The following is a 114,539-nucleotide window of genomic DNA, read 5'->3' as shown; positions in this document are numbered from 1 at the left end:
AATATACTCAGTTTGTCCTTTCTCCTGTCTTTGAGGGAAGAGAGAGAGAGAGAGAGAGAGAGAGAGAGAGAGAGAGAGATGTTCTTTTTTCTTATTGGGATGCACCTTTTCTATCCTTTTCTCCCACTTTACCAAAAAGAGCATTTACACACACAAGAAAGAACATATTAAGAATATGAGAAATGCTTTGGCTCTTCTGTAGGGATCTCGTAAATAGTACTGATGATGCGTAAAATATCCTGTGGTAGATTTCTAATAGATTTTTTGGTTTTTTTTTAAATATACTATTACCTACCATATTCTTATGTATTATACTTTTACTCACTAATACCTACCACATTCTTATGTATTATACTTTTACCACATAGAACATCCTATGCACATCCTTATAGGTTAAAAGAAGGTTTCTTTACTTGAAAATGAAAGAGCTAAAAGAAAACCATCCTTTTCATTTTTTTTATTATTTTAAAACGGTTAAATTTGCAACGAACAGATAGTAAAGTTGCCGTGGTAAAAAGAAGACCCCTTTTCTCTAAAGAAAATTTGTATATAACATCTTGTTTTTTAACAAAATTTTAGTTGACATCCTATATTTTCACTATTTGTAAGTTGAATCCTATAATTTAACGAATAATACTCTATTATTAGATCTGTTAGTTAAATTTAACTAAACCTCTGAATTAAGTTAACTATATTAAAAAAATTATAAAAATATCTTCAATCAAGTCATACGAAGGGTATTTTAGTCACTTTAAAAATAAGGATATTTTTACGGTGTTAATTCAAATCTAACATTCGGCATTTTTTATATTATAAGACTCGATTTATAAATAGTAAAAATATAAATTATAATTTTGTTAAATGGTAAATATGACTTTTTTCGAATCTCGCGAAGGAAAGTGAAGCGGATAAGAATATCAAATATCTTGCACATATTTTGAGGAAAGTGACCTCCAAAGACCTAGCTATGACAATGATTTGAGACTCCAAGGCAATAATAGAGAGGATGTTACTATCAACGTAAATGAGCTTCATGAAACAGGTAAGGTAAGGTTGAATTATTTGAATCATATAACAGCTTAGAGGATAAGGTTTTATTGACCCCACATGACATGATTACTACAGCCACTATCTGATGGGATCCACTGATAGCAGATCATCCACTCTAGTGTCTTAGTGTTGTTTGTTTCTGGATCCCTCCCCCACCCACTTGTGCAAGATTTTGTCTTTATCTTGAAAATGGATGATTCAATGTGCAATCAATTACGTTACATCAAAGTTGTCCTACAAGTAAAAGCTTTGTGTTATGTCCCCTCATTTTTTTTTTTTACAATTCATTTTAAAAACTTATATATTAAATTAGATTTTTTAAATGCTGACTGAGTTAGCGATTTATATGAAAATTTTAATACCATTCAAAAAATTGCCAAAGTCTAGTAAAAAATTTTTCCATATAAAATCACTATTTGATTTGGTAATTTTCATATAAATATAAGCAATAATTTAGTCAGCTACTTATATTTGAAAATCACTCAACTAATTAGCAATTTAAAAACATAGTTAATCTTGTAAATAAGTTTTAAAGTGTGCTAGACCAGTAATATATATTTTGAGAGAGATTAGTTTGGTCAAAAACTCAACATTTTATAGCTCTACAATCTTATAGACATCTTAGACTTGCACCTACCATTTTGAGGTGATGATAATAGTGAGTGCAATAAGTTGACACCTGCTTGCTAGAATCTTAGCTAGTGTTACAGATCCAATGGCCATCCAATCCCAATTGGGCCTTCCTCGAAACTTTTATTGGTCCAAGCTTTTAAGACGGTTCATGTTAGATTATTAGCCATAGAGATAGACTTATTATTCTACAATAAATCTCTTTATTTTGATGTAGTAACTAAATAATAACTTACCTTATTCTAATATGCTAATTTAATATTCTCTCATTTTATTATGTACAACTGTTAGAAATCAATTTTATTTAATAACCTACGATTACCATCAGAAAATCGAAAACATACATTTGCTTAGTGAATTAAGTCGAATCGCAGATTTCATCCCATCAGTGGTAGGAAAGCCAATAGATCACCTATTTGTTCGTTGACCGGTTTATTTCCAAGCCAGGTTCCTTAGATCCATTCTGACCTAAATGGATGAATGAAGAAGCTAGCCTGGGTATATTGATAGAGCTCAAAGGTGTCTTTACTGTTGCCATGCTTAAAAGGCAAATAAAATAAATCTTTTTATTTTTTCCGTTGGTGGGCTGTGCAAAGAATCTAGTCGCCTGAAAGAAGAGAGTTTTGTATTTTGGTTCTCATGAAGTCTGTTTCCTTGCTACAGCTAATAAAATTATGTTTTATTCATATTGAAATACTTATATTATCAATAAAACGCATCAGATAACAAAGATTTTGGATCTTATGAACCTTTAGTCGACTGAATAATGGATTTAATCCAGAAACTTTCCAGGATATTTCAAAAACAAAAGTTCCTACGTTGACCCTTTGCTGCTACTCCTGTACACATAGTACAACTCTACATCACTGAATACTTCAGGACTACTCACGCCTGTATCTAAGTATATATGATTAACAATAATTTTTCTCAAAAAAATTTCAATGTCAATACCCGTAAATGTTAACAGATTTAGTAAAATTGAATCATATATTGAATGGCAACCTTCGTTGAGATAAGAGATGTATAGATGTGCACATACAGTATACTTCAGTAATATGATTTGGAAACTAGAGGTTTCCGTTAATCATCTTCTCCTATTGTCCCTGTAAGGCCCCTCACTCTCTTGATCCTTTAGGAAGCCTAGAAATGCGAGCAGACCAAAGAAGAAGAAACCACCCGACCAGTGATGGCCTCCACCCCCACCACCTCCTCCACCATCACCATCATCACGAGGGGGAAAACCACTACCACCATCATCGAGCTCTGGTGACTTCTCCTTTCCTGTATCGAATTTATTATTTTTCACTGGCATCTAAATTATTGAGAAATCAAGTTAAACGACAGAACTTCAGGTAGACAAAAGAAAAGATATTAGTCTATCTTCTATTTTTGACATCATAAGTTCTATGAATTAGTACAAATGTAACCTTCGACCGGAGCGATTGTTATTGTTGATGATTGGCGTGTAACGGTCTGCGTCTGCTCAGCAGCACATCTCGCACTCTGAGGAAAAGAAAGTTAAAAAAGAATTACTACCAGTCAACTCAATTAAAAGAGAAAAGAGTGGCATATTAATAATTGAGATTTATAACTTGACTTGAAATCTTTTACCACTATTATGGAACTTCCCAAATATCCAAGAATCAAGTGCAAGGAAGGACCAAGACGAATAATCCAAGATGTCAGACTCAGCCAAGTCACAACAGCCAGAATAGTAACTATCAAAACTCAAAAGCAAAAGAAATACTGAACGAAGGACACAAACTTGGCAGGAAGTCACATAATCTTCAAATTCTGGGCAAAATGTTAGTAAAATCCAGAAATATGAGTGCTCTAAGTAGATAACAGGAAGTGGTAGACAACAACATTAATAACAGGACGAGCACCAGCAAAAAAACAATAATACAAACCACCAATGGCGCATGCCACATGCGGTGCCACCATCGGTGTGGCATGTGCCATCTAACACACTCTCGGCACTCCTTTAATATTTTTTTTTAATAAAAAATTTAGGTTATTTAGATATGTTTTTGGATATTTGGCATGTCAATTTTTGGTTTTAGTTTAAATATATGTATTAAAACCTATATTACTATTTTATCTTTAGATTAATTTTATAAATGGCCTATTTTATTTTATGAAGATATAACAATAATCAAATAAAAATATTATTCAAGAAAGATAATATTAACGATAGAACTCTCTTAATATGACTGAATACAAAAATACGATTCAACACATAATATTAATTGAGAATAATTTAATAAATTAATACTAATATCTAGTTGAATGTAGAATGATAAGGAGGATTAAAAACTTCATTTGTAACACAAAAATAATACAAGAATGTTGTGTTAAATACTGTCAATAATTTTTAAAACTCATTCACTGATAGTATTACTTATTGTAAAGTCTCACATAGTTTTCATATAAATATGAATTTAATAATTCTCCTATAATATGATATGGATATTGAACATAAATAAAAATGATAAACATTGGCATAAATATGTCATAATTATATGCAAATTGTAGATATAAAGTATAATAAAAATGTTGTGACTTCGGTGGATATAAATGATACAATGGTAATGATGATAATGAACTCAAATTATCATATGAGTGCACCTCATGACATCTAAAATGGATTGATGAAAATAGGAAAAAGTTAAGAAGTTAGGCTCACGTGACATATCATGCTTGTCACATTGCACAGCTTGGCACAGGGGTGTGCCATTGGCAGCATACCTCTATGTCAAGTGTCGTGCCACCATCGGTACGACAAGTGTTGGTTAGTACAATCATCGTTGGTACAAATAAAATCAAATAATTTTGTTAGCAAAACCAAATTAATCATATATTATTGCACAATTTCTAACAGAAAAGGAACACCATCTACTAGCATTTAAAAGCCTAACACTACAGGATCTATCAACATGATAATCCATTTATTGATTTTAAAGTGAATTTTGGCCTTTAAGTTATGGTAGACAACTATTCATTTCTTTTGAAATAGTTCACACAATTGAAAGAGGACATCATTCACAACGAAACTTGTGAAAGGCAAAATAAATGATTGGACGAACCATTTAATTTTAGTGCCATGAAGTGTGAGGTCAACCAGGTTATCTCTATAATCCCAAAGAGATCCATACATGACAGAAGTAATTAAAGAGTATAAAAAAATCAACAAGAGATTTTCTTTTAAGTAAATAGTATAGTGTTCAAACTGGTACAACACCTATGAATGGATTTAATGATTAAGGATAAATTTTCTCCTGAAGTATAAGACAAATCAAAAAAATATTGTACAAGTCTATGAGAAAGGGAAAAAAAAACAGGCTGAATATTGTACACCAATGTTAAACTGAAGTAGCACTTACAAATAAAGGGCCTAGACTAGACACACCCGATCCTGTTAAAAACCAAGGCCATATTTGTATATAAATAACAAAGACAACCTTGTTATTTGAAGTAAGGTTATGAAAGATAATGTATTAAAGTTAGAACTTGCAACTATGGAACTACAAACTATATAGTTTATGTGTAGTTCATATGAAATTTATAGCTAAGATTAATAGCAAGAATCCGACATTTTTCTGAATTCCTATACACTATTTGTAAAACAATTTACTTCTTAACCTTGATAAGAAGATGGCTTATTCCTATATTTGAGCATAAGGATAAGGATCTAAAATAATTCAAATGGGTTAAACCTCGCATCTTGGAAACATTCAATGCTGGCCACACAAAAAGACACAAAACTAGAGTGTAAATGAGCTGAGCTGGGCTCGACTCGAGAGGTGGAAAAACTGAGCTCGACTCGAGCTTGAGCTCGATTCGAGTTGGAAAAGTTGAGCTCGGCTCGGCTCATCTCAAGCTCAATAAGGCTTGGCAAGATGGCTCATGGGTTGGCCTATAGCTTGATCCAAAATCATAGTGTTATATGAAAAAAAATATAGCAAATAAATGGTGAAGGATAGAATTCGAACCCAGGTTGGCTGGTAATAAAAGTTGTTTTAACCAACTATGCTATATGACATCTATATATTTATTTTGTATGTCTATGTATATATAATATTATCTCACATATTATATATCGAGCCTATTTGAGCCGGGCTCGAGCAAGCTGACACTAGCTCGGCTTGGCTCGATTAATATTTCGAGCTCAAAATTCTAGTTTGGCTCATTTCGAGCTTGGGCCAAGCTTGAGTCGAGCTCACAAGCCTCGCGAACCAGCGAGCTTTTTTGACAGCCCTACACAAAACCACATCTAAAATGTTCCTTTTCTTTGTGCTCTTCTTTCTCAAACTGTTCCGCATGTGATAGAAATGAAATCCTAGTTATTTAATTTTGTTCATTGGAAAAATCAATTTTTTTTCATGTTGAATCCATGGAATCCAGATAAATGAAAAAAAAATACTCAAAAACAAGAAAAAAAGAATTAGAAAAAGTACAATTCTGAGTTTTATAATAATTGTTGGATGATAGAAAACCAAAATAAAGGCCACAATGAGGCAATTTAGTATTGAATGATTCAAACTCATAAAGATAGCTCCAATCTACTCTTCCACGCCTAATCAGCATATATCTACATATACAAGTGCTCTTAGATAGCTGGTTACTTATGCACTAGCTAATTCCCCTAACTGCATACTTGATGCTAAGGTTCCAAGTATCGGAATCGAGATTGGGATCGGCCGTCTGAAAAAACGATACGTATCAGCCATATCGGCGGTATCGGTAGTATCAACCATCTGTATCGGCTTGTATTTAAAATAATTTTTAAAATACAGAAAAATTCTTAATTTTTTAGAAAATAATAATAAGATATAAATATAAATTATTCATATATAAAGCCTAAAAATTAAAAAATAAATACTATTTTCTCAATTTCTATTTCACCCCCTTTCTACCACTCACACTCTCTCTCCCACACAAATTAAAAAGAATTCTTACCTTCTCTACACTAATTCTCTTTTTTATCAAACTCTCTCTCTCACTAACTCTCTCTTATCAAACTCTCTCCCTTAAAAACTCTCCCTCTCCCTCACTGACTACCACCTCTTTCCCTCTTTAACATAGTTTTTTTATTTTTGTTTTCTCTCCATGTCTCTCTCTATCTCTCTCTCTCCCCTCTTCCCCTCTCTCTCTTTTTCCCTCTCTCTTGCTTCATCTCTCTCTTTCTCTCTCTTTCCCTCTCTTGCTCCCTCTCTTTCTCTCTCTCTTTCCCCTTTCTTTCTCTCTTACCCATGCTCATCTCGGGCGGGATTGGCCGATATAGCCGATACCCGACCGAGTTTCGGCCAGGGATGGCCAATCCCGATCTGTTTTGGCTGATCCCACTCGGGATCGGCCGAAACGAGGAACCATGCTTGATGCAACTAGGTGTGCAACAGGATGATTAAGGACCAGCATATGCTCATTTACCAAGATGACCACATGTTTTTGCATACCATTACCCCTTTGTCTTATCCTTGTTTTGCTACAAACGAACACAAATCCAATTCTTTTGATTTCCAATTGTTTATAGATAGCAAAATCTTCCAAATGAATTTATCCTATGGTTCCTACATTGCTTAACCAGCATATGAAGAAAAAAATCATCCTCATAATACAAAAGCACTATATATAAAAACAATTAGGCCTTGTTCACATTGGGAATAGAGTGGTATAGGAATAACAAAGTATAATAACATTATTACTAAAATAAGAAATTTATTCTAAAAATAGCTATTTCTATGTTTACTTGTATTCTAGAATGAGGGTATAACGATTATGTTTAAAGTGATATAAAGTGAAGGTAAGAAAAAGAAAATTACTAAAATACTCCTCGATTTGATTTAAAGCAGACTGATGGAATAGATAGTAAATAAATTAATATATTTTATGTATGTAATGGTTAGAGTTATGTATGCAGTGCTAGGCTAGGGTATTACATATGCAATTTAGGAATATAGATATGCAATGTTAGAAAGATAGATATGCAATATAATGCGATACAGTGTTAGAGAGATAAATATGCAATGCTTGAATCCAATGCTAATGAGATGAATATGCAATGAAATGCAATTTGAATATACTTTACATTAGTTTATTAATATTTATCCTTCTTATCTTTAATCCTACATATTTTATACTTTAAAAAATAATTATTATTTTAAATATTTTAATATTATAATATGTTAAATATTATTATATTTTAAAATATTCTAAATATATTTTATAGTCAAAAATAATAAAATTTTATTTTACATGGAACATATATTTTTTAATAATCTTGGCAAAATAAGATTATTAATAATATTAAAATATTTACATTTTCATATGTTTTATTTTAGTTAAAACATGATATTATTAATAATAATATATTAATTTTTCCCATATTTCTTATTTTATTATTTTTAAAGAAAGATTTAATTAGGTTAATGCATAGTTTAAATAGTAAATATATCATTTCATCTATGAGTGAATATTTAATTTCTTCGCCGCTTGCCATCGACCTCGTCGTCGAGCTACCCGTCGTCGATCACCGATCGCCGCTTGTTGTTGCGAACAGTGATGGCGACTGCAAAGGCAAATTATGAGTATCCCTTACATTTTTCTCTACTCTTACGGCACAACTGGCAAGTGCTGCAACATGTGCGTGCCGGCCAGTGGTCGGCACGATCTGTGCTTGTGGCACGACGATTATTGCGTAACACAACGCAATGCTTGGAAGATAGATATGCAATGGAATGTTAGAAAGATATATATACAAAAGAATGCTACGGAGATATATATGCAATAGAATGCTAGGGAGATATATATGCAATAAAATGCTAGGAAAATATATATATACAATGAAATGTTAGAGGGATAGAAATACAATGCTTGAATGCAATACTAGAAAGATAAATATGCATTGCAATGCTAAGGAGATAGATATGTAATGCAGAAAATAAAGGTATGAAATGCTTATATAAATTTATTATTATAATATAAATAGTAATTTTATAAAAAATTAGTTATTAATATTTATCTTTTCCTACATTTAATCGTGTATAGTTATAGTCAGAAAGAATATTTTCCTTGACATGGAACATATATTTTTTAATAGACTTTACAAAATGAGATTATTAATAATATTAAAATATTTACGTTCATATATTTTATTTTAACTTAACACATTAGATTATTAATAATATTATATTATTTTTCCCAAATTTATTATTTTAAAGAAAGAGAATTTTAATTAGGTCAACATATAGTTTAAATAGTAAATTATTATTTTATCTATGAGTTAATATTTAATTAGATAAAATATTAGTTTATTAATATTATATCTTTTATGATATTAGTACATATAAAAATTTATTCCAATAATAAGATAATTTTAAAAAAATTATAATATCAATTAAATACTATATTATTAAAATTTTAGAATATTTTATTTAAGTATATAAATTAAAATAATATTTAATAATAATACCTTTTAAAATGTGCTTACTTTTTTGAAATGTTAAATTATTGACATTTATACTTTTAAATTAATTTTACTTATTTAATATAAAATAAAAAAGTATGATAAGAGAGAAAAGAGAGTAGAGATGAGTGATCAATTGTGATTAGATGTTTAAAAGAAATACGAGATAAGTAATAAATGATAATAAGATATTTAAGAGAGATTGTAGTCAAATCAAGGATAAATTGGTAATTGAGTTAGTGTGTGGTATAAGATATAATTTTGATATATAGTATCTATGTTGTAGAATATAGCTATTATGATGCTTAGCTATTTTTCTAGAATAAAGATTTCAGTTATTCCCGAAGCAAACGGAGGCTTAATGTAAATGGTACCTTGTAAGAAATTAAAATTTTAAAACCAAACCAAGTGGTACTTAAAAAGTTCACTTGCAAAGAAACTAGTACAAAGTTAATGGTGGCAATTATCTCGTTTCTCAGTAAACCCACAAATCCAGCTCCCCATTATTTATTTATTTACTATTTATTTTTGGCTCATGGCTAGTGAAAGAGATAAAAACTACATACCGAGGCAGCAGCACATATCACTGCATTCCTACACAGCTGCCTAGCTTGTAAAGTAACTTCAATCTTCTGAAATGGTTGACATTTTGTGATGGGCACTGCCAGACTAGACTTGGTATGGATCTTCTGGGTCTGCTGAATCACTTTTTTCCCTGAACAATGTCAACAATATAATATGTTATGAGGATAGCTAAATAGGGAAGGAAAAAAGAGAGTCCAAATATCGAACAAGAAATCCATATGCAAATGCAGATCATCAATTATTGGATGGGTTTTAAGTCCAAATATTGAACAAGAAATCCATATGCAAATGCAGATCATCAATTATTGGATGACTTAAAACCACGACATTAAATGGTCAGCATTACAACAATTTTTTCAACACATCAAGGACTGTACTTTTATTGACAATGCTAAGAAACTATAAGGGGTATGATCAAGCAGATTAGGACCTTTTGTTCAACTATGAGTGTCAACTGAATTGGGTAAGTTACAAAAATGATGACAAAATACTATCAAAAGAAATTAAAGTTACTTGTTGAACTGCTGGATTTCAGAAGCACTAGAAATCGATGGACTGCAAGAATTAGTTGTCCACACTACAAGTTATCATTTTAATTTGTCTTCCCATTCAATAAATAGCTTCAATTCTCTCCTATTTTCAAAAGCTCCACCAAAACCCAAGTGTGCTTGCAAGTAGCTCACAAGCAACCTTGTAATTTGTATATTAAATCTTTCTCTGATAGGCATGCATGACCTAACCCAGGACTGTACCTGTGTTGACAGGACGAGAAATTGGCACATAGTTTTATCCAATTAATTAACTTTAAATAACTAAAATAAAATTCTCAATAATTTCAAATGGGAATGGGATGTGGCTTCCTAATAAATGGTAGAGGAGAAGAGAGGGGTGAGAACCCTCAATTTCTTTCCTTTTCCAGCTTTGAGATTTTGGCCAAAGGAGGAAAACTATCATGCCATCATGTCCTAGAAGAAGAAGCATAAGATAAGCATTTTACTATTTTAGCCATTTTAGCCATTTAGATGAAATATTATCTTTTTATGCCAACTGCCTAAATAGTGTTAATCTTAACCTAACCCAATGTGTGTCCTACAAATATTTCATAAAACATAGGGTGTGATTTGCAAATACTGAAATTGCAGGGTATAAACCATAAATACATGAAAAAGTAGTGTTAAATGCACATTTCCCAAGAAAAAGAAGTCCACAATTGACTCCTATAGGTGGGGCAATTACTTTAATCAATAGAACATACAAAAATTTGAGAACACATACTCAAAATCAGGAAAACAAATTATATCCACACTATATTATACCATACAATCTAAATTAATTTGTAAAAGAGAACTAGCTCCCGTGGTGACTCAACCACTTCAAGAACATAATACATTATTAATTATGCAAAGTCGATGTTCATCTATTGTGAAGGCTGTTAAACTGCTCTTAAGCATGGTGTATTTGTACTTGCAATTTTTAAATTGAGGGATTATATATTATTGTCACTGTATCATAGTTTATATACTGAGATTTCCAATTTATCCACTAAAAAGAACTACCACTCATAACAAAAGGTCTTGTAGATTACACAACATATTACTAACTAAGATGTAAAATAAATAAATAAGCAATATCAATTTATAGACAAGAAATTGACACTGTAGCATGTTTTCCAATTAGGCCACCTAGAGATGCAAAAGCATGCCGCTATTCACAAAAAAAAATTTCTAGATATGGTAGTGAATGAAAGGTAATAATTTCCTTCACTTGGACTCATATTGTAACACCCGTAAACTTTAAAATAAATATAAAAAAACCTGACGCGAGCGCGTGCGTCACAAATGCCTGCCCGCATTTGCCCCCCCCGTCCTCTCTTCTCTTTTCCGCTAATTCCTTTTCCCTTGCCATGCACGCCACCTTCCCCATCTCCATTAATCCCCCTTCCCCTCACCGCCCATTTCCTTTCCACCTCGCTACCTCTCTCCCTCTCCTTTCTCACGGGTTGCTGACGCCGGAGCCGACGAAGCCCCGAGCCGAGCGCAGATCGCGGTAAGCCTCAACCTCATCGTTTAGTTTCGGTAGCTAGTTCCCCTCTCTCTCATGATCATCCTCGGCAGCCGACGACCCCACGTCCTACCACCGGTCCGAGGGCTCCGGTGAAAGGAGAGAAACCCTCCCTAGTCGGGCTTCGGGCCCTTGATAAAGGGAGGAAGGACCCCCCATGGCCACCGACTATGGAGCGCAGCCCGCCGCCGTCGAGCTCTTCTCCCCTCCTTCTTTTCTTCCCCTTTACTTACCCTCCTCGGCCTCGTGCTGCGCCGCCGCCGGCCTTGTGCTGTGCCGCCGGCACCGTCGGCCTCGTGCCGCACCGCCAGCGCCGCAGCCCCAGGGGCTTTCCCACTCCCCCTCCGTCTCCTCCCTCAGAGGGGAAATAATAAGGGAGGGTGGGGGGTTGTTTAACCCCCTACACCCCCCTTAGTGTGCTACGGTCAGATCGCAACCCACGGGCCCTCCCTGGGTGGGCTGCGGTCTAGACCGCAGCCTACTAGGCTTGAGTTAGGTGGGCTGCAGACCGCAGCCCACCAACCAAGCCTTTGGTGGGCTGTGGTTGGACCCCAGCCCACTGCAGCCAACCTTGTGGGCTACAGTCCAACTACAGCCAACCTTGTGGGCTGCAGTCCAACTACAGCTCACCAAGGCCCTCTTGCCTATTGGGTTAGCCCATTTGGGGCCATTTGGACCCTATAACTCCGTTTATCTATTTTCACTTGATTAATTAGCCTAACTCCCCATAATGACAATTTATTATCATGTAAATTTTCGGATAGCATAGGACTCACCCTAGGAGACCCTTGACTCATGTATATGCATAAACATAAATTCTCTAATAAGATAATAATTCTATTAGTTCGCTAATCTTACGTATAGCTTTACTTGCGTGAATTAATAGGATTGACACCGCGTGATGAGAATTTTGAGATTCCGGAGGAGCCAGCTAACTAACGAGATTTAGTGTACTGTGGAGACCCCCAGGCGTATAGAGTTTATACAAATCTAGAATAATGTAGTTACAGTATTATACTTGTCATGACACTGTAGGAAATGTTGATATTAATACATGCATTTAGTGTACCATGATATATCTTTACTTATGCAAATCTAGTATGAATGTAATGTTTTGGAGAACAATCGGCCCAACAAGTAACTAAAGTAAAATATAGTAAGCAATAACTGATAATAAGTTAATTGATTAAAAGGATCACTACTAGATGGAAGGAGAGAAAACCACTCAGATAAGGCAGTAGCTACCTCAACTCTCAAATAGGTATATTGATTGTAGAAAGGCCTAAAATATGGTGTAAGAAAAGACTTTAGAGTTTAGGTTTACCAATAAATGAAATAGTAGTGCTTTACTTTGAAACCAAGTCCTCCTCTTCACGTTTGGGCACCCAAAGATTCTCTTTCACTACTAGAATCTTTTGGACAGCAGCAATAACCAACGAAAAAGTAGAGGTTGAAGAAGAAGAGAGGTTTAGAGAGAAAGTGGAAGAGATTAGAGAAAAATCTTAAGACAGAGTAGGAGAAAGAGAGAGAAAGAAAGAGAGAGAGAAGAAGAAGACCATAGGAGAGAAAAGTGAGAGATCTCAAATAAATCTTATTCCAACTTGTCCTTGTTTCTCATGCAATAACCCTTAAATAGGTTAACAACCTTAATTCTAGCTGATTCTCATAGAAACTTATTTCCTAATAGGACTCTAATTGATCTTCTTACCTAAATTGATTGATCCAATTTAGGTAATAAATCAATGTGGACATCCCCCACATATAAGCTTACCATAACTATCAATTGAGATTCTAATAGGAATTCATTTCCTAATAGGATCCTAATTGATTAAATCTTACCTAAATTGACTAACCCAATTTAGGTAATAACTTAATACGAACATCCCTGCATATAGACTACCATATTTGTCAATTGACTAACTCAATTGATTATTTGAATTAAAAATCAACAATTAGACCAAAATTGGACTCGAGTAATTCTATTTTGGTCAAATTGAAAATGATGCCCACATCATTTACATATGCAGTTATTGATAATTTGCTCATCATGATATTATGAGAATGATAATGTAGCATAAGTATTAGTGTAACGATGCTCTACATGTATCCTGTATAATATACCCTTGCATAAATATCTGTGTGAATATAGAATGTAACGATCATGGTGACTATGACATGCTTTATACACTCATAGACACTACACCACTTCCACCTATCATTAGTAGTCGGGTTCTAACTAGGCAGTGCCATTACTCACTCAGCCCAGAGTTAAGGGTAGAGTGTATCTTATATGACTATACTATTAGCGGCCTACACCTGAGGTCGGGAGCCTGTGTAGCATTCATGTAATTATACGGCATAGTCAGGACTAGATTATGATGATAGAAGAACATGATTGTGAGGTGGAGATATATCTCTAGCGGTACCTTACGACGCAGGGATAGGGCATCTGTTGATGAGCCGAGGGTTCCTAATTCTCCTGTTGGTGGCGGTGATGATTTAGAGAGAGTGAGATATAAGCTTATGACCGGGGTCCTTAGTCTGATAGCCACAGACTACCGGTCACATGTAGTGTCACCATATATGTGTAGGTGGCATTACTGCTACGTGTGTATATATCCCCTCGATGTATAAAATCCATATATATCCCCCTCGATGTATAAAATGATGGATGGTTATGTGATGGATGATTGTTTCTTAAGAGTATTTACCCTGTGTGGTGAATAACTCGGTGAGCTATGGTAAGTATGATTAACGCCTTGGTAGGCATGAGATGACTAAACTACTCTTTTATTGCTATACATAACATGTAAACACTATAATTGAGATTTGTATGAATAAGAGATTGTATCAAGCTTTATATCTGTGTGGACTTATCTTGATACGTTTAGAAACTAGCATGTTTCAGGATAGTGACCGATAATTTTTATCGATTGCATTGATTTAGTAACTCATGGTAAGTCATTTCAACAAGCATATTGTTATTACTAGTAATTATAGACATACATTGGATATACACATGTGATTTCATTATTTAGATTGTATGGATCCTACTCGCTGGGTTGTAAGCTCACCACCTCTTGGTGGCATTATTTCAAAGCTAGGGGATGCAGGTCCGGGTAGCGAGAAGTAGCTACCTTTCTTTTCAGTATGTCTATTAGTTGTATTAAGCCCCTGCGAGGACGTTATGATTAATGATGTATTTTGGACTTTAGTATTGTATTTTGCATGTGTATCTAAAAGGCTTGTTGTGGCCTGTGGAATTTGTATTCGGACTCTTATGGCTGAGCTTATTTATGGTATGAACTTGTGCTGTTGTGTGCCTTGTGAAATCCTATTACTGACAGGTCATGTGATACACCGCGTGGGGAGATTTACCCACGCAGTTTACACGTGTATTTGGAGGTTTAGGTGTTTCATATATTGGTTGGAAGCATGGGAGTCTCAAGAAAAAATCTAAGAAGAATTTGCAACACTAATTTTATTTTTTTTAAAATTGGATATTTTACGGAAGCATCTAACGAATATTGTATCTAATGAGTATCGTATCCGATACGAACACATCGAGAGAAGTATCTATACTTCCTAGTTGAACAATTATTGTTGTGTAAAATTTCCCATTTTTTATAATATATCCTTGTCATCACCTCATTGCTCTTAACTTCAAAAGACATTAGTAGAATATTCGGGAACTTGAAAGATAGATTTCTTCTAGTTATCTCTTTGCTCTTTGTTCTCTCTATCTCTTATCTATGATACACTAGTTAATTGTTTTGTTAAACTTATTCACCAAAGTGAAATTCTTCTTGCTTGTTTGCATCAAAGTTTCCAACTTAAGCATCGACTTCAAAGTTGTGAACTTTTTAACTTTAACCAACGACAAGGGACAATCAAATAATCAGAGAATGAGCAACAATTAGTTAATCACTTAATTTTCTCACTCACAACCAGATAGAGTAGATTCCAAAAAAGACCGCTTTAAGTTTAAACAAGAGAACTAGCACACGAGAAGAACCCACTGCACCACTATCGAGGAAAGAAATAATACATGGAGACAATAATAGTTCTAATGTGGGCATCATCTTTAATTTGACCAAAATACAGTTGCTTGAGTCCAATTTTGGTCTAATTGATCTAATTAGGCTCAACTTATTTTCACATTTAATTTATTAAATTAATTTTTAATTCAAATAATCAATTGAATTAGTCAATTGATAGGTACGGTAAGCCTATATGCGGAGGATGTCCGCATTGAGTTATTATCTAAATTGGGTTAGTCAATTTAGGTAAGACTTAATCAATTAGGATCCTATTAGAAAATGAATTCTTATTAGAATCTCAACTAATAGTTATTGTAAGCTTATATATGGGGGATATCCACATTGATTTATTACCTTAATTGGGTTAGTCAATTTAGGTAAGATGATCAATTAGATGCCTATTAGGAAATAAGTTCCTATTAGAATCAACTAGAATCAAAGTTGTTAATCTATTTAAGGGCTATTATATGAGAAACAAGAAACGATAGGAATAAAATTTATTTGAGATCTCTCATTTTCTCCCCTGCATTCTTTTTCTTCTCTTTCCCTTTCTCTCTTTCTCCTACTCCATCTTAAGATTCTTCTCTAATCTCTTCTACTTCCTCTCTAAACCTCTCTCTTTCTTCAATCTCTACTTTTCATTGGTTACTGCTGCTGTCCAGAAAATTGCAGTAGTGAAAGAGAATCTTTGGGTGCCCAGATATGAAGAGGAGGACTTGGTTTCAAAGTAAAAGCACTACTATTCTATTTATTGGTAAACCTAAACTTTAAAGTCTTTCTTTACACTATATTTTAGGCCTTTCTTCTATCGACATACCTATTTGAGATTTGAGGAAGCTACTGTCTTATCTGAGTGATTTTCTCTTCTTCCATCTAGTAGTGATCCTTTTAATCAATTAACTTATTATCAGTTATTACTTACTATATTTTATTTTAGTTACTTATTTGGATCGATTGTTCACCAAAACATTGCATTCATACTAGATTTGCATCAAGTTTCTCATGATTTCCTCCATCTTGATTCAATATAGGCCTGAAAAAATATATATTTTTCTCCACATTATTTACCTTATCTTTGTGAATCTTCTCATGGAGGTACTACTTACGTAGCCTAGCCCATTTTTGAGATAACCATCACCAATCGCACAAGAATTGTTTTCTGAAGTACCTCTCGCATTTTCCATCTTCAGTTGTTATTATATGTTAGGGGCTACACAATTCATCTACTACAGTTTCTTCCCACCTATCCATTCTTTTCAGGTCAAAGACGATCTCAAAGAGATGATCCTGACCAGGATGATGATATACAGGATAACAGAAAGGAACTTCTAGCAGAAAATGTACTTCTAGGACTCAAGGTGGAAAAAAAAAGTCTCTATTTTGACAATCCATGGATTGGACTTTGATTTCAAACTATCAAACTATTACTGAGATCATTTAAGTGTATTGTTATAATTTAATATGTTTTCTGATAACAAAGACAACCATTGATAGTTATAAGTTAGTCCCTCACAATATTTCACCAATGAACTACATCTGATACTTTATAGTTCTCATCTCCCATTCCTGAACTTTTCAGACAATCCAACCTTCACAACATAATCACACTTATTGAAAAGTTCATAATTTATTTTATCCTTCACTGGCATGACTAGCAAGTTTTTTCTGTTTCACTGTGTCTTGACTAAACCAATCTCTTTTGAACCAACAGTTGACTAGCATTTTAGTGCAATTAAACTATAATGAAGCTGGCTAAAACATCCGCCATCAAGTTGTAATGGTTCTCCACCCTAAGCTTCCATTTAGCATAAACAATTCAAAATTCTCTGTTTTACCAGTATCCACATAAAAATTATTACTATGTTACATGATCATAAATCTCCACATTTTCTTGTCCAAGAACCAGGTTTCCTAGAATAGTATTGGCATTTTACATAATTCTCCCAAAAATCAAATATGCACTTGTAGGAAATGGATGCCTAGATAAGAATCGCACCATCATACACATCCTTTAGACAAACTAATATAACTAGCATAATTAACATAAACATGACCCTGATATACAACTCCGGAGGCCCTTAATGAGCATATAACATTCAAGCATATGGCTACAAAATTATCTTACACTAGCCTAAGTATATTGTGTAACATATTAAGGTAACATAGTAGGGTATCAGGAATACTGAAACCTCAACATAGTGAGGAATGTTAGCAAGAGAAACGTCACACCAATGGTAAAATACATAATCCAACAGATATTGTTTTTAATACATAAGCAAACAAGCTCTTACAATTATCCAAGATAATAATAATTAATTAATTAATTAAAAACTGGAACATTTAGAAAATATAAACATTTTCGTAGGGATACCAGACCAGATAAATCATAGAAAAATACAAAAGAAATGGAAAAGAATTTATTTCCTTAGTTGATGGAATTCACCAGCTTAATGATTATATTGAACAATGATGTACCTGGAGAGCTCCCAGATGGAATTGTAAATGTAGGCACAGTTGTAGATGATAGAGCCATTGCACAAAGATTGAGCTAGAATTGCAAACAAACCAAGCATTTTTGTTAGAAGATGGCAAAAAAACACTTTCTAAGAGAATAAGTGCAAACATAAAGTACAGAAACAAACATATGATTAAGGAAAAAGAGAAACAACTTCTTAATACATTTTCACTTTGCTTCAAATTATTGGACCTATCCTTCCCTCTTCAAAATACCAGTGCAAAGCAAAGAAGGAAAAAGTCATCACACCATTGGTATGCCTAAAATTTTGAACATGTTTATATACAGAGTATAGCATTTTACCCAAAAAAAAATCATTGCAAATAAGGTGCAAATTTGTCAAAAAACGTGAGTTGCAGAAACTTTTGACTGTATCTTTATGTAGCATGAAAGAGGACATCAATAATATCCAACATCTCTACATCCATCTTAAAGAATATAATATTCCGCAACCAACATTCCACATAACCGGTATAAATTCTCAGTTTGGCCCTACCTAAATTCCCAATGTTCAAGAAGATTTAAAACTTAAAATGTTCTCAACAAAATTTCATCTAATTGTAATATCCAGATCCATAAATTATCAAGAACATATAGATGAATTATGAAAAAAAAATTAGAATAAAGATAGTCTTTTCACCTAAATGCCTGGAAAAAAGGAAAAAAAAAAAAAAACACACACACACACACACACACCTAAGGAGTAAACTGCAAAGAATCTAAAACTAGATTAAACGATTAGAGTACAGAATCACCTATTAAATAACCAAATTCAAGCAACTATGTATTCCTCAAACTCCATCAGTATGTTCAAAAAAACATAAATTTGACAAAGAACATAACCACAAAAGATTCGATCCTTCCCATTTCGAAGCAAGAAAAGAATCAACCGAACAACCCAAATTGGAATTCGAAGCAGCAGAGGGAGGAAGGCGGATTAAATTCGCATACCTTTCTTGTGGCGAAGAAATCTTGCAAGCAAACGCGAGGGGAAGGAAGAGAACCAACTTAAGATTAGAAATGGATTATATACTTATACCAACTGCGAACCGACTTTGATGTTGGGCCGGAGAGCGGAAGGTCAAGAAATGGCCTGGTTCAATTAGCCGACCCAGTTTGACGGATTAAAAAAAAAAAGGAAATTGTTCTTAGGTTAAAATCAAAAATTATATATAAATTACCTTTACTTTGGGTATTTTGCGGGAAAACTCTAAGTTAAGTTTAACTTTGCAATTCTCTTCCTCATATTTCTATTATGAATCATTCAATTTCAATATTTTCTTTACAAAGTGTTATTGCTTTTATTTTTGGGTGTAAGAGAGAAAGTTATGATTTTCATTTAATATTATGTTGTTCTTTTCCAAAACATAATATTACTATTTTTTAAATAATAAACTCCTTTTTAAACCTAATTTAATAAATTAAATATTTTTCTTCATCTTTCTCTTATTAATATTCTATCTAAACAAACTTATCATTTGTATTCACAAACTATATTCGCGCTCATATGCCTACTAATTTATTTATTTTTAATTGATGTCATTTAGTACTCAAATATTTATCTAAATACATGACCAAAATACTAAACAAATATACTTTTTTCTTTTCTAACACAAATTATGATATTTAAAAACATATATCTTATCATGTTAACGGTATCTAATCGTCTTCAATTTTATCTCTTATGGATCTTCAAATTCAACGTAATTTATTAATAAATGATGTAACCCGTTGATGAATGACATTTTTCTCTTCTGAGTAATATAAACCAATGTTATTTAGTATTTTATTTATATATTTGTCATCTAAACTCTGATCGATATTAATTGAAATGTATTGAAAATCTTATATGATCCTCTCTAAATTTTATGTCATATGATCTTCAAATCCAAAGTTTGCGATGGATAAAAATTTATTAGAAATTGGTAACTCAAAAGGAAGAAAAGGGAAAAAAACCGTAATTATGAAGGAAAAGATTGTTTAGTTTCATGGTATATGAATACAAATCAAAAACACCAGTTGTGTTAAAATATAATATCACAATAAATAACTACACAAGTGAGCAACAATAATATAATTAAAATTCAAGATCAATCTTGCTAATAGAGCTACAGCTCACTAATTGTCCAAGCAACTTTGGCACCACCATCGTGGGCAACATAGGTATCCCAAAGCTGAATAAGTGTATGGCCGCTCGATGAGCACTCCTGCTCTCATGAGTCATGCCTAATATGATAGCCACTCACTCTAACTCTCCATGTAGACCGGCACACTCTCAAATTTGTCCACCAGCAAGCCCTGCCACAAATATCTTCGCTAAGTAAGCAAAATTATACCCTCTACTGAACATGACCCGATGCAAGTCCAAGTCATTGCAAACTTGCCCGAACCAAAACAACAACTCGACGAAGTCACGAGAATTGATGCCATAAGATTGGAGTGTCTCAAAGTCAAAACCTTATGATTCTAGGAGATCAAGGGAATCAAGTGTTTATCCATCCTTGATGTCATCTTACAAATTCTCCATTTCATGTTTTCAATCGCAGAATGATCCAATTTTACTATGTTTTGAACAAAGTGTCATTGCTTTTATTTTTGGGTGGGGAGAGAAAGTTATGATTTCCATTTAACGTTAGAAAATTATATAATACATTTTCTAACGGCTATTCAGTATTTTGGTTATATATTTTTTATATAGACTCTTATTAGTATTATTTGAAATACACTGAAAAACTTATATGATCCTCTCCAATTTTATTTCTTATAATGATTTTCAAATTTGAATTTTTGGGGGCTAAAATTTCATTAGAAAATGACAACTCAAAAAAAAAAGAATATGAAAAAAAAGTAATTTGTTGCTAAATAATAGAATATTTTTTATGTCAAAATGCTGCATGTTAAAAGTAGGATCAACAAAGTTCTTGGAAACTTAAATCCACCGTGAGAAGTTATCAGTAACGAAATAAAAAATTGTGTAATTTCACAGTATATAAATACAAATCAATAATATCAGCTGTGTTAAAATTAAAATTATTTTATTTCATAGTACTAGACAATTGAATAATAGCAACATAACTCAGCGTAACTCACTAATTGTTCTAGTAAGTCTGGCATCACTGTTCTAAGTGAGGTAGGTATCACAAAATTAAATAAGTGCATGACATGTTACAAGTAGGGGTGGCAATCGGGTCAGGTTAGTCGGGTTCGGGTCGAGTCAATAGTATAAACACGAACACGACCTGTTTATTCAACGGGTCAAATTTTCTAAACACTAACACAACTCATTTATTAAACAGATAACACAACACAACCAGTTTAACTCATTTAATAAATAATTATATTTTTTATATAACACAGTTAACCTATTTACATGATACATACGATCGATTAACTCGTTTACACTTTACACATGACAAGATTAACCACTTTACACACAAGATTAATCACTCATTAACACAACACAAATCACCAATTAACACCTCACCAGTTTGCAAGAGTACAAACCAAACTAACAAAAAAATTACACAATTAACACAAATCCAAATCCTCGGCAGTCGGCATCTAGCGGTGGAGGCATCACCGAAATTGGCGAAGCGGTGGCGGAGATTGAGGTATCAGCGACGTCTCGTCCTGCAGATGGGTTACTTAAAAAAGAAGACATAACTTCCTTGTCTCGTCCTGCAGATGGATTACTTAAAAAAGAAGAAATAACTCCCTTGTCTCGTCCTGCTCTTCCTTCCCTTCCTCTTGGTGGGATCGGCGAGGAGATTGGTCCAGTCGATCCATCACTCATCGAGATCTTCTAGGCTTTTTGAGACAACCATTGGATACAACGACGACGATTGATCCTAACCTGGAGAAGTAGCCGTTGGATACAACGACGGCAACCGCGTCGATGCATACGTCCGCGAGGAGTGGGATTGGAGAGATAGTAAGGCATCTCGACTGGAGATTGTTGAATTGAGCTCAAAGTCGGCGCCACTTGGACTGCGGAGTCGGGCTGGCACCATCCTCTAATCAGTCGAGGGACGAGCTCGGTGATGGAACGGCTTCGGAGTGGGCGTTGCTGCTCATCGAGTGCCTTCTAACCGAGGGAGGAGGGAAAGCGGCCTGCTCGATGTCGCCGAAGAAGAGAGTGAGAGGGGAGTGAGAGGTAGCCGAGGGAGGGGCTTGCCGATTATGGGGAGTGAGAGGTAGTGGTGGACCAGTGGAGGTGGCTAGGAGAGAATGAAGTGGTGAGAGTGTGAGATCTGAGATGGGGTAGGGTAAGAAATTTTGTTTATATATATTAACAGGTTGCGGGTTGGCGGGTTGACCCGACCTAATTTGACTTGTTACTTAAACGGGTCAAACAGGTTAAAACGGGTCACTGGTATAAACCCGAACACAACCCGATTATTAATCGAGTTAGGTGGGGTGACCTGTTTACGACCCGAACCCAATTAAACTAAACCCAAACCCGATTAAGAGATAGGTATCGTGTCGGATTATCGGGTCGGGTCAATATTTGTCACCCCTAGTTACAAGGCTATCAGAGCCTATCTAGTGAGCAATGCTGGTCTCATGAGTCATACCTAGCGTATTCTCTCGTTATCTCATACACATCAAATACACGTTTATGTTTTTGCTAAGCAACACCTAAATAAAGCTCTAACAAGTTCTCCAATTTGTTTGTCAGTGGCCGCACCTTACCATGAGTATCTTTAAGTAAAATCATATCCCTCCCTCAACCCACCCTTACCCTACCCCTACCCTATTTAGATTAGCGTACTCATGAGTAGCCAACCGCTCTAGTTCTTCATATAAATCGGCGTACTCTCTCATTATCTATTTCACATCAAACACACTTTGTTGAACAACACCTGAATAAGTTCTTGACAAGTTCTTTAATTGTTTGGCAACAGTTGCTCCCCACCCCACTCAACCCCCACCCCACCATGAGAAGCTAGTAGTAACAAAATAAAAGTTTGTGTAATTTCATAGTATATAAATACAAATCAACAATATAAGCTATGTTAAAATTCAAGATTGTTTTATTTCATAGTAGATGATTAGACTTGAATAACAACAACATAATTAAAACTCATGATCAATCTAGCTAAAAGAGTGGTAACCCACTAATTGTCTTAGTAAGTATGGCATCACCGTCCTAGGTGAGATAAGTATCTCAAAACTGAATAAGCAAATACATATTACAAAGCTATCGGAGCCCACCTATTGAGTAGTGCTAGTCTCATGAGTCACACTTAAAGTGGTAGTTGGTCGCTTTAGTCCTCCATCTAGATTAGCATAATCTCTTATTATCTCCTTCATATTGAACACACTTTTACACTTTTATTAAACAATATCTAAAAAAGCTATAACAAGTCTTCCAATATTGATCTCATGTAGATTGGTGTACTAGCCTGCCAATATTGATCTCATGAGTCATGCCTAAGGTGGTAACCAGTCGCTCTAGTCCTCCATATAGGTTGACGTATTCTCTCGTTAACTCCCTCGCATTGAACACACTTATATATTTTTACTGAATAACACATGAATAATCTCTAACAAGTCCTCCAATTTATTTGGCAATAGTTGCGCCCTACCATGAGTATCTCTACCAAGTAAACAAAATCATCCCCTCCCCTCACCTCACCCCCACACTCACCCTCCAACCTCATATAGATTGGCATACTTACGAGCCCACCAATTGAGCAGTGTTGGTTTGTCACACCTAAGGTGGTAGCTAGTGGCTCTAGTCTTTCATATAAATTGGCATACTCTCCCATTATCTCTTTCATATTAAACACTCTTTTGTTGAATAACACTAGAACAAGCTCTAATAAGTCTTCCAATTGTTTGGCAGCGGTTGCGCCCTATCATGAGTATTTTCACGAATAAAATCACTCCCCCAACCCCCTCAAATCAATCCATATAATAGAGAGGTAACCTACAAATTGTAATTGTTTTAGTAAGTTTGGCATAACTGTACTGGGTGAGGTAGGTATCCTAAAACTAAAAAAACATATAACATGTTATAAGGCTATTGGAGCCTGCCTACTGAGTAGTACTAGTTTCATGAGTCACACTTAAGGTGGTAGCTAGTCACTCCGGTCCTTCAAATAGATTAGCATACTCCTTTGTTATATCATTCACATCGAACACACTTTTACACTTTTATTGAAAAGCATCTAAAAAAGCTCTAACAAATCCTCCAATTTGTACTCCCACATAGATTGGTGTACTCACAAGCTCGCCAATTAAGTAGTGCCGATTTCATGAGTTATGCCTAAGGTGGTAGCTAGTCACTCTAGTCCTCCATGTAGATTAGCGTACTCTTCCATTATCTCTCCATTATCTCCTTCATATCAAGTACACTTTTACACTTTTGATGAACAAGAATAATCTCTAACAAGTCCTCCAATGAGTTTCCTACTGGTAGCTAGTGGCTCTAGTCCTCCATGTAGATTGGTGTAATCTCCTGTTATCTTTTTCACATCGAACACAATTTTATATTTTTGTTGAATAAGTTCTAACAAGTCCTCCAATTTGCAATAAGTATCTTCACAAAATTGTTCCCCTCCCTCACCACACCTAGTGCTAGTCTCATGAGTCATGCCTCGTAATCTCCTTCACATCGAACACACTTTTATATTTTTGCTTAACAACACCTGAATAAGCTCTAACAAATCCTCCAATTTGTTTAGCTGCACCTACTATGAGTATCATCCCCCTCCCCTGGTAGCCAGTCTTTTCAGCCCTCTACGTAGATTAATGTACTCTCTTGTTGTCTTATTCATATCGAACACACTTTTATATTTTTGCTGACAACACTTGAATAAGCTTTAATAAATTTTTTAATTTATTTGGCAACAACTGTGCCCTATCATAAGTATCTTTACCATGTAAGCTAAATCATCCACCCTCACACCACCCCTACCTCCATGTAGATTGGCGTACTCATGAGTCCGTCAATTGAACAGTGCCGGTCTAATGAGTCATGCTAAAGGTGATAGCTAGTCGTTCTAGTCCTCCATATAGATTGACATACTCTCTCATTATCTCCTACACATCAAACACACTTTTGCTGAACAATACTTGAATAAGCTCTAACAAGTCCTTTAATTTGTTTGGCAGCAGCTGCACCCTACTATGAGTATCTTCACTAAGTGAGCAAAATTATTTCACCCACCCCTCACCCCACCCTGCGTGATCTATTTGAAGTCCATGTCTTTATAGACTAGCTTGACTTGAAATAGCAATTCAGTGAATAAAAAAATCAATGCCATGAGCTCAAAGTGCCTCGAAGTTGAAACCTTGTAATTCCAGGAGTTCGATGGAATCAGGCGTGTATCCATCCCAATGGATGTCACTTTACAAATTCTCTCCATTGCCTCAAAGTTGAAACCTTGTAATTCCAGGAGATCGATGTGTTAGAAGTTTGTTAATTAAGTTTGTATTGTTGTAACAATTTTTAGTTAGACAAAACTAATTGTGGTTTAGTCTACCTACATTTAGGAGTTTATTTAGGAGTGGTTTACTCTACCTAGGTTGTTTAGGAGTGGTTTAGTCTACCTACATCTTAGGAGGTTGTTTAGGAAATTGTTGAACATTGTTGAGATAATTATCCTAAGATTGTTTAGGAAATTGTTGAAGGTTGTTGAGATAATTATCCTATATGTATATGGTAATGTATCAATAATATTTTTGCTTTTCTACTTTTACACGATGGAATTAGGCGTGTATCCATCCCAATGGATGTCGCCTTACAAATTCTCTCTATGTTTCCATCGTAAAATTATTTAATTAGCCTATTTTCTAACCAAAGTGAACTTGCTTTTATTTTTGGATAAGAAGAGAACGTTATGTTTTTCATGTAAATATTATTTTTTAAAATAGTATTACTATTATTTTAGAGAATGCGGTATTTTTTGAAACCAATGAAGTAAATAGTTTTTTTTCCATTACCAGCATAATCTATCTAGAAAAATTTGTCAGTATTGTCTTTATAGACCATATACAAGCTTATATGCCTACTAATTTAATGTTTTAATTGATGTTACTAGATGTTATTTGATACTCAAATATTTATCTAAGAACATGGCCAAAAAACTGAATAGATGTACGTTGGTTTTATAATAGCAAATTATGATATTTAAAAATGTACACATCTTTCGTGTTTTAGTCATATCTTTATCATATTAACATATGACCAATATACTGATAAATGATATTTTTCACAATCCACTACTATTCAGTATTTTGGTCATATGTTTCTTATACGAATTATGTTCGCTATTATTTTAGATGTGTTAAAAATTTATTCATCTCTTTAGCTTTATATTTCATAAGGATTTTATATCTAATCCTCTACAACTTTATATATCATAAATCTTCAAGGCTAGCAATTCATTAAAATATAATAGCTTAAAAAAATATATATACATATTTTCAATATTTTGGTTATATTTTTTATCATATGAACTCCTATTTATATTATTTTAGATATGTTAAAAGTTTTATATAATCCTCTCAAATTTTATCCATGAGAATCTTCAATTTGTCAATTTGAAATAATCATGTTGCTATATAATGTAATATGTTGATGAATGACATTTTTCTCTACTAAATAATGTAATTCGCTGATGTTTAATATTTTAGTTATATTCAGTTAGATGTATTGAAGACTTATCTAATTCTCTCCAATTTTATCTCTCATAAAAAACTTCAATAGATAAAAGTAAGAGGATTATATAAACTTTTCAACATATCTCGAATAATTTTGATCAGAGTTCATTAGAAAAGAATATAACCAAAACATTAAACAATAGAGAATTATGTTATTTAGTAGAGAAAAAAAATCATCATCAATGGATTACGTTATTTATCAACAAATTATATCGAATTTGAAAAACCTCATGAGAGATAAAGTTTAATATGAATGGATAAACTTTATAATACATCTAAAAATAATATCGATGGTAGTTAAATGATAACGATATGACTAAAAGACTAAATAATAGTTGATTGTATTATTTAATAGCAGAAATCATCATTCCACAAGGGATTATATAATTTACTGAGAGATAAAGTTAGAGAGAATTTAATAAGATTTCTAACGTATCTAAAGTAATATTGATCGAAGTTAATACGGTAAAGATATAACTAAAATACCGAACAAATATACATTTTAAAATGCCATATTTGTTGCTATTAAATAAAATACATCTATTTAATGTTTTGGTCATATATTTTGGTAAACATTTGAGTACTAAATCACATCAAATGAAAAAAAAATCAAATTATTAGGTATATGAGCACGTATATGGTTTGTGAATACTATAATGACAAATTTATTTAAATAGAATTCTTGTAAGAAGAAGGTAAAGAAGAAAAAAATGATGAAGATGAAGAAAATTATTTAATTCATTTGGTTTAAAAATGTACTGTCTTATCTAAAACAAGTATTATTTCCTTTTATAAAAATGTAATCTGAAAAATATAATTTTCTCTTCTCATCCAAAAACAAAGCAATGACACTTTGATCATAAAATAATAAAATTAGGCGAATCTACAACAGAAAGTCGGGTGGACCAGGCTCACGAGCCCGGTCCACTACTTGCAAAGGGTGTGGGCTGCAGCCCATCCCATAGCCAACACAAATGGTGGGGGTTTGATCAACCCCCACATAGTTCACTCATCAGAGGAGGCTGCTGCCAGTGATCCCCGTCACCAGCAGCCCCCAACTCCAGTAACTCCTCCCTAAGTTGATGGGGTCGACTTGGGTGCATGAGTGATTTGAACCATCGGCCAGTGCGACCGGTGGGTGAGAATTGAGGAACTCCATGGCCAGCGGCCATGGAGCTTCCTAATTCATGTGAAGATGTGGGTCAGTCGAGGTTGACGAGTGAGGCCACCACCGTTGGTGGTGGCCGCTTGTGCGTAAGAAACCCGGCGGTGGGAGGCAATATGGCATCGCCTCCCTCGTGCTTCATGGGCACCCAATTTGGGTACCCATAGCAACGGGCTAAAGCGGGGAAACTTCTTGGACCGGTGGGTAGTCGACCCGAGGTCACCGGCCAGTGAATTTCTCTGGTGAAGGCAGAAACAAATAACTCCTAATTAATCATGATTAACTAGGATATTTTCAAATTAAACTAAAGAAGGGATAGAGGCTAACCTGAGGATCAAGGTAAGGGGGTTTGATTGGCTGCCGACGCTCCGGTGACTCGCTGCCCGCGACGAAAGCTTTGGCGGCTCGGGAGAGAAAAGAGAAGAAGGAAAAACGAGAAGAGAGAGAGAGAGAGAGAGAGAGAGAGAGAGAGAGAGAGAGAGAGAGAGAGAGAGAGAAATTTTGAAGAGTAAAAACAAAACATTGAAGGTGAAGCTTTTATCCCGCCAAGCACGTGCGCTGCTGTTAGAGTGCACGCATATGGCGCGTGCGCTGATTTTTTTTTTTTTTATACACGGGTGTTACACATGCATACCCCTACTAGCCTATCACATGCATACTCATGCTAGAGTTCATCTCGACATAAAGTTCCAACAGTATACTCATATCTAATCATATCTATAAATCATCAATATACTCATATCTCAGATCAGTCTAATCAAATACATGATAAAATATGCTCAATTGAAATCATCTCTAGATAAAGTCATCTAATCATACTGGAGGCTAAAGCATGCATATACATAATTAGATAATAAATCTTAATTTGAGAAAGACGTCTAAGGGATAAGATTACTCATATCTGATCAGAAGACAGAACTACATATTCCTCACATCTGTCAACCGAGCGTCAATTTATCGCTAATAGGGTCCACGGGGTCTCAAATAAAGTGTTCGGGGTCTCAAAATATTTAAGTAATATTAAGTTAGTCGTTTATCTAATTAGAATTAGTTCAAATAGAATATAAATGTTTATTAGGTTTAGAATCACTTTTTTTTATTTTGTACATAACTAGATCCACATTGTAGGTACAATTCAAATACTATAACTATATTATTATTATTATAAAATGCTAGTTATAATATACGGGGGAGATGTATGTTTCTTTTTATATAAAATATTCTAAATATATAATTATAAAATAAAAGCTAAATAATTATAAATAAGATATAAGAATAAACAAGAGAGAGGCTCACCTTGGTGGCGGCAGGCCGGCGGCGACACGATGGAAGAGAGAGAAAGAGAGTTTGAGAGAGAGGAGAGTGAGAGAGACTAAAAGAGAGAGAAGGAAGAAGAAAAATAGAGAGATAAGTGGTGGGGTGGGGGCTATTGGCAGCGACTATGGGCCCCGCAGCAAGCAGCTGGCCTAGCCCAGCAGTTGGGTGCACGTGGCGCGCCCAAAATCAACCATGGCAGGTGAGAAAACTTCTCACCTGCTGGGCTTAGCTTGGGCACGAGGCTGGTCGCATCGTGCCCAAATAGATTTCATATAAAAGGAGATTCATACTTTATGTTGAAGCAAGAGGTTCAAAGGCAAATCAAAGAATACAAAAGATATCAATCTAGTTTAGCCCATATTAGAGAAAAGAAAAAGTTCTCACTTGATAAGTTTTTTTTTCTTCTTTATTTTTTTAGTGAGATTTATTTTTAAATTAAACTCCTTTGGAGTAATTACACACATAGCATGTGTTTATGGTTTTAATTTTAATAGGTAAGCTAGTGATGTATATTTTTATTGCATAGTAAATTCTTAAGGAATGAATCTTGAAGAGTGGACGTAGGTATTGGCCGAACCACTTTAAATCTTAATATTATATTTCCTTTCTCTTTTATTTGTTTATCTTATTTAATTTTTCATAGCATAATAACATACATAAGCTTTGAAAAAAATTTTATCATTGTAATTTGTGCATATAGTTGCATACTTAATTTTTATCTTCATATTATTTTGTAAACTCAATTTACCCACTTTTTTGGGTTGCCTAGTTGAACCAACAAAAATTGTAAAAATGCAGAGGTGGGTAGATCAAAACAAGAGGGGATGTGCATTGGAATACAAATGACCGAGGACGGTGATGATTGAGAAGGCCAACAAGAGGCGAGGCTAGCGCTAGTCCGCAACACCCGCATAGCCTAAATTGTAGGTTGATGCATGGTGGTAGAGTTGAGGCTCTACTTACGATGCTGCCACCCAACGCAGGTTTGACCACAAACGACATGGGATAGTGGAGTAGGAGAGAGAGGGATATATTGAGAGCAGCGAATCTAGCAGTGATAGGAAAGGAGCGAGTGAGCAACATTGATAATGAGAGGAGGGAGAAGAATAAGGAAGGAAAAAACCGTAAACAAAAGAAATAGGGAGATGAAAGGTTCTTAATTGCTCTAATGGTCGACTGATCGATCGTGAGACCACACAAGGTAATAGTTGAAGGGTCATGATTTTTTCTAAAAATTAAAGTTGAAATGTTTAATAAAGTGATTGACTTTAGTGAAGTGACTCTTTTTTTTTTAAATGACAGTCAAAAGAGGAAGTGAAACAACATTCGGTAGGTAAGAAAGTCACTTTAAGAATAAAAAAATTACTAAAAATAATTTTTCTTAATCTCCACTTTCTAATAAATGTTCACAAGCGTAGGAAGTCGAATAGTTTGCGTTAATTAAGTTTCGCCGGTGGTTGATTTTGCTTCCAATAACATTCAATAGGAGGACTGTGCTTGCCATCCTTGGCATTTTCGAATTAACCTTTTATTTAAGGTTACAATGAAATATATCACTTTTTTAGTATTAAATTTGTAAAATTAAAAAGAGTTCTTGTTTGGTCAAAAATACTCTTTTATCTCCTCCTCATCTCCTGCTCTTTTGCGTTAATAGGTCCGCCGCATGAGCTCGTAAATCCCTACTAAAACCCTAACCTTAACTCTCTCCCACCTCTCCCGAAACCCTAACCTTAACTCTCTCCCACCTCTCCCGAAACCCTAGACCTAGGCCTAGATCAGATCCTCTCCCGGACAATGAGGAACGCATGGAAGTCTTTGATCCTTCGAAATCTCTCTCAAATCTCTTCGCACTGCCCTCGAACCCGACCCCCGGATTTCCAGGTGAAGTCCTTAGCATCCCAAAACCTTAGCTCTTCTCTCCGTTGGTTCTCTTCGATCCCTGCTGTCGATCGCAAGGAGCAGAATCCCGCCATAGTTGCCGAGATATTCTCGAAGCCTATCGGTTCTGACGAGATCAGGGCTCAAGTGGAGTCGCTTGACCTCGCCTTGGACCTCGAAAAGACGAACTCGCTGCTCCGTGATCTCGAAGGGAGCCCCGAGGTCGCTCACAAGTTCTTCGATTGGGTCTCGAGTGATGGAAAACTCAGATTGAATTCGAAATCTTATAACTTGATGCTGGAGATTCTTGGGAAGAAGGGCATGACAGAAGAATTCTGGGGTTTGGTTGAGGTCATGAAGAAAAAAGGGTTCGGGATCGCGAAAGATACCTACTTGAATGTGTCGGAGAGTTTTGAGAAGCTAGGTATAGTGAAAGATTTGAATCTGTTGAAGGAAATGTACTTTCTTAATTCTCACGAGAATGTCGCTGGCAGGATGTGCCCTATAATTTGTCGGATTCTGAGATCAGTGGAAGAATCTGATTCAGGTTATGAATCTATCGAAAAGAAGTTAGATGAATTGGGTGCTAGTTTGTCTTCGGATTTGGTTTGTGCAGTCTTGGAGAGGATTGCTCAATACCCTAAGAAGGCTTTGATGTTCTTCCGATGGGTTGAGGGGAATTCATCTTTTAAAGTTGACGGTAAGGTTTATAATGCCATGGCTAGGGTATTGGGCCGAGAAGATTGCATTGAGGAATTCTGGGATGTTCTTGGTAAGATTAGAGATGGGGGTTATAATTTGGAGAAGGAGACATATGTTAAGGTATCAGAGAGATTTCACAAGCGGAAGATGCTTGCAGCTGCTGTGGATATGTATCAGTTTGCAATGAGGGGTTCGGAGAAGCTTACAGATCAGGATTTCTTGTTCCTCCTGAAGAAAATTGTTGTGGGTAAAGACCTTGATCTGAATTTGGTTACAAAAGTTGTTAGTACTTTCAGAAGTGCTGGGGATTCTATCAAAGGGTCAGTTTTTGATGGAGTTCTGAAATCCTTGAGGAGTGTTAACAAACTGGCTGAGTGTGACAAGGTCTTAAGGGCCATGGAGGAAGGGGGTTTCGCACCAGATAGCTCGGTACATGTTAAAGCTGTTGTTGGACTCTGTAATGCTGGGGTTTTGGATGAAGCCCTCCAGTATTTAGTTGATGTTGAAGAAGCAGGATATAATTTGGATTTAACAGCATGGGCTACTTTAGTTGAAAAACACGCTTTGGCAGGTAATCTGGATAAATCATTGTCATGTTTTCGCAATATGGTAGAAAGAAAAGGTGGAGAAGATGTTGGTTGTGCAATTGAGGTGTTGGTAAATGGGTGTTGCCAGAAGAAAGAAGCAAAGGAAGCACATAAAATTCTAAAGGAGGTAGTTACAAAGTATAATGTGAAACCATGGCATAGCACATATAAGTTCTTAGTTGAAAGGTTGATCAGTCAAGGAAGTACTAAAGAAGCTTGCAGTCTTCTTGTTTTGATGAAAAGTCATGGTTTTCCCCCTTACATTGACCCATTTATTGACTATATTTCCAAGTCTGGCACAGTAGAAGATGCTACAGACTTATTGAAGTCAATGTCTCTGAAGGAATTTCCATCAAGAATGGTGTTTTTGCGTTTGTTTGAAGGGTTGTTCAAAGAAGGGAGGCATGAAGTTGCACATGGGTTACTTTCTAAATCTCCTGGAAGTGTTCGTAACCATGCTGATGTCTTGGATCTGTTCTATGCAATGAAACCTGAAGAGGGTACAGCACCAGCTCTGTAGACCACCATAATATGGTTGTCTTGTTGTCTCACTAGAGAAACTATCTACCTTTGAAGGAAACTGAATGTTCAATTGATTAAGGACATCCATTTTGCCAAGCAATTCCATTCAAAACTTTGTGAGTTTTTTATCCTCTTAATCGTGAAGAGCAATTGGCTAGAATTTGAGTTGAGTCTGTTGAACAAGTTTTAATACAACTTTGAGTTTCTTCTGAACTTTTCTCCTTGCAAACAAATGATGCAGAGTATCCCTATTCCTCAATGTTGGTTATTTAGGTAATTCAAAGTCTTCTTTTGGCTGGATTCTCTTTCATATTTGCAGTATATGACTTAGGTTGTTGGTCATAGTCCTGGTAGGGTTACTGTGGTATACCGGTATGTGCATACAGCCTCATGATTTTTCAGCAATTCTTAGTTAAATCTATAGTTCATAATGATGTCACTAAATACATGAGAAAGATTTGGGAAGTTGATATCCTTGCCTGTAAAGGTCTTTTGCATGAGACTGAGTGAATAAATATTCTTGCAATATAAGTTTGCTGCAGAGTACAGAGTAATTAAGATGAAAAAAGTTGTGTGCTATATATTCCAGTCAACAGATTAGAGAGATTCTTTCTCCAGAAACACATCACAAGTGCATAGATTGCAAATCATTTGGCAGATTTCCAAATAATAATTGGTTTATCTAATAACATCTCTCTAACATGGAATAATCTTGCCATCTATGTTAGTATTCTTCATTTTTGGTAAATTTCACGATTATCATTTTAGAGCAATTGAGTTTAAAGTAGGAAAATAGTAGTAGAAAATACAAGTTCTGTCTACGCTGTTATAAATTGTAAGCATGGATCTTAGTTTCGGTCGATCCCAAGTGGGATTAGCCGAAACCGATTTGAATTGGTCGTAGCCAATCCCGGGTTGAAACAAGTCTATTGATTGGTTTTGGTCCTGTATTGGTCAGATCGGCCGATACTTAATCCGTTTTGGGTCAGGGTCGGTCGATCTCACTAGAGATAGGTACGGTAAGAGAGAAAGAGAGCGGGCAAGAGAGGGAAAATGAAAAAAAAGGAGAAAGAAAGGGAGCAAGAGAATGAGGAAGAGAGAGTTTGTGGGTTGTGATAGTAAGAGGGAGAGGGAAGAAGAGAGAGGGGAAGAGAAGGGAAGGAGAGAGATGTGGAGAAAAAAAATAAAAAACTATGTTGGAGAGAGAGAGATGTGATAGTCGGTGAGGGTGAGGGAGAGTTTTTTTTTAAGGAAGAGAGTTAATAAAAGAAAATTAGTGGAAGAGAGAGAAAAGTAGTGGGAGAGAGAGTTTGATAGGAAAGAATTAATGGTAGAGATAAGATTTTCTTTTTATTTGTGTGAAAGAGGGAGAGAGTGTGAGTAGTAGAAAGGGAGAGAGATAGAGATTGAAAAAAATTGTATGTATTATCTAGTTTTTAGACTTTATATATGAATAATTTATATTTATATATTATTATTATTTCTAAAAAATTATAATTTTTTTGTAATTTAAAAATTATTTTAAAATATAGGCCGATACGAAGTGCCAATACTAATGATATTGTTGATACATATTGTTTTTTCAGATTGCTGATTTTGATTCCGATACTTGAAACCTTGCTTGTAACTATTTAAAAATATAGAGTATAAATTTTAGTGAAGTAGATTAGACAATCTAGAAAGTGACAATGTGTTTAATGGAGTAAAATACCTATGTAGTAATCTTCTCAAGCATAATTTTCCCAGCTGTGAATTAACATCAATGACTAACATAAGAAACTTGATATTGTTCATGTGACTTAAGGAAATCTCTTTTACAGTCACTACTACATGTGTGCTTTTTTTTTCATATTTCCTGTTTTCTCTAGTGATCGATTTCCTTTTAGATCTTTTCATAACTACTGGCTCTTCTGGAGGAACTCTATGAGTAAGCAGCTATGATAACTTTATCTCATATTTATAGGGAATTCCTAGCTTGTATGATCTATCATCCATCAAATAGACCAAGTAATTACAGAATGTTTCTCCCAGACAAGCTATTCATAATTCAAATTTCTAACCAACAATTGAAAAGGAAAGAAAAATCAAGAGAGCTATTCAATTATCAATTAAATGAGAATCTGGTGGAGAAATATATGGGATATGGGTTCTTCTTTCCTGTCCAGCTCCACCTTGTCACTTAGTTTGTAACTTGCTCACCATACCTGCACCTTTCTCCTCTAAGATCTCCTTCTTCTTTGCTACCTTTGATCCTGAAGAAGATCTAGTGATCACAGTGTTATCAGTTCTTTCACGCTGTGTTAACTCTCGTCTCAATTGTTGTCCTCCTCCATGGCCTTGTTCTGACCATCTTTCCTCTTCCATTGCCATCCTAGCATTCAGAATATCCACCGATTGATCGAGAGGGATGCCTCGGCTTCCACTTGCACCACCAGCTTTCTCCTGCTCTATGAACAGAAGCTGCACTATCGTGCGGAGAGGCATCTGGTCATTTGCTATAGCCTGTGCACGCATCTGAGGTGACAGTTTCCGACAATCTATCATCCTACAGAGTTGCTTCCTTTCTTCCTTGCTTAGCTCTCTGTGTTCCTAAAGAGATCAATGCAATAAACAAATATTGTTATCACAAAGTATGAATCTGGATGCAGAAGCTAGCCATGTTATATAAGCAGGTTTTCTTACATGCTTATACCTTTGTGCACTTGGTATTTAATTTCACTTTTTATCTTTGGTTTGCATAGTAACCATGACTATGGAAAATTTATTGATTGTTGCCACTTTGTAGCTAGAAGTTGAATGGATCACCTTGAGGTAAGTATCAATAGCCTGATACAGCCCGTCATGCTCTTGCCTTGCCAACTCTGGCAATGACTCGGCAAGATCGATGAATTTTGACACCAGGAGATCAGCATCATGTGCGATGACCTGCAGGTATGAGTCAAAGATCTTCACCACCTTTGACATCGACCTAATCATCTTCTCACTGTTTTCAGGAGCCACTGATCGGCGGAACTGTGCCAAGAAGGTATCCATCACTGCCTCCACTGCACTGACATCGTATGACTTAGGATTTGAAGGTAGAGGGACAAGTAGATCAGTCACATTAGCTTCATCCAATTGCCGACCCGCGCGCCTAATGAGCTCAGCTCTAGTGGATGGTGAAGCATCTATAATGTTAGCCACCTTTAACAATCTTAACAAGAACCTGCAGGAGACTGAGCTAGGTTCAGAAGGAATCATGCTAACAATGGACTCGAGCACACGCCGGTGCTTGGCTAGGGTCTCTTCAGCACGTGCCATAGAGCTCTGGGCTGGCCATTTGGAATTCGGTGGGTCAGGTAGGTGCTTGCAGGCATAAACATGGATCGCCTCCCCAATGAGCTGTGGAGGGAGTGCCTTTGTTGCTCGTATGGTGGAAATGATCGACCTAAAGATGTCGAGATCAAGCTCTGAGATGTCCTCTGTCCACCAGTCCTTAGGTACAGATTGATGCTGCTTCTTGTTGTAGCCAGGCCTTGTGTATGTGTAGGACCATGTCACCTGGACAACAATCCATGGCCAGGGAAAGCTCAGTGTTCTTTTACTCAAGATTGTCAAGCTGCTCGTTACAAGCTTTAGCACAATGTTTGCTTCAAATTATTGGTTGAATCGCTTGTGAAGGAGCCCAGCTCGATTTTATTTCAATGCTGACTCAGCTTGATGAGATTTAGGCTTGATGAAGATTGTAATGAAAAGTTTACATGATCATGGATGAGAGACTGACCTTTGAGGGATGAATAAGGATTTTTTCAACTATCGAATCCAGGCAGGGCTGCACAATGCGGTTTTCTGACCACCCAGATAACTTCCAAGCAGACTGCAATGCTGCAATCGAGTCCTTCCAGCCTTGAAGGATGCATGAGTCAAAGAATGATTCGAGCTTCATGACTAAATTGCCCTTGGCTGCCGACTCAGTCATTCGTAGGAACCTGGCTGCCAGGATTGCTGGCATGAAGTTGTGCGCGCTGAGACTGATGGTGATACCATAGCAGAACTTGGTGCAGAGCTCGAAGGCTTCTTCACCACCTGGGATGTCATGTAGAGCAACTGGGATTGGCTGGCCTGCTTCGTCGTCGGTATCAGAGCATAGGCGTTGGAGGAGCCCGCACTTCAGAAGAAGTGGAAACTACAGTTGAAGAGCTCAAATCAAAAGCTTTGGACTACTAGAAGGTAAACAAAACATTGTTAATTTAGTTAGTGTATGATGAGATGTTGTCATGTAGGCATTTAGCGCGATCGTAAAACTTGCAACTGCGCATCATTTATGGATAACTCTATGCATCTTTAACTTCTCTAGAAATGAAACAAAGAGGAATTATTTTTCCAGCACCGTCCTTGGAAAAGATCTAGTTTGAGATATTTGTGTTCTTGAAAAGGTTTATTGCATAATATAAATATAACTTGGTATTGGATCTCAAAGTGGCAGGCACAAGGAAACCGTGCAACCCAAGACAAATTACACAAGAATGAGCTCATATTTCTCATGGAACTAACTCTTTCTTATCAGCTCTAGAAGTAGTAGAAGAATAAAAGGCTTCATGTTCTTCCTGTTTAGTTTTCAATTACAATCTTTCATCAGGCAGTGAACTGTAGCATCCGCCACTGAGAACTATACATAACTGTAATGATAGAAATAACATGCATGAAGTATTTATTTGTAGCTATGCTGATAATTTACTTCGCTAACGACCTAACAATAAAATCATTGAACAGTGAAGTAGAACTATTCTTTTATCACCAAATGATCTACAAATACTATTTCTTAAGCAGTTCGAAAGATGCCAATTATTTGAGTGAAGTCACGGCCTTAACTTTCCTGAGCTAGTGCAAGTCCCTTAGGCCTGAGGTGTAAAAGTTCATCTAAGATTAGAAGGACAATATTCTAAGTCAAAAGACCCAAGTAAATCTATATTTGATTCAGTGTCATCACTAGGCATGTAGTTTAAATAAAATAGCAAAATCCTAAAGGATGATATTTACTATGAAAAAGGCTGGGATTGGGCCTCGTTAATGATGCCCTTGAATAAGGAGTTGATGCCTATTAAGATCTTGTGATCAATTTACTTTTAGGTGTGGTGACCAATCTTCTGAAGTCATTCATTCTCATGTCTCATTTCCCATTTCTCATCATTGGATTAGTGTTGTGGGAGTTTGAACTAATCAACAGATAATTGGAAAATAACAGCAAAGTGCCAAATTTGTTTTTGAATTCATGATTTAACCTCCTACAATTGCTTTGGATCTAAGTATACTCAGAAATAATCAAACAGACAAATATAGGGAGAAAGTGATAAGTGTACCTTATGCAGTAAGTACTTAGTGTTATTAACATGTACAATTAGATCTGTTGGCACGTCCGACAGCACTGATCTGCGATATAATTTATAGCTATTGATCAGTTAATATAAATTGAATCTCTATTTAACAATCATGTTTGCAGTCCAAATTTTATAGTATCTTCTTTGTTTTCACAACCAGTAGCTTCCTTTTCGATAATATAACATGTTCACAACTCTACCTTTCCTTTTAGTTCAAGGCATTGCTGCATATATACAGCAAACAAATTCATCTGAACCAGAAAAAGAAAGAATGATTTACCTCACAGCCTCTTCTGTGTAGAATGTGTCTGGCTTTGTTCCAAGTTTCATATACTTCATCTTTATCAATGTTTTCCTCCAATTAATGACATGAGATCTCTTACTATCGATTGCCAACTTTGCCTTCCTTGAGTGTCCTAGAACCTTGAAACGAAAAGAAAGTTAGATGCCATTAACTTGATAATGTGAATAGTACATATTTTCTACTTTTATTTTCATGAAAACCATATACGATAAGATGAAGGCGTTTGAAAAGTTTAGCTCTACAAAACATTTTAATTCTAGAAGTTCTCATGGCTGAATCTGGTAAATAAATTTTTTTTTCTTCGATTCTCTAAACTAAAACTTCAGTAGGTAGTAGTCTCAAATGGAATTGAGTCACTTGAAGAATGTGTAAATTAAGAAGAGAAACTGCACTTTGTAGACAAACTAATGAGAATATTGGATCAGATGCTCTCTAAAGTTTAGAAAAGAAGAAAAGATAAAGAGACCTTTCACTGATGAAATTGAGGGATGCACTTTTAGGACCACACCACCCCTTTCTGCATTTGATTCTTTCAGGTTTTGTGGTTACCCTGAGCTCTATTTCATCTGGTTGCATCTGTAGCAGTTCAAGAACTTTATGGCATCTCAGTGAAATGACTAGATTTTATCCATTAATCTACCAAATCTTTGATGGACAAGACCTATATGTTTCTCAAATGAAAGCTACAATTCTTCTTCTTTCTTTTCTATTCTATTCTTCTCTTTTGATTTGACCCTCATCTCACCTAAACTTTGGTTGAGGGTGATCTGGACCTGTGGCCAACCAAGTAAAAGTCTCATCCTTTTACTCCACACCTTTGTTGGCTTGATCAGTGACACAGGCTGCTTAGATCAAACGCATTACAGTTTGCAACTTTCTAAGGAGACAAGAATCCAACCACCAGGATTGCATAGATCTGGTGTTGTTAGTGCTCTACATATCACCTCTGAATGATTAAAAAAAACAAACATATGGGACCATCAAGCAACTGTGTCTTGAGAAAGCTCATCATTTACCAAAATCCAACTATGGAGATTAGGGGGGGGAGGGAAGATTGCAAGAAAAGTAACCAACCTATCATCATTTGAGCTCATGCTAAAGGACGCGGGAAAGAAGGTTTCCTCCATGAAAGCTATGATCTCAGTGAAAACGATGGGGACCTTAAAGCCCACAATGCCTATTATGCCACTCACTCACTCATTCACTCCTCTGTGCAAGCTTCTAATGGAATAGTACTCACCTCTACCTCTTATCCAACAAGGATGCCATCATCATTATCATCACCACCTCCTCCTCTATAGTCCCTTGCATTCGTCCTGCACAATGGGGACACCATGTGTAAAATTATTTAGTGCCCATTTGAGAATGATGGGGAGATATTAAAACGCGTAGAGGCGCGCTTGATTCATTGAACGAATAACTTTATGCCACATTCATTTGCGATCCACTTTTCAATTCAAAAGATTTGGATGGACGATGAACTTCAATGCATCAAGTTCATCTTTTGTTAGCACTTGGATAACAAATTTTGTAAAAGGAGAAGTTGGTGATCCTGAGCAGGAATATAGCACCAAATATTGTTTAAAAAAAAATTGATCCTATTGGAGATCACATATTTTTGTAAGTAGGTTGTTCATTCATGATCAGTAGCAACACCATGACCTCTTGATCAAATGGTCCCTAAAGGCAGAGAAGGTTAGCTGTAGCTGGAATGCCTAGAAAAGTTCATGGTTTGGTAGATGCCCTTGTGGCCATGGCAAACTCATCTAAAAGCATGACACTAAAACAAAGCCCAGAAAGAACAAAATAACAACAACAAAAGAAATATAATGTAACTTCCAACACTAATCTGCCAATTTGATGGTGCTACCTCTTGATCAATCAAAAATGACTTTGTGGGTTATATATATATATAAAAGATATCTAATGTATATAAAGAGAGTGCTCACCAAGAAAGAAAAATGGGGGATTCCCTTCAATCCTGAACTGTCTTGAGATTCAATTGTGAGATGTCATATAAACATACTAACAGAGAGAGAGAGAGAGAGAGAGAGAGAGAGAGAGAGAGAGAGAGAGAGAGAGAGAGAGAGAGGGAGAGACAAGGTTGAGATTAATAAATAATTTGTACAAACAAAAGCCCACCTTAAATACAGGAAGCAGTTGGGTTGCCGACAAATAAGAGATCTCCCTCAATCCCAATATATGCTCCCAGAGATTCAACTTATTTGAGATGAAACCATAACCTGCCAAAAAGAATCTCCCCCTAGAGAGAGAGAGAGAGAGAGAGAGTGCTCTACTTGTGAAATGGTAGGACAATGATCAAGTTGCCATAGTCAACATGGCAAGATATCATCATCATCTCTTACATAGAAAGCATCTCAATGTCCCTTGACATGAGGAATGAAAAAATAAAATAAAAGACGTGTTTTTTTTAATATCTTTAGCATTCTTTTATTTTTTTTTCCTCCTTTTTGACATATTCCAGTTTTTCTTTTTTAAGCCGAAGCTATTTTTCACCATGTACCTAAAAAAACAGGAGGAGCTAATTAATTGGAAAATATGCGAAAAGAAGAAGTGTTCACAATAGGTTTTCTTTCATTCAAAGAACAAAAACAAAATGTTTAAGGTTGATTAGCCTAAAGTATTAGAACTACTACACCTTTAAGTCCAAGTGGTTTTTTTATTTTTTTATTTTTTTCTCTCTCTCTCTTGTGTTCATAAAAGACATATAACAATATTCCACCACCTTAAACATCATCATCATAAGCTCATTGAAAGGCCAAAAGGCATCTCCTACTCCATTTGGGTGCTCTATGATTGAATCCAATAAAGTGAGAGCTACTCCATGGAGGTAAAGAAGAAGGGGGAGAAGAAGCGAGAATGAGAGGAAAGATCCAAGTATGGAGGCCCCCATTACTCCACTAGCTATAGGTATATTCCATGACCCATATCCCCTCCCCTCCCTCATATCTAATCTGCTGTCTGGCATGTGTGTTCTAATCAAGGCAGTGGTGGCAGGCCGAGTGGATCAACTGACCACCCCTCGAATGCCCGTCGACAGTGACGTTACAGTCGATTCCTCCGGTCGAGGTTGTTCTTCGGATTCTAGGGGGCTACTTATTGGCCATGTCTCCATTAGACATTGTCTCCCTTCTTACTCCCTGGCTGATCTGGGATGCTTGCTCTCTCTCTCTCTCTCTGCATGCATGCAATTGAGTTCTACCTTGACTTCATTTTTTTTCTTTTGTTTGTGTGCATATAATATAGTTATATATATTTATATATTTATATTTAACCCTCGAACTATAATTACGTATCAATTTGCAATTTGTCTCCTACCTTTATGAAAGGGTGCAGAGTGTTTCATAGTATATTATTGGTGTAAAATTTTACACTTTTATTTGTCATAGGTGTAATGTGATATTAGAGAATGAGAAATTGAAATTTTAGTGATATCTTGTTGTATTTGAACTCAGAAACTCTTATACAATACGAATCCTATTAGCTAACTAAGCACTATCACATTGTCATATTTACATGGACAAGTTGACCTCTTGATTTATATCTCGAGTTGTTTGATTATATATATATATATTTTAGTTTAAATTTTTTGGAACGGTGAAGACAACATTGGTCCATAAGAATGGCTACCTCTTTAGATCTTCGGAGTTAGTTTGGATTGGTGTATGTTTCCTATTAGAACAAGTTTCTCCTTGCTCCTCCTAAAAGTTTAAAGATAACTTAATTATGTCTCTGAAGAAGATTCCCAACTTCTACAAGCAGATAAGTCTAAAGACTAAAGGCGACTATTTTCTCTCTTTGAATTCATGGCGAACAAGAAAGTAGGTAAGTGGGGGGAAAAAAACTAGAAAATCTAGTTGAAATGAAGTTTGATTGGAAATTTTTCTATGATAGAAATTTGCCTCAATTTTGTGATTTATATAGAAAGGAAGTAATTGAGGTTCTTTTTTATTATTGATACAACCAATGGGTTCATAGGCTACATATACAAGCTAGCGCTTTTCGATATATAAGATAGATATATGGGTTAATCCTCATACGAAACGGGTCAAGACATGCACACACCATAATAGGTCAAAACAAATGCATACAGACACAATTCATTTTAATTTATTTTTAAAAAAAATTTATGCTCATATACGCTCAAATCTATAATCCTCCTGTTATAAGTGGGTACATTCTATCGCTGCGTTACAATGGTGGTGGTAGCAACTACGCTTTAATAATCATGTTAAAAAGGCAGCTTTCTAAATATATAATGTCTACTTTCATTTTTAATTTCAGTACAACATCTCCATCGTGGTTGGTAAGAAAGGAAAGATGTTGAGAGGCAGCATAAAGAATCAAACAGATGATACAGGAGCAGCCACCACCTTTAGTTTCTTTAATTTTCTCTCCATTTTACTCAAGAAAATTAAACACTACCATCACATATCAGCATCATCAATTCACCTTTGAACTTTGACAAGATCAATAAGTTCCTCTCTTGTCTTCCGCTAGAATATTATCCTAACAATTTAAGGATAAGAAAAATATCTCCTCCTTCCTAGAAATCATGATATTTAAAAAATAATGATAATAACCCAGCTGTGTTCAAGTGACGTGCATAAATGATAGTAAGATTGCTTATTTCAGACAGTATTATATGTTGTACATGCCACATACTATCTACTTAATTACATTTCCCGCCTGACAAGCATTTGGAATTTAGATCGATCATCTGATACGTACCTTCTTTTAACCACATGAGATCGATGGACTTGCGAAGATATATAGTAACAAGGAATTCATCCCATTTTTGCCCTCCACATACACACACACACACACACACATATATATATATATATATATATGTATGCATTAGAGCTTCCGTCACTTGTCGGCGAGGTCGGCGAGGCCGGAGCCGACCGAGCCACCGGCGCCATGGTTGAAAGAAGATCTATGGAGCCTGCATCTGAAAGAGCCTGCATGAGTTGTGGGTGAGCACAAGCAGCTACTCTTTTGGCTCCTTTGCTTGGAAAGAAGACCTCTGGAAGGTGAGCTTGTTGGCATTGCTGTGTTCTTGTCATCCTCCAGGGGATTTTCCGGCACGGCGATCTTCGCCGGCTCGAGTTCTTCTTTTGTCATTTTTTTATATGCGTCTGCGATAAGAAGATACATATATATATATATATATTTATTTATATGTATATATGTATGTGATTGTTATCTCACCCAATGCATGCATCTACAGGATCTCTCATTTGGTTTTCTTAAGAAAACAAGAATTTTGGATGGAATTTTGAGGTTGGGGGTGAGCAAACTTCATTTCTAAATTTGAAAGGTAACGGTTATTTGGTTACACAATGAATCTTTTTTTAAACCCGCACAGTTAGGTTTAAATTTATTTCATCCTCCTATAATTTTATTTGTGTCACTTTACTCTTACGTTTATATTCAAATTAAAATTGTTATTTTTTTTTCATTATATTTAACTAGGTCGAATTGAAAAATAATTATTATAAATAAAATTGTAGATAACTGGATAAGCTTTTAAACGTATTAAAAATAATACTAATTGGAATATATATATTGAATATATGTATATTTTTATTATATCTTTATTATATGAAATTCAATCAGTATTATTTTAGATGTATTAGGAAGCTTAACCAATTATTTTTATCTTTATTTCCAACGAGCATCTTCAAATTCGTATAAGCGCGAAGTGAATTTAGGCCTAACGACTAGAGATAAAATATAATTTCTCCTTTTTTTTAATATGAACTCTATTTTAGTTCAATTATCTTTCAAATAGTATAATGAGAATATGCACACACAAAAAAATGATAAATTAAATGGATTTTATTCAATTCCATTATTTTTGAAACAGCAAATAAGAAGAATGCAACATGACATCATTAATTCCTACTCCCTTCAAATTAACAATAAGATTATATTGACTTTATTTCAACTATTTTCCAAATTCATTTTCCAAATGCAATCATCTGAAATCAATTCAAATAAAATCCACCCAGAACTGATTCAGCTATGGTGTAAATAAAACAAGATACTATGAACAAAATGGCTATATAAGTTCAAATTTTCAAACCATATATGAACAAATTGATGAAAGGAACAAGAAATCTGATGCAAAAGAAAACTATATTACCGGAATTCTTCGCGAGGAACAAATTTAGATCCTTTTTTTGACCAAAAACTTAAATATGCAACCCAAATTAAAGAACAGAAGGTTGAATGAATTTGATGGCCTAATAATATAAGTCCTAATCTGCATAGCATATTCCTCCGAAGCAATTTTACTTAACATGCCTCTTTAACAAGGACAAAGGCTTGAAATATACATGCCTTCCATGTGATGTTGGCCACATTTTAGCTTAAAACGCTCCTGGGGGTTTCATGAAACGAGTGGTGAAGCCGGTGCCGAGTTTAACTCACCTCCACAGAAGAACCAACTGTCCTTCCTTATTAAGTATGGTGGAGTTTGAACTTGGAAGAGAGATATACTTGATGGGAATTATCTGAGCCGTCCAAGTGTCGTTTGAGAACCGGGTTGTTATCGGGTCGGTTAAGAGATGAGATGATCCACTAAAATATTACCAGCCCGGTTACCCGTTATCTTTTGTTTGTAAAATAATCGGATATATTATTTTAGCCTTGCTATAATCTCAGTGTATATATATATATATATATATATATATATATATCCTCTTTTTCCCTACAATTTCTTCTTTTTTTATTTTTATTTTGAAAAGAGCTATGTTTTAGTAAAAATAAATATGGGCATAATCGAAGTAATCTTTACTTTGTAAGTATCACTCCCTTTTTAGCACCAGGTTATAAGGTAGACTGGACTCATTTTTGCAAGAAATGAGAATTTATCTATCTCTCAGTAAAACTAAGTGTCACTAGGATTCAAATCTAGGAATACTTATATAGTATGAGTCATTTCGGACTACGATCTCGTTGCCCTATAATGTAGATTAAGTTATACGAAAGTTACCTTCTTTTTTTTAATTGTATGTTAATATCATGTGATAAACTCTAATACCTTAGACCACAAGTGTTTCAAATTATGGTCTTATTTGCTAACTTAAATAAATTACCAAGATCTCAAACAGAGAAACGAAAAGAAAATTTTAGTCAAGAAACAAATAAATTAAGATTTAATTATAGTAACACTCCCTGTACTATAGAAAAATATCTTAGTGGCCTCATAATATTTAAAACGCTACAACCAAACCCATAAACTACTAGGGAGTGTAGCAGAGCAGACGGTGGTAATGGAAAATGGTTTATTACTCTTTTATTTTTTGTTCACGTGGCATTAATCTCTATTTTTATTGATTGTTATTAGAAGAAATGTGAATTACCTATTTACCCATCGATGGGATATAATTTGACTAGGGAAGAAATGATGGCAATTTTACTTTTCTCTTCTTTATTTCAAAATCTAATTTCCTCTTTCATTTTCATGGAAGCATTCATTCACATCTAAGCATTCAACCTCGCCTCTATGCCCTAATTTTCCATCGTCGCCTCTGTGTCGTCATCGTCTAATTTTCATCTAAGCAGTTTTACTTTAAAGACGACAAGTCTGTTTTTATACATTAAATGTGTACTTTGACAACCCTAATATTTGATTTTTTTTAGTACCCTAATGTTTGAATATTTTTTTAGTACAAATATCTTGGAGGTAGTGTAACGTCTGTTGGATTAAGATAAAAAAAATATGATTTTTAATACGAATATATAATTTTTGTCTCCGTTTTGGAAAACTGTTTGATTCCTTCTTGTAAAAATATATTTATTTTTCTCTCTGTGGTCCTTGATATCTGGATTTAGTTTAAAAAGTCAAATTTTTTTAGTGTGACAGTGAGCTAGAAAAATGTTTCTTCTTCTATAGTGGTTGTAAAAAAATGCATTTGTGGTCCTTATTTTGTTTGACCTGATATCTGGATTTCACTTTTATAGTAGTTTTGTCTCCTAGATTAGTAGCAAAATATCTTACATGTAATATTTATACTAACTATTTTCACCTTAATATATATTTTTTGCCCATCACAAATTGGTCATTTATCATGGGGAAAGATAGTTCGTGGCCCTAAGGTTTGGAAGGTTGGGAGTTTCTTCGGCTATGATATATTCCTAGAAAGATAAAGCGATCTAACGGCTAGATAAAAAGTAAGGACAAAAATAATAATTGACTAAATTCCAATTTCTTTCAATGATAATTATCAACACATGCCCACCCCTATTTATAGGAGTAAAATTCTTAGCGGATCGGATCCACATGCGGATTATCTGATTTATTTTAAAAATTAAAATAATAAGATAAAACTAAGTAACTAACTTGACTTGACTCGACTTAACCCATGTGGTCGGATCGTAACACTAAATCCTAAAATCCTAACCCACCCTCTCAATCTCTCCACCCGTGGTGCCTTCGTCCCCGTCTCTGCCTGCCATCACCTCCGCTACCTCTCACTCTCCTCTCCAGCAGTTTATCAAGAGCAACCTCCTCTTCAACAACATTTCAGACCTCCCCACCTCCCTTAGCTACCTTTCACTCTTCTCTAACCGCCTCTCTGACTGCACCGAATGGGTCCTTCCTTACCTCTCCCATCTCGACTTCCTCAGCATATTTGGAGATCTCGGGGACGCTAGAGGAATAGCCTCCTCTTCGGCGTCATCCCTGCCTTCCCTCCTCTCTCTGCTACATTTACTCTCCTCCAACCGCCTATCTCGCCTGGTCTTCCTTGGCAAATTTGGAGCTCGTCGCCATGGGAGCCAACTCTTGGAGCTCTGCCTCCACCAATACCTCAATCTCTGCTGTTGCTTCACCAACTCCGATGATACCTCTCTTGCCGGAGGCTTAGCCAATTGAGTTTATTTTTACTAAATATTCCAGTAATATTGTAAATCTGCTAGTGTGTAATTGTGTGATTTTTTTTGTCTTTGTAAATGGGTGTAAACGAGTTAAATATGTTATATAGACTGGTTAAACATGTTGTGTCAAATTAAATTGGTTGAATAAAAAATATAACCCCTTTATTAAACGAGTTGTGTCGAGTTAAATTGGTTGTATAAAAAATATAACCCGTTTATTAAATGGATCTTGTTCGTGTTTAAAAAAATTGACCCGTTTAATAAATGGGTCGTGTTCGTGTTAGTATTATCTTGATCCGATCCGAACTCCATCCTAACTTAGCTAATCTGAACCGATTGACACCTCTAGCCCCATGCGGTCCTAGCCATACAGGCTATTTGGGCATGAGACCACCCCTAGCCCCGATGTTGTCCTAGCCATACAGGCTATTTGGGCATGAGACCACCCCTAGCCCCCCATATTGTTTACTATCAACTTTCTATAAGTGACCCTCAATGCTTAGATCCCAACCCCACTAAGAGTCGCTTAGATTGCATGATCCAACTCTTGGAAACTTTATAAGCTGGTTTGACGTGGGAGAAGTCCTTTCCTTCAGCGGCTCCCAGCTCATCGTCAAGGAAATTAATGGAGCAAGTACCAAATAGAGTTAGCTTTGTAACTTTTATCTATAATAAGAATTTTTAAATTCTACGCCTAATATAATCAAATATGATAAAAAATATAATAAAAAAGAATTGGTTGCATTCAAGTCAAAGACCACGTAGAGTTAAAAGTCTTTTATTGAACATCTTTAAATTATCAATAGTCAAGAACATATAAAGTTTAAGTACGGAGTTAAAAATATAGGAAGGATTTGTAAAATTAAGCTAAACAATGTTGGGGGATAGAATGTAATTTCCTCAAGTTTAATTTAGTGGAACTTTTAAGTAATACAAGTCAAAGGTCAGACTTTTGAAGGTCAAAGGAAGGGTTGTGAATGATAATATGCTCACATGCAAGGGTTTTTCTATAATTTTCGTTTAATTAACATGATAAGTCTAACGAGCGCTACGTGACAACGTTCTTCTGGTCGGATCTCGCAGTGAGGTATTTAAATAATATGTCCCAATACTTTATCTTCCCGGCTGTCGCCGGTTAGGAGATCACAGTCTCTCCGATCATGCTTTATGATTCACTAAACTAAGAATGTTAAAAGTAATGCCACCGACTACTCCCGGTAAACTCGCAGATTAGGGCCTTCATTGGAGATACTATAAAAAAAACCCTTAGATCACTTCGCTGCATATCGGCGACACAGGGATCGTCTCCCTACTGAAATTCCTGGCGTTGCCACTCGAAATCACCTCTATTACTTTCATCCAGGGTTGCTTTTATCAATTAGAGGGCATAATTCGCAGCATAGCGAGCTCACGATCGAGGTATTTGGCCCCCGAAACACGCTCAGATCGGTTCGTTCTCCGATCTGAGCTCAGATTTGGAACTGGGTGATGGGGGGATTCAGATCGAAGTGTAGGATTGGAGCTGTTGTGTTCCTTACGCTTTGGATCGCGCTCGAGGCGCTCTACGGGTTACTCAAGCCGGTCCCGAATGGGTGCGTGATGACGTACATGTATCCGACCTATATCCCGATCCCCGCGCCGGCGAATGTGTCTTCAGGGAAGTATGGATTGTTCTTGTACCACGAAGGGTGGAAGCAGATCGACTTTGCAGAGCATCTCAAGAAGCTTAGAGGAGTTCCTGTTCTCTTCATTCCTGGCAATGGCGGCAGCTATAAGCAGGCAAGTGTCTTTGGATCTTCGAGAATATTAATGTAGAGAAAATTCGCAGAATCCGTAGATCAGATGGAGTTTCCCTAGTTCATGATAATGTTGGCTTATTTTATATTTCTTTATTTGATGGAAATTTGCAGAATCCCTAGTTTACAAATAAGTTGTTGTTTGGTTACTATAATAAGCTTATGCTTATTCCACCAGTGAAGGAGGATTTAGTTATTCTTAAATCAGACACTTAACCTAGCTGATGCAACATTAGTGATATACAGGTGGTAATAGAGGTACCATAGAGCGAAAATGGATCTGCGATGATAATAACAAGGATACAGTAGGCTATACTATATCAAATATGATTTCAACTCTATAAACTTGTCAGCATAATCATCCATGCTCTTGTTTCTTTTCTGTAAAAGGTTGTACATCGTAAAATGGGTTACAATATTATCTGGCTGGCCAGAGTCCCACCTTGAAGTCTTGAGCTTGATCTTTTTAAACTCTTAACTCCTAAGTAATATAAAAGTTTGCTAGCTCAGTTTAAATTACTTCTCTATTATATGGTTAGGGTGTACTCGCATACGTTTGGTTCCTGATGCTACTCTGTGGACTCTCAGAAGCAATTTAGAAGGTTATAAATTGAGATTTCCATGGATACTACATCTTTAAAACTAAAAATTCATCAAGATGTTGCGAGAATCCAAGAAAATTTCAAACAGAATATATAGAACTTTTTTGTAATAAAGGAGTTACCTTTGGACAATTTTTAATTCTTAGAACTTTTATTCATTTTAATAAAAAGTAAAAAAAACTTTCTTAGAATCAGGTCAATGAGTACCTCATCTTCTGCCTTGTTTAGAATTCTTAACTTATCTTGCTCTTTCATTGTTCTTTACTGGATTAAAGATCCTTGTATTGGTTTCAAGGTGTAGTTTAATTTCTCTGAATAAGATTTAAGAGTTATAAGGTTGCTCAAAAACTTCCAATTTGAAGGATCTAAATAATCCAAATACTTAGTACTTCCACCTAGAAATTGAGGTTTGACAGATTTTATTAAATTAAGTTATATTTGAATCCTTCCTACAAGAACAAGAAGGCAAAGAGCTTGTGTTGGTTTTGAGAGAGTTCTAGGTTCTTGCATGACACAAGAAAAATTTCATTTCTAAGGCATCAAGGACTTTTGGAAAGAGAAATGCTTCTCTTTATTCACAATGCTAACTATTACAATCTAATATTAAGTAGCAAATTCTCTTTGAATGAATAGAGAATTCTAAGATCAGCTTTTGAGTTTTGAGATCAAAACATGACTCTACTTGAGTTTGGACCTAGGATGGTGATAACAACATACATGTCATGAAAAGATAATGTGAATAAAAGGAGCCCACCAAGCTAGTAACGAGAAAAAAAAAAAAAACTAATCTGCTTGTGTGCTAGGAAACATGGATTAATGTTGTGAAAAATATCCGTGGTATGTAGGCAGTTATGTGACTGCATTGTGCCTATGCAGTATGCGGGGAGCATATGGGGGCACATATGTGGGCTAGTAATAAAAACATTAAAAATAACTTGTATGTAGTTTAAGTATCTTATTTTAATATTTTAAAATAATAAGCTAATAAATAGGTAAAAGTTGCAAAATAATATACAAAGAATCATCTTCATAATATTCTATCAACTAAGGATGCTACTTTTTAATCATATAATTACTCAATAAATATTTTCAAGTATGATAAGTTACACCTATGAAGCATGGATACTGATATGGGATATGGGGATATGGATACGGGGATACGATAAATTTTAAAAACTAAGATATGGATACGCCATGAATACAACAATAAAAATAACAAAATATATTTTAATGTATTGAAAACCAATATAACATATAGTTTAATGCATATCGTTCTAACTTATCTTGTGAATATTTTGTATGTAACTTTCTAACAAGAGTTGAAAAGTGGCGAACTTATGAACTTATGAACAAAAGAAGAGGCAATATAGTTTGTCCCACATTTAACTAGCACAATAGATATTTGTAATTTGTGAAACATGACAGTAAGGCGTAGTGAGGTAGTGAGGCAGTGAACACAAATACTCAAATAACATTCTAAATTAGTTCATTCAGCATCAATTAGGATCATAGGGAGCTAAAGTGATATCCTAAATTCTTTCAGAACAATATAAAAAAACTCCCAAATTTTCATATCAAAAAGAGAGAAAAATCCAAAATTCTAAAAGATAGAGAAACCCTCAAATTAGTCATTTAGCACTTAACAACAATTATGATCAACTCACTGTGATAAAAACCCCAAATGATAATATTATGGACAGAGAGTGTGAGGGAGGAAGGTGCATGAGGGAGGGAGATGCCATCACGAGAGGGAGTCGCTGTCGCGGGAGTCACCGTCGCATGAAGGAGTTGTCGTCTAGTGAGGAAATCATTGTGTACAAGGGAGGGAGGGGGGTGGGGATTTCATTGTTGGTGCGTGAGGGAGGGAGGAAGGCCTTTTTCGCTGGCGCATGAGGGAGGCAGGAAGGTTTTTCGTCACCGGCGCGTGAGGGGGAGAAGGCTTTTCGATGTTTTCGTTGTTGGCTAGGACATAAGAGGGAGAGGAACAATAGGGAATGCAACGAACACGGGTTAGGTTTCGGTGTTATTAGTTAAATGTTAACGGGTCGGTTAGTATGTTAAACGGGTTTTCAACGAGTTTTATTTGTAAACCCTGTCCGTTTAACTAAAATAATTCGAAAACCTATCCCTGCAGTATCCCGCCATATCCCCGTCGTAACTTGCCATATCTCCACTTTATCCCCATCGTATCGGATAATTAAAATTAATTATTTTAAATTAGATACTTTTTCAGTCGTATCAGATATGTATTGGGGTCGTATCGGGCATATATGTATCTGATACTAATATGGAGACCTAAATAAAGTATCTGTGCTTCATAGATTCAAATCAATTAGAAGTCACAGAGATGACGCTCGAGTCTTTTTTTCATAACTAATTCGATTAGGGTCATCAACAGATGTCACATATAACAAACACACCTTTCTTTTCTATTCTCTCTTGAGAGAGAGATTAGGGTCATTTTAGGAAGAGAAGATTTTTAATTTAACTTGAGGCTGTTCCTTAACTCCGTCAGAGCCACTGATTAGGAATAGATATGTTCTTTGGACTATAAGGTAGACCTAAGTTACCATAGGAAGACACATGGAGAATATCTAGTCTGTGACTATTCTCAAAGTCCTACCTACTTATAATTAATGTTCCGCTAGCTACTCATCATCAAAATTTTTGCCACTTGTATAAAAAATGAGAATGTATAAGGAATAACATATCATACACTTTAATATGCTTGAAGTAGTGTATGGCATGAAGTATAACACAATGGCATACTAACATAAAATACGTGAGAAAATATGGGACTATTTGAGTGAATCTTCTCACCTGAGATCCAAATGGAATAACTCAAAGAAATAATTCAAGGACAAATTTTTAACTTTTTTCATAAATTTATATTTCAATTTAACAATATAAAATTTTTTACACTTAGAAGTTAGAACTAATTAATTTTGGACTAAACTCCAATCCTAAGGCCTATAACCCTTCAACTGATAGAGCTGAGCCAAGGCCCAAGCCGAACAAGTTGGGTTGGATTATTAGCCTCAAATCTCCCCCAATCTTAGGTTGGGCCCTCCCTTAGCCCAACCACTAAGCTCACCTAACCCAAGTGGGTTTGGGTAGGGCCAAACACACTACACGACTAGAATAGGACCAAAAGGTCCCAATCTCCCAACCACCACCGCTTCTCCTTCAACATAAGGTAGCAAAGAAGAGGAGCATCGGTGCTCCTAACCTGCAACACCAACACACTCCTCATGGACAAAGCAACTCACATGAGGTGGAAGGAGGCTGATTGAGGCGGGCGATGGGGATTAGACCATCTCCTGATGGCTGATAGCCATGGTGAAGTCCAAAAGCTTGAACTGAACCATGAAAGTTCAATCGGAAGGCACCTTTCCCTTCCTCTCATGAAGGGTAAAGAGTCCAACAGTGGATGTCGGTAGAAGCTGTTGCGGCAATCACGATCGTGATTGAAAAAACTTGATAGGAGGCCACATGGTATAGCCTCCTCTTGGGACCTTTAGAACATATGAAGGGCATCTATGGCACAAGGCCTCTCATGCGAAGCTTCAGGCTTTACTGGCAGTGACTTGAAGTCACTAGACGACAGAATTTCGTCGACGAAGTTGAAGGTGTAAAAGAGAGGCAATACAAAAGAATACCCAATTAAACTGAAATTTAAATAAAGGAGGTTAAAGAGGACTCACAGGCAATTCATTTGGTGGTGTTGGTTTGCTCAGACAGTGTTCTAGTGACCCAACTTCGATGATGGCTACTTCGGTGAGAGAAGAAGAGAAAAGAGAAGGGGAAGAAGGAAGAGAAAGAGAGGAAGATCCAAATGCCCCCGAAGGAGATGATTTGCTAGATTTATATAGGTAGGGTTCACCACCAAATTGTGGAATTCCCGCGATCTCCTATCTTGAATATGTGAAAGAAAAAAGAGAAGGGAGGAAGAAGAACTGTTGGGTATAATCTAGTCTATCCACCAAAAGATTGCTGGAATTTAGAACTGCAATTGAACCCTTTTATAATTGCATCGCTTCCTTGAGAAGGAGCCTCCAAGTAAAACTATGAAAAAACAATTCATGGTGAAATACAGAAGTTCCTGAAAAGATAATCATAGAACATCACTTCTTGTTGTTCAGGAGCCCATTTTGGTGGCTCTCTTAGGACCTCTTCTGTTGACGCTTTTGCTAGAGCACATTCTTTATTTTTCATTTAATCAAATTGAGTCTCATAGATGTTGATGCCAAGCCTGTTAATCACTTTATCTTTTACTTTAAATTGTTGCCAGAAAAACGGTCACTGTGCTACTAACCTGTCATATTTTCCATAGTTGAGTGCCTTTAGGTTAGTAGTGCAGGAGTGTTGTACTAGGAAAGCAACTCCTTTTTCATGAGGAAGCTTTTATATGGAACTATTTATAATTCCCCTCATTCTTTTTGAAATAATTAACATTCTTATAACTGCATCTTCTTTTAACTCCTATGGTGTTTCTTCAGGTCTTTGGTGAATGTTCTTTGCCTTGACTGCACTTTTTTGGAATGCCTATCTGTGCTTGCTAGATTCTGGACCTTACAGCATTCTCTTTATGGCTTATATTAACAAAAGAGTACACTATCTCCTTAATTTCCCTTCTATTTTGTTCATCTAGGTTCGATCATTGGCTGCTGAATCTTTTCGGGCATACCAAGGTGGACCACTTGAGCCAACATTTTATCATGAAACAACAATTCTGCCTGGTAATCCAGGTAGCTTGTCGATGAAGGAATTGGAAAGTTTCATGATTCCTACTCAGTATAGCCGAATGTTGGATTGGTTTGCTGTGGATCTTGAAGGGGAACATTCTGCAATGGATGGTCGAATACTTGAAGAGCATAGTGAATATGTTGTATATGCAATTCACAGGGTATGACTTTTATTTTTCTGAATTGTCCAGTTTTCTTGGAAATCTAGGAATTTAATCTTGGTGGTGCGTTTTGCTTTAATATTAAGAGATCATTAAGTGGTGATCAACTTGGCTTTAAGCAGTCAAAGATATTTTCTTTCTAGGAATCATATTGGTCATGCCCTGAAAGAAATCTATTATCCTTGTCAGGAATTTTCTCTCTGCTAGAAGCCCCATTCAAAGTATTAAACTAACAATAATTCCAATGAAAATTTATTGGAACTTGTTGCAAGTTTTCAATCCAGTGCTTCTACTTAAATGTATTTGTCAATTCATTTGTTTGTGCTAATACTGATTTTGGATACTTGGAATTTGCCAACCCCAAACTTATAGTTTTTTGTATGTTGTTTTTGTAGATCTTGGATCAGTATCGAGAATCACGTGAAGTACGCTTAAAGGAAGGTGATGAAGTCTCTGGAAACTTGCCAAATAGTGTAATATTAGTCGGCCATTCTATGGGTGGATTTGTGGCCAGAGCTGCTATTGTCCATCCACTCTTGCGGAAGTCGGCTGTTGAAACTATACTAACACTCTCAAGCCCACACCAGTATGTTCTTTTCTGCTTTCAACATTCTTTCCCTTTTTTTTTTTGCCTTATCTTGATAATATTTGATGACATATCTAGGTCCCCTCCAGTGGCGTTGCAACCATCACTGGGTCATTTTTATTCCCAGGTGAATGGAGAATGGAGAAAGGGCTACATGACACAGACCTTACATTCAGGAAACCTTGGATCTAGTCCTAAGCTCTCTCATGTTGTTGTTGTCTCTGTGTCAGGCGGCATCCATGATTATCAGGTTTCCTTTTACTTACTTTTAGTCCTTTTTGTAATATGATTTTTTTAAAACAGTGATTTTCTCTTATACAATTAGACCTTTCTGCACTATAATTATCTACTGTCTACACAGATATATACATACGTATCATGAACTATTATCAATTAATATTTTATGTTGAATATTATCATGTGTTTATTTACATATTATGAAGTGTTCAGTCATTAATATTAGTTTTAATGAATATATTCAAGCATGTTATGTGTTGAGTAATATTTATATTTAACTATTGCTATATCTTTGATAAATAGATTATTTACAAAAGTAATCTAAAGATAAAAGACTGTAATGTAAATTTTAATACATATAATGAAATGAAAAACTAAAAATTGATGTGTCGAAGACCCAAAAATATTTTTAAATATTTTAAATTTTTATTTAAAACTATATTAAAGGCGTGCCAGTGACGCATAGGGTGTTCCACTAGCACGCAAGGGCGTGTTGAGGGCGTGCCGTGCCGATGGTGGCACGGCATGTGCCTCGGCATGGCCATCTTTACTTGATAGATCGCTATTTGTTTGAACCTATTTTTTTAAATTGATATTACGATCCTAGTTATCACCATTTAATTGTCTTAATTTTTACTGTTCACACTATCCCATTTAGTGCAGATGTTAGGCTCCCTTTTCAGAGGTTTATTGATCATTATGCTTACTAAGTTGGCAATATTGAATTGCTAAAAAAAAATGCAACTGGTTCCTTGGTACCTAACAATTTCTGGAAAAGTACTTCTATATAGCCCTGACATGCTTCTTATCACAGAAAATCACCTTTTAAAGTCTAAAATCCAAAGAAACTGCTCTCCAGGTCCGGGTGTGAACTGTGAAGTATTTGTTGCCTAGTCTCTTCATGCTTGGCTTTCCAATAATTGATATTGTATGGAGAGCCTTCCAGCCATATACTGTTAGATGAGTCATATTCTCTGAATTATTCCAAAAGGCTGGACCTTAAATCCATCAATACCACAACAACAACATGAGTATTTACTGCATTATCCCTTTAAAAGCTATGTTGCTGTGTCTTTTTGTTTGCCCCAAATTAACTATAACAACATGATATGACACTTTATGGTGTAATACTTGGGTATGGAGTTTCTAGTAGAAAACTTCTAGTGATACAAACGATCTGACAACTAGATAACCATATATGGACCTGAATCCATGCAACTTACTCGGCTGTCTGCTTTACAATGCCACAGTTTGATTTCATGTGATATATGATTTTTTTCATTTGTCATGGGAAAAGTGTTCATTTCCAATTTCAGTTGATTGTTTAGGAAGAATTGATAGTATGGAACAACTATAGCATTCTTCTTGGGATGAGCTATATTGCATTTATTTATCTATATATGCTTTGTGAATGCATATGGTATTATAAATTTTATGTGAAATGGTGTAAGTAAGTTGTTTTAGGTTCAAAAAGAAACAAAGAAAAAGTTAAATAACTTGTCGCTTGCGTAAGATTTATTTAAAAAATTTGAATACTTTACATAGATTGTGATATTTACATAAACACAAAAAAAATCATTTTAGCTGTTATACAACAATTTTTCAAAGTTGGAGATGTTTGGAATATATATTTGTCTATTGTTGTTGCCATGTTAATAGTTTCTTTTTATTTTGTAAAAGTTTAATAATCAGTTAGTTGACTTAAAAGGTTAAGGCATTAGGTAACATGCCAATAATGTGTATCACTATATCATACCCTTTAATATGCCCTCTCACATGCGGCTTTATACTATATGTGGATAGATATTAGATAACAAGACGTGCAATGCACCACACTGCAATACAAGAAAATAGGGAACAAAGGCGGGTTGGCGATGTTTGAATTCATGACCTCTAGAAAAATAGGCTCAGATACCAACTTAGATAACTAGTTGACTCAAAAATTAAACTATTAGGTAATAAATTTGCAATGTATATCATGCCCCTTTAGCAATAAATATCATTCTTGTTTCCATATTATTTCCCCAAGGCTTGAAATCATGGTTTGAACTTTTGTTTTTGAACCCCAACAAAAATGAATATTTTAAGTCGAAATAGAATGATTTTAATCTATTGTGCTTCAAAATAAATGCCAAAACAAGAAATCTTGATAGTTTCAGCTTTAACCAATGAGATTCGGCTTTACTTTTTATTTTCAGTTGTTACAGTTCCTTCTTGGGCCTCCAAACCATGTTCTAAATATTGATATCGATATCAATCATAAAAAAATGATACATATTGGCTTTGCTAGTTCAATTTCTGACTATTTTTTTAAAATATTTTAAATTCTAAATTATGATATAAAATGTAGAAAAATCCTGAAAGTCTAGAAGAAAATAACAAAGATACGAAGATTTATATAATTAACTGAGATAAAAGCAACATAACACAAAGAATGAAAATACTAAAAACAATATTGAATTCCGAATGGATTTAGTACATAGCTTATCACCATCTTCAGCTCTACAATAGAGGTGGCAAGAATCCCCCTGCCAATGAGGCAAATAACCATCTTTGCAACAGGGGTGAGTGTAGTGGAGTGTTAAAAAGAAAAGGTAAAGCGGAGTAAAATAAACAAAGAAAATAATTAGCAACAAAAAGGAAAGTGTGAGAGAAAGGAAAAGGGAAGGAAACATAAAGCATAGCGCATGAGACATTAAGACATCAATAGTTGATGCCGTGAATTTATATCAGATCCAACTTATGCAATCCACATCTAGTTTGCATAAAAGAGAAATATTTTTTTTATGGCTTTTATGACCGATACATCATACATATTAGCTGATGCAGCCAATGTTGGGTGGTATAATCGATATTGAACAAATATGGTTGACATTGGGCCGAAAGCCTGAAACCAAGGGAAACTTGGTTTTGCCCTCAGTTTTGGATTGGTAATGGCTGATACCAATGTGTATCGGTATTGTACAATACTTAGGGTCATGAATTTTTGCCAATATGGTGATTCTGTTGTATCTTCGTTTGAGCTACTCCAAAGATGGTGATAATAATGAATTAGTCCTTGCATTTTTGTAGCCATAGAGGAATATTGAAAATCTAAATCAATAACTCCCTCTATGAAAGCAATACTCTAACCACTGAGTTAAGTAGGTAACTTACACATTCATCTTCAATTTTTGAAATCTGAAATCAATAACATCTGAAACATGGTTGAGCAATGACCACATCCTGCCCTAATTTCTTTTCACATTTACTCTGTTATGATATGGGTAATTTTCATTAAAAATGATCTTTTCATTAATGGCCATTTAGCTTTCTTTATCTTATTAAGATCAATAGGAACGATGTACTACAAAAAACACTTGAATCATTCAAGTATATAAATGGGACTAGATGACTTAAAGAATGCTGCATGATGCGAAAGCATGGCCTTAAATTGTTCTTGTTTCCAGGTCCGATCCAAGTTGGCTTCTTTAGATGGAATTGTTCCCTCTACTCATGGTTTTATGGTAGGCAGTTCAGGCATGAAGAATGTTTGGCTATCAATGGAACACCAATCTATTCTTTGGTGTAATCAACTAGTTGTACAGGTAAGCAATACTAGATGTTGCTGTGAAGATTTCTTTTATGCCATTTTTGCTATGATTTTGTTCATTTTAGTTTGACTTGATTTCTTTTCTTAGATCTCGCACACTCTCTTAAGCATAATAGATCCCGAAACTGGGAAACCATTTTCAAACACAGAGAATAGGCTTTTTGTGTTTTCAAAAATGCTTCGAAGTGGAATACCTCAGGCCCTAAATTGGATGAGAGATGTGCAACCATCTCAGGACTCAACAAAGTTTAATACAAAGGATGGAAGGGATGCCATTGGTACAGTTCACATTATCTATTTAAGACCTTTATTTTAATGTTGCATATGCAAAATGGTTTGTTCTAAAATATCCTACTTAACCAATCCCATACTGTTTCAAACTTGAGCTTTCAATATTTCTAGATCTATATTACAATTTTACAGGCAATTTGCAATGCTAATCAGGTCATTCATGTACTTATATTATGTCAGTATAGATGGGTAAAACAAAAGCACGATATCTGCTTTGTCATGCAGACAAACATATGCTATGTGTTGGAAGATCAACCTGCAAGAGGAGTGTAGAGAAATTATCAAAAGAAATGCAACAATTATGAATATCAGAGAGTACCATTGGTTTACCTTGACAAAGTGTCACAGCCTCCTTTCCTCTGTAAATTTTCATTGTTTCTTTTAATTGAAAATTTTCCACATCACAGCTAGGTCCCTAGTCAAGTATGCTGTACTTTGTGTAATCTCACTGTGCCTTTCTTAGTGATCTGGATTTGAGATCAAATTATATGCTTGATGGTGAAGATAGAAGATTATAAATCTGTAGAGAAGACCCGTTTTTAGAGATGGTCTCCTTCTGAATTAGCATTCCATTGAATGGCTGATCATGGCCTATGAGTACTTCCAAAGGTTACAATATTTTGAACAAGGTGACTGCTAATATTTGGAAGCATGTAGCTTTGGAGTCATTAAATGGATTAGAGGTGATGCTGTACCCTTCCAGTTTGGCTTTGGAGTTATTTTTCTGACTCTGAGTAGGATTTAGTTTTCAAGTCTGAATTGGATTTGTATTTTTAGAGTTTTCTTTCTTAAAATAGGATTTTTATTTTTTCAAAGTTTGTTTTGGATTGATAACATGACGGAAAGAGCTTATAAATATATACTAAAGTCTTGTGTTATGAGCAGTGCTATCCTTATTCGATAAAGTTCTTCCTTTCCCAAATCGTTAGGGATTTTAGGTGAGATGCCTTGACTTAGAGCGATTCTAAGTGTTGGGTTTTGGTGAGATACCAAATCCTTATATTGGGCAAGACCATCCATCTATCTTATCTTGTTCTAGAAAAGAATCATGCGGCGATCCCCTACAATTTTCGACAAGGGGGAGATATCTTTTATATTTTGTTAGTAATTACCTTTCTTGACATGTTAACACTAATATATATTCCTCATCAACCCTTGTATGTTCTTTCTGGCTGTCCATTGTTTTTCAAAGATTTCAGTAATATTTATTTCTGGGTCAGCTCTTTCCTGCACAATCCCTGATGCCTTAATTCCTGTAACCATGCAAAATATACAATTTATATAGAAGGATGTTGTGAAGGGCTTTGGAAGGAAGCTTTTATGCTGACAAAAGTTTGGGTGATGAAAATGCATCTCCTTCTTTCTTAATGAAGTATTTTTCTCATAACTCTTTGGAAAATTTCATCCTAATTCCAAATTCAAACCATTGACTGCCGGTAGATGTTGCAAAAACTCGAATCTTGTTCTGAAGTTGCCAAGTAGTCAAACACTAATTCACAATAATTTTAACGTAAAGCTGTGTTATTCATGTTCTAAATTTCAAAAGTTTAGCCAAGAATTCCTTGACCCTTATTATGTCAGATAAGGTTAATCCAGGTCCGTTACTTAAATACTGCCTGATAACGAACAACCAATTTTGGAAGTTGGAATTGTATGACTGCTGATAGTAGTCATGTGCTTCTGTTCATGTTCACTCTTTAGTTGGCGAGAGACAATTGTGTCTAAACTTTTATCTTAATGTCTTACTATGTACTTGTGAATTCTTTTGGGGACTTTGGACTTCGCTATGAAAAGTGATAAACTTAAACCTTTCTTGCAGAATCCCCCCAAAAGAGTTCTTTTTCTTGTCCAACATCTATTCACTGGAATGATGATGGCCTTGAGAGAGATCTCTATATTCAATCAAGTAGCGTTACTGTTCTAGCGATGGATGGCAGAAGGCGGTGGTTGGATATAAAAAAGCTGGTAAGCTCATGTGAAGTACTTGTTGAAGGAGTGGTTGATATTTGGAACCCTTTGCTTACTGATTTTTCCCTCTCTATCTGTCCTTTTATCATCTCACTGCTCTCTGTATGTGTTCATGATATTAATCACCGGTCTTTTTTTGGTTATTGTGTCTGGTGGGCATGTAAATTTCTTAGGCTTGAATATCATTAATAGATTTAGGCATTTAGCTGGTACAATTTTGCTACTTAGAACGTTACTCGTTTATTTTTGAAACCAGGGTTCCAATGGCAGAGGACACTTTGTCTTTGTCACAAATCTTTCTCCATGTTCTGGGGTTAGAATTCATCTGTGGCCTGACAGGCTTAATTCATCATTAAATGGAGCACCCACCAGCAAAAGAATTGTTGAGGTAACATCAAAAATGGTTCAGATTCCAGCAAGACCTGCACCAAGGCAGGTATATTTCTGTTTCCATGTCCCTTTTCTTATACTACATTTGCTGAATCTCTCATTTACACATGCATGTACACACACTAATCTAAAGCTCAGGGTGTTGACTAAGCCTATCTACTGCAAGTTAATTGCCAGTTTATAATTCAGAGGTTGGATCAATACCTAGCATCTGTTCTCTACAGGGTGAACCAGGAAGCCAAACAGAACAAGCACCCCCATCAGCATTTCTTCAATTGAGTCCAAAGGAAATGAATGGTTTTCGCTTCTTGACTATATCAGTTGCACCTCGCCAGGTACTGACTTTTTTTATGCTCATTTTGGTTTGTCATGTTGTCCTATTCCAGGATAGCTGTAGTGTGCCTAGTGTTGGCATGCATAGCTCAGCTAATGACACTGTCTACTTCTCTTTGTTTACACTATAACATTTTACAGTAGGATATTATGTAACATTATACTATTTCATGTATTTTATTTCTTATATGAGTTACCAAAGTAAATTGTTTTTGCAAACTTGCAATTTTTTTTTTCTCTCCCAAATCCACTTTTTTGAAATTTAAGCAAACTAGGAACAAAATTTGAACTCATAGTTGGGGAAGTTTGTTGAAATGAACCATTGATGGTAGATTGATACTGTCTTCTCTTCAGGTGGCCACAAGATACTATCTTTACAATTTTTTTTCCTAATTTTCTCATTTTATCCTTTCAAGTTTAACATATTTTGGGTATCAAAATTTCCACAAGTTTATGAAAGTGGATCTAGAGCTAGAAAATTTCATTGGAGATGAACCCATAAAGTGTAGGTCTAATGATCTCTTCTTTCGTTGGTCACCAGTTTCTATGAATTCTTGCTAAACTTGTTGACCTTTTCAATTTTGGGCTGATTGGCGTCACTTTTCCCTATTTTGACCATAGATTTAGCAAATTGTCGCACCTAAGTAACCAATCTACAAGTTATAAAATTTTCTCACTGGAAACCATCAAAAGTTGTAATCCTACTCTTAAGTATATATTCCTCTGCGGAATGAGGATATCTTAGGTATATGTCAACATGACAATCCCACTCTTAAGTATATATTTCTCTACTATGTATTCACTGCAATAATTTTGAGTCACAGTTCTGTATATATAGAGTTATTTGTAATTTTCCTTCTTTGTTTTTTCTAACAAAATATTTTTTAGCCACTATGACATCACTGCTGGACTGACATCTTTGAGATGTTTGGTTGCTTTTCCTTATATAGTTATATCCCATTTGCAATTTCGTAATTTCAAAATTTCCTTTTTAAAGATGTTATAGTGTCTGTCTTTGCAGAATGGGTACCTAGCATGTGACTCGTACAATGTATAATCATACTGTCAGAATTGTTTTTGCACATGTTTGAAATAGTTTTTTATGACAATTTTCATCAGTATGCAACTCTAATTCTGTACCGGATTTAATTTGTGTTATTGAAGTTGATGCATGTCCTGAACTACTAGTCTCCAGACTGTTTCAGGTAGGCCTCCCCCAACGGCTTCTATGGCAGTTGGACAATTCTTCAATCCACAGGAAGGGGAGAAAGAATTTTCTCCTGGGATGCTTCTCCGTTCTAGCTATGTTGGAGAGGTTAGAAGTTAGCTCATACATTACATGATTTTCCTCACATTAATGGTACATAGTTAAGAACCATTTATTCATTTCTCACAGGAAATGTTTCTGAAGGAGGATCACCCAATTGCTTTGAGCCTATCATTCTCTATAAGCCTGGGTCTCTTGCCCATTAGTTTGTCACTACGAACAGCTGGTTGTGGAATTAAAAGTTCGTCGACCAAACCAGGAGAAGAAGAGCATAATAGTAAATTTTCTATCTCCTTTTCTTTTTCTTCCTAGTAGATATTCCTTTTCTTTAATTTTTTTAGTATTGTCACGACCCGAAATAGGAATCATGACCGGTAATGCATCTCATTATACTTGAGATACACGAAGCCTTATAAATATTTTCTATGTGTACGATGACAAAATAAATAAATAAATAAAATGACAATCTGCTTTATTAAATTTAAAACTAATTGCAATAAACATAAAACAATGTTACTGTTTTATTGTCTCTAAACTAAATAAATAAAACTTCTATTCTATAGCATAATATCTAACAGAGCGGAAAAGTAATAGGTGAATCTTAAGTGGTGGTGGAGTCCGGGTACATCTCGCTCAGTCGCCTCGCTGACTATTACCTGAAATAGATAAACAAATACGAAAAAATAGAATCCATGAGCCAACAACTATAGCTCAGTGAGTGGAATCCACTCGAAAATCAAATAAATTTTAATTTCATATTAATGCTGAATAAATTAAACTAAGAGCAACAATATCTATAACAGTATACAATAGGCATGCTCTTTAAATAATAACAAAGATAACAATAGAGAGAGTCACAACTTGTAACCTTGCACGTTTTCAACATATTAATATCTTTTCAATATTTATACTGTCATATGTCTCAATGGGTCTAAACCCTGTGGATCCACATCAACTAGAAGTTACCTCGAGATGATGCTCGGGACTTTTTTTCATAGCTGATCCGGTTAGGGTCATCAGATGGTATCACTCTGTGATTAACACACTCTGTCTTTTTCTCTAACCGTCGAGAGAAGTTAGAGTCACTTAGGAAATTTTCTCATTCATCCTATGACTGTTCCCTAATCTCGCCAGAGTCACCTAAGAAAGTCACCGCAGTGATCTAATTTAGGACTTTCTCCTGGGCTTCCAGATAGACTTGAGTTAGCACGGAAAATCACAAACGATTTATACCGGGACTGTTCTCTAAGTCGTACCAATACTAATCTCATTTTTCTTTTCACAAATTTCAATATTTGCACGAAATATGATGATGCATTGAATATAATAATTAAATGCACATAGAAAATATAACAATTAAATTTTCGCACATACAGATGAAAGAAATAGATTTGCACACAGAAATTACAACAATTAAATTTTTACACATAAGGGTGAAATAAATAATTTGCACACAGAAAATTTATATGGTCTGACAAAGATACGAAATATAATAAAATAAATATGTGAGTGAACCCACTCACCTGAGTCTAGGCAAAACAACCGAAATCTCAAATCTTTAGCTTACGTACTAAAATCACCACTTTTAATAATAAATAATAATCAAACTTTTAATTTGAATAATATCAATATTTTTAAAATTTAAAAACTAAAAAGAACTAAAATGGGTTTAATTATCCATTAGGTTGGGCTGGGCTAATGTTGGCCTGGCCTAAATAAAAAAAGAACTAATCGGGCTGGGCCAAGGCCCAGCCAGATAGGAAATGGATTGGGCTGCGGTTTAGCCCGCAGCTTTGGCCCAGCCAGATAGGAAATGGATTGGGCTGCGGGCTAAACCGCAGCCCATCCAATTTAATTGGTTTGGGTCGGGTTTGTGGATTCGAAATCCAAACCCGAACCCGAACCCGCATTCAAAAGAAAAAGGGGTGGCTCGGGTTAAACCCGAGCCAACCAACCCCTTTTTCTTTCTTTTTTCCCGTCTTGCGTCCGACGCGAGGGAGGGAAGGATCGAGAGAGAGAGAGTGGCCGTCGGTGACTTTGCCGGCGGCGGGTCACGACCGGCTCCCTCCCTCTTTCTGTGTTGTCCTTACGAGGTGGAGGACATACCACCGACGGCCGACGCCGAGGCCGACGTCGATTGGAGCCACGAGGGCTCTTCTAGAAGGCATCTATGGCGCAAGGCTAACGACTTGGAGCTCTCGAGCACGAGCAGTAGCAGCCCGAAGCCGCCGACCGATGAGAGTTGCCGGCGAAGCCGAAATCCCCAATTTAGGTATTTTCGATTTACCTTTTAAAATTTAAATTAAAATAGAGGGATGAGAGAGGGCTCATCGGGGAGGAGTGTGGTGGTCCCAAATTCCTCCGGCGATGCTCCGGCGATCCGATTCCATAGTGACGACTCCGAAGGTGAGAAAAGAAAGAAAACGAAGGAGGAGAAGAAGACTGGGGGGTTTTGAGGAGAGAGAGAGGATTAGAGTTTAATTTATAGATTAGAAGAGGATCAAATCTAATCCGATTCGAATTAGATGAAATCCCCCTTTTTCTATGCCTCGTCATGTGTCGGAGAGTGATAGGGGAGGGGCTGGCACGTGCGAGCACATGCACCCTCCTCTCTCAACCCCTAAATTCTTTTTCTGGTTCTTACATACTCTGTCTTAAGATTCTTCTCTAATCTCTTCTACTTTCTCTTTAAACCTCTCTCCTACTTGAAAGAGAATCTTTGGGTGCCCGGACGTGAAGAGGAAGACTTGGTTTCAAAGTAAAAAAGCACTACTATTCTATTTATTGGTAAATCTAAACTCTAAAGTCTTTCTTTACACCATGTTTTAGGCCTTTCTACTATCAACGTACCTATTTGAGAGTTGAGGAAGCTACTGTCTTATCTGAGTGGTTTTCTCTCCTTCCATCTAGTAGTGATCTTTTTAATCAATTAACTTATCAGTTATTGCTTACTATATTTTACTTTAGTTACTTGTTTGGGTCGATTGTTCTCCAAAACATTGCATTCATACTAGATTTGCATCACCTCTGCTGGCCCTATGCAAGAGGAGAGAAAAAGAGGAGACTACTTCCACCACCGATGACCTCTCCTCAAGCCATTGCTCTCTCCTCATCGCCGTGTCATTCGCTACTTTAAGTTAGTTTTTCTTTGTGGTTCCTTTTATTTTCATCCCCACTATGCCTATCGTCTTCTCCATTTTTCCATCTCTTGCTAGGGCACAACTAATGATGTGGAAAGAGCAAAGATGATGAGGAGAGAGGAGCAACGACGATGAGGAGAGAGAATGAATGGCAACATTAATTGCTCTAGGACCACTACACAGTGATGGATCGTTGCTAGGAGGGGTGTCGAGTAGCACCCCTTGTGCCATGTGTTTGGCTAAGCATCGACACGGCATGTGTCGACTCACACAATAATCCCTAGTAGATGTACTTTGGAAAGAACTAAACTGAAATAACAGAATATTCCCCTTTCAATGCCCTTGATGAATGGGCAAAATAAATCAACTAGGCATATTCTAAGATCCATTCTTAGTCTCAGTTGTTATTGGCATGCCAAAGAAATAAAGATCAGAAATCCTTCCAAGCAATTTTTTTTATTGTTAACATCCATATGCGAAAAATAAAGGATTTGGTGGAGCTGTGCTACTATCTATTCTGGTGCTTTATGCATGGGCTTAGAACTCCCATTCTCAGATGGATCAAATGGCATTACAAAGATGTCAAATTAAAGATGACATTTTTTTTATAGCTCTTGCAAATTAATGAAATGAAGTATGGAAATAATAAATATCAGAGGAGATAGAAGGGCATGCAACTTCTTTACCTTATATTGTATTGTTATTGTGACATTTAAGAATCTAAGATACTATGCCAACTGGAAGGTTATGCTGAGGTATATCTACATTGTGTTGGTTGGGGGACTAGTGCATGGGATAATATTTGGGTGTCTCACTGGAATTAATATTAAGGAATACCGATTAATGTTAAGGATAACCAATTATGTGTGATTTATAAATAATTAGAACTGTCCTTTTAATTAGAAACACCTGGGAAATATTAATCTATGGTCCAATCACTTCTATGCAATTTAATGAACTTAATAGTACTATAATTTACAATAACTTGTGGTGGCAGTTTCAAGCATGGTTACTTCTATGAGAAGGTGTGCAGTAGAATATTAGGAAAAACGAAAAATAGAAGAAATATTTAGTGATGGGAAGCCCTAGAAAACTCCACCCTGTTTAGAAAAGAGATTCCTCATAGAGAGGTAATTAGTAGAATAATGATATTAACGAGAGATTATGTTAGAAAGAGGGTAATAGAAGATATAAGAGAAGACAGGAGAAAGAAAAGTGCAGCCAAACCTGGGGTTTTAAACTTAATTTCTCAAAATTTATGTGTCTACTGATTTATATACCTGAAATAGATTAGGGAACGTGCTCCATAATTTTTTTTTTCTCTCTGGTTCTGACTACATCTATATTTTTGCTCCAAATATGGAGTCAGATATAGATATTAGATGAATAACAAAATTTAAAACGATATCCTAAGTAAATGGATATGGGTAATTTTTATATTCAGATTGAATCTTAAATAGAGATGAATATGAATCAAACCATAACCATATAGAAATACGAAAGATATTTTTTCAATAGTCTAAGGAATTAAACAAATTTGTTCATCTATGTAATGTTATCAATCAGTAAATATTGCTATGTATTAAGTAAAATATGCCAAACCAAACATCTCTTTTAGAAGCTCACAAAATATTTCACCAGAAGCCAACAAATTACTATAAAATTTAGCATTATGGATCTGGTAATGAAACATACACAAAATCACATAATCTAGCATTAAGGAACTGATAATAAAAACCCAATGCTCAAAACAAAAATATGGAGATTACTGAAAAAAATTCATTAGTAGAACAGCAACAAAGCTCAAGCAATACTTCTTCCACAAATTAAAAAAGAGCTCAATCAATACAAGTATATAATTGCCATTAATTTCAAGCTCAAGCAATCTTCTCAGCAGAACTATTGACCAATTCTAAAGATGACATGGAATTCAAATTGAATCATTGGCAAGAAAATCATCATGTTGCTTATGAGATTGAACTCAAAATTATTGACCAATTCTAAAGATAATGATTAATTAGGTTTAGTCCAGAGTATAATTAGGATTTAGGAATAATGTTCTAGATACAAGCAAGTGCCAAATTTGAAACTATGTTGTCCAGCAGAGGCACTAACTAGCGGGTGAAGAGGGAGGTTCACAGAAGAGGGTAGCTGATAGGTGAAAAGGAAGAGGTCGAAGGCGGCGTCCGGAGGGTGAACCTGAAGAGGTTGGATGATCAGAGAGAGTGCGGGAGTGGGAGAGTGAGGTCGGAGAGAATAAATGGATAGGGAGAATGAATGGATAGGGTTTCATGGCAGCGATAAGATGAAGCATCGAGACTTTCGAGAGAGATGACATAGGAGTGAGAGAGTGAGGGAGCAACTCTGAGGGTTATGTATCGGTTAACGGGTCGAGTTACTTGGGTAGGGTTTATTATTTACTATGCTAGTAAACAGATTTTTGCTATTGTATCTGAAAAAATCTACCCAACCTGGATCTATATTTGTATTTGAGGTTTATGCAAAAACTCTATCCGTATTTGTATTTGGGTCGGGTAGGGATTTTTCACCCATATTTTGTCCAGGACGGTTCAAAGTTAATCCAATCCTTTTTCACCATAGTTGTGCTATAATGAACCTCCATCACGGCATGCACTTCACTCATTGCTATTTTGCATTGTTTTAAAAGAGGAAATTTTTTACATAACACCCTACATTTTAGTGATTTGTAACTAACACCTCGTCTTTGAGTTGTTTGTAATTTGACCCGTTTTTGTGTATGATTTTTATATGATACCCAAGTGTTACTTTAATTATCTACTCTTAAACCTAGACTATGATTTATTTAAGATAAAATATATTTTTTCTCCCTATGCTTATGTCTAAAATTATTTTGTCCTTTTGTACTTTAAAAAGTCTCAAACTAGTACTTGTACTTATGATTAAAATAAGATCGTTAGTTTTTCTATCAAATTTAACTAAGCACCTCACACTAACCAAATTTATTAAAAATACCCTTACGGAAAAGGTTTTAAAGAAGTTTGGATTTTTGATGATACTTTAGAGTTTAGGCAAAGGGTTTTAGAAGTTAAGGGGAAAGAAAAGGGTAGACAAGGTATTTGGGGTATTTGTAAAGGTTAATTTAGTTTCTCTGATAAAATATTCCTATTTAGATATCATCTAGTTAGAGTTTGGTTAGTTTAAGTTAACCCAATGTGTGATTTGGAAATTTTTGGCAAAAGGGAGGAGTCAAATTACAAATATGAAATAATGCAAAGACAGGGTGTAATCACTAAAAAATAATGTGTTATTTAAAAGTTTCTTGTAATAATATGACTTTCCTATTTTTGAAAGGATAGACATGACTCATGAAAGTGAGAAAAACTCATTTGCACATCTATTTTGATGATTAGAACATCATGCAAAGTGACTTTGAAATATTTGACAACTAGAATGTGGATATGTGAAAGAGTTCCCTCCAAAATACCCTTTTGCTTTTCTTGGATGTCTTCTTTAAAAGATTCTCTTCTTTAGTATTCTCTCATGGTAATTATCCAAATTATTGCTATTGGTACTGTCATGCAAATTAGTCATAATATTTCATTGTTAGCGCTGCAGGCCTTTGCAAACTGCGATGTTTCCCACCTGTTGCCTTTGCTTGGGATTCTATATCTGGCCTACACATTATTCCTAATATCTATTCTGAGACTGTAACTGTTGATTCATCACCTGCAATGTTGGATTCGAGCCAAGCTCCTGAAACAACTTTTGTGCTGTTATTGGTAAATATCTCTTTCTATGCATATTTACTTGGTACTCATGCTTGTAGGATTTTCTTATGGTCTTTCTTCTTACATTCAAGTTTTATATTGTGTAATAAATGCTCTGGTTTTCTGTAAATCACCTTTAATACTTTCCTGCAGGTGGATCCACACTGCTCATACAAACTTGGAGTTTCTGCTTCTATTACTGCTGCAGCAGGCAGATTCCTTCTTTTGTATTCATCACAGGTGATCTTATCATAATTCCCTGCCTGCCTTCGTATTATAGTGATGCTATGTAAGCCAATTATCACTTCACTAGTTTTAGTTGTGCATAGTGAAAAATATTTTCTTCTTCAGCAGAGGTTACAAAAACACTGCTAATCCTACATCTTGATCTCCACGAAAATACTATGCCAAGCAGTTCAAAACTTCAGACAACTTATTTCAATGTCTTTCTTTCTTCTTAAAATGTTTTTCTTAGTTTCTGTGATTGCTATCTCATCATACTAGTAGTTTCTTGTTATCTAAGATTTCTTTCATTCTGATAAAATCTTCATTATTATATTTCCACCATATGGCAGCTTCGCTTTTTGATATTGATAATTATTTACTGGGTGTGCACAAACTGAATCTTGTAATTTATTGCTGGAAAGAACATCTATGTGGTATGTAATGTTGTACCTAGAAGCCTGAAAATGTATTTCTAAGTTGTTGAGCTAGTCCAAATGAGCCTTCTTGTAATAAACTTGTTTTGACTGCTCAGGAGCACAAGAATTCTAAATGATCAAGCAAGGATGCCATCCTGTAATTATAATATGTAAATATATGTTCCTAAATTCTACTAAACTCATTCTACGTTATCAGCCTAGCATGAAACTGTCTCATGAATATTCATATCTCTGTTCATGTTTCTTTACAATTCCATTCAGCTATCATTAGATAGCAGGCCAGAAGCCATATGTAGCAGTTAGCATGTAGACTTAGCATTATAGAGAACTTAAAAGAATATATTATAAAGTTGGGAAAATTTTACTTCGCTTCCTCCTTTTTGTATTATTTCCCTTTTGACCCATTTTTTCACCTGTTTTTTTACATTTACTATCTATTAAACCCACTGCCATTAATCTCTGTCAGAGAGACTTACCCGCCTTATAAGCCAAATTAACCTGGTATACTCAAATTACTAGTATACTCTTAGATATCTATGCCTGTTAGTAAAACCTAACCCATTACTAAATTAAAGAAATCCTCCCAAACCTTTTCCCCACTGTGCTCCACCTATTCACTAATGAAAATTTTCCCAAACCTTTCCTTCCCAACCTTGCTCCACACTAATCATGCTCCTCTCATTCACTAGAAAAAACACTCTCAAACCTTCCTTTAAGTTATCCATCCCAATCGTGCTATTCTTCAAAGTGAAGGTTGTGTTGGGTGCTCCCCCCATCACAATCCTCTCTAAAGTTCTTTCTCAGTGGACTTTTCTTCTTCCAGTTCTGTTGAGCTGAAGTTAACCTGAGAGTTTTTTTTTCAAAGACTTATAATGAAAAGTACGGATCAATTTGGATAGATAAAAAAAAGGAGTCCAAATGGAAATAATGCAAAAAGGGGCGAAATAAAATTTTCCCTATAAAATTCTAGCCATCATAATAAAAGTAGTTATGATACAGAGTTGCAAGAATGAGATTGTATTGTTGCAGTGAATGGAATTTTGAAGATATCTTTTTCACCTTGTGCTGTATTATGTAGTTATTACTTATTACTTTCATTGGTCAATATAATCTATTTCATTAAAGTTCACCTAGACATGTTCTTCATGAAAAACATCTACATATGTGCACACACTTTTGCATGCATAGACTGTAGATATATATTATATGTGATATATGTATGTACCTAGCTAGCTACTGTTTTTATGTGTTGGCTTTTTTTTCTCAGTGAATAGTTTTCATTTTCAAAGGTAGAGTTTGAAATGACTTTTAAGAACAGAAAACTGTTGAGATGTTAGTTGTGACATCATCCATCTAGTTAGCTCTATCTCTTGGTCATTCGAATACATTAGTATGTGTTCAGCAATACAGACAGGACGATAATTAGTTAGCAGAAAAACTATTAACAAACTTTTGTTAATAAAGTGTTTGTCCATAGCTATATCAACTTGATATTTCTTTGTTTCAGCTCCAGGATTATGAAATATAATATGGCTTCTTCTCCTTATTTCTTTTTTCTTTAGGTCTTATTCAATGTCCTTTATGGATTCACATGATATCGATCAAGCTTTCTCCAATGCTAGCTATTTTATCTAATAAGCTCATATAGTTCTTATCAGTAACAGGATATGCAATAGTTGTCTTGGGTACCACAAGATTGGTTCCATTGAATACACCTATCTTCAAAAAAAATTATGAGGGATGCGTTGTCTGAAGTGGACCTTGGTCAACAGTTATGATAGTAAGGATTCAAGAAATTTGAGATGATTTGGTATAAAGTGCTATGGTGGAAAATAAATGATTATAAGTAGTTGACACCTACAAGTCAAAGGAATACCATGTGGCCATTGGTTAGTTGATGGAGGAAATAGTAGATCCCAAAAGACAAAGACAAATTGACCAGATGAGGTGAGACCATGGTAATAAGCGTGGTCTAGCACTGTCTGCCAGGAAACACATTGTTGGCATGTGAATCACCTCTGTGCCATGAAAAGTGAAAACAATAAGAGAGCCTCAAAGGAGTGAGGGAGCAAGAGAAAGTATTAGAAATTTAGCCTCACTGCTAGAGCCCAAAAGCAGTTCTACTTCTCTCCATTCATTGCCGCCACACATCTTATTCCCTAATTTTTTGTGTTCTTACGTGTCTATTATCTACTTTCCCTTCTGGCTTTCTCTGGCAGATTCTATGAATAATGATCTTCTTTTGTCATTCTTTTAACATATATTATAGTTAGAGATTGAATACCATGATTTGTTAATTGCAGATTATTGGTTTCATGATTGCTGTCATATTCTTCGGTCTAATGCGGCAAGCTTCTGCATGGGAGCTTGATTCATCTCTTCCATCTATCTTGACAGCTATAGAATCAAATTTAAGAGTTCCACGTCCTTTACTGCTCCTTGTGGTGTTACCACTTATACTTTCGCTAGCCTTTTCCTTGCTAACAACTGAGCATTTTCCTCATTTTGCAAGCTTCCTCTCGGTTTCCATCTTGTGCTATCTAATCGCAAATGGAATTATGATTATATTGGTATTGTGCTCCCAGTTTGCTCTGTATGCAGTGGCCACTTTGCATGTCTACATCAGAAGCCGGTTAGTATTTCTGATAAAATAACTGCTCTTTGTCCATTTAATTATTAAGCTCTTGAGCTCTTTAAAGTATAATTCTTTTATTAATAATGTTGTTAGGCTTAATTATTCTTTGACTATTTTAATATTGTTTTGATCTCTCACTCCTAGTATCTAGAAATGGCTTCCACAGTATTCTTAGGATCTATTTAGTATTTACAATTTTTTTCTTGTCTATGGACAGTTAAAGTACTTGCTTAGTCATTATTCTATTTGAATTCAGTTTCATCTCTCTACTATTGTTGCAAGTAGCAGATCTAATCCTTGGTATGCAATTGTGTACATCTTTTTTGTTGGTTGTTTTGTCTTTATAGCAGTTCATTTCTTCTGATCAATTGCATAAATAATTAATTAGAGCTATGTTTCGGTTTGTCCAACTGGTATCAGGAAGCATCAGGCATATAATGAGGCCATGGTTAGACCAATGACAAAGCACTGCCTAGGTATAGGTCTGAGGATTTCTGTTCCCATGCTTATGCAATAGGAGTTTTAATCGAGTTTGAGTCAGATTAACCTCTATATATATGTGGAGAGCAGTTCGTTTTTTATCATTATTTACCATTGAAGTTTACCTCCTCCAAGCCCTAATCTCCTTTATCACTCCATTTCTATCTATCTCGGCTTCAAATCTAGCCAGTGAACCCACCATAGCTGGCCAACCTCCACCCTCCTTTCTCTACCGATCCCCCCATACCCTTAGGGCCGGACTTTTCTCCCTCTTCTTACCATCTGATCCCTTGATCTATACATTCATCACGTCTTTGCCCTCACTGCCCACGTCACAGCAATCCACACCACTCACTATCACCACCTCGGTTCCAGCCTATACTCCCTTATTAATCTCAGATTAGATCCTGATTAGGTCCCATATACAGTCCGAATCTGTATATGGTCTGAATACATGCAACTTCTAATTTGCTTACTAGTTAGCTTTTGGTGTTGGAACTTTGAGGCGGTGTGGATCCTGTTGATCTTTTGCCATCTTCTTAGATATTTTCTTCTAGGAAGTCTCTTGTGGTCTGTCGTGTAGAAGTCCTTGTAATATGTTGTATAAGTGGGTGATCATTGGATAAGAATTGATCTATCCAACTGAGTTTAAAATTTGTCTGCTCTATTTCTTGCTTAGTGGATTTCTCTGTTATCTTGTGGTTTTTTTTTCCGTTGTAAGTGTTTCAACTTAATCTTTTTCTTGTTTGTTAGTGTCATTTTATGCTCTATGGTGATTTGGCAATATTGGATCACACACGAAGTATGATCGTGCTTTCGATGTACTAGTTTTAGGCTATTCATAGTGGATAGTATGAAGATTTGTGTTGGTGAATTAGCAAATTAGCCCCTCACATGATATAAAAGAAAAATCATAATACAGTGTGGCATCATGGCTTATGATGGGAAAACTTATAAACCTGTCACTGATGATAGAGGAAGCTTCTTTTTGAGGGAGTAATAAATTGGCCCTCTCAGGCTTTCAGCATCACATGGCTCCTTATCCATATATAATTGGGAATTTGAGATGGACTATAGATTGTGATGAGTCAATGATCTCATATAAGAACACAAATCTTACATGATCTACTAGTTGATAAAAAAACATGAGGTCTACTTCAATGGACCCAACACTGGAAGTATTGTATTAAATTTTGATGGGCAAAGAATTGCCCACAACTGCAATCATGAAAAATTTCTTCTTACAAATAATTGGAGATAGTGTATGTTGACTAAATTTTAGAGCCCAAATTGTTAGATCTATTTGGCATGATCAATTTAGAATGCTATGATGAATAGTGCTCTGTGGCTCAAAATGGAAGGAATTCATGATTTTAGACACTTATCGGAGGACTTCAAATATGAATGGGCAATGGTCTAGTCTATCCTTGGTAAAAGATAAACAACTGAATTTGTGAAGTCATTACTTTATGTCCTTTATGACATAAAACATCAATTTGAGAATGATGATGTAGTAATTTCAAGGACTGAAGGGTGGGAAAACTTATATGGGAGGATTACCTGGGCAGATAGGAAAGAAACGGAATATTATTTGGTTCTTAAACAAGATTTGGTAATGTAAGAAGAATGAAAATATAGAGAAATTTTGGAATTCTGTATGATCTATGAATACCAGTACTAACATTAAAAAGAAAAGGATATGTTTCATTTTATTTATACATCTCCACTTCTCTTTGGGATATGAACATGACTGCAGAATACAATTGCAGATATGAATGATTAGTAGACTTTGAACCATATTTGTTTATTATGGATAGGGAAACAAGTCAGATATTAGATTCATATTTAATTTATAAAGGCACAACAAATGTGATGACTGATGACTCAAGTTTATAGCTTAATTGGTAAATATATAAAATATGTCGACTTACATTAAAATTCTCTTCTATCCTCGTATCTCCAAAAGATGTTGTAATGTTTTGAAAAGCACTCATGGTATGTGGGCACTCATATCATACTTAACACGAACAATGTATGTCAGTTGCATATATGGGTGCATATGCCGTCAAACGATATGTATGTATGTGTGTATATATATATATATATATTTATTTATTTGTTTATTTATTGTATTCACTTTTTCTCCTTCTGGAACTAATATTATGGTTTTGCAGCTGGCATGCGTGGGAAAATAGTTCTCGTTTTGTGTTTCTTCATCAAACACTCAGTTTTTCATCATTATTCCACTCATTGAAGGTGAGCGCTGTTTATAACTTTAGATAGGTAGAAAGTTAATTGAGAATGATGCATAGTTATATGGAGAATATGACATGTCTTTGTTATTGAATGCTGGTAGTATAATGTACCTTTTACCTTTTCTAATTTTTCTGTCTACAATTCTGCTAGATGCAAATGTTAACTAATGAACTGTTGGGGCAGATTGTTCAGATTATTATGGGAAATTCAGATATTGTCATCGCATTTGTTACAATTCTGCTGGCCTGCTTTGTTCATCCAGCACTTGGTCTGGGTGTATTGCTTCTATGTCATGCCATTCATGCTCATATGGCTCTTTGCAGGTACCATTTCAGGGCCATCGTGTGCAAAATTTATCATAGTTATTATGTGCCTGATGTCATCACCATATTTCCCAAGTTTCTGCATTTTCTTTCTCTGACTTCATCTTAAGTCATTTTGGTTTTATATATTTCAGAATGCTGCATCTATAGTGCTAAATGAGAAGTCAATATAACAAAAGAAGCTTGTTCCTTCTCATCAAAGGCTGAGAGGCTGTGTTTTGACATCCATTTAAATGAATTCGAGAGAATATGCCATTGGATTATAAACTAAACACTGATTTTCATATAGTATTGATATTTGTAGATGAGTTTCTTCAAATACACAACACTGGATGGCCCTTTAGTGTCTCTTGTATCTCATGGCCAGTTTGTATTTCTTTTCATGAACAAATGAGGTTTTGGGCCTATGGGCATTGCATACCAGTATTATTAAAATGAAATATTGAATGCAGAAAGCTTTAGTTCACAATTAGCTGAAGCATGAAATGTTTCATGTGCTTCTCAGTACTAAAGGAATTACTATTAATTTGCATATATTGGGGGCTCTTGATCAAATGTGGAGGAGGGAAAATCTAAGTTTTTCTTGTAGGTGTAGTACTCTTCTTAGCTGACCCAAAGTTGTTTCAGATTAATTTGAAATCCCAATTGTTTCTTTCGTTCCATAATAGCCACTTTTTTGTTATCTTCCTTGATGCAACTTGAGGTTCTCTGTTATGTATATTAACAAAGACACACAAAAGTGCACTGTAAAGTATGCATATATTCAGGCTTAAAGCCTGTTGATACTCAATAGGATTAGACCCTCAATGCTGTCGTAAAACTCAATATAACTTAGATTTAACATTCCAAGCTGCTGGCGTACCCAATATACTCCAAGCTGCTGGCATGTCCAATACTTCAATCTTGTCAGTGCAAGTTTAAATATTAAAGCATCCATTTAAAATCAAAGCTGTTTATCAGTTCCAGTACTTTCTGACTACGAGGAAATCAAATTTCATGTAATTTGGCAGACTCTTACCTATGCATTAATCTGATACAAAATGAATAGACAAACAGTTTTAGATATGACAACACAAATTCTTGATTAGAAGTTTAAAACCTCTGTTTTTTCTCTATAATTATCTGGGTTCTTTAAATTTAATTTTTGTATATTATTCTAATTCCATATAGGGCTTTTGTAACAGTGTTTTGGCAGCTTCCTTTCGCAGTCATGCTCAAAGAAAGGAATTTCATGGATCTAGGATGGAGAGTAATCCAACATTGTTATCCAAAACTAAAGCAAATGATGGATTTGATTCATTTATGCATGTGGAGGAGAGTTATTCTAGTAGCCCAAGCTCAGCCAAAAGTTTTAGTGACAGTCAGCTAGAACTTTTTAATTACCGGCATGGTATGTTGATCTTGCATCTTCTTGCGACACTCATGTTTGTGCCATCACTTGTCGCTTGGTTACAGGTATGTAATTTTTGTTGTCGCTTGAGGAATTCATGGTGCAGTAGCATGGTCACTTTACTAGTAGTAATAGCCTCTTAGTAACTGAAAAATCAGGGCTAGTTATTGTTTTATGCTTACCTGTCATATAAATGCTCTGAGTTTTGTGGATCAAATGCATTTTATTTCCTTTTGACCTCGAAATTCTGCTGGTGATGCCAGAGAAGAATATATGGTTGTGTAAGACATCAGAAGTAACCATTTAGCTATGCAATGTATCATATGGTAATGTATCTGTAGTTCTGCTTAAAAACTCAGATAGCTACTTAGTTTTTTCAGAAAGACCTGTAATGTAAACTTCTTGTATTTTTTTGGGTATATAAGTCAGTGCTGTAATTCTTATTTCTCACGATTCCACAATTCAATGTTTAACTTCAATGAATGCATATTCCAAAAGTTACAAGGTGATGACAATTTGGGGCCAAAGTTTCTGGAAAGTGAAATGTTATTTACTGCAACCCTGTATAAGATGGTACCAATTAATAATGAACTATGAATACATATCTGAACACCAGAAAGCTCTTTAGCTGCACCATCTATCATGAAATCTCAACTTTTATGTATCCATCTCTAACTAACTGATCTATTGCCTACTTCATTTTACAGAGAATTGGGATGGGTCAGAGCTTCCCCTGGTTCATCGATTCTGCTCTTTGTGTTGGGGTCATCCTTCATGCTCTGTGTGGATCAAGACCAAATGCCAATTATATTTCTTGTACTTTACCAGGAATTGTTAGTCATGAAGTTGGTCTGAGCCTTCTATACCTTCTTGGTGGGTATTATTCTTTCCTGGATGCTGTGGCTTTGGCACCTTATAGAGCACTCTATGCCATAGGGGGGATTGGTGTCATTTGTTTTGCTTCTAGGATTATTGACAGAAGGAATAGAGAAAGAGGTGATGTTAATTCTAGAAACAACCGGAAACATTCCCATAAACACTAATTCACATTCTCAAAGGCCTTGTTACATGTCAGAGGATCTCTTGGAAGTGATTTTCTATTGTGGAGCTGCCGACGGATAAATGCTCTACTTTTTGCTTTTTGTGTGACCCAGCAGCTTGAATGTTGTCCAAATCAGGTGAATTTGGGAGCTCAATTTTGTCGATATAGATGGAACTAGAGAGAGAGAACTTCATTAATTCTTTATCCCTTTACAGTTCACAGATTGGTAAACATTTGCAGCAAATACAGAGGCAAAGTTTGTGGATGTATCATTTGCATCCTGTTGAATTCTCTCCTGTAACTTCTTAAGAGACCGCCCCTGTACGAAGATGAGTACTGCAAAATGAAATTCCTTTTTCCTTTTGTGGATTCTTTGTTTATTCTGCCTGAAGTGCATAAATTTGGTAAGTTCGTATTTTTCTCGTCCTACATAGTATCTATATTAGGGGTGTATTTAGTAACTAATTGTCACTTAATTTCTTTCTCTCTCCTTTAAACTATGGGTCACGTTATTCTCTCCCAGAGGTGACGTGCCCACCAAAAACTTAATGTGTAGTTTTGCTTTTAACATTATACATTGGTTTTTAATTAGCTTGTATTGGAAAAGTGAAGAAAACTAATATTTTCTTCAATTCTTTTTCTCTCCGTATCCTATTAGATTAAAAAAAAGAATAAATAATTTTTGCACCAAAAGGCTATTTAGTTTTCGGTTGTGTCAAAACATGTTTTCGATTTTTATTATAGATGAGGTTTTGACTTTCTGTCATTATGTTGAATGAGATAATATAAGAGAAAAATGATACATATCATCTTCTTCTGTTGCCGGTTCTTTATTCTGTTCTCATTTTTTGTTGCTTTTTTCTTTTCTTTTTTTGCTGCTGCTATTTTTTTTTCTATTTCTTAATCTTTTCTTTTTTCTATACAAGTCATTCTAATTGTTCTTAATTAATACAGGAAGAGACTAACTAGAGATAGATTAAATGAATAAAAACTCTTTAATGAATGTTTAGAAGGGAGAATTTAATCTATATTGTAAATAAATTACAATATCTATATAACAAACTATGAATTCTTTATTTTGCTACAGATAGATTTTAATTTTGAAGAAACTTTGTACAAAAGTTTTAGATAGTTTCATAATTTTTGGATGTCAATTGACTATTTTTTGTATATTTTTTTGAAACTATGTAGAACTAAACTTTCGTAGTTGAAATATGAAATTGTAATTCTGCATAGTTTTGAAAAAAATATTCAGAAGATATTCATCAAATCTCAAAATAATATAAAAATTAATTAGATAAAATCGGTCACATCATGGTCTATAATTTTAATATTTAGAGCTTTTTCAAATTAGGAATTTATCTAAAGGGTTTTTTGCACCAAAAAGGATAAGAGAAAAAGAAGAAAAAGGTATGGGTCATATAGGTAACTTGTGTACGCTCATTATGGTCATCTTGGTCATCTTATTGCTCATTGCTATCAACTTCATTCTGAGTTTGGTCCCTATCCTAACAAAGGGGGATCAAGTAAGGACAAAAGTTATTACTTGTCTTCTTTGACTGTTGTGTCAAGCACCAGTTCATTCCACCAATCCCACCTTCAGTAGTGCGCAACTCTAATAGATTCAGTAGCTCATTCATAGTGCTATGAGCTTCACTAGCGCCTCTACGCGTTTGTGGACGCAGCTCTCGGTCTGTGTGAACGCAAGTATCCTCGTTCGAACGCGTTTGTGAACGCGATGTGAACTCAACAGCTTTTCTCCAATAATCTTGCAATTCTTCAAATCAGAGATATTCTAGACTTTTTATAAAGCTCATATACATGTAAAAATACACTTAGAATATTTTGCACACAATTGCCAACAATTAAAAACCTAACAGTAAAATTGCTTCAAATTTTTGATGGTGAAAGAAAGGCACCCATTGGATTCATATATAGTAGGTTAAAAGATATCAAGAAGGAAATAAAGAATATTTTCAATAACAATAAGACTTCTTTTAAGCCTTTTTCAGATACAATTGATCACTACACAAGTGGAAAGTTTGATACACATATGTGTGCTGCTGTATATTACTTAAATCCACACTATTTTTATAGAGATTTTGATAAAATAGAATGCGATTTAAATGTAACGGATAGTATTCTTAATTATATTGAGAACTTTTTTTTCCCAGATTATGTTATTCAAGTTCATATTTTAAATGTGAAGATGAAAGCATATAATGATGCCAGTGGAAATCTTGAAAGATCGCTAGCAAGATTAGAAAGAGAAGTTAACAATGATAAATTTAACCCATAACGTATGCAGTAAAACATGTCTTTTATTTTTTGTATGTTACTAAGACTTATAATTTTTATGAATATGTATTTTGGGCTTGTTGTGGCATTAGTGTCGTGGGTTTTCTTTGTCTGTTTTATTTGTAGAAATATAGACTTTTCACTTGTATATTATATTAAAATATTAACCACTAAGTCACGTGGTAATCACGTGAGCATAAGGGGCACTCAGGTGTTGAGTCTGGGAGATGTGAATTAGGCTGTTTGGCCTTGTCCCCTGGGCCATGCCTAGCAATAGACTTCACGTGCAAGGCTTTTCCTCAGCAATGCCAAGCCCCCTTTCCGAAATGGTGCCTTTTCAAAACCTAATACCATTCATCATTTTCTAGAGCAAAATGAGACACCACTAAGACATCTGAGGTTAGTATCCAACCGATGAAAAGAGCGTTAAGGTAGGATAGCTATTCCAATTCCTCCCAGCTCATAAGGAAATGGTGCCTCCAATTACAACACCACATTATATACCGATTGCTAGAGCACCTACTCTCTCATCCGAGTGGAGTCTTTTTTACAAGTCTAGTGCACTTTAAAATTGACATATGAAACTGTGTTTCGAAATCGCTTTCCGGATTAATGATGTCCAAATACAAATCAATGACCGCATCAATGACTTATATAAACAATTTAAAATCACTTAGAAATTGTTAGGTCTAGAATCACTTTCTAATTTTCATATAAATCGATGATTGAGAATGCTGTCTCATCAAACTCGCAAATTTTTTGAATGATTTTGAAATTTCTATACTTCACCTTAAAAACCACTGATTGAAACTGCAATTTCAAAACGCACTTAATTTTGTACATAAGTTTTGTACTGCACTATACCATTAAAAGTCTGGTATAGCATATACTTAATTACCTGACGTTTTCTAGTTTTCCAACAGACTACACATTTGGAGATAGGATGTTATGAAGGATCCTGCATAAAGTACCGCGGATTATGCCGCCTAACACCATTTAAACCCCTACTTATGAAAGATCAAAGATGGTATTTTCACCGAAACAAAAAAAAAAAAAAACAGCACCAGCACTACATAAAAACTATGAGAAAATCTGTCATGGCGAAATCTAAATAACTGAGCAAAAGTCTGATTAGAGTGAGAAGTGGAAAGAAAAATGGAAACGGAGGTTGAGATTAGGCATGCTTTCTGCTTACAAGGAGGCACCAAGGGGAAACTGTACAGCTAAATGCTAAAGCTACACCAACACATTGGCTCAGCTGCCACAACTGAAGCATATAAGGTGATTTTGTTGACCTATTCAAGAAATTTTAGAACAACATAGATCTTTCATTATAGAAAAAAGAAAAAGGAATGATGCAATACAAAATTGAGCAAAATTTTTACAACAAGGCACATCAAATATGAGCTTCTGATACTGCTAAACGCTTGGCTAGCGATCGTGCCAAGCTCACACAACCTTTTCATTTTCCTCGACTCTTCCATTTCTTAACAGGAAAAAGTGTGAGTTTAGTACTTGGAATGTAAGTTCTAGCTTCAGTAGGCCGCAACCGGGAGATAGCAAACTGCTGCTCATTGTTTTCCTTGTCATCAGCAAATGGCGTGACCTCGAATGTTCCTCGAGAAAATCCTCTGGCTACCTGAGTTCAGCGCAACCTTAACAAAGTGAGTTCATAATGAAATCATGAAGACACAGCAATGTCTAGTATACTTTGTTCTGAAATCTATACATGCTACATGCTTCATAAACTGGAAATGCAACACTCAGAGCCAAGTATGAATAATCTTCCTTTTACTTATCCAATATGATCATCAACTAGATCTGTTTTAGAAGATTTACCATGAAATAGAAATTATTAATCTACTTGAAGATGGTTATTTGTGCAAGCAGAGGTAATGGACTGTTTGACCAAACTAGCACTTCCAAACTATTTTTTACGCATCTAATACACTTCCAAATTTAAATATAAGAGTTTACTTAGCAACTTTTAAATTTTCACATAAATCACTAAACTAGAAAAGGATTTATATTTGGAAAATGTTGTCCAGTTTCGTATTTACATTACGAAGTTAATTAGACACGTAAAAAAGATTAGCAGCAAACTAAAATAGTCAAAAACTCTAGAGGTAATGCACATAGAACCAGATGTTACCTTTAATATAATCCAAACTTTAAGGGAACTACTCAAGACTGCAAGTTTCGTTCTCTTCCCTGATGTCAAGTGGTTACACATGTAACGGTCCACCCTCAACACAAAGCGTGGCCAAGATTTTGGATTCTCAGGATCTGGTTTCTGGTCTGAGGCAGCCTAATTAAGACAAAAAGAGTATGAATAAAATGAAACCTAAAGCAAAAGGAATAGTCCTATAACTAACAATATAATGAAAAGGTTGTTACTTGTCACTTGTTAGTAGCATTATGCAAAATGAAATTGGCAGACTAGTTGAAATGTTGAGGCAATAATTAAGATGCATTAACTTATCAGATTCATATCATGGGAAAGCATCACTAATAAAAAGTGAGATGTTGTAATCTAGATGACCTGGTTGTTCAGCAAGGTAGAAGTACAATATAAATCCTATAAATGTGGCATAAATATGTTTATCAAGAAATACATTAATTCCTCTGTTTTAATTATCAAATATAAAATAAAATATACATGTTATTTGTCAAAAGCTTCCTAAACTACAGCCCTCATCTGACAAAAATAACATGAGAATATGAGATAAGAAGCACCGTCATTTTGATCACAACATCTAGCAGCCTCACATCAATGTCAGATCTGGGGCAGGAAAAGTGCTTATTCCATGGTGAATAACCATCAATCCACAGAAATTGAACAAAATTTCTAAAAAAATTCTAAGGCTGTTTCTATCCGAAGTATATTTTGATTCCTGCCAACCAATAGACTATCCCATAACTGTCAACTTGGCTAGGCAGATCACATAGCACAGTTGAACAGCGAGTTAGCAGATCTTACCTTCGGAAGATCAAATAATTGGACTTTAGGTAGTAAACCAACATTGGAACCAACTTGACATTAGCAGCACTAATAAGATAGCATGTTCAGAAGATAAGGAAATAGGGCTGCAAATTAACTATTCACAAGAAAAGTTGGGCTAGGATTTATAAAATATTGGTTCATCTCATTTATAGGATGGATGCATAAAAGTAACTACAGTGGGAAACGCCAACAGTCCAGTTAATGTCAGGAAAAAATACCTCGCCAGCCTGAGCTGAACATAGCCCTCAAGTTCATAACCACTCAACCAAAATAATGCAGTATTCTCATTCTTGGCTTTTGTGAAGCCCTAGAAGATAAGATTGTTCTTCTCTACCCATAGAGAAGACCATGTGATATCTCTATATAGCCCAACCACCTACCCTACTTCATAATATTGTCCCACATGCTATTACTGGTAGATAAATAAGAGCAAAGATATTTTCTGACAGTCAATCCAGCTAAATAGAACAATACAGTTGAGCCGACTATAATGTCAGCCAAACTTTTTTTCAAGCAAGTGATAAATAGGCTGGTCATGAGCATTCATCATCCTGCAAAATTAGATATAGGCTTGGCCTTGAGTGAAGACGCAGCTAGTTATTGAAGCTCAGAAATGAATCTTAATGACGATGTCGTAAAAGGTAAGCATAGGGAAAAGCAAAAGAACACTACTCACAAGTAAGCGGCAAATTTCATGTTCAATTTTTGAAAAGGAAGTGTCTAGAGCTTCAACACGCCCAGTAGCATGGCAACAAATACATGGTTCACTGATCATAAATGAAACACTGGGACGAACCTGCAGACAACATTAAATAGAAATTATCTGTTTACTCTGAATTAATCGGTTCTATAAATTGAAACCACAGGTCATGCAATTCATTGCTGTAAGCTTCAGTTAATTGTTTGTATCCAATCATTTCAATTGCATCATATTTATTTTTTAGAAGATTAAGTGAGAAGATAAACAATAGAGTAATAAAAAAAACTAAATGACTAAAAAAAGGGTGCAGATATTCTTTTAAGTCATGAAATAGAAGTCTGCACATGAAGACATCAAGAAGTACATCTGAGGAACGAGATTGACTCTAATACGCATGCATGTAGACCTGTCACACTCAGAGGCTCACATAAGCAATGTAGTTGAATAATTGTGTTGTATGTGCAGATTCAAAAAATTAATAATTACTCAAGCAGTTCAAACTAAGGCTCCATATAAAGAATGTCAAATATTGATTTTTCGGTCAAATATATCAAGTGAAGAAAGATAAAAGTATATATCTAGCAAAAGTTCATACCCTTTTTCTGGTTATTTCCATCAATCCAAGCTTTGACAACTCAGAAACTCTAACTGTTGATCTGTCTTTCTCAACTGCCTTCTTCATTTCTTCATAGACTCGCCTTCTATTAGCTGGGAACAAGAACTAGTGAGAAGATTTTTGTGTTTACTAAGAATAAAGGTGGAGCAGAACATCAAGGTAAAAAAAATTATATGAAACCCCACATAATAACATAACATGCTAACAAATTTAGATCATAGAACCAAAGCGTCCAAACAGATTTAAACTTTAAAGTTAAACAAGAGAAGATTCTTCAAGGTAACATTCAGTTTGTAGAAGTTACTAATAAACCAAAAAACCAACCACATGCCCAAAAAATTTGGGATGTGGCCCAGCCTAGGCCCGAAGTGGGTCTGGCTCTACCTAAAACCAAATAAAGCTTGGGTGGAGTCAGGCTGGGAGGTCTAGAGCTCAGCCAAGCCTAAAGCTTGAGCCAATAGGTCTGATCAAAATGACTGAGCTTGCAGGCTCCTCATCTCCTCATTTTCCTCCCTCTTGCTCTCCCTCTCCTCTCATCATACTCCCAAATCAAATTACTACCAGAATGGCTATAGTAGTGCCTATCTATCTGAGCATCAGTAGATAAGATCGCCAGCCGCAACAAATCTCCCATGCCTTAAGCCTCTACCAATCATTCTTTGGTATGGAGATCTTTCACCATGACGGAGTCCACTTTCAATTTGACTGAAGGTTGCTTCCTCATTCTCCTAAAATTCTCATCCTTTCCTCCCTCCTCTCTCTCGCAGTCTCGACCCCACCACCATTTCCTCAAGCCCCGCTCCTCCTCCCATAACCAATCTTCCCCTCCTCTTCTTCCTGCTCCCCTCCCCCTTATAGTGTGGTGTAGATTGCACACAGGTTTGGCACTATTAGGCCAACTCAAGCCCACGGTCGGTCTGACAATGATCAGGCTTCGTCACGATCATAATTTGAAGTTTCACCTGAGCTGAAAGATTAACGACCAAAATTTATTGAAAACTAAGACCAAAACTCATTTATCGAGGACAAAACATGCAAGATCATTGATCTTAACCCTTTGTTTTGGACCATTATCACTATCAACTAAAACTAATGCATTTCAAACTTTCAGCCCACATTTTTCATTCTTTCTTGGGGTCAAATCCAAAAACCAAAACTAAAATTTTGAACCATGGTATCAAAAAGAAATGCCTTGAACCAACCTGCCCCACCCTAACCCAACGAGACCATGTACAATTGCAAGTTCGCAACCCTCCTCATCTAGAGATTGCTTTCTGTGAGGCCTTCCACCACAATGTAAGGCCTCCACAGGCAATCCTAGGCAGTAGAATGTCATGCATCAATATGGAATAGGCCATGCCACAAGCACACAATCGTTGCTCTTTCAGTGTATGTCTTCTTATTGTAAACATCTAGTTGATAACTTGATATAAGTCGTTGACACTAGATTTAAAAGCCACATGAATGGGTGGGACTTTAATTCAACAAGTGAACTGATAGATTTAAAACCATTACGAGAAGGAAGGATTTACAGGAAATGAACCTTTGAGATACATAACATTAGTAGTTTAGGTGTTATTAACTTATTATAGTAGCAGATGAATAAATTACTTAAGAGTGGTTTGGCACCCACTACAGAAAGAAGGAACCTAGTGAGCTAAAAAATATTTCAAGCGAGTACCAATAAATCTAACATAAAGTCCTTCTGACCTGACCTACATCATATGATGCTTAGTTGAAACTGGTCTCAAAATGCACACATGGAGCAATGCCAAAAAAACAATAGAAGGAACAACAGATCCTTATCATCCACTACATTTAAGGAAAACTAAAGGTGTCCGTTCCTATATTTCTAGGAAATAAAGATACTTCCATAGTCTCACCATATTCATAGCGAACATGATACTCATTGGAGACTTCCTTTAATTATCTGATTTTTTAAAAATTAAATTAATCTTGTGGGTACTTCTCGGATGATTTTAGATACTTGCTTGAACAATTTCTAATTCCTATTAATGAGTCAAATCGAAGGAGACTATTACCTTCCATTTCTTATCAGATTTAGAAGGTTTCTCTTTGTAAAAAGATTTGAGTTCACTTGCTTATTTTATGATCTATATTAGAAAATTATGTTACAATAGTCAATTTCTTTTGATTTATAGATTGAATTTGCTTGTTTGTCTTACATCTTAGTAATATACTACATAATATACAGGACCTCATGAATGGTAGTTCTTTTAATAGATAAATTGGAAATCTCTTTATATATACTATTAGATGCAATAATAATATATAACTCCTCAATTAAGAAAATGCAAGTAGCTATATTCATTAATATATGCATATATTATGACCTACGTATCCTAAGCATATTGTATCCTTAAGATTTGTCATATCAGCATAATTGTATCATATCATATTTGTATTTCATATCCATGCTTCATAAATCTATTTGAATCTATTGTATATCGTTAAAATAATAACAGACAAAAAAAATGATGCTACATCTAATTATGACAAAACATATAAAAAGTAGTCCTTCAAGGGCACCATACTTACAATCATCAGCCATATCAATAAAATCTACAACGATGATGCCACCAATGTCTCTTAGGCGCAACTCCCGTGCAATCTGAAGCAAAAGAAAGAAAAATCCATTACATTAGTTTCAGTACATTCAATGTATACAAAAATAAGGTAATTGGACTACGCAATTGACATTTGATCTATATGAAATGCAGTCAAAGGTTTTCGAGTTCTAGCCTTCCACATGGAAGCTTTTTACTGGATCATTGTTAAGAATCAAATGTTGAATAGTAACTTACTTAGAATCTAAACCCACATAACTTCATTTGTTTGTTTCTTTCTTTTTCTTTCTTTTTTTCCTCTTTTTTAAAGTTACAAGGGATGCGCGGAAGTTTTGGGTTAATCCTTTACAAAGGTCCACAGGAACAAGACCCAAAACAGTGGACAAGAGAGAACCTAATATTCTAATGTTCTAATGCAGTACAGTTAGGAAGTTCTCTGCAGATCCTGGCTTTGGAGACCAGGATATTCAATATCACAGTTATTAAATAAGCAAAAGAAATGTACAGATTACTTCCAGAAAAATAAAAATCTCATAAAAAGCAATAATTGCAAAGAAAAAGATGACATAATAAACTGACAAATACCTAATAAATAAACCAATAGATTAACTTTAAGGCCCCCTACAAGACAATATCATAATATGGGAAAAAGATTTAGTTATTTAAATTATAAATTTGATGCCAATAGGACAATGATCAAGTCAATGAGAATGGAAGGATATAATGGATTTCCAATAGAAACCACAGCCAAAAATTGTGTAGAAGTAAGCACAATGCAGGTAAAGGATAAGTAGCCAACCAAGAAAAATTTAGTGGTTGAGGATGCTCGAAGCATCTATTAGAATAAATAGAAGACAAAGAGAAGAAAAGCTAGTAATAGAAGATAATATTCCAAAGGAGAAAAAGGAAATAGAGAATGGAATAATTTGCATAATCCTACAGTAATTTCTATAGTCAATAAATCAAAAAAGCATCTTTATCTCAAAGAGGATTTTTCAGTATCCTATATCCTAGATCCTAGAGTGAGAGAGAGAGAGAGAGAGAGAGAGAGAGAGGGAGAGAAAGATAGGGAAGGAGAGGAATAAGAGGACCAGTATTTCAACTTTTTGCCCTTTTATGTGTGTAATCATTTGCTCATGCAACAAGAACATCGGAAAGTACAATTTCCTCAATCTTGACCCAACATAACTAATGTACCAAAATAACATTTATGAGGACTAAGTATTTCTAACATGGGTAAATAACTTAAGAACTATTGCCCTCCATCGTAAATTAAGTGTCATCCTGTGGCCAAACACTAACCAATTATCAGTCTATCACTATCAAAATATCAAATTATTAATCTAACTTCAAATTAACACACCATTCAAAACAATGCATACTAACATCGAGATTTTTCATCCTACATTTAACAGTCTAAATGGTGAAAAAGGGCATCAACTAATCAAAGGATGGTTGTGTTGATAGAATATCAGCAACTAATTTGGAGTTTACAAATCATAGATTTAAGTATCAGCTGATCACAATCCATATCGTCGAAATAGATTGGCCGATATGGCTGATTTAGTCGATCCCCGCTCTGAATTACCTGAAATGGAAGGCCGATATAGCAAATATGGCCAATACATATCATTTTTTCAAACACCCGATCCCGATTCTAAAACCGATACTTAAAACCTTGATATAAATGATATATCTAGCTCAGCTTTACAAGATCTATTGTTTGCATGGATCTTTCTATATAGATCTAACATTTTGGTGTTACATTGATGAAAAATACTCTTAAAAATGTAGGAATCAAAGGAAAATTTTATTTCTACAAAATTCTCCAAATAAAAAAATCAAAATTAATATGTCAATTTCATTCAAATTGGGTCAAAATTGGTATGAGAATATATTAGATTAACTCCATATGAGTTAATTTGAACCCAAATTATATAATTTTTAGCTAAAATTTCAGCATGATAAGATTTTCCACATATTTCAAAAAATCCAAAATTAATATATCAAATTCATTCAAATTGAGTTGAAATTGATATAGGAACATGTTTGATTAACTATATTCAACTAAGTATTGGTTTTCATTATTAAATTATTGTCAATTAATAAATGTATTCAATCATATTATGCAAAACTCCAAATATCGAAATCGAAATCAAGATAGGGATCGGGATTGACTGTCCAAGAAAATGATAAGTATCGGCCATAACAGCCGCCTGTATCGATTTATATTTTCAAATAATTTTTAAAATATAGAAAAAATCTAAAAATTTTAAAAACTAATAATATTAAGATATAAATATAAATTATTCATATATAAATCTAAAAATAAAAAATTAAATATTATTTTCTTAATTTTTATCTCTCTTTCAACCACTCACTCTCTCTCCCTCATACAAATAAAAAAAATCCTTACTCTCTCCCTCACTAACTCTCTCTCCCACTCTCTCACTTATTAATCTTCTCTCTCACTAACTCTCTCTCTTATTAACTCTCCCACTACCACTCCCTCTCCCTCACTGATTCCCCTCTATCTCTCATTAACTCTCTATCTCTTTCTCCCTCGCCAACTCCCTTCTCTCAATCTCTCCCTCTCGGATTCTCTTTCCTCCATGGTTCCTAGTTTTGGTACGGCCGATCCCGATCCTAGCCAAAACCAATCTATTGATTGGTCCGGATCAGCCGATACCCAATTTGTTTCGGGTCGGGATCGGCCGATCCTGCTCGAGACGAGCATGGGTAAGAGAGAAAGAAAGGGGAAAGAGAGAGAAAGAGAGGGAGGAAGAGAGAGAGGAAAAGAGAGAGATGGAGCAAGAGAGAGGGAAAGAGGGAAAAAGAGAGGGAGCAAGAGATGAGTTTGTGGGTTGCAGCAGTAAGAAGGAGAGGGAAGAAGAGAGAGAGGGGAAGAGGAGAGAGAGAGAGACATGGAGAGAAAACAAAAATTAAAAAACTATGTTAAAGAGGGAAAGAGGTGGTAGTCGGTGAGGAAGAGGGAGAGTTTTTAAGGGAGAGAGTTAGTAGGAGAGATAGTTAATTAGGGAGAGTTTGATAAGAAAGAGTTAGTGGGAGAGAGTTTAATAAGAGAGAGTTAGTGAGAGAGAGAGTTTGATAAAAAAAAGAATTAGTGGTGAGAAGGTAATAATTTTTTTAAATTTATGTAGGAGAGAAAGTGTTTGAGTGGTAGAAAAGGGAAGAAATAGAAATTGAGAAAATAGTATTTATTTTTTAATTTTTAGACTTTATATATGAATAATTTTTATTTCTATCTTATTATTATTTTTTCTAAAAAATTAAGAATTTTTCTATATTTTAAAAATTATTTTAAAATACAAGCCAATACAGACGGCCGATACTGCCGATATGGCCAATACTTATCATTTTTTTCAGACGATCGATCCCAATCTCGATTCTAATACTTGGAACCTTGCTCTCCTCTTTCTCTCCCACTAATTCTCCCTCTCCTTCACTGACTCCCTTCTCTCTCGGTCTCTCCCTCTCAAATTCTTCTCCAGCGATGCTTCTCCAATGAGCTCTCTCTCTCTCTCTCTCTCTCTCTCTCTCTCTCTCTCTCTCTTTCTTACTCTCTTCCCTCTTTTTCTCCCTTTCTCTCCCAATTTCAGTCAGTTTCGGCTGATACGGCCAATACCAGGCCGAAACCAGTCATCGGCCCTAGATTGGGATCGGCTATGGCCGATCCCAATCCATTTCAATCAATCCCACTCAGGATCAACCCAAACTTGGAACCATGATATTATGGGTTGAATAATAAATTAATATATCAAATTCATTAAAATTGGGTCGAAATTGATATAAGAACATGTTTGATTAACTATATTCAACTAGGTATTAGTTTTAATTATTAAAATATTGTCAATTAATGAATGTCTCAAACATATTATGTGATGAATAATGTTTCTACTTCACTATTGCTATATCTTTAATAAAATAGGTCATTTACAAAAATAAAATAAAAAGACTAATGTAGGCTATCATACATATATTCAAACCAAAACTGAGAATTGCCTTATCGAAAACAAAATGTCTCTAAATACCCTAAAAAATTATGAGAGGTGTGCCAAAAGCATGCTAATGCGCGCCGGTGGTATTCAGGGGCATGCCAACCACAGATCAACATAACATATGTCTTCAGCATGCCCATCCTTAAGTATTAATTAATAGTAGAGTGATCAATGGAAGCATAGAGCAAGGATTAAGTCCTACCCAAACAAACCCAACTATTTGGGTTGGATATATAAATGCTTCTCTTCCTTTCATCTCTATCCAGTTAAGAGTTAGGATGAAAAGAAGCACTTTTATATATTTTTCTTACTAATTCAACATATTCTTCTTGGAGACAAGAACGACAAGGTTGAGGATTCCCTCAAGCTTTACAAGAAAAGTTTGTGTAATGGATATTATTGAGTCAATAAGAAGAAGAAAAAAAGTTTCACTCTTCAGGAATTAAGTGTCTACGAGGACCGAGGACCACTAATTGTATGTTTATGATGCATTGTAAAGGAAGATAATGGTGCAAAAACTGTAGTCAGGACAAGAAAAAGGCAACTAATTATAGCCTAGGGCCATAGGTTATTGCAAATTTTACTTTAGGCAAGTGGACAGAAAATAGGGGAGAAATAAACCTAAATAAACAATTGGAGGGTCTCAATTATAAAGAAAAGATACTTATTACAGAGAACAGCAGGCATTCATGTCTGAAAATCAAATTTTAGCCTCTAATTAAGATTAGTATGAACTTGCTTTGGTAACACTATAATGCATTTAGTTTTAAGATATATAAGAGATTCCCATGCTGTTTAATCAGTAATTGGCAATATATGTCACTTTCAACAAAATAAACTAATAAACATCTCTTGAGCAAAGGTCAACGTGCCAACCAAATGGAAAGTAGAAGTTAGAGAAGAGAAGAGAAGAGAAATAGAGGAGATCTAGGAGGGATTTAATATTTTCTTTTCCTTCAAATCCCATCAAAAGGTAAAATTTTCTTTCGACTTCTAAGTATTTCCTCTGTTTTATGTTTTCGACACTAATTTGGGGTGTACATCTATCATTTGCAAGAGTCATTTGCTAGATCTATAAAAGTAATCTTTAAATATATAATTTTTAGGAAAACAAAATCTGATTTCCCCCAATTTTTGCCCAAAATTTCAAAAAAATGCAAAATTAATGTGTCAAAATTCATTCAAATTAGGCCAAAAATGGTCTAAGAATATATTAGTATTGAGTCGATTTGAACACAAATGTCACAATTTTTAGCTAAAATTTCAGCATAATAAGAAATTATTTGCAAAATAAGTTAATTATGCATTGAATCATATTTTTCTCCTTGACTACTGTTATATCTTCAATATAATATTTATTTACAACATTATTTACGGATAAAAGACTTTAGTGTAGGTTTTAAATATATACATGTTAGAAGCGTGTCGATGGGCATGCGTAAAGTGTATTCGGCACGGCATGTGCCACTAGCATGACAATTCTTACTTCTAAGAAGCAATATCATCAATGTTAATAAGTAAAAGAGACAAAAATAAATGTGATACTAGTTCAGTATCACATCGTAAATTATTTCAATGACCTCACCAATTGTTGAGCTGATAATGTATGTCTCTATAGAGTAGATGCTATGTAAGTATTTGTCTTTCCATTTCTATTCTCAACTTCAAATGGTTCAGAAATGGTTCTGAAATTAAGTATAAAATAGTGAAACAAATCAAACCACAAAGGTAAAGTAACAATTTGTAGTTCCCGAAAAACAAAAAAAAAATCAAGAGTAGATCGTCTTGAAAGTGAACACAATCTGAGCCCTCTCAGCCATCTAGCAATTTACTTAAGTTAAGATTAAGCTGTTGTCCACTAAGACTATCAAATTCATGTTACTTCTAACTTATGACTTACAATCACTTCAATTTATAACATTGATCGACTCAAAAATATATATTTATTTTCAAAAATAGGAACAGAAAATATGTGAATGTGCACCAACAGTTCCAATGTTTTAGTATTGAGGTGTATGGAATGTAATTTCCTCTCTTGTGTGCTTAATTGCATATAAATGGCACTAATGCTGCTATTACATCTCTCTTATTGGTCAAGCTGCAAATCAAGTAGAAGAGGAAGGCATGAAGAAATAGTACAAAAGAAGTGGTTGCCAAGACTTTGAACATACTTGTTTCACAGCTGCAAGATTAACATCCAGAACAGCATTCTCTTGGGATGTTCCTTGCCCTAGCATACTGTGGCCACCATTTACATCAATTGAAACTAATGCCTCAGTCTGTTCTATCACCAAAGAACCTCCATTTGATAGTGGAACCCTAGAATAAGCAAATATAAATTTAATGACAATTAAATGGAACTGCATCTGCAGACATTGTAAATATGAGGTGTAAGAATTAGCTAAAAGAAAGAGCATTCAAGTGCACGACAGCACAAGACTCCCGCCTCAGCAGGGTCTGGTAAGAGAAAACATATGCAGTGTTCCCCTCATTTTCTGAAGAGGTTCCATAAACCTGTGACCTGTTGGACACAAGGGGCAACCCTTAATGTCACAACAAATGACACCCTCACCAATAACTTTCGGAAAATGACTATAGGTTGGACTAGTAGAAATAAAACAATTCACAAGTAGGTAAGTGTAAATTTTATGTAGCATGTCCCTGTCTCTGTGCAGATTACCAGCAGTTATCTCAGATCTAGTCCATTTAAGTTCAGTATCTTAAGAAGTGTGCCTTTATGTAACATTCGGTGTGCAAATCTCAATTCTGTCTTTTCCTTTTCCTGTATCAATAATTTCTTCATCCCCCTCCGACCTTCACAGAAGCAACAATAACAGAAGAAAAGGATATCCAAGGGACAGAACCCCACATAGATTATGGTGACTTATTTCTTCGTTTAGCAGGTGAAAAGATGAAACTTTATCAAAGCAGGTAAACAGATTCACTATCTGCAAGTACAAGAACTCAATCATATGTGAAACTATGATAAGAGAATTCTAGCAGAACATTCTGAACAGGTTTCTTATAGCATAAGGAGTAAGTTCATAAGTTTTATATACCACTAAAGGGTGGCAAATACTATTAAAAAATTTTACTCCATAGCTGTTGAACTTCATGGAATCAGTGACTGCCATTACAAAGATATTCTCAATCTTGAGATTACAACTCGACAACTATCTAAACAGCTACTTATCTTAAAAGAATAATGCATACATCTTACCTTTTACTAAGAATACTATTTATCTCTTCCTCAATGTTGTATTCATCAAATATAGGAGTTCTTTTGTCATACAGTTCAACCCTTTGACAAAGGTCAGGCGCAATTTCTTGGAGATAGCTGGTAACCTGAAGGCACAGACACAAGAGAAATCTATTATGTAACAGTTAGAGAAAAGGTAGTGATTACAATATTTACTTTTCAATTATGTTATCTTATCATCACAAAATATGCTCTGAAGATAGCCTATGTAAGCAACATGAACAACATGATTTCATGGCTTAATTAAAATCTGATACAGTTAGTTTCCCTTGAGCTAATCCATATGTTCATGTTATATAGTTGCATCAATTATCAGAATGAGGGGAAAGAAAGAATAGCTGTTATATTCCTTACTTCATGATAAGTTCGAGGAGAATCAACAACCATACTTTTGACCTGAGGTAAAGATAACAACTCATTTAGACAGAGATTCTGCAAAAGTGTCATAACCAATTAACTGACAACGAAAGACATAGAAAATAAATGCAAATGATAGGAGATAATTAACCTTATCATTAAAATAATCTTGTGCAACAGATAGGGTCTGGCCCATAGCCCTGTGCAACATAATTGGGACAGCACCTTCTACCCCCTCTTCAGCAGCTAGCGCAGCAGATTTTGCATGTTCAATAATGCCTTTCCAGGTAGAAAGTAAGCCATCCAGGTCTTTCTGCAATTCCTCCAAAGAATGACCAGTAGCAACTGTTCGTACAGTTAAACCAAAACCTGAGGGCTGCAGTGTTTTAGCTATAACCTTCAACCGTGTGCGCTCTGCACCCGTAATCTTCTTTGAGACTCCAATTCTGTTGCACCGTGCTATCAATATCTGCAAAATTACAAAGAAGTCCTCACCACTTTCAAATTTTAAAAGCAAAGTACTTCTGACAACAAACTATTTGACATTTCAGAACATAAGAGAATGAATGAAGAGATAAGCCAGTTTATGCTAGTACAAATAGTTAGTCAATGGAGGATAAAATTAACTGAATTATGGTTCCAAAATATAAGAAATTGTGGATCATAAAAACAATAATACAATGAATACAACTTTCAATTTCTGTTCTGGTGAACTTAAAACTAATTGTTTTGTACCTGAATTTATCTCTATAAGGTTATGACTAAATTGCTGATTGTATTTTCTACAGAATATAATGACTTATCATTTGATACATAATCTGCAGGCAACATGTTATTTTAAGTGCAGCTTCCTTAAAATTTTGTTTCTTTGCGCTGCACACTTAAATTTAAGCTGCTCAAATATCACTCTTATAGATGTCAAAATAAACACATTTGACAAGGTTCCAGTTTTCTTGCTCCTGAGAGAAATTCAGGCTGGCTATATCAGGAAACAAAATTTCACCATGTTGTTTGGTACAGAATCCAGCATTGTCAAGGGAAGTTCATCATATAATGGGAATACACCAGCAAAAAGAAAGAACTCAAAGGCTTGGATATAATGTGACGTGAGAGATGCATGACAGAATATATCCAAATACTTAACCACAAGCCATAAGAGATCAAGGTACAGCAAAAACCATACATACCCAGAATCTACTTCTTAGATTTGGATAAGGACTCAGAGCTGGACCTTTTGTCCCTAACCCTTCTTTAACTACTTGAACAATTACTTTTGTGCCTTTACGAACATGAGACCACTTGCTTTCATTTGTATGTCTTGTAGAATCGGAGACTTTTTCATTTATATCTTGTGGAGTCAGCCCTTCCTTCTCAGATACATTAAAGCTTTCTTCTTCTAATGACATGATATCTTCCCCTTCTTCATCTTCCATATTATGATCATCGTTTACTTCAAAGTTCCTTTCAAAATGAGCCTCAACATCACCAAAACCAGTTGTTCCATTATTCAACTGAGCATGACCAACTTGCCCGTCTTCATCTTCAAGGTACTCAATGTCCCCATTTATGAACTCTGATGAGTCATCATGCTGATCTACTTTCAATAACTCGTCAATTGCATCATCATCATCGTATGAAGGCAGCTCATGTTGATTGACATTGAACTGCTCTTTTTGGTCACCATTTGAAGAACCATTGACAGATCCAAGTTCATCTTTGATCTCCTCATCAAATGGAAGATATACAAAGGGTTCCCTATTATGTTTTATGTCCATAAGGGAAGGCCGTGAAATCCCAATGTCTACAAATGCTCCACCCATATGAGGAACAAGTTTTGTAACTACACCCAAGTATATGCTATCACACTGCACATTATTTTTAACAGGTTCCAGAAGTAGCTCAACGAGTCTTCCATCTTCCAACACTGCAATCCTTTGCATGGTACAGACAGAGGAGTTAATTAGTATAATCGTAGAAGCAGGCTCCTCGTCATAGGCAACTTTGTCCTCATCCTTGGACGTTAATTTCTCTGTACCATCTAAATTGCCAACAAGATCCATTTTGCGCTCTTCATCTTGATTAATCGTTTCATCAAGCCCATCAGAACTCAGGATCGGAAAAAGAATAGATCGAAATAGCCAGGGTTCCTCGACTGGCTGATTTTTTTCAGCAAATCCTTCTTCTGAATTACTAGCATTTACTTCTACAGTTTCCAAATCTTCAAAATTCTCCTCAAGTTGATTGACTGGGGAATTCTTCTGCCGTAATGAAACACCATTATGACTTTTTAGTATCACATTTTCACCTGTCAATGCACTGGAAGCATTTAAGTGTTCAGCACCTTGGAAAGATCTTAAATGATGCATGATTACACCAGTATGTTATACTACCTGCATAAGAAGGTTGACGAATTCCATGCTTAAGGTAGTCCACAGAATAGCATGTGCCCATCATCCATGATTCCCAAGACGGTGTTGGAAACGTGTTTACTCTGACCTTCATCCAAGAATCTCTGACTATCACCACCTCATTTTCTCTGCTGACAAAAGGTATTGATAGGGAGTATTCAGGCCCTGGCCTCCAAGTAAGACCAGCAGAGGAATGTTTCTTATGTTTTATGAAATAATTATATTTGAAATGAATCCCATGAGGTACCTGCTAGTGCATCAAAAGCTTAAGCTAAGATAAAAGATATTCCAGAAGCATATGAAGTCCATAATTATGTGGATGACCTATGACTATCATAACTCAACCAAAAAGCAAGAAAGTCCCAACTTTGTTATCAAATATTGTTAACAATGAAAAAGAAGCTTGTGTAGCATTACAATGAAGATTCTGCAGCCACTTATTTGTAAATTACATGTGACGGTAGTGTCTATGAATAATTATCAGTTCCACATTGTGAAAGCAATTAAGCAAACAAAGCAGCTACCAGATGCATTAAGACAAAAAGATCTGAAGGTAGCTTTCAAACAGAGGAATTATGATGCATTGATGCATAACAAGGGCTTGGAAAATTACTAGGAAACAGTTATTTCACATGTTATTTAAGTGATTAACTGTGAAGTTTTAGATTAGCAATTAGTAAGTGGTAAGCATGACTTTTTTCAGGATTCTGGAAGACAGACAGAAAGATATGGGCTTGATATAGAGGAACTGAAGTTGCTTAAAAAATATCTAAACAAAGAAGTTATATACCACTATCACAAATCAAGAAAATGCTCAATCTTATAATTACGCATTCATCAGGTTCAAAATTCAAATATCAAAATTGCTAATAATATTTTGCAGTATAAAAAGACATGGAAAGACCAATTCAATTCTACAAAACAATATAGATTTCAACCTTTGACAGCTAGATTCTGTTCTGAGAATAATTATTCCATCCAAAAGAACTCCATTAATGAAGAATTACTTGCAGACTTCTTCATTGCAGAAATGACAACTCTTTAGGGCTTTTGGTGCTTTAGAAGTAAATTCCAATTTTGCAGTAAAATTGTATGATCGCCAACAATCATACAAGTTAAGATGAATATTGTTAACAAGCAATGAACCAACACAGTTATCATTCTACAGAATCACTTTTGCATGCTTATGGTTAAGTAAACCTTAAATAAGACCAAAAGACCTTGTTGCATCATATATTCATATATCAGCCAGGTAATGACTAATGACCAAGTGGCAATAGTCATTTTGTATATTGACTTGTTTTGGTAGATCTAATTGATTAGCTTAGCTAACTGTAAAACAGTTAAAACAAGGTACAGATGAGCCAATATGAATGGTACAAATTAGAAGGATCCAACAACTAGAGTAACAGTGTTTTCAGCATTACAGTGCTTAACATGATTCTCAGAAAAATAGAATATATACATACATACATACATACATACATACTAAACGGATGTTATCTATTGTTGTAAATTGTAATGAATAATCTATGATAGAAAGTTCCATTTAACAGGAAAGAATACATTCTCTCTCAAAATCTATGTTGGACTACCTTTAATTCTGCCTCCCATAAATTAGTGCTTTCACTGGATGGAGACAAGAGAACAGCCATCTCTGGTTCCCAGCAGCCTAAGGTAACTGGATCCCCTGTAATGAAGATGAGATTACCATCCAGAATATCAGCTTCTATGGTCCAAAGTACCTTACACAATCCTCTACAGGTTATAGCAGAGTCACCTGAAAGAAACGTAATGGGTGAGAATAGTTCTCAAGAATAGTAGAACCATATTAATTGCTAATATAACCGCTGAATCAAAAACAAATGACTTATAGTATGAGATTATGAGGTTGCCTTGTGGGTATTATCTACTAATCAAAGAGATTTGGTCTATGATTACCAAAATCAGAAGCAGCGAGAGGGTTGAGTGAGATAGCAGGGAAATTCTTAGGACATATAGAAGAGAAGCCCAGAAAAATCTTTTATATGTATAAGGCTTACTTACAGAAAACAAAATATAAGGATTTGAAGTTTAAAACCAATAACATATTCCTACTTGATCAAATATATGGATCATCACAACAAAAAGTGACTTAGTAAGGAAATATTATAAGTTTAGAACAAACAAAGATCATAAAGTAGAATGGCAGTATTTCTCCAGATAAAATAATATAATAAAAATTAGTTTAGCAAACTTAATCAAACAAGTTGTTGAAGGAAGAAAGCATACCATCTCTTGTCGACATCAATGGTAACATAGAAGCATGACTGTGAATTCTTAGATGAAATGTGGTCTTGGGATCATTCTGTATTTGAATTGAATGCCAGATATTTCTGCATAACAAGGTCTCAAAATTCTTAGTTATTGGCACTAACTGTTAAGGTTGAGATCTGCAATGCTATTTAGTATTTACATGCCTCATGCAAAGTCCCAAAATATAACTTAGCAACAAAGAATGTTTACATTCTTCACTATCAGGGAATATTTCATCAAACTCTCTTGTTTCAGCTACATTATAGAAGCCATAAAAGCTTGATAATAATAAATAGATATATCTTTTGCTCAACTACATTGCACAGTATACAAACATGTACTAGAATGTAAAAGCTTAAAAAACTACCATTCTCCAACAACTTAAGCTTTAAAAGTAATCAATGAGCTATCATGATATGATAGCCAATTTTCCTAGAGGTCATGAACTCAAGCCTTGTCTAGCATTATTTCAATCTCTAGCTTGTGGTGATAGGGCTGCACATCCTCGTATTCCACAGGACTACTTGTGATGCATAGCGGCTATATGTGAGAGGGCATAATAAAGGTATATGATATACATTGTTGATTCATTACCTAATAATTTAAGCATTTAGAAAATGATAAGTTAAAATGGCATCAAAGAGGAGGTCTTGAGTATGAACCCCGCCAAACTCATTTGTCATTTAAAATATAAAACCCTCACCATTTTATTCAAATCCACTTCTGCACTTATTACAATGTTTTCAAGCTCAAAAAGTGAGGGGGAGTGTTAGAATAAAAGATTCAAAAAAATCATAAGGGTTGTCATGCCAGTGAGAAGTAGGTCATGTGTAAACTGTAAAGGGTCATCATAATAGTCTGTGAGCAGTTTTATAGTTATGTCTAGTGAGAGATGTCTATAAAAAATAACAAGGAGAAATCCCATTTTCTTCAGAAAATAAAAGGCAACATTTGCTGTTACATTATCAATTCTTATATATTATCATCCCATTTGTAGATTAATTTAAGAACACCCATAAAACAATTAAATGTGAAAAATGCAGAAAAGAAAAGCTCGCTCGCAACAAAAGTTCTATATGGCAAATCTAATTCGTACATATTATCCAATGGATACATGTTATCTGACCAGACATGAATTTAACTCAAGATGACTGAACCATGTAGAAAAACACAAAGAAGAAAACTAGCAAACTACTATGCAAGTACCATGCCAGACATCATTTAGAAGAGAAGAAATCGGTCAAAACAATTAAGTTATGAAAAATGGGATCAGTCCAATTAAGAGTATTTTCGTTCCCCAACTCAACTACACACAGACTTACACTTCCCAATACGTCTAAAAGCGTAACTTTCGCAGGACATAAAAAAAATCTCAAAATTCATTTTCTCATCGACTAATTCAGATAAACCGCACAAGGAACAATTTTGGTCAGATGAAAAGTAACAAACTTGCAAAAAGATTCAAACTTGACGTTGCAAACAAACTTACGGGGATATAACCCTCCTGAAAAGATCAAATCGAGAGTTTCTGAAGACCCCTCGTGGCAACCCGAGAGGAGAAAGATGGGAGGCTTCGCATAGCTCCATGGAGCCACTTCTTCGAGCGCCAACAAGGCTAGAGAGAGAAAAATGACGAGGGGCGAGAGAAACCATGGAGAAGGGGCAGAATATGGAAGAAAGAGATGGGCATCACTGGGAAGTTTGAAAGCATTCGAGAGATAGGAAGAATGGGGAGCAGCCTACCGATCTTCTTTTGAGGAGCCGGAGGTATTGGAAGCGATGGGGATAAGGAAATAGTGGCATTTTGGTCATTTTAAGTTCGCTGAGGAGTGAGGAGGAGGGCTTTTTACGTTTCGGTTACGTTCTTTTCCCGTTCAAGCATCTAATAATGGAGATGATAGGATTTTGAGAAAGGGTTGAATAATTCAATAATTATCTATTAACAAAAGTCTATTATTATGAAGAATTAACCATAGATAGCTAATTAAGAGTACGTGCATTCAACCCCTTTCGGAATTGTATAATTGGTCTTATTCTTCTTCAATACACAATAACGTATCGATTGAATAAAATCTATGTATATTACTGGTTTATTATATATAGATTGAATAAAATCTAGCTAAATGTTAACTAGAAATGTATAAGACTTACAAACTAACATAACTCAGGATTGCAGATTATAAGTGTGAATGTATAACCCTATATTTTATAAATAAAATTTATGGTAATTCTCATATATATGAATAGATAGATAGTTTATATATATAACCCAATGGAAAGGATAAGCAAAACTAGTATAATTCCTATATTTATAGTAATACATAAACCTACTTAAATAATAGATCAAAACAAATAATAAATTGTGGTATTCCTGTGTTGACACCCCTATCTTGTGATCAGATTTAGGAGATTAGGTATTCCCAGGGGTAGATATGATTTTATTTAGAAGATGGAAGCTGAAATCAATAAAGTAAGAATGTGATGAGTAGTCTTACCCTAAACATTTTTTCTAAATTAGGATATGTTAGCTTTGGTCTCGTTCCTTTTTGGAAGGAATAGTAGATAGCAGAGGGCTGACCTATTCCAAATGTGAGTCGCATGAGAGAAGATGAGGCATATATCTCAAATTTATATAATTATTACATGTATGCATCCAGTTTTGACGTCCAGTATAATTACTGATAGTATATAGAAATAATTAAAGATAAAGTATATTATTTATCTCATTCGTGCTGAGTTGATTTCAAACATAAGTATGCTGATGATATGAAATAATTAGAGAGACCGCATAACTGTCATATTTTCGTTGACTCTTCTACCATTTTAATTCTTGAAATGCATGACTAGTTAAAGTGCTAGATAATTGCACGATGGCTTATTACAAAGAAAATTATATTGACAGGATAGTTGATAGAATGACCTATATACTATATCAATCATTATATGCCTTACATATCACTTATATGTTATATCAATAGCTATATGCAAATGGTAGCTTGAATGAATTTGAGTTTAGTCAAATTATTTTTTTTTCTTTATCTTTTATCATTTTAGATTATATTTATTTTTTTAGGAGTAGATCATAATCGTAAAAGTATTCCGATCTTTCAAACCCTAGCCACCTTCCTCCACCAACAGCCACCCTACTTTACAATCGTCCACCACCCTCTAACGACCACCACAACATCAGATAATTATCAATTTGTCCTATTCTAACATTGATCCACTATTTTAAACATAACTTTTCATCCGGATCTTTGATTGACTTCATTCCAAAGCCATTTGATCCGAGACTTTTGAGGAAACTACTCACAAAATCTTAGGATCATCCTACAAATAGATCATTCCAGGTCTGGTTCATAATATTAGTATCGGAGCTTATGTTCCTTGGACGATGGTTAACATGCGATCCAAGATGAACGAGGATGGATCAACCATGGGGGACCAAGAACTCATCTTTGTTCTTTGGGGGGTTTCTCCGGCACCATCGCCACCACTAGCAATCATCAACAATGAGCCACCCGCGTAGGCAAAGGCATTGATAGAGTCTATCAACTCATTGAAAGAATCATTGAAGAAGATCCAAACCCCATCAAAGACTCGATTCAGGCCTTGACGCCCACCATAATCGAAACACTCCCCCTGGCAAGCAAGATTTAAACCGAGAGAAGGGGAGATGCCAGCCCAAAACTATATCCTCAACCCCTCCTTCGGCCGTGGTGGAGGCCCCCTACCACCTAGATCATCTTCCACAACTGCTGCAACATTGGAGCAGCCGCTAGTAGTGGTCACGAGGTCATCTTCCCCACTTATAGTGGGAGCTAGGGCTAAAAACCATAGCTTCCCATCGTTAATGATTCGACTCTGAATTCCATGTCCAACACCTTCTTCGGACCACCCGCACTCAACACCTTCTTCGGACCACCCGCACTATTGACGCCCACCATTAAAAGACCATTAACAACAGTGATTATTGTTACAGCAAATCGGCAGCTAGTGACCACGGGTCCAGCATTTCCACGACCACCGACGGCCACGACTAGCTTCACGAGCCGACTACCAGCTAATGGTGGTCGTCGTAGCTGCCATCGACCATTGGGTGGCTGAACCCCTGCAGTGGGGCTATGTGTCCCTTCCATAGCCATAGGGGGTCGATGGACTCGCTGACAGTGCGCCATGGCCATCGCTGCACTAGCTCGAGCTCGAGCTCTAGTTTGACATTCCACTGTCGCTCGCTATCGTGTAGACCTGCCAGATGGTGACTATCACCAGCCACCTATCCTGCCTAACTGCCACCAAGTCTACAATGGCCTATGGTGGCACCCCTAGGCCAAAATCCAATTTTAGCCCTAGGCTTAGGGCTAGGGCAAAGCATGAAGGTGATGAAGTGCACAATTTTCGAGGAAAAGCTAGATTTTTATGAACTGGTTTGACCACCTCATACGAACTAGTTTGGAATCTATGAACATGACCCTAAGCATGAGTACGAACTTGAGGATGAATAGTGGAATAACCCGGTGGGATCGTGCTATCAAACTAAGCCAAACCCGCGTGTAGCCCAAGTGTGACATGAACCGAACCCATGAGCCCATGTCCCACATGGCTAGCCTCAACCTCGATGTCACTTGGCTCATGATGACGGGTCATATTTTGGGATCCAAGCTCGAACCGTCAAGCTTGATTTTCTAAAATTCTCTAGAGGAGACCCGCTAGACTAGATGTTACACCCAAACCCTAAACACGTGCATGGCACGAGCTCACACGGCACGTGCAAGGCACCTAGCAATTTGGTTAGTTACCGACAATTAAGTAAATATATATTAACACTATAATTTTGTCCACAATATCTAAATTAAGAATAACTCATGTTTGACTATCAACAACATACAGATAATCTTATGTAACAACCAAATCCCCAAAAAAAAACACTAGTTACATGGCACGACGTGGCCGGCCACAGTGTAGCCGACCTCGTGCCATGCAGTAGCAAGAGGGGAGCGTGCCACGCCCCCCTCGCGTCGTCGCAGCCAACTGACTATGACCAGTTGGCAGCGGCGGACCCCAGCGCCGCCGTAGCCACCGCCAAGACCCCCCCCCCCCACCGCCTCTCTTTCTCCTTCTACATCTCTCTTTCTCTTGCTCTCTCTCTCGGTCTCTCTCTCTCTCTCATCGAGGTCGGCCTATCGCCGCCACCTCCGCGAGCTTCAGTGAGCTCCTATCTCTCCCCCCCCTCTCTCTCTCTCTCTTTCTCTCTCGGTCTCTTTCTCTCTTCCTCTCTCTCTCTCTCTCTCTCTCTCTCTCATCGAGGTCGGCCTATCGCTGCCGCCGTCGCCGCCACCTCCGCGAGCTTCGGTGAGCTCCTATCTCTCCCCCTCTCTCTCTCTTTCTCTCTCTCGGTCTCTCTCTCTCATCGAGGTCGGCCTATCGCTGCCGCCGTCGCCGCCACCTCCGCGAGCTTCAATGAGCTCCTATCTCTTCCCCTCTCTCTCTCTTTCTCTCTCTCGGTCTCTTTCTCTCTCTCTCTCTCTCTCTCTCTCTCTTCTCTCTCTCTCTCTCTCTCTCTCTCTCTCTCTCTCTCTCTCTCTCTCGCTCACATCCGAGCTCGGGCCCATCGGAATCGAGCCGCCGGCGAGAGGCCGGCCCAGTTTCGCAGTTCCCTCCCCTCATCTCTCTCTTTTCTTCTTCTCTTCTCTTCTCTTCTTCTTCCTTCTTTCTTCTTCCTTTCTTCTTCTTCTTCCTCAGCTGCTTCTTCTCTTCTTGTCTTTCTGCAACAGTGCTGGGCCGAGCCCAGCACTAGTACAAGTAATCCTTATTTTGGTATTTTTTTTATTTGTTTAGGTATTTCTGTTTTCATTAATACAAAGAAATTGACATTATTTATTTTAATAATAATATATATTCATCAATATGATTATTGTTAATTATAATTAATTAATGATTAATTAGGTTATAAACTATTACACATAAATATAGGTAATACTTATATTTATTTATTTATTTACTTATATGTATATTAGATTAGGGGTGTAAACGAGCCGAGCCTGAGCGAGCCGGCTGCTGCTCAGGCTCGGCTCGAAATTAATTTCGAGCTTCTTTATTGGGCTCAGGCTCGGCTCACCTCAGCTCGAGCCTGAGCTGAGCCTGATCGAGCCCGAGTCTGAAACAAGCCTCATTTCGAGCCGAGCTGGCTCGAGTTGGACCGAGCCCAAGCCAAGCCACAACATATTTAAAGTGAAAAAAAGCTGAAATTGAATAACAAATTTTATTTGTAAATAAAATAAAAGTCAACAAAATTGACAATAAAATTTAAAATTAATCTCTGATTAGCAACCACACCCATTTCAAAACTTTTATAGGTAAATATAATAAAAGCCAACGAAATGAACTTAACTTAAATTATACAAAACCTTACTAAAGCCAAGCAAATTATCATACCAATTGCAAAATATTAACATAGTACCATTCATCAAAATTTGGCTCAAAATAATCACACCAATTTCAAAAAATTTACTAGTAAATATAACAAAAGCCAACCAAATGAATTTAACTTAAATTATACAAAATTTACTAAAGTCAAGCAAATTATCACACCAATTGCAAAATATTAACATATGGTAATTCATCAAATTTTGGCTCAAAACAAATCCAAATTTTGACATGACATCCAAATCATAAGTCTATCACTTGCAAAATATTACAATATAAGTACTTAACTTATATCTTGCCAAATATTACAATAAAATCTGATAACATGACAAATATTATAACTAAATTTATTTGGCACTCTCAAGTCTTAACACTAAAAAGAAGCTTCATCCTATAACTGCACAAAAAAAAAGGAAATAAGTTAATTGCAGCTTAAACATCATGCAACTAGTATAAACAAACAATGATAGGAAAATTCAGAAAATTCAGTTGTTAATTGGTATGCCATGATCACTGAATATATAAAAAGAAAATATCTTAGTTTGGCCTAATGGTTAGCACATATACTTACAATCAATATTTATGCACAAGAAACTAAGAAATATGTATAACCTAAATATTCAGTGATCATGGCATACCAATTAAGTCAAATAATACTTTTTAATATATCCTTGCCCTTTCTATCATCTATGCAAATGAAAATACTATACAAATGGAAAAGACATACAATATATGATACCTAAAGATCAAACTACATTTGGAATCCTCACAAACACATTATCCATCGTCGATACCTAAAGAAAATAAGATTATAAAAAAGAAGTCAGCAATAGTTTATAAAAGCATAAAATGAAAAAAAATTATTATGAGAAGTATAGTACACATACCCTAGAGGAGCTGATTTGTTTTTTTTAATGATTCTCTAATCCAATTTCCTCCACATATCAAAGCCTCCACTGTCTCGGAAGACAAAGAGCTTTGAAAATCATTTAGAACTCTACCACCGGCGCTAAAAGCTGATTCAGATGCAACAATGGTAATAGGAACCGAAAGGATATCTCAAGCCATTTTGGAAAGAATAGGAAATTTCAACATATTTAGTCTCCACCATTCTAGAGTATCAAACTTGTCAATCAAACTTGTAGTCTGCTCCTCTAAGTATATTTCTAATTTAGATTTCAGAGGTTCAACGGCATTTGTTGATTCCAAAAAAATTTTAAACTCTGCTTGACCTTCTGATCCTTTAGCACCAATCAAGTCATCACTCTTATCAAGTTGAGATCTATCATTCATTCTATTATTTTCACCTGATGCATTCTCAAGTTCATATGATTCAAAAATAGTATACAACACTCTGTGGACCCTTTGCATGTTTATTTGAGCTTCTGCAAAGCAATATATTTTTGGAAAACAAAAATTAATAAGCTTCATTTTGTATCGGGGATCTATCACAATTTTTTGCCAATAACATATCACATTCTTCCCAATACTTATCAAATTTCTTTCTCATTTCTATAGCCATATCCTTCAAAAAGTAGAATTCACTTTCACATCCTTTATTTAAAGCTTCTTTCACTTTCCATAAATCAATCAAAAATAGACTTGCAGTAGGATATGAACTTCCCGATATAATTTAAGTAACATCATAAATTTTTTTCAAATATTCACAGACTTTTGCAGCTTTAAACCAATCATCTTCTGAAGGTAGCCATTTGTAACTTGTATCTCTCGTTGCATATTGTTCAAAAACTTTTTGGTACACAAAAACATGCTCTAACATAACATATGTAGAATTCCAACGAGTTGCAACATCCAAAGCTAAACCCTTAGAAGTAGGAACAGAGAGTTGTCTTGCAATTTCACCAAATTTATACATACGTGAAGGACTCTTTTTTAAGTAAGTAACCCTGCATCTGATATTTTCAATGACATCTTGAATGACATGGATCCCATCTTGAACAACTAGATTTAAAATGTGAGCACAACATCTAACATGAAAAATAAGTCCCTTGAAATACAATTTATCTCTAACTTGAAAGTTATTCATAATAGTCTTAGCAGTAACATCATTGGCGGAGGCATTGTTTAAGGTAATAGTTGATACTTTATCCTCTATTCCCCAAGCAATTAAACAATTAATAATAGCATCTGAAATAACAACTCCAGTGTGTGGAGGTTCCAATTGACAAAAGTTGATAATGCGTTTTTGTAAAGTCCAAACAGAATCAACAAAATGAGCAGTCAAAGACATATACCCAATATTTTAATTTGAGGTCCACAAATCTATAGTCAAACTAATTCTATTAGTTCCTTTCAAAAGCAATTTCACTTCTTCTTTTGCAGATTCATATACTTTCATAACATCACTTCTCATTGTGTTTCTAGAAATCCGTTCATAACGTGGATTAAGAACCTTCAGAAGAATATTGAACCATGTATGCTCAACCATATTAAAAGGATACTCATGTACCATCATCATTTTTGCCATTATTTCTCTCACCACATTTTGGTTGTATCCTAATGAAATAGTTTTGAGATAATTTTCTTCTATAGTTGAAGTCCCAGTAACACTAGATGCAGAAGCAAAAGGAATTTTTTTTGTCCTTTGCCTACCAAACCAGTGCAAAATTTCACATGTCTTTTTATTTGTGAAGTTGTGCCTTGCTTAGGAACATTAAATAATGACGGGCAATTATTACATCGATACTTTTCTACCTTTTCTCCATTTTCTTTCACCTTAACCCGCTTGACATACAACCATACATCAGAAGTTCTTCTTCTCCCTTTCTTTTGACTATTACTTTCTTCTTCCTTGTTAGTTTCATTATCCTCTCACCAATATCAATTTCAATAGGTTCATTTTCACTAACAGCATCAGAAAGATTCTTAGTTACTGACTCTGACATCTACATAAAAAAACAAAAAACAAAAACAGAAATACTGCTTAAATTTTTATAATACTTAATTAGTAAAAACAAAAATAGATGTGACAGATACAGTTAATCGCCAAGGGAAACAGCATATCAAATCATCTACAAGGACATGCTCTTTGTCCAAAAGATGTCATCAAAATATTGATATTTAATTAAATTTAGTTATACTAACTTTTTATCTACTTTATCATTCTCAAATATAAACATGAAATTATTGCTAGCGGAAACAAAAGGACTATCTGAAGGGAAAGAGTCATTGAAATATATATCTGCATCTAAACATCCAAGAGGACTTGTTCCATGATAGAAGTGCCATTTCCTATTCTTTAGTACCACAAGAAAGAAAAGAAAAAGAACTCTTTTGGTACATGGTTTAATGAGGCAGTGCAAATCCCTAGAAAATTGAGATGGGCGCAATGCATTGGGCATTTACCAAATCAATTGTTCCACATGCACCTTGGTATATCACCCTTAAGGAATACTATCACCCTTAAGTCTATCTACTAGTTAATGGTTTGCTTGGTTAAAACATAGTATATGAAAGCTACTGAAAGATGTTATTTGATGTACAGAGAAGATCACTTGGAATGTGAATAGAGTGGAAAAATGTGATTAAAGATGGTATAAGGTTTTCAACCCCCCTCATAAGGAAGGAATAGTCTTTCCAAGAGCATGATAAAGAACTATATGCAAACATATATTCTGATATGCTCCAATAGAAATCAAGCACTATATGCAAACATATATGATTCGCTTAGTTGGTCTTCAACTATTGTAAAATATACCCATTTAGGTCTTTAGGAGCAGCAAAAAAGATGATCCAAATGGCAAGTAGCACTTTTGAATAACAAAATAAAACATTAAAAATTTTCACAAAGCATCTAAGATCCATCCAGCAAGAATGTATACATAACTCACATTGAATAAGCTATTTAGAGAATTTTGACATGCTTGGGTAAAGAAGCCTGCTATTTAGAGATCCTACATAGCTTCTTCCAAGCTATGACATACATAAGTTTACAGTTTTGAGGACGCCATCTTTTTTAATACTAAAATTCCCATGTATGAAGCTAGGTTGATCTTTAATTAGCTTTGAGTTCTTATTCCTCCAATAAGAACATCACAAACCTTTATTTAGGTGAATAAAGAGGAAAAATACTAAAATACCATAATATAGAAAGATTAAACTGCACTTAACATCAAAATGATATAGAAAGTATAATACTACAAACGAGTACAAGTAGAGAAATCATACCTCTTGCCGGCCGATGGAGGAGGATGACGCGGCGGCTTAGAGAAGGAATGGTGAGGCTACGACGCGGCGGCGACGACTTGGAGAAGGGAGGTGAGGCGACGATGCGACGGCGACGGCTTGGAGAAGGAAGGTGAGGCGGAGCTTCGCGGGAGGAGGATGATGCGGCAGCCGACAGGAGTTTTGGAGAAGGAAGGTGAGATTTGGGGATTAGGGTTTTATTATTTACTTTTATACCGAGCCGATCGAGCCGAGCCTAAGCGAGCCAACCTCAGCTCAGGCTCGGCTCGATAGTGATTTCGAGCCTATTTCAGCAGCTCAGGCTCGGCTTAGCTCTGACCGAGCCGAGCCGGACTCGAGCTACAGTCGAGCCGAGCCGAGCCCGAGCTGCTCGACAAGCTTGACACCCCTATATTAGATTAATAGATAGATTTGTAAATTATAATTATTAGATTTATATTCTAATATTCTTATGATATACATTTTAAGTAATTCTATTAATGTCTTATACATTATTATTTTTGTAACAAATAAAATACATAGGCTTATGTATTTATTTATTATTTTATAAAGTAATCTCTAATTAATCAAGATATAATTATAGTTAGGTTTTCATCTATATTTTTATTTTTATTTTTATCTGTAATTAAAAATCTAACTAGTTATAAAGATAAGTAAAAATTCTAAAACTTTCTAAATCATCATATATTATATGAACGGATTTTAATCAGATAAACGGCTAACATCATACTACTTAAATAATTTCATATTCCGACCCCCCCGTTTAGGATCCCGTGGACTTAGCTATCGAGGCTTGATCATTGTCGTAGCAACATGAACAAATGGTTGTTTGGTATTTGCAGTGGTGGTGAGTAGTGTTATCCCCTAGACGCCTTTCTCAAATTAGGATATATTATATCTTATATACACGCATGTTTTGGCCTCCGGCATGATTATATAATTTTATTTATAAATGATTACAGTCGAGCATATTTTATCATGCATTCGATTATGCTGATTTGGGATATGAGTACATTGGTGATATATATAGAGATGATTAGAGATGATTCTATTGTTATGATTGTTACCGAGTTGATCTGTAGCATGAGTATGCATGTAATAGATTAGCATGAGTATGCATGTGTTGACGATACAGTTGGAGACTACATTGCATCATTTTCTCTTGATTCCTATTCCACCTAAATTCCTGTTATGCATTGACTTATTATCGTACTAGATATATGCATTTGATCTGTCATTGAAAAGGAAATCATGAAATGTGATTGATAGAATAGTTGATAGAAAGCGTGAGAATAACCGAGTGGGCGCGAGGGTTAGGACGCGCTTGGTGGATGATTGATCGCTCGACATAGTCGCAATCATGTTGGCCTTACATCCGAGGTCGTTAGTTTGTGTGCACAGCAGACATTCGGACACATGCCGTTCGCTAGGGCATATGTGGCGAGTTATCCTCATGAGATTTCTATCAGCTAGAAGGGTGCCCGGTCTAGATGGATGTTGATACCCTTAGCGGATGGCAGGGTATGATTATATTTGAGATACTGCTTACGGATGACAGAGTATGCTCCAAGCCTTCGGGCATGATGTTGAGACTGAGTACGGGTGGTTGACTGTGCACAGTGGTCTAGTATGATGATATTATACCAAGATGTTGGTGATGATTGATGATTGTGATGTTGAGAAATGCATATGATTTCATTATCATTTGGTTCCATGATTATCGAGTGATCAATATGCATTATATATTGTTGCATTTGATATCATAGCATGGTTATGGTCAACATGCATCATGTGTCATATTTGAGAGAGAGTTATGATAATGGTATGACATGGAGATTTATTTATACATTGTCGAGGATTATATATTCTATCAGTTATGACATGACATGTTATCTATTTTTCATTTATGTATTATTGAGGAACATTCATATACTCATTCATAACATGATGCTCTTTCTAACTCATATTATCCGGTACATGATTTACTCTCTGTTTGACATCATTGATTCGGGATAAGGTCTATTCACTGAGACTTTTGCTCATGACTTTCTTTATTTCTTTTCTAACCCCCTCAGATACGTGGTATGTGATAGCGATTTGAGATATCTTGAGAAGATATTTTAGAGCGATGATGAGGTGAGCTATAGATGCGAGACGGTATAGATGATAATTTATATAGGAATTGAGTTGTAACAGTATTTGATATTTGTACTCTGATGTATTAGACGATGAATTGTATAATACAGGTCGAATCATAGTGTACTCTTATATTAGTCGTTTTAGTTCTATCTTGATGGTTTGTTGTGGCCTATGTGGGTCCTGCCAGATTATGTAGTGGTTTAATGTATAATATTGTGGACTGAAATATTCATATGTTAATAGGTTTATTTGGTTAATAATATGATTTAATTAGTGATAGGTTATGTGATTATGGATATGTTAGCAGGTAGTATCTGATGATGTCATGATTGTATGTGTACAGGAGAGTATTTGTGCATGATAGGTCCCGCCCGTCCTGTCGCGTGCGCCGTGCGTGCCGTGTGGGCGCGTGGGCGTGCACGTCCCCGTGCCGGGCGGGGGCGTTACACCCTAATAGAGCCCCATAGAGGCCACAACACATCATTAAAAATATATCACTAATATATATATATACAATAGTAGTATATAAATAATACAACAAATACAAAATCACATATTAATAGAAAAGACAAAGATAAAGACACATTTTGAAATGTCAACTAATACATCATATAATATAACACATCTAGCGTTTAATACTAACCACACTCTACTCTTCAATCATTGACAAGATCTCTAAGGGAGTATCCTACTCCACTTGCTCACTTGGGTTTTTAAAAAAGGAAAAACAAAATGAGTCATGAGCTAAATGCTCATTGAATAGACCTTGTTCTGAATCAGTGATGCTAAATAAAGAGTAAATCATGTACTTAATAATATGA

The 114,539-nt window shown here is 35.4% G+C and overlaps 5 protein-coding genes across 28 annotated transcripts; 2 read left to right on the top strand and 3 right to left on the bottom strand.

Moving 5' to 3' along the window:
• Positions 1 to 2,648: 2,648 nt before the first annotated feature.
• On the bottom strand, positions 2,649 to 19,421 carry LOC140794496 (uncharacterized). The gene is made up of 5 exons (XM_073146576.1): positions 19,298 to 19,421; positions 18,307 to 18,379; positions 9,712 to 9,860; positions 3,108 to 3,183; positions 2,649 to 2,961 (listed from the first exon to the last, which is right to left on the bottom strand). The coding sequence occupies exons 2-5, from the start codon at positions 18,362 to 18,364 to the stop codon at positions 2,765 to 2,767; spliced, it is 480 nt and encodes a 159-aa protein (XP_073002677.1). The 5' UTR covers positions 18,365 to 18,379; positions 19,298 to 19,421; the 3' UTR covers positions 2,649 to 2,764.
• Positions 19,422 to 31,103: 11,682 nt separating this feature from the next.
• Positions 31,104 to 37,555, top strand: LOC140793631 (small ribosomal subunit protein mS81 (rPPR8)-like). 4 transcript variants are annotated; one of them, XM_073145220.1, is made up of 3 exons: positions 31,104 to 33,460; positions 35,973 to 36,118; positions 36,181 to 37,555. In XM_073145220.1, exon 1 carries the CDS (start codon positions 31,293 to 31,295, stop codon positions 33,183 to 33,185), a length of 1,893 nt encoding a protein of 630 aa, XP_073001321.1. In that variant the 5' UTR covers positions 31,104 to 31,292; the 3' UTR covers positions 33,186 to 33,460; positions 35,973 to 36,118; positions 36,181 to 37,555. The 4 variants fall into 4 exon arrangements, with proteins under 4 accessions (XP_073001321.1, XP_073001320.1, XP_073001323.1 ...); XM_073145222.1 differs by having other exon boundaries at positions 31,134 to 33,303; positions 33,429 to 33,460; positions 35,973 to 37,555; XM_073145219.1 differs by having other exon boundaries at positions 35,973 to 37,555.
• On the bottom strand, positions 35,124 to 41,157 carry LOC140793632 (BTB/POZ domain-containing protein At5g47800-like). 14 transcript variants are annotated; one of them, XM_073145232.1, is made up of 9 exons: positions 40,991 to 41,157; positions 40,798 to 40,834; positions 40,089 to 40,164; positions 39,315 to 39,424; positions 38,825 to 38,967; positions 38,527 to 38,596; positions 36,951 to 37,352; positions 35,993 to 36,727; positions 35,124 to 35,776 (listed from the first exon to the last, which is right to left on the bottom strand). In XM_073145232.1, exons 5-9 carry the CDS (start codon positions 38,881 to 38,883, stop codon positions 35,363 to 35,365), a joined length of 1,680 nt encoding a protein of 559 aa, XP_073001333.1. In that variant the 5' UTR covers positions 38,884 to 38,967; positions 39,315 to 39,424; positions 40,089 to 40,164; positions 40,798 to 40,834; positions 40,991 to 41,157; the 3' UTR covers positions 35,124 to 35,362. The 14 variants fall into 14 exon arrangements, with proteins under 14 accessions (XP_073001333.1, XP_073001328.1, XP_073001330.1 ...); XM_073145227.1 differs by lacking the exon at positions 39,315 to 39,424; XM_073145229.1 differs by lacking the exon at positions 40,798 to 40,834.
• Positions 41,158 to 49,043: 7,886 nt separating this feature from the next.
• LOC140793804 (uncharacterized) lies at positions 49,044 to 79,783 on the top strand. Of its 4 annotated transcripts, none has more exons than XR_012110013.1 (19): positions 49,044 to 49,537; positions 54,808 to 55,062; positions 55,458 to 55,648; positions 55,727 to 55,898; positions 59,335 to 59,472; positions 59,566 to 59,755; positions 61,588 to 61,733; positions 61,993 to 62,172; positions 62,351 to 62,461; positions 63,655 to 63,774; positions 63,856 to 64,003; positions 70,464 to 70,627; positions 70,769 to 70,855; positions 73,581 to 73,909; positions 76,567 to 76,648; positions 76,832 to 76,971; positions 78,156 to 78,426; positions 79,069 to 79,539; positions 79,619 to 79,783. XR_012110013.1 is itself a non-coding variant. In XM_073145511.1 (18 exons), the coding sequence occupies exons 1-18, from the start codon at positions 49,247 to 49,249 to the stop codon at positions 79,402 to 79,404; spliced, it is 3,351 nt and encodes a 1,116-aa protein (XP_073001612.1). In that variant the 5' UTR covers positions 49,044 to 49,246; the 3' UTR covers positions 79,405 to 79,783. The 4 variants fall into 4 exon arrangements, 1 of the variants encoding a protein (XP_073001612.1); XR_012110015.1 differs by having other exon boundaries at positions 78,142 to 78,426; XR_012110014.1 differs by having other exon boundaries at positions 78,142 to 78,426; positions 79,069 to 79,783.
• A 3,062-nt stretch (positions 79,784 to 82,845) lies between these two features.
• On the bottom strand, positions 82,846 to 102,728 carry LOC140794261 (ribonuclease E/G-like protein, chloroplastic). 5 transcript variants are annotated; one of them, XM_073146212.1, is made up of 14 exons: positions 102,437 to 102,728; positions 100,924 to 101,027; positions 100,248 to 100,432; positions 98,635 to 98,902; positions 97,432 to 98,549; positions 96,396 to 96,713; positions 96,242 to 96,319; positions 95,849 to 95,973; positions 94,800 to 94,947; positions 88,581 to 88,653; positions 86,001 to 86,113; positions 85,382 to 85,501; positions 83,854 to 84,009; positions 82,846 to 83,340 (listed from the first exon to the last, which is right to left on the bottom strand). In XM_073146212.1, exons 1-14 carry the CDS (start codon positions 102,598 to 102,600, stop codon positions 83,164 to 83,166), a joined length of 3,147 nt encoding a protein of 1,048 aa, XP_073002313.1. In that variant the 5' UTR covers positions 102,601 to 102,728; the 3' UTR covers positions 82,846 to 83,163. The 5 variants fall into 5 exon arrangements, with proteins under 5 accessions (XP_073002313.1, XP_073002315.1, XP_073002314.1 ...); XM_073146214.1 differs by having other exon boundaries at positions 96,242 to 96,283; positions 102,437 to 102,727; XM_073146213.1 differs by having other exon boundaries at positions 98,635 to 98,899; positions 102,437 to 102,727.
• Between the last annotated feature and the right edge of the window lie 11,811 nt (positions 102,729 to 114,539).

The sequence above is a fragment of the Typha latifolia genome, chromosome 8, assembly GCF_019914945.1.
Source record: "Typha latifolia isolate L0001 chromosome 8, TyphaL0001v2, whole genome shotgun sequence".
Lineage (NCBI taxonomy): Eukaryota > Viridiplantae > Streptophyta > Magnoliopsida > Poales > Typhaceae > Typha > Typha latifolia.
Note: the sequence above shows the minus strand (reverse complement) of the source record. Positions and strands in the feature narration are given on the sequence as shown.

What these genes read in the sequence shown, in the direction of transcription:
- LOC140794496 (XM_073146576.1), bottom strand. Translation starts at nt 18,364, where the DNA reads ATGGCTCTATCATCTACAACTGTGCCTACATTTACAATTCCATCTGGG. An exon ending in TGATATGTGCTGCTGCCTCG is followed by an intron (nt 3,184 to 9,711) that starts GTATGTAGTTTT and finishes TCTTTTCCTCAG; the next exon opens with AGTGCGAGATGTGCTGCTGA. An exon ending in AACAATCGCTCCGGTCGAAG is followed by an intron (nt 2,962 to 3,107) that starts GTTACATTTGTA and finishes AATTCGATACAG; the next exon opens with GAAAGGAGAAGTCACCAGAG.
- LOC140793631 (XM_073145220.1), top strand. Translation starts at nt 31,293, where the DNA reads ATGAGGAACGCATGGAAGTCTTTGATCCTTCGAAATCTCTCTCAAATC.
- LOC140793632 (XM_073145232.1), bottom strand. Translation starts at nt 38,883, where the DNA reads ATGAAGTATATGAAACTTGGAACAAAGCCAGACACATTCTACACAGAA. An exon ending in CTAAGTACTTACTGCATAAG is followed by an intron (nt 37,353 to 38,526) that starts GTACACTTATCA and finishes CTTCAACTGTAG; the next exon opens with TTTCCACTTCTTCTGAAGTG. An exon ending in CTATTGATACTTACCTCAAG is followed by an intron (nt 35,777 to 35,992) that starts GTGATCCATTCA and finishes TGATCTCTTTAG; the next exon opens with GAACACAGAGAGCTAAGCAA.
- LOC140793804 (XM_073145511.1), top strand. Translation starts at nt 49,247, where the DNA reads ATGGGGGGATTCAGATCGAAGTGTAGGATTGGAGCTGTTGTGTTCCTT. An exon ending in GGATGGAAGGGATGCCATTG is followed by an intron (nt 59,756 to 61,587) that starts GTACAGTTCACA and finishes CCTTTCTTGCAG; the next exon opens with AATCCCCCCAAAAGAGTTCT. An exon ending in CAAGACCTGCACCAAGGCAG is followed by an intron (nt 62,173 to 62,350) that starts GTATATTTCTGT and finishes TGTTCTCTACAG; the next exon opens with GGTGAACCAGGAAGCCAAAC.
- LOC140794261 (XM_073146212.1), bottom strand. Translation starts at nt 102,600, where the DNA reads ATGGTTTCTCTCGCCCCTCGTCATTTTTCTCTCTCTAGCCTTGTTGGC. An exon ending in TTCAGGAGGGTTATATCCCC is followed by an intron (nt 101,028 to 102,436) that starts GTAAGTTTGTTT and finishes CTTGTTATGCAG; the next exon opens with AAATATCTGGCATTCAATTC. An exon ending in AAGATTATTTTAATGATAAG is followed by an intron (nt 96,320 to 96,395) that starts GTTAATTATCTC and finishes ACACTTTTGCAG; the next exon opens with AATCTCTGTCTAAATGAGTT.